Below are 144,179 nucleotides of genomic sequence, written 5' to 3' on the forward strand. Positions count from 1 at the left end.
CTTGCCACCAAAGCGCGATAACGTGCGGGACCTTCTCAGACATATTTGTACACAGCGGAAGCGCTGAAACGATTAATTTTTATGAAACGTCTCTTGAGAGGTAATATCATCTCTCAGGTCAAAATGTCTGTCGTCACGAGAGAATCAAGAAATTCAGTTTATACGATTATGACAATAGTTCACTGAAGGATTGAAATATAAAATTTTTTGAAACTTCCTGGCAGATTAAAACTATGTGCTGGACCGAGACTCGAACTCGAGATCTTTGCACTTCGCGGGCAAGTGCTCTACTACCTGAGCTACCCAAGCACGACCCACGCCCAGTCCTCACAGCTTTAATTCCGCCAGTACCTCGTCTCCTACCTTGCCAGGAAGTTTCATATCAGCGCACACTCCGCTGTAGAGTGAAAATTTCATTCTAGAAACAACCCTGCGGGCTATGGCTAAGTCATGTCTCCGCAATATCCTTTCTTCCAGGAGTGCTAATTCTCCAAGGTTCGCAGGAGAGCTTCTGTGAAGTTTGGAAGGTAGGAGACTAGGTACTGCAGGAATTAAAGCTGTGAGGACGAGGCGTGTGTCGTGCTTGGGTAGCTCAGTTGGTAGAGCACTTGCACGCGAAAAGCAAAGGTCCCGAGTTCGAGTCTCCGTCCAAAACAGAGTTTTAATCTGCCAGGAAGTTTCATATCAGCGTACACTCCGGTGTAGAGTGAAAATTTCATTATAAAATTTTTTTTGTTTTCCCTGTGAACTGATCACATAGATTAGAAAAAAGTACTTTAGAAAGGCGAATATAGGTCTCGTTAGTGACAGAAAGAGAAGTTGTACCATTCTCTAGACAAGAAGTGTATATATCTCTTTCCATATACTTACCTGAAAATAAGTCAAAGATCTGACAAAATGGCTGTATTCAATTCATTTATTTATAAAAAAGTTTCGTGTTGTATCAATAATTCAGTCTTATTTTGTAAGTATTGTATTATTGCTGTAACAAAACCTTAACTGTGTGAAGATCTGAAATTTCTTCTAATGCAAATTTTTAACTGTTGTGTATTTATAAAACGTTTACAGTTTGGTAACAAAGTAATCGTGAATTGTATCAGAGATCTTGTTAGCAATTTCCTTTGTTCTTGAAACTGAATGAGTATTGAAGCAAGTTAAATTAAAGCAAAGAAAAATAAATAAATAATAGTAAGTTAAGAATATTACAATATTGTACAAGTTTGAGATCTACTGAAAACAATGAAGACCAGGCTGTATTTTCAGTCGCGACTGGTGTCTGATTTTCGCACCACCGCTGTCTAAATTTAATGCTACATAAATTTCATAGTCCTTTATCAGTGGCCTATGCCTATCAGAGAAAGCAAAGGACCTGGAATAGCAGCTGAACGGAATGGACAGGGTCTTGAAAGGAGGATATAACATGAACATCAACAAAAGCAAAACGAAGATAATGGAATGTAGTCGAATTAAAATCGGGTGATGCTGCGGGAATTAGATCAGGAAACGAGACGCTTAAAGTAGTAAATGAGTTTTGCTATTTGGGGAGCAAAATAACTGATGATGGTCGCAGTAGAGAGGATATAAAATGTAGGCTAGCAATGGCAAGGAAAGAGTTTCTGAAGAGGAGAAACTTGTTAACATCGAGTACAGATTTAAATGTCAGGAAGTCGTTTCTGAAAGTATTTGTATGGAGTGTAGCCATGTATGGAAGTGAAACGTGGATGATAAATAGTTTAGACAAGAAGAGAATAGAAGCTTTCGAAATGTGGTGCTACAGAAGAATGCTGAAGATTAGATGGGTAGATCACATAACTGATGAGGAGGTATTGAATAGAATTGGGGAGAAGAGGAGTTTGTAGCACAACTTGACTAGAAGAAGGGATGGGTTGGTAGGGCATGTTCTGAGGCATCAAGGGAGCACCAATTTAGTATTGGAGGGCAGCGTGGAGGGTAAAAACCGTAGAGGGAGACCAAGAGATGAATACGCTGAGCAGATTCAGAAGGATGTAGGTTGCAGTAGGTACTGGGAGATGAAGAAGCATGCACAGGATAGAGTAGCATGGAGAGCTGCATCAAACCAGTCTCCGGACTGAGGACCACAATAACAACATGCCTATCATATGACGCATGTAACGATTTCACTCCCCAAACGTCTTGAAATGGTCAGAAATGTAGTAAGGTTGGCTAGGCTTCAGTGACTACTTAAACGTTGTCTTGAGAACATCAATGTTTCTTCTGTTTCTGGTTCGGTTTGCTGCCTTTGAAGAAGGAAAGTATCCGCCGCGTGACGAAGTAGACGACGTAGAGTGTGAGAGCGGAGGCCGCCAGAACGAAAGCGACGACGTCGAGCAGCAGCAGCTGCCACCAGTGCAGGTCGAGGGCGGCGCTCCGCAGGTGAGGGGCTCCCTTATGGCGGATCACGTACTCGATCCACCACACGGCACGCTCCAGCGAGTCCGCCCTGTGCTCGCGGAACACGGCCGACAGCGTCTTCATATTATTTTTGTATCTGTGGAGATAATACACAACGGCTGATTTAAAGAAAATACCTGCACAAAAACAACATGATTGTAAATTGCTAACTACGCCAAAATCGAAAACAGTAGATGGAAAATAGAAGAACATACGATCATTGACCAGTGCAGTAGTTTTCGACCGAGAACTTTCAGACTGGTTCGACGATGCGGTCCGCCATGACTTACTCTTCTGCGCCAGTCTGCTCACCGACGAGTAGCACTTACAAATGGTTCAAATGGCTCTGCGGACTATGGGACTGAACATCTGAGGTCATCAGTCCCTTATACTTAGAGCTAGTTAAAGCCGTCGGCACGCGGACCGTGCATCCGAACGTTGAGCGTGCCGATTTTCTGACGTCATAGCGTGGAATAGCACGTTCGGGAGTCTTTCCGAACGTGCAGAGCAATATCTGGCATGTCAGATATTCTGAGCGTGCGTCTCAGCGTTGACCAATGAGATGGCACAACGCCACCTACGTCACACGCACGCCGTCTCCCTCCAGTGCAGAGTTGTGAGGCGCCATATTGGCATTCATTTCAAGCCTATATGTGTATATGCGGTTTCTGAGCACCAGCAAATTCAGAATCACTGGCAAACCCGTTGTTAACTGTGTGATTCGTTCCAATAAAATAACAAGAAACATCATATTCGTGGCAAAAGAATTATTGTAACTTGCGTATTATGAGAGTAGGCTATTTGAAGGCAGTGACACGCGGAAGAGCCACCGAAAACGCATTTTTCTTGGTACAATTCGTCATAACTAAATTTCAATTAGTAACATATCTACGATAAGGTTTACTGCAACGGGTAACACACTTTAATTACTCGTAATGTGTGTGTTTTTGTTTTAGCGTAATGATTAGCGTCATTGTCTTGTATTGATTTGAAAGTTGGGGCGGAGGTTCGCGTCTTGACACTCTTAAATTTTATTTCCTAACATTCGCGTTTTTATTAGGTTCTGACACTTTATTATTAGTTTAATATAAGTTTATACTATAATATTTGATGTTATGTTAATATAAGTTCACCTTTTTTTGAGGGGTGACTTTGTTAGATTGGCTTAATCTACAGGAGAGCTTGCGCTACTTGTATAAAAGACATTTTGCTCCTTTTTCTTTTACGCATTGTAATTCACATGTTGCAAAGATTCTGCTACTGGGTAGGAACAGTGATTAAGTAACACTGGCCTTGGGGTTTTACTAAAATGTGGGAATGATGAATAATGTTTATCTCATGCGGAGAAGTATTCCAAATTTGTACCGCACTGTTTCTAATGGAACTTTTATATGTCTCTGTCCTTGCTGATTGGACATGGTACTTTCCTTTTCGTGGACGATGAAGGAAATGTGCGTTTTAATAGAGCTAACGTGGGAATTTTACGCGCGCCCGTTGAGTAAACAGTGTGATTTACGAACTAGAAACATCCCTCAACTGCCGCTGGAGTGTGTGCAATCGCGTATACCACGTTGGGGCCCACGTGCCGTATGCACAAGTCGCATCATTCCTGAGCGTTCAGCAGCACGTTGAACTTGCCACGCTCAACGTTGACGTTCGACAGCACGGTCCGTGTGCCGACGGCTTAAACCTAAGTACATCACACACATCCATGCCCGAGGCAGGATTCGAACCTGCGACGGTAGCAGCGGCGCGGTTCCGGACTGAAGCGCCTAGAACCGCTCGGCCACCGCGGCCGGCTAGCACTTACACCCAACGCCCTAAGTTATTTGTTGGATATGTTTCGATTTCTTTCTGTCTCTACAGCTTTTACTCCTTCCAGTACCGGGAAAGATAACCTGTCCTAGAGACCTGACCCATCTTCTTGTCAGCGTTTTCCACATACCCCTTTTTTCGTGGAACTTGCGGAGGGTGTCCTCGTTTATATTATCACTTAATTTTCAGATTTCTTCTAGAGTATCAAAAAATGTTTCAAATGGCTCTGTGCACTATGGGACTTAACATTTGTGGTAATCAATCCCCTAGAACTTAGAACTACTTAAACCTATCTAACCTAAGGACAACACACACATCCATGCCCGAGGCAGGATTCGAACCTGCGACCGTAGCGGTCACGTGGTTCCAGACTGTAGCGCCTAGAACCGCACGGCCATCTAGAGTATCACATCTCCTGAGTTTCACTACTCTTCCTCTTGTTTTATGGTTTTATCACAGTCCATGATTCACTTACCTACAGTGCTGTGCTCCATGGGCACATTCTCGGAAATTTCTTCCTCAGATTAGGGTACTTTTTAAACACTATCCTGAAAAAAAGAACTGCAGCACCCTCAAGGACAAGACCAATATATTGTAAAGTACTGTGACAGGTAGGTCATTATTGTAGGAGTATACCATAACTAATTCAGCACAAATGAAACACACGTCACAGAAACGGGTGCCTCAATAGTCACATCAATACACAATGTATCGCCTGCTGGCAGCAGCGCACACGTGTATTCTGACAGGCAAATAATCAGAAAGATGTTGAATGCGATTCAGTAATACACTGTATCATACACCTTCAACAGTTTGCTGCACTTCGGCGATGGTTCTTTCGGACTCTGCAGAGCAGGTAGGTTCCCGCTACGGAGCGTCCAGTTGATGAGATCTCGTGTTCTTGTTGACGAGGGTGGTTGAACAAGTTGAGAGCCGCGTTGCGTTGCAGCAACTGTTGGTAGAGGCGATTATTGTATTGTCTAACCGCAAATGGCACCTGTCCAATGTACCGGGCTCTGGTTAATTTATTCTGCACAAATATACTACTGGCCATTAAAATTGCTACACCACGAAGATGACGTGCTACAGACGCGAAATTTAACCGCCAGGAAGAAGACGCTGTGATATGCAAAGGATTAGCTTTTCAGAGCATTCACACAAGGTTGGCGCTGGTGGCGACTCCTACAACGTGCTGACATGAGGAAAATTTCCAACCGATTTCTCATACGCAAACAGCAGTTGACGGTCGTTGCCTGGTGAAACGTTGTTGCGATGCCTCGTGTAAGAAGGAGAAATGCGTACCATCGCGTTTTCGGCTTTGATAAAGGTCGGATTGTACCCTATCGCGATTGTGGTTTATCGTGTCGCGACATTGCTGCTCGCGTTGGTCTAGATCCAATGACTATTGGAATCGGTGGGTTCAGGGGGGTAATACGGAACGCCGAGCTGGATCCCAAGGCCTCGTCTCACCAGCAGTCGAGATGACAGGCATCTTATCCGCATGACTGTAACGGATCGTGCAGCCACGTCCCGATCCCTGAGTCAAGAGATGGAGACGTTTGCAAGACAACAACCATGTGCACCAACAGTTCGACGACGTTTGCAGCAGCATCGACTGTCAGCTCGGAGACCATGGCTGCGGTTACCCTTGACGCTGCGTCACAGACAGGAGCACCTGCCATGGTGTACTCAACGACGAACCAGGGTGCACGAATGGCAAAACGTCAGTTTTTCGGATGAATCCAGGTTCTGTTTACAGCATCGTGATGATCACATTCGTGTTTGGCGACATCACGGTGAATGTACATTGGAAGCGTGTATTCGTCATCACCATACTGGCGTATCACCTGGCGTGATGGTTTGGGGTGCCATTGTTTACACGTCTCGGTCACCTCTTGTTCAAATTGACGGCACTTTGAACAGTGGACGTTACATTTCGGATGTGTTACGACCAGTGGCTCTACCATTCATTCGATCCCTGCGAAACCCTACATTTCAGCAGGATAATGCACGACCGCATGTTGCAGGTCCTGTACGGGCCTGTCTGGATACAGAAAATGTTCGACTGCTGCCCTGGCCAGCACATTCTCCAGATCTATCACCAATTGAAAACGTCTGGTCAATGGTGGCCGAGCAATTGGCTCGTCACAATACGCCAGTCACTCCTCTTGCTGAACTGTGGTATCGTGTTGAATCTGCATGTGCAGCTGTACCTGTACACGCCATCCAAGCTCTGTTTGACTCAATGCCCAGGCGTATAAAGGCCGTTATTACGGCCATAGGTGGTTGTACTAGGTACTGATTCCTCAGGATCTATGCACCCAAATTGCGCGAAAATCTAATCGCATGTCAGTTCTAGTATAATATATTTGTCCAATGAATACCTGTTTATCATCTGCATTGAAACTGATGCCCCCTTCCCCCAAATAACACACCATAAAGCCTTGGGTGGGATCTGTGTGTCGTGAGCGAATGACCTCCGGAATAGCCTGGTCATGTCCATCACTCCATACAAAAACTACCGTATCTACTCGTATCACTGAAGACAACAAGACTGCCATTCTACTCTGCAGACGACGCTTTCAACTGTTTGGTGGTATCGCGGTGTCAGTATAGCCTGACCATACGTACACGAGATCTTGGTACTGCTGAAAGCAGATTCCCCCGTTGTTCTTGGCGAAACATCAGGTGCCATAAGTTCCCAGATTTAATCCCTGGTAGATGTTCGGTCGGCTGCTGATGCCCCCACAACGCGTCGATCTTGATGTGCATCCGTACAATGCTAACAGCCTAGTTTACAAGTGTGAGAGCGTTCCATACACCACTGTTGAAGGCAGCAACACAACACCAGTATATTGTGGTCGTACGCACAAAATGGTTACTTTTACGAGGAAAAACGGCAGGTAACTAATTATTATGCATGAATTTTAGAATGACAATCTGTATGTCTTACCTACGTTCGCTACTTCTCTAGGTGTTGAGAATTAGTTTAGATTTGCACAAATTTTGTTCGTTACTATGAAATAAAACATTTTCTAGAGGACCTCGTGTGTGGAGCTCAGCTTATAACGAAGATCTGCTAATTTCTATTTGGATTTCTGTAAGGTGATACTGAAATAACTGTTTTCTCTGACCTCTACAGCACTGCATGAAGTATTAACTGATGAACAGTTAGAAGCTCTTATTAGTGACATCAGTGCGGAATTCACTGGTAAGATGACGAATTCTCATTTTGACTGAAGATTGTCCTGCCGGGATGGATGAAACAGATCGATAAACAATAAGAACGTTAAAATGTGGTTCCAGTAGCTAGGAGAACAGGACTTCCTTGTTCAGTGAATTCCTCCATTAGTGAAGTAGTAGCTGATCCAGAAAATGTGAAGAAAAAGGCAACAAGAACTGTGCTGCAACCAGTTTCAAATATTAGGTCTTACAAAGTTGGACAAATGCCAAAATTTGTTGAGTGAAGGAATTCCTCAAAATGCAGGAAACGTGGCTGCAATTACAAGATATGAGAGACATTGGATGGATGTGGAATGTATTTATGTACTGCAAAAAAATATTATTTTTAGGGTTACCACATACCGTAAAGGTTTATTTACTGGCGGTAACAAGTTATTACTTACCAGAAATTATTGTGTGATTATTACTGTCTTGCGTTTATGTAGATATTTGAGAGCCTTAACGAAGATCTGCATTTGAATTCCTACACTTCAAAAATATCAAATTATGAATCCTATTTTCTGTGTGTATTAGCATGCACAGATTACTATTTCAAATGAAAAACACGTATTGCTGGATAAAATATTTTCATCGAAGAAGCAGAAAAGCAAATACAAAACGAAGACTAGTACGTTTTCATGATGACAAACTTGAGGACCACTAAGTGGACCTCCATTTATACCTTACCATATCATAAAAAAATTTCATTTGCATCTATGGCATGTTCGTTCATTAGTGTGCTCCAAAATATGAAAAGAAAAATTGCTGCGATCTTTTTTTTTTACCTCGGGGTCGGTGAGGTTAAGCATTATTATTCACAAGTTTAGATGTGATGAACCGTGTGTCACATCGTTGAAATAACAAATGTGGCAGTATATTGCCTCGGAGCCTTGAGTAACTTACTTTGATTCCTCCAAAACGGTTCGTACGGCGGCCAGCAGGTTGTCCTTACTAAGGTCAGGGTAGTCCAGCCTGACTCCAATCTCCGCCTGCGAAATCTTGGCGGCGTTGAACGGCTGGTCGGCGAAGAAAGGTATGACCACAAGAGGAACAGCGTGGTACGTCGCCTCGTTCATGCTCTGGAGACCTCCTTGCATTATGAAGAGGCGGACGTTTGGATGAGCTGTGGGCAAAGAACGCCATGCTGCACTGTGACATGGTGTGGAACTCCACATGCTTACAAAGAACTTCAACTACTATACGAGGATAAATGATACATTTTAAACTGTTTTAGAACCGACTAAATTTCCAACACAATCATACATTTAGATATAGACCTGCGTTTTCGTTGAATTACCTTCAGTTAGATGTGAAAAGGATGTAAGCACATTATTGTAGGAGAAGGTTTTGAAGCGCCCTCGTAGTGCAGTATCTTTCCCATTGTATAACAACGGCTTGCCATCATAGTCCTTCCAAAATCTATTCCATCGTAATCCATATCTCGCGTAACTCTGATTCTGTAGGCACATATTAGTTTTCTGCACTACAGTGTTAGGCTCGGTGGAACATTTTCCCTCCTTCTAAAAGGAGGGAAATCACCTTTGTGCTATCGGAAGATATTATCTTTGTGCTCTCCTGACGTATTGAAAACATTGGGAAATAAATGTTATAAGTTTTATCTAGATCTTAATACAGTAGAGCAAGTACGATTTCCACTGACATTTAAAAATGAGTTCTTCTGTATTTTTATAAAATAGAGGTACGTATCATAAAAGATATTTCCGTTCAAGAAGAGTTTAATCTGTCTTTTATTATCTATGAGATAAACTCGTACAGCTTTAACAATCGTTTATCTGCGGCTGTGATACAAATGAAAGTTAACAATTCAGTATAGATGAGTCAGCAAAATCAAGACTATCCTAGAACCGAATAGGAGGGCTGTGTAATGAAAGCGTTACCTAAATTTTTCAAGACTAGTTTCGGGATGGTTTCTTCGACAAGATTTCAGCTAGACAGATCGACAGCTGATTCTTTAACAATACTTCTCGCTAGAAAAGGAAGAAGGCCGTGTGAACTAGAGCGGTCCTCAACCAGTGGATTGGCATTCAAGAGACGTGGCTTTCAAATCCCGTTCGGACATCCAGGTACAGGTGTTCGCTGATTTTCCAAACACAGTTCACGTGAAAACCGGATTGACTCCCTACAGAAGGACACAATCCATTAACTTCCCATCCTTATTCCGTCCAATCTTGTATTCCATCTGTAATGGCCTTTTCGCCAAAGGAATGTAAAGCTCTAACCCTCTTCCATATTTAAATTTTGATGTAGCTAGAAGGATGAAATCTCACCCAGCACGGATTGTTGTGGCATCCACTTGCTGACCATCACGTTCTCCGGCTGCGAAGGCAGTGTGTCGTTCTCCCACTTCCAGAGGACGCGTTGCGGCAGCTGTCTGAACGCCTCCAGAAAAGCCTGGAACTTCTCCTGGGGCAGTGCGTTGCTCCGGACGTTGGATCCGAGACTGACGTAGATGACGCCGTGTTCGGCTCCGTCTATGAATTTCTGTAGGTTCTACAATATGGAAGATTAATTTGGTATAAAACGGGCAACTGTTTGCAACAACTGCTTGCAACAAAATTTTATTTTTTTATTTTTTTATTCTACTTCACATTTGACATTTGTGCTATGAATCATGCAGCTATCAACATTCACTCACGAGCATTTCAGTGGGAGATAGTTGTGTGTTATGGCAGGTGTAAGAGCGAAAAATGTCTTCTGGCAGCAGTTGAAAACTCGGCAAAGGCAGGAACGTTTTGGTTTATCCTTCCACAATATTGGTGCTCAGTATGGTCTGGATTCCATTACCGTCAATGGAAGAGGGAAACTATGATTTCAAGGGAGCCATACTCTACGCCATGCTGGGCCTCAGCAACTCTGGCTTCTACCGCCCAACAGGACAGACACGCTGAGGTGACGAAAGTCATGGGGTACTCCTCCTTCAGGCCACGAGTGGCCTACCGGGACCATCCGACCGCCGTGTCATCCTCAGTTGGGGATGAGGATAGAATGGGCGTGGGGTCAGCACACCGCTCTCCCGGTCGTTATGATGGTATTCTTGCCCGAAGCCGCTACTAATCGGTCGAGTAGCTGAGTGCACCCCGAAAAATGGCAACAGCGGCCTGGATGGTGGCCCATCCAAGTGCCGACAACACCCGACAGCGCTTAACTTCGGTGATCTCACGGGAACCGGTGTATCCACTGCGGCATGGCCGTTGCGCAAAAGTCATGGGGTACCTCTTAATATTGTGTCAGACCGCCTTTTGCCCTGCGCAGGGCAGAAACCCGATGTGACATCGACTCAACAAGTCCTTGCAAGTCCCCTGCAGAAATATGGAGCCACGCTGCCCTTAGAGCCGTGGTGTACAACTGCGAAAGTGCAGGATTTTGCTTACGAACTGACCTCACGCTTATGTTACATAAATTTTCAATTAGATTCCTGTCTGGCGATCTGGGCGGTCAAATCATTCACTCAAATTTCCCAGAGTATTCTTAGAACTAATGGTGAACTATAGTGGCCCGTTGACATTACATAGGTGTTAGGAAATATGAACTCCACGTATGGGTGAAATTGGTCTCCAAGTAGCCGAACACAAACATTTCCAGTCAATGATGGGTTCCTTTGGGCCCGAGGACCCATTCCGTACCATGTAAATACAGCCACATCGAGATGGAGCCACCAACAGCTTGCACAGTGCCTAGTTAATATCCTAATTTCCGTCGTGTGGCCATAATCACTCAGTAGTAGCCGACCGAGACAGACGCAGCAACAGTGAAGTAACCACTTTTGTGTCATTTTCGAGTTACTAACCAGGAGCGAATTTTATTATATCATGCTGTAATAGTTTAGTTTCTTGAGTTTCGGAGTGTAAATTTAACATCCAATAGCCACAGTTCTCGCGTTTTAATTTGAGTCGGAAAGTAAACCGATTTTGTGACATATTACAAGTTCCTAATCAGAGAAAAATTATTTAGTTTCACCGGAGTGCTTCGGTAGTTAGGTTTTTGAATATCTGCGTATTACAGTTCGTGCGTTTTCGTCAGGGTCTACAGTAGAGTTGCCCACCACCTGCTGATAGTCCGTTTATCCGCATAGTTTAGTTTTCCACGGTCATTAGTATGGAAAGGGACTGCGATTGTTGTGTACGGATGCAATCCGAGTTGGTGACACTTCGCTCTCAGCTTCAGGCTGTGATGGCTTCTGTTACACAGCTTGAGGCTGCAGTGGATGGGCACCACTGTTGTGGGCCAGCCGTAGGGATCCAACGGACGTCTAGCCCGTCAGAGTCCTCCGATCGGTCCTCACCGGTGGCCAACCCAGTTACTGCTCGCACTGAGGCTGCCCCCTCACCTGTGGTCAAGCGGGAGGTCGCCCCCGAGGTGAAGCAGGTGGCGAAAGACTTCCCAGGCGGGCCTCCGCAGTTGTCTGACAAACAAGTTCCAGGTGCTGTAGCTGACACTGTCGCTGGGCCAGATGCTGTCACCGGTCCTGTTTCAGAGGAAACCAATCAGCCTGCAAGATACGGGCAATCGCAGTGGGTGGGATTATTGGTAGTTGGGAGCTCCAACGTTAAGCGCGTTATGGGGGCTCTTAGGGACTTGGCTGACAAGAAGGGTAAGAAAACCAATGAGCACTCTGTGTCCACACCGGGTGGAGTCGTTCCAGATGTGTAAAGGATCCTCCCGGATGACATGAAGAGCATAGGGTGCAGCCAACTGCAGGTGGTTGCACACGTCGGTACCAATGATGTGTGTCACTTTGGATCAGAAGAGATTCTCTCTGGTTTCGAGCGGCTAACAGAAGTGGTAAAGGCTGCCAGTCTTGCTTGCAAGATGAAAACAGATCTGACCATCTTGCAGCATAGTCGACAGGACCGATTGCGGACCTCCGGTACAGAGCCGAGTGGAGGGTCTGAATCAGAGGCTCAAACAAGCTAAGGTCAACTCAGTGCCAGAAGGGTTGAAGCCTTTGCTGCTGCTAGAAGTAGCAGTTGTGTGTACTTATTTTCACACTCTGAGTTCTCCAAAACATATACAATTTACTATTGTTTGTTTCCTAGTATACTGTATACACACATCAGATAAAATTTCATGTCAACTGATCCTTTCGTCTTATCTTGGTAGAACAGAATAACAATAAATGAAAAACACAATACTGTGAATGTTCTGCTGGATTAAGACCAGATCATCACGAGCACTTACAAAAGGAAAAAGCTGAAAAGTAAATAAATGTAAAAGGGAGCAATCCAGGAAAAGCATTCACACTAACACAGGAAACGAAGTGCTTATATAACATTTTGCATTAAATTAACAATCCCAGTACTATAAATTAGTAATTAACAAGACTACTAAAGACAAATTTGAAGAGGTGCTATACATGGAAATTGCTACAAAACAGAGTAAAATCTGAAACTGACAATTCTGACAACAGAATATATGGAGTACAAGGTGTGCCGTGTCCAGCACTATTGACTAGGCTTCCAACATCTGAACCGTTATTCTACGTTGACCGTGCTCCTTATCGATGGTGCTTCTCTCTGACTGAAAGAGGAGTTCATCTGCACGAGTGCAGGGAGGAAATGGAGTGACAGTGATGGCGAGTTAGAATGCATACTGCGAGCAAGCAGGACGTTGTCGCTGACCGTGAAGCGAAACCCGACAGGGATCGACGCCGTGTTTACTTGACTGTGCTAAGCAGAAGTGACTGGTCTGTCGCACGGAGAACTGCCAATGTTTATGCTTGGCATGAATGTACTGTGCACTTACCGAGTGTAAACAAGCCGGATGCGTAGAGATTGTGTGTCACCACTGTTTCAGACATTTAGTTCCTTGAGGTACTGTGTGCTGATAGCTGTGTCATTAGTTAATCATTTATTTGATCACAAAACCGTTTGTATATATTTAATGTGCTACGGAAGCTACAGAGATACAAAAATTTCGTAAACAAACTTTATTACAGAAGTATTTGTTTGCCTCATTTAAACTGTTCAGTGGTATATCTGCCTTCTGTGTGTGATATTGGATATAGATATTTCATTAAAAGGTGCACAGTTTATGCTTTCTCATTTCTTAATTCATAACACCCTTGTGCAGGGTGCATACAACAGAGAAACCTTTTAGTGCTTGTTTCTAACAAGGTTTGTTTCAGGTACACTATGACATATTGTACTCTACCTTTAATATGAAGGATCTCGAAGGTTGATGATATAAATAGTGGATATAATGACACAACGCTTCAAATCCAAACAAGCTACTCAAAAAGGGAAGGACTCACTCAAAATATTACTTTTATGTTCACTAGTGGATGCTGTACCAAGCCATTTACATAGTTTATTTGCGAGTTAAGTGAAGTCTGAAGAGCTGTGTACAACTTACGGTAATCCTTGTAGGTTTTGTAAGAGTACGTCTTGCATTGTTATGGCCTTCAGGCAATTTAAGTAACTTTTTTAATTCCTGTAAATCTGTTAGGTTCCAGAGTAAGTGTCAGGTTTAGTTATTTGACGAATCTTGAGAGTTTTCTTACTTATGGATTCCTGTACAGAGTAATTGTCATGGCTCAGCTCCATTAATTTGCCAATTTTTTGGATTCTATATAAAGTTTAGAAGAAATTATTGAATAGAGCACAGGTTGTAAATTTGTTAAAACTGTGGGGATGTTAATACATGTGCGAATGTAAATGTAGCCGTGACACAATCAATTGTTTCCATACTTTCTTTTCCAATGGCTCCGGAAAATTCTGGACTAGTAGCAGAGTGTGGTTTCAATCAATAGACCTCTGGGTTATGTGACCAGGAGGTTTCCACCACTGTGTACTCTCAGGAAAATCACAACAATGATAACAGTAAGTTGTACAGAGCTGTTTATGCCTTACTTACAAATACATTCGAAATGACTCGGTATATCATCCACTAGTGAACATAAAAGTAATATTTGGAATGATTCCTTCCCTTTTTGAGTAGCTTGTTTGGATTTGAAGCGTTGTGTCATTATATGCAGTATTTATATCATCAACCTTCGAGTTCCTTCATATTACAGATAGAGTTCAAAATCTCGTAGTGTACTTGAAATAGGCCAGTGTTAGAAGTAAATACTACAAGGTTTAACTGTTGCATGCACTCCTCACAAGACTGTCATCAACTAAGAAATGAGAACTTGCTCCTCGTATTGAAATATCTATATACAATATATATATACCAATGAGTAGTTTAAATCAGGCAAATACTTCTGTTTTAAAGTGTGTTTACAAATTGTCGTATCTCTATAGCTTCCGTAGCATGTGAAATATAGAGAAAAGGATTTGTGAGTGAAATGACATAAGAATGGTAAATCGTGAAACAGAGACACAACTATGTGTAGAAAGTACCTCAAGGAACTGAATGTCTGAAGAACTGATGTCTGATACAGTGCGAGACACAATTTCCATGCATCCGGCTTGCTTACATTCCGTAAGTGCATACTGCATTCATGCCAAACGTACACAATGACAGTCCTCTGTGCGACGGACCACAGTAACTTCTGCTTAGGCACAGTCAAGCATTCCTTCACGGTCAGCGACAACTTTCTGCTTACTCTCAGTATTCATTCCAACCCACCATCGCTGTCCTACCCCCTCCCCTGCCCCCTTCCCCCTCTTTCTGCACTGCGTGCATGCAGATAAATCCTTCCTTTTGTCAGAGAGGTCACAAGCAGCGTCGAGTGGGAGCATGGCCAACATAGAAAAACAGTTCAGGTGCTTCCAACCTATGACATAGTGTCAAATATGACACGATAGGCAATAATAGTATAATAAATAAATTCTGGAAAATGGAAGAATAGTATCAGACAGGGTGAGAAATAGCGAAGTTTAGAAGCGTAAGTATTGCACTGATTTTGGTCGTTAAATAATAAATCGGGAATGTGAGCCAGATGTTTTTTGATTTCCAGGACTTCCAGCAGATTGTGTTTTTGGCCTTGTTTCCTAAGTGAAGGAAAATGGACTGTAGCTGGCTGTCGCTCAGTACGCTCTCAGTAAGTGTGGAATCTAGCTGTATTTATGTTCAGGCAGTGTAGATGTTATGTCTCTGTCTCATTGACCAATACAAAACTTATCAGTATCAGGACAAGTAATTTTGTATTCCCCACTGTTGGCTGGTAACTGGGCCTTATCTTTGCTATTGAAAAGACGCTGGGCTTTGATGTTCCTCACGTAGTACGAAATGCTATAGTTGCTAGATTTCTATGCTTTTTATATACGATCTGATACTTATTCTAGGTGTAATATTGTACACCACTTCCTGTAGACAGTGAAAGGAGCTGCAGAAGCAGCATAGAGGAAGGGTATAATTTTCAATGTTTGTTTCCTATGCACGATGTGGTAAATCAGGAGAGGACTGTAACCACAGGTTGAGGTAAAAAAAATTACAGCGTTCAGCTCTGCTTTGAAATCTTCTACGAACATGCGGAGAGATGTGAGACCGCGCACCACTGATTGGTAAGCTACATTTTGAGTAACTGGGTGTTGGTATCTGTGTCTGTAAATGTCGTTTTCTATAAAATGCGAAACAATGGGTTTCTGTACTGATGTCAATGGTTGGATCTAGAATGTTTATGTATTTATTACCAAATTTCATTTTGCACTAAGTATTTTTGTATTGACTGTTTAAGTTACGAAAAAATGTGTTGAGATGTTTTGTGGTGGCTGTCCACGCCTACATTACATCATCTACGTTTCTGAAACAATAAGTAATATTTACACTCGAAACTGTTTCACTTAATTTTTTTTCCATAATGGTCCATCAAAATTTCAGCCAAAAGTGGACTAAAGGAGACTCTGTAGCTAAGCCATCGAACTATTTATACAGAGATCCTTGGAACGGGAAATAGTTCTTTTTTAAGCATGTCTGAGTGGCCAGTCTCAAGTCATTCAACCCTACAGAGCTTACATTATGCCTGTACATCAGCTCTGCCAGAATATTAACACATTTCCCTACTGATATTGAAAAACAAACTGCAGACGTCAAAGGAAACTAAGTTAGCTCTTCAGAGAGAGAGAAATTTTAGTATTATTTATGCTCATCACTGAGTTTGAAGTACCATGTTTTGATTTGAGCTTAGCCTTGCTTTTAACTAAGGTATCCAATTTACTAGCCAGTTTGTAAGATGGAGCAGTGAATGGCGATACAAGTGGACGAATGAGTACACCTCGCTTACCTGGTTTAGGAAGCCCACACAAACGCGGTTCTGTGTAGATCTGAGGAGCGATCACTATGGAACGATTTGTTTTAGTCCTATCCATTATAGTGGAATCTGGCAGTTTTTAATCTATGATGTACCGCCTTTTAGCGGTGTTTTGTTTCGGCGGACAACGAATGTTGGATACAAAGATTCTGAGCTTTTCCGCTCTAATGTTTCAGTCATGTGTTCACCTGAAGATGTGACTATTAGTGCCACGGAACCGGTAGTGATCCGTAATAAAGGACTAAATATAGCTGAAGCGGTCATTAATACCGAAGATGAATACTTATAGCTGCGGTTGCCCCACATACAAGGTTGTCTGCTCAAACACGCACACTGCAGGCCTGCATTTGTGTTGATGCATGCATTCTCGCATTTTTTCCAAATTTTCACTCAGCCCCTGTACAACCCAAATGTCGAATATGACAGTCCCTATACAATGGTTTTCATTAAAATCCTTTCTTAATAAATGTCATTGGAGGCGACGGCCTTACCGCGGTGGATACGCCGGTCCCCGTGAGGTCACCGAAGTTAAGCGCTGTCGGGCGTGGCTGGCACTTGGATGGGTGACCATCCACCTGCCAAGCGCTGTTGCCATTTTTCGGGGTGCATTCAGTGTCGTGATGCCAATTGAGGAGCTACTCGACCGAACAGTAGCGGCTCCGGTCAAAGAAAACCATCATAACGACGCGGAGAGCGGTGTGCTGACCACACGCCTCTCCTACCCACATCCTCATATGAGGATGACACGGCGGTCGGATGGTCCCGATGGGCCACTTGTGGCCTGAAGATGGGGTGTTTTAACAAATGTCGTTGTGTGAAATTGTAAATGACGCGTTAATTCCAAGGACGTCAAAAAAGTACCTAATGTAGAAATAATATAGATTCACAGGCATCTTAGTATTGACGTATGGTCTACTAACTGTAATGATTCATATACGAAAAGTGGAGGAAATTTAGTGAAGCAATTTCACTACAAATATTAATGCCTGCGTATGTCCTTGTTAACACTTTATTCAGGAAGAACGAACGCGTTCTTCAGATAAATCTACATCATTGCTGTGCAAGGACGGCAATGGGTACTTTGTATTTCACTGTTATTTCACGCCTTTGGATGGCAGTGGGTACTTTGTATTTCACTGTTATTTCACGCCTTCGCTACTTCAGTGGCGAATGGTGCGAGAAACGAACTATTGTCCGTAAGCCTCTGCATGAGTTAGAATCTAATTTTACCTTCACGGGCTTTTTAACAAATATACGTAGGAGGAAGGAAAATTTTCTAAGGATTTGCGTACTTGGAATTTCAATAAGCCAGTCGGTGATGGATTATGCCTTTAGTGTAGCATCTGCCATTGGAGCTGTAAAGGCTTCTCCGAGAGACTTTCGCACCTACCAAACATACTATGACTGTTCTTTCGATGTTCTCTTCGTTTAGCAATACAACCTGGATTTTAGACTTCTAGTCATACTTTGTAAAACGCATCTTTTGGTGAGGACTGCGATATGTGACAGGAATGGTGTACTTGGCTATATTGTAAAATGACGTCTCCAGAAGCTCCAGTGGCAGATGATTTTGCTGGCGCTGGTATGGGGAACCAGTGTTGATGTAAATGATAGCTCTAGTTATACGGGCAAAAGTACATACCTGAAACAGCACGTCAATGCGACAGTACTTTTTGACGTGAATAAGTAGCCTTGATGATTTCGATACTCACCTCTGGTAATCGATCAACCTTGGTCGATACGTGGAGTCCCGTGACTTCTATGACGCTCGGTAGATGTGGCCGCGGATACTCCGTGGTAAAGTGGTTGTTGACTATGAGTAGGCTGTAGTTGCGCTCCGTTTCGTAAACAGAAGGTGGTTCCGCTCCGAAGTGTTCCCTCATAATCGTTTCTTGTAGCGGAAGTATTTCGTTGAACCACATATAGTGGAAACGTAGTGCAAAGTACGTGTTGCACATGCGCTGCCAAAAGTTCATGTGATCAGAGAAGCCCTCCCAGATTTCAGGGATGTAGGCTGGATTCATGGGGTTCCCCAAGGCGTAATACACAGGCGAGAACGCAGACAACGTCACGAACCCGACCAGCGGTGGTGAACCAACCTTGTGGTGCAGTCCATAGTAACCTTGGTAAGACAGACGCTCGATGATCATCAAGTCAAAGGTTTGGTTTCTCCTGCGTAAACATAACATATGTCTCAATGGAAGTGATAGAGCTTAAATATTATACAAAGTCATAATTACTATTGATCAAAAGTAGCCACTCATCGCTCGGAACTAACTGTCCGATACGGCAAACCACACCGGAGAAAAATTTAACTAACAGGAGACATCGCACTAATTCTGTGTAACTCCGCCTCTATCACAGATTATGGAAGTTCGACGAGGAGAAGAGACGATAAATTTCTTCAGGTATCCCAGGTCCATCCTAAGCCCTAGTTGATTGTTTTGTGAAGTAGATCCATGAGATTTTGAGGATGTTGACTGCTACGTTTCACACTCTGTTTCGAATGGTCCTAGTCATTTTCGATAGAATTCTGTCGGATGATTCAGAGCGCCAGTTCAGGAGTGGTTTCTCATGCCTGAACGTAACAAACATCTCAATCGAAATGGCAGAGCTTAATCATTATACAGGATGACTCAGCTACCCCTACCAATGGGTGTTATGCAACCCGCAACGTCTTCAAATACGCGCTTGATTTTCATATTCTCTCACTAGCTACATGATAACTATTAGAGCCACAGTAAAAATGACAGGACATTTATGTTTGAAATTTAATGTAATTAAATTGTGTATTGCCATACGTTTTCACTGGAAATTAGCTTTGCAATTATTGAAGAAAAACGTACAAAAGTAACCTTCTAACAAGATTTTCTTGGTTAAGTCCAAAGCTGTGGCCTCCACCGAAAATGTTTCCCTGTACAAAATTTAACTACATTAAATTTCCTACAAAATGATCCCACAAATTTTTTTTGCTGGACTAATAGTTTACACACAGTGAACGACAGAACATGAATATGTCGCGAGTGGTTTTTGATGGCGATGCTGGTTGCAAAAAACGTATAGCTAAAGGCAGCTGAAGCACACTGTATAAAGTTGTAATTACAAAATTAGTAACGTTTTCGTCTAAGAACCCTGTAAACATGGATATTATGATACTGGAAGGTATGTGTATCCATAGCACACTCATCATGAAAATGAAGAAGAAAGGGCAACATTTGGTCACTGAGAATGTTGAAATAAACATCCTGCCTGAACTACACGAAGGAAAAACTGCGTGTTAACGCCTCATTGTTCCGTCGGTGCAATCGACGCCTTGAATCGTTTGAAGAGAGGCAAAATCGTGACTTATCGGACCGTGCTACAGGCCTCCATTCATTTACTGTTTCTTTTGTATGTTGTTTGGCCAATCAGGTATGCGCAGGCGTGGTTTCAGTTCTTACAACGACCATAGTCCCACGCCGTATTACATGTTTGTGAGTGGTACACAGAAACCAGGTAACTTCATTCACAGTGCGGTCTTGGGCACGTCCGAACACGATATCCTGTTCCTGGCACTCTGTTACATCTCTCATCATAGCGCGGTGATTCCATAATACCGACTGGCACGTATCGATCACTTCACTGTCATCTCACACGTAAGCTGAGGGCCACATGACAACCTAGTAATAATAGACAGCAGCTAAAGCGGTCGAGAGCGACCAGTGTTCTAGTTTTCTTTTTTTTTTTTCTTTTTTTTGTTACATAGGTCTCAAGTAACCGCAGCTGACCTCCCGCTCTGCTACGTCGTTGCCTACATTAGTGTCTGCCAAAAAGAAAGCCATGATTTATTACTGATTGCAAATTTCTTTGTGTGTGACTACGTGGTGTTCTGTGTGTGAATTTTCGCGCGGTCAGCCACGAATTTCTTCTCCTTCGCTAATCTCTTCACCTTGGAGCTCCGTTTGCACCTTAAAACATCTGTTATTTGTTGGAATTACTCCAATCTCTCATGCTTCTACAGATTTTACCCTCAACAGCTCCCTCTAGTACCTCAGTGGTTATTACCCAATGTCATAACACGTGTCCTATAATCGTGTCCCTTCCTCTTGTAGACGTTTTCCACATGTTACTTTCTACGCCGATTCTGCAGAAGACCTACTCATTCGTTGTCTTATCAAGCCACTTAATTTCCAACATTCCTCTGCAGCACTACATCTGAAGCGCTTCGATTCTCTTCTGTTCCGGTTTCCCTATTGTCCATGATTCACTACCTTACAATGCTGTTCTCCAAACGTACATTCTCAGAATTTCTGCAACAAATTAGGGCCTATTTTTGATACCAGTAGCTTCTGTTGTCCAGGAATGCTTTCTCTGCGTTTGCTAATACACTTTTTATACTCGCAGAATTACTTTGCTTCGTCTACTGTTTCCAACTATTCTCATTTCTGCTATTTCTCGTTTAATTTGTCTTTTTCCGGTTTACTCTCAAGCCATATTCTGTACTCATTAGACGGCTCGTTCCAGTGAGTTATCGGTTTTGCTATTTAGATTACCCCAAGACACTATAATTGGATCTCTGGAGACGTACAGAGAAGGGAAGTACCACATATGAATATGGAAATTAATTTAAAGGGAATGATAATGCTACACCAAACGAAGTGTATTACTTAAATGATAATTATCACCGGAACATTGAAGGAGGGAAATGCTACATTTCTTCTAAACCATCTTAAAGCTCACTATTCCACAATTTATTCGAAGTAAGCCATAATTTGTAGATAGTACACTAGTTAATTATCGATATTAGGTCTCCAGTGGTATGTTACAAAAAAATGTATATGAGTTCTTAAGGGACCAAACTGCAGAGGTTATCGGTCCCTAGAATTACACTTTACTTAAACTAACTTAAACTAACCTATGCTAATAACAACACACACACACACACACACACACACACACACACACACACACATGCCCGAGGTAGGACTCGAACCTCCGGCGGGAGGTATGTCACATACTGAATTAAGTACAATACGTCCTATTTAATACCCTACTGGAATCGAACATTTTACGACGGCTTAATAATCTACGATTGATGGAGGTGACTCAATGGCGCATGAAAATATGGGTGCCACACCTTGTACATAGACACAATAATGATATGAGGCATATAAGTGCTCGCTATAACAATCAGGTTTATTATCATAAACATCAACACATGAGTTACACACCGATATAACTAATTAAACATTAATAGCGGGACAAGAGTTCGGAACTTAAAATATAACTTTGGTATAAGTGGGTGGGCGTGATGAAAGCACAGTTATGAGTATATATCGTAGATATGACCAGTAACAGCAAGAATGGTTAGCAGATAAGTGAAAGAATACGGAAAAATAGGTATTAACAGCAGAATGTTCATCAAAGTGCATAATGAAACTAATTGGCTGTGAAACGATAACACTGTACAGTTGTCTCCTGAAGGGAATGAACTAAAGTCGCGTACCTACCGAATCTGTCCTCGCAATGCTGGCCCATCTTACCAAACTGTCGTATCGTGAATGCAGGAGGCATCGGCGGTAGCGGTTGTGGGGTGTGAGTTGGTTCTCTCTCTGTATTCAGCGCTGAGGAGGAGACAACGTTCTATACGACAGCGAGGCTCCTCTCACCAGTAGCCTAGTATTTACTCCTCTGTATCGTTGAGGTAAGTGTTCTCTTCCATTACCCAGCAGCAAGTGTTCTCTCTCTAAATGTTCTGCTGCTGGGCTGTTTTCGTCGAAGCAGGAGTCTCGCCAGGCAGTAGAAGCAGACGCTGCGAGCTCAGCCGGGGAAAATTTTAGTAATGATGTTCAACGAACTCCTACTCCTACAGATTTAATTATTATTTAACAATACTGTTGCGGCGTGGGTAAGAAGCCAGGAGACTTCTTCCACTGTTCAATACCATTCTGAAGCTGACTAAAAAGACAGCTCCTACGTAGACGCGCATGAGGAAGAGAAAACTCCGAAGAAAATAACGCTATGAACCAACAGAAACGCTCGTTACAGAAAAATTTTATTCTACTGCTTGGTCACCGAGACAACAGCGGTTCTCACGGTGGCCTCAGGAAAGTGATGCCTCGCTAGATTTCTTTCTTTTAAAAGGGATTCATGGAACAATTCTGTGTTTTCCTCTGGCAGATAACTGTCCTCGTGAACAGCCCGGATTGAGAGGAATATGGATATGGTTGTTGGCGTGGTGTGTGTGTGTGTGTGTGGGGGGGGGGGGGGACGCTGTTGTTGTCCGGCCTGAATGAGGCTGATACTCAGCCCTTTGGAGAAAAGAGAGCCACTTGTATAAATATCAAGAGCTCAGATGGAAACCCAGTTCTAAGCAAAGAAGGGAAAGCAGAAAGGGGGAAGGAGTATATAGAGGGCCTATGCAAGGGCGATGTTCTTGAGGACAGTATTATGGAAATGGAAGAGGATGTAGATGAAGACGAAATGGGAGATATGATACTGCGTGAAGAATTTGACAGAGCACTGAAAGACCTGAGTGGAAACAAGAACTACTGACGGCCGTGGGAGAGCCAGTCCTGACAAAACCCCACCATCTGATGAGCAAGATGTATGAGACAGGCGAAATACCCTCAGACTTCAAGAAGAATATATTAACTCCAAACCCAAAGAAAGCAGGTGTTGACAGATGTGAAAATTACCGAACTATCAGTTTAAGTCACAGCTGTAAAATACTAACGCGAATTCTTTACAGACGAATGGAGAAACTGGTAGAAGTCGACCTCGGCGAAGATCAGTCTGCATTCCGCAGAAATGTTGGAACACGTGAGGCAATACTGACCCTATGACTTATCTTAGAAAATAGATTAAGGAAAGGCAAACCTACATTTCTAGCATTTGTGGACTTAGAGAAAGCTTTTGACAATGTTGACTGGAATACTCTCTTTCAAATTCTAAAGGTGGCAGGGGTAAAATACAGGGAGCGAAAGGCTATTTACAATTTGTACAGAAACCAGATGGCAGTTATTAGTGTCGAGGGGCATGAAAGGGAAGCAGTGGTTGGGAAGGGAGTGAGACAGGGTTGTAGCCTCTCCCCGATGTTGTTCAATCTGTATATTGAGCAAACAGTGAAGGAAACAAAAGAAAAATTTGGAGTAGGTATTAAAATCCATGGAGAAGCAATAAAAACGTAGAGGTTCGCCGATGACATTGTAATTCTGTCAGAGACAGCAAAGGACTTGGAAGAGCAGTTGAACGGAATAGATAGTGTCTTGAAAGGAGGATATAAGATGAACATCAACAAAAGCAAAACGAGGATAATGGAATGTAGTCGAATTAAGTCGGGTGATGCTCAGGGGATTAGATTAGGAAATAAGACACTTAAAGTAGTAAAGGAGTTTTGCTATTTGGGGAGCAAAATAACTGATGATGGTCGAAGTAGAGAGGATATAAAATGAAGACTGGCAATGGCAGGGAAAGTGTTTCTGAAGAAGATAAATTTGTTAACATCGAGTATAGATTTAAGTGTCAGGAAGTCGTTTCTGAAAGTATTTGTATGGAGTGTAGCCATGTATGGAAGTGAAACATGGACGATAAAGAGTTTGGACAAGAAGAGAATAGAAGCTTTCGAAATGTGGTGCTACAGAAGAATGCTGGAGATTAGATGGGTAGATCACATAACTAATGATGAGATATTGAATAGAATTGGGGAGAATAGGAATTTGTGGCACTTGACAAGAAGAAGGGATCGGTTGGTAGGACATGTTCTGGGGCATCAAGGGATCACATATTTAGCATTGGAGGGCAGCATGGAGGGTAAAACTCGTAGAGGGAGACCAAGAGATGAATACACTATGCAGATTCAGAAGGATGTAGGTTGCAGTAGGTACTGGGAGATGAAGAAGCTTGCACAGGATAGAGTAGCGTGGAGAGCTGCATCAAACCAGTCTCAGGACTGAAGACAACAACAACAACTCAGCCCTGGACAACCAAGCTTACGTCTCTGTTCGTTCCTTTTAGGGAACCTCGTCATTAGCCAGCCAGCTCGTAAACTCAGTTCTGCTGTCCCTTACCGTAATATAAGAGAAGTGCAAAGTGCAAAGACACAGTTTAGTCTGCAGTTAGGAAGCAGCATAAGAGAATGACTACATTGATCAAATTATGAAATATGTTGCGTAAAAAGTTTGAGTGAAAAACTTGAAACGTCCCCTTTGAACAATTATACACGACTGTCCTTAAACTGACACACAATATTTTGTTAGCGCAACGCAATCTGACTTTCAAAATTCCCTACAAAAGAATGGCCCTGACTAACATTAAACTATACTTTTCACAAATCACTTACCTCACAAAAATCTTCGCTGCTCAAGCTACTGCAATACAGCGAGCGCCACTACTGCCAGCTAAATGAAAGATTCAAACTATGGAAGGCACTAACTACTGATAGGGATAGTTAGCAAATGAAAGATATTAATAGAGAACAAACAATGTATTTACCTTGATATCATCATATATAAATACAGCAGTTCATGACAAATTTCAAAACTCCGCCATCTCTCTCCCCACATCCACCACTGCTGGCGGCTCACCTCCAACTGCGCAACGCTACGCGCTGTTCACAGCCAGCTGCCTAACACTACAATGGCGAGTATTACAACAATGCAAAGCAGCCACAGACTGCACACAGCACAGCCAGTGATTTTCATACAGAGGTGGCGTTACCAATAAAAAACCTAAACAGCCTACTTACATAGAGAAAACATAAACAGCCTACTTACAAACTGCCACGCTGCAAAAGATCGTATCCCCGTCGTCTTTTTCTATTTTTTGAGCCATCAGTCTTCTGGCTGGTTTGATGAGGCCCGCTTCGAATCCCTCTCCAGTTCCAACCTCTTTATGCCAGAGTAGCAAAAATGGCTCTGAGCACTATGGGACTTAAAATCTGAGGTCATAAATCGCCAAGAACTAACTAACCTAAGGACATCACACACATCCATGCCCGAGGCTGTATTCGAACCTGCGACCGTAGCGGTCTCGCAGTTCCAGACTGAAGAGCCTAGAACCGCTCGGTCACACCGGCCGGCCTCAGAGTAGCACTTACAGCCTAAATCCTCTATTATTTGCTGGATGTATTGCAATCCCTGTCTTCTTCCACAGTTTTGTTCAAGATAGGTAGTAGGAGTAATCCACTAGATTACAGGCCCATTCGTTAACGTCGATGTGAACCAGGATTTTGGAACATATATTGTGTTGCAACATAATGAATTACCTCGAAGGTATCCGTCTATTGGCACACAGTCAACATGGGTTTAGAAAAAAACGTCCCTGTGAAACGCAACTAGCTCTTTAATCACACGAAGTGTTGAGTCCTATTGACAAGGGATTTCAGATCGATTCCGTATTTGTGGATTTCCGGGAGGCTTTTGACACTGTACCACACAAGCGGCTTGTAGTGAAATTGCATGCTTATAGAATATAGCCTCAGTTACGTGAATGGATTTGGGATTTCCTGTCAGAGAGGTCACAGTTAGTAGCAATTGACGGAAAGTCATCGAGTAAAACAGAAGTGTTTTCTGGCGTTCCCCAAGGTAGTGTCATAGGCCCTTTGCTGTTCCTCATCTATATCAAATATTTGCGAGACAATCTGAGCAACAGTTTTAGGCTGTTTGCAGATGACGCTGTCGTTTATCGACTAATAAAGTCATCATAAGATCAAAACAAATTGTAAAACGATTTATGAAAGATATCTGAATGGTGCGAAAATTGTCAGTTGGCTCTAAATAAGGAAAAGGGTGAGGCCATCCACATGAGAGCTAAAAGAATTTCGTCAAACTTCGGTTACACGATAAATCAGTCAAATATAAAGGCCGTAAATTCAATACCTAGGAATTACAATTATGAACAAATACACTATAATGAACACACAGAAAATGTTGTGGGGTAGGCTATACAAAGAATGCGTTTTATTGGCAAGACACTCAGAAAATGTAACAGATCTACTAAGGAGACTCCCTACACTACGCTTGTCCGTCCTCTTTTAGAATACTGCTGCGCGGTGTGGGATCCTTACCAGACAGGACTGACGGAGTACATCGAAAAAGTTCAAACAAACGTAGCACATTTTGTATTATCGCGAAATGTAGGAGAGAGTGTCACAGATATGATACAGGATTGGGGATGGACATCATTAAAAGAAAGGCGTTTTCGTTGCGACGGAATCTTCTCACGAAATTCCAATCACCAACTTTCTCCTCCGAATGCGAAAATATTTTGTCGACAACGATCCACATAGGGAGAAACCATCACCACGATAAAATAAGGGAAATCAGACCTCGTACAGAAATATATAGGTGTTCATTCTTTCCGCGCGCTATACGAGATTGGAATAATAGAGAATAGTGAAGGTGGTTCGATGAACCCTCTGCCATGCATTTAAATGTGATTTGTGGAGTATCCATGTAGATGTAGATTTACAGTTCCTTCTGGTACCTTGGAAGTCATTCCCTCATGTCGTAGCACATGTTCTATCACGCTGTCCTTCCTTGTCAGTGTTTTCCACATAGTCCTTTCCGCTACAATTCTGTGAAGAATTTCTTCATTCCTTACCTGACCAGCCCACCTAATTTTCTACATTCTACTGTAGCACCACATCACAAATGCTTTGATTCTCTTCCGTTTCGGTTTTCCCACTGTCCATATTTCACTATCATGCAATGCTTTCCTCCAGACGTACGTTCTCAGAAATTTTTTCCTCTAATAAAGACCTGTGTTTGATACTAGTACATTCTCATGGCCAGGAATGACCTTTTTACCAGTGCTAGTCTGCTTTTGATGTCCTGCTTGGTCCGCCTGTCATTGGTGATTTTGCTGCCTACGTATCAGATTTCCTGACTTCATCTACTTCGTGACCATCAGTCTTAAGTTTCTCACTGTTCTCATCTCTGCTACTTGTGATTACTTTCGTCTTTCTTCGACTTACTCTCAGTTCGTATTCTGTATTCATTAGACTGTTCATTCCATTCAGCAGATAATGTAATTCTTCTACACTTTCACTCAGGATAGCAATGTCATCAGAAAATCGTGACATTGCTATCTTTTGAGCTTCATTTTCAATCCCCCTTGATCCTTTCTATTATTTCCATCCATGAACAGATTGAACAGTATGGGTGAAAGACTACACCCTTCTCTTACACCCTTTCTAATCCGAATGCTTTGTTCTTGGTCGTCCACTCTTATTACACCCTCTTAGCTCTTGTACATATATATTATCCGTCTCTCCCTATAGCTTTCCCCTATTTTTCTCAGAATTTCAAACTTCTTGCAACATTTTACATTGTCGAACGTTTTCTCCAGGTATACAAATCCTATGAAAGTGTATTGATTTTTCTTTCGTCTTGCTTCCATTAGCAACCGAAACGTCAGAATTGCCTCTCTGGTGTCTTTACCTTTCCTAGAACTAATCGTCGTACAACACATCTTCAATTTTCTTTTCCGTTCTACTGTATTTTATTCTCGTCAGCAACTTGAGTGCATGAGCTGTTAAGCTGATTATGCGATAACTCTCACTCTTGCCAGCTCTTGCCGTCTGCGGAACGGTGTGGATGATATTTTTCCGAAAGTCAGATGCTATGTCGCCAGACTCATAGATTCCACACACCTACGTGAATGGTCGTTTTCTTGCCACTTCATACACACCAACGTGAATAGTCGTTTTGTTGCCACCTCTCCCCAATGATGGATCCTCTAGCTCTTCTAAATCGACTCCTGTTACTTTTTCTATCACATCAGATGAATCGTCCCTCTCAAAGAGGTCTTCATTGTACTCTTTTCACCTCTCCACTCTCTCCTCGGCATTCAACAATGCAATTCCTGTTGCACTCTTACCCTTTCTTTTAATTTAACCGGAAGTTGTTTTGAACTTCCAATCAGCTGAGTCAGCCCTTCCGAAAACCTTTTATTTTTCTTTTTTTTAAATTCCTTCACATTTTTCATGCAGCCCTTTCGTCTTAGCTTCCCTGCACTTCCTGTTTATTTCATTCCTCAGTCACTTGCACCTCTGTATTCCTGAATTTCACTGAACGTTTTTGTACTTCCTTCTTTCATCGATCAGCTGAAGTATTTCTCCTGTTACCCATGATTTCTTCGCAGTTACCTTATTTGCACCTATGTTTTTCTTTCCAGCTTCTGCTGTTGTCCTTTTTAAATATGTCCATTTCTCTTCAACTGTACTGTTGATTCAGCTATTCTATATTGCTGTATCTACAGGGTTAGAGGACGTCAAGCGTGTCTCGTCATCCCTTAGTAGTTCTGTTTCCCACTTCTTTACATATTGAGTCTTCCTTATTATTTTCTTAAACTTCAGCCTACTCTTTATGACTGCTATATTGTAATCTGAGTCTATATCTGCCCCTTTAAAACTCTTTCTTACACCCTTTCTAATAGGAATACTTCACTCTTGGTCTTCCCAGCTTATTGTTCCCTTTTGATTCTTATGCATATTGTGTATCACCCGTCTTTTGCTACAGATGACTCCAGTGTCTCTCAGAATTTCGAACATCGTGCAGCAATTCATATTATCGAGCTCATTTCCATGGTTGACTATTCCAATAAGTGTGTCTTGATTTTCCTTCATTCTTGCTTCCATTTTCAAGCACAACATCAGAACTGATTGTCTGATGCCTCTGCATTTCCTATGGCCAAACTGTTCGTCATCTGATGCTCAGTTTTGTTTTCCATTCTTGTCAGCAACCTGGCTGCATGAGTTGTTGACTGTGCGATAGTTCTCGCGATTATCTGACCTTGCTACTTGGAATTTTATGGCTGATTTTTTTTCGAAAGTCTAATGTTACGTCGCCAGTCTCATAGATTTTACCCACGAATGAGATGTAGAGATTCCACCACAGGCATTTTTGTAGAAAGTGAGACAACATCACTGCTGACCAGTAAGTTGTTGCATTTCAGCTTAAGTGACTCAGGTCTGTAAATAAAATCTCTAGAATTTCTGATATGATATGGATACTTCCTACAATGTGAATGACTAAAGGCACCAAGAACTTACATTATATTTAGCTGTCTCAACATTACTCACAATAGTCACGGATGCACACCTTCTTTATGGATCTTAGGCAGCCTATGCAGATTATGTGGCTTTGAACAATGTTGTCTAAGTCTCTCAATGGCCTCGTTTGGTAGAGAACTGGAAGTTGACTGTTCCGCTGGTTAGTGGGTCCTTATCAATCTTGTTATATGTTAAGTATGTTAGTGTGAACGTTTTTACTTATTTTCTGTACACCGTATTCTACTGTATCTGAGAATTTCGAGCTGGCTGGTTTGAAAAAATATAGGATCTGTGTTAAGTTTTGTTTTAACCTCCAAGAAACTGCAGCTTACACTCACTGCATACTAAGCCTGGCTTTAAATGAGCAGGATTTGAGCGAAGCCAAAACACTTGAGTGGTCTAGGCGGTTTAACATTGACTGGATGGAGTGTGTGGATGATGACCAATACTCAGGTTGACCTTTATCATGCACAGCTCAGGAACGCTCATGAAAGTGCATCAAGTGATTCCCACTGACAGAAACTAAAACTAAACTCCACCGGAACAGCCCATGAAGGCCCAACGGTACCGACCGGCCGCCGTGTCATCCTCAGCCAAAAGGCGTCTCTGGATGTGGATATGGAGGGGCATGTAGTCAGCACAGCGCTCTCCCAGCCGTATGTCAGTTTCCGAGACCGGAGCTGCTACTTCCCAGTCAAGTAGCTCCTCAGTTTGCCTCACAAGGGTTGAGTGCACCCCGCTTTCCAACAGCGCTCTCCAGACTGGATGGTCATTCATCCGAGTGATAGCCCAGCCTGGCAACAGTTAACTTCAGTCACCTGACGGGAACCGGTGTTACCACTGCGACAAGGCTGACAATACATGTTACCTGTGACATCGATATAATATCATAAAGGACATGCTAGCGTATTCTAGTTGATAAAATCAACATGAGCCGGATTACAACGATGTTCGTCAACCAAAAAGATCACTGAGTTGAGATATGCTTTGGACTGCAAACAACAATTCGAGATGATACCAGTTTCCCGTTCATTGTCTTAAGTGCCGAAGAATCGGTGGTGCACGGTTATGATTTCGACAAGAAAAAAAAAGAGCATTCATCGCAGCAGGAGACAACATCGTCCATGTGGTCCTAAACAGTGCCAATTCTCCAAGTTCGCAGCAGTGTAAAGCCAATGCTAATGATTTCATTTCTGACATACTTGGAATTATCCATAAAAAATTTCTTCCATATGGTCAGTCACAGGGAAGATTTACTACCATGTAATTAAAGGAACGTAATAAAATGTTAGTTCTAATGATATTGAATTTAACAGGTACGCGTTTTCACTCTATAGAAGAGACTAAAGTCCCAACTAATTTTGAACATGACTCATTGATTGCAAGAATGAGAAATTCGCTGATTGTATACAAACGCGAGGGGACTACACTACTGGCCATTGAAATTGCTACACCACGAGGAAATGCAGATGATAAACGGGTACTCGTTGGACAAATATATTACACTAGAACTGACATGTGATTACATTTTCACGCAGTTTGGGTGCATAGATCCTGAGAAATCAGTACCCAGAACAAACACCTCTGGCCGTAATAACGGTCTTGATACGCCTGGGTTTTAAGTCAAACAGAACTTGGATGGCATGCACAGGTACGGCTGCCCATGCAGCTTCAACACGATACCACAGTTCATCAAGAGTAGTGACTGGCGTATTGTGACTAGCCAGATGCTCGGCCACCATTGACCAGACGTTTCCAAGTGGTCACGGATCTGGAGAATGTGCTGGCCAGGGCAGCAGTCAAACATTTTCCGTATCCAGAAAGGCCCGTACAGGACCTGCAACATGCGGTCGTGCATTATCCTGCTGAAATGTAGGGTTTCACAGGGATCGAACGAAAGCTAGAGCCACCGGTCGTAGCACATCTGAAATGTAATGTCCACTGTTCAAAGTGCCGTCAGTGCGAACAAGAGGTGACCGAGACGTGTAACCAATGGCACCCCATACCATCACGCTGGATGATACGCCAGTAGGGCGATGACGAATACACGCTTCCAACGTGCGTTCACCGCGATGTCGCCAAATACGGATGCGGCCATCATGATGCTGTAAACAGAACCTGGATTCTTCCGAAAAAATGACTTTTTGCCATTCGTGCACCCAGGTTTGTCGCTGAGTACACCATCGCAGGCGCCCCTGTCTGTGATGCAGCGTCAAGGGTAACCGTAGCCATGGTCTCCGAGCTGCTGCAAACGTCGTCAAACTGTTCGTGCAGATGTTGTTGTCTTGGAAACGTCCCCATCTGTTGACTCAGGGATTGAGACGTGGCTGCACGATCCGTTACAACCATGCGGATAAGATGCCTGTCATCTCGACTGCTAGTGATACGAGGCCGTTGGGATCCAGCACGGCGTTCCGTATTACGCTCCAGACCCCACCGATTCCTTATACTGCTAACAGGCATTGGATCTCGACCAACGCGAGCAGCAATGTCGTGATTCGATAAACCGCAATCGCGATAGGCTACAATCCGACATTTATCAAAGTCGGAAACGTGATGGTACGCATGTCTCCTCCTCACACGAGGCATCACAACAACGTTTCAACAGGCAATGACGGTCAACTGTTGTTTGTGTATGAGAAATCGGTTGGAGACTTTCCTCGCGTCAGCACGTTGTAGGTGTCGCCACCGGCGCCAACCTTGTCTGAATGCTCTGAAAAGCTAATCATTTGCATATTACAGCATCTTCTTCCTGTCGGTTAAATTTCGCGTCTGTAGCACATCATCTTCGTGGTGTAGCAATTGTAATGGCCAGTAGTGCAGCTGATAAATTGAACATGAGGCGAATTACAACGATGTTCGTCAAACAATAATATCGTTTAGTTGAGATGTGCTTTGGACTACAAACAACAATTGGAGATGATACCAGATTCCCGTTCATTGTCTTAAGTGCCGAAGAATTCGTGGTGCACGGTTATGATATTGAAAGAAAAAGGAAAGAACATTCATAGCAGTAGAAGACACCATCGTCCATGTGGTTGTAAACAACGCCAATACTACAAGTTGGCAGCAGTGTAAAGTCAGTGCTAATGATTTCATTTCTGACACCCGTGGTATTAACCATAAAAAAGATATACTACCATGTAATTAAAGGAACGTAATAAAAAGTTAGTCCTAATGAAATTGAATTTAACAGGTAAGCGTTTTCACTCTATAGAAGAGATTAAAACAGTGTCCCAACTAATTTTGAACTTGACTCTGATTGCCACAATGAAAAAATCGCTGGTTGCATACAAACGAGAGGGGACTATTTTGAAAGTGGCATTGAAAAATAAAGTTTGAGGTATGATTTCTGGTTTTTGCGGAAATATTCTGGCAAATTTTGGGCAGATCCTCGCGGGCTCAACTCAAGTCGCCACCAGCAATGGAGAGTTTGTCTTTGAGAAGTCCAGCCACACATACTGGGGAAACGTCAGAAATAATGACTAAACAAACGTCGGTAGAAGACCCTGAAACGAAAGCTAAGACACAGAATGCCACGCATCTGGATGGGGCTTAGAAACGACTTTGCACAGAAACAATGCAGAGAGAGTTGTAACCCTGAGGCAACCTCTACTGCGTCCGGAGCATCAATGGCGTTGATTCTGCGCTCGTTCTCCCCGCCCTTCACGAGACAGTAGGAAATTCTTTGACGTAATAGTATATCTGCCATCTCCATCGAATCGATATCGCGAGCGTAAGATATTACAAAAATGATTCAAGTGGCTTTGAGCACAATGGGACTAAACATCTGGGGTCATCAGTCCCCTAGAACTTAGAACTACTTAAACCTAACTAACCTAAGGACGTCACACACATCCATGCCCTAGGCAGGATTCGAACCTGCGACCGTAGCAGTCACGTAAGATATTACATTTAATGCAAACTAACGGTCAGTAATTAAAAACTGTTTACCGAAATACATAACTTAACCGCAGAAATAGACTCACCTGATGAAATCCTGTACTGATGGCTCTTTCAGTTGGGCCTTAACCGGCGATGGCATGGTTACCATGATAGAGAGAGAGTCCAGGGGTGTCTTGCTAGCCAGGCCTATAATGTCTATCTCCCTTATCAGTTTATATGAAGAAGACAGGTCGATCTCAGTTAGATTCTGGTGATTTATCTGTGAAGAGAATACATGAATACTTCAAAAATCAAATTTATTTACAACAGAAACTTGTAATTAAAATATTGACTTTTCCGTGCTCCAGACAAATTTATATTACTGGCCATTAAAATTGCTACATCAAGAAGAAATGCAGACGATGAACAGGTATCTCATTGGACAAATATATTATACTAGAACTGACATGTGATTACATTTTCATGCATTTTGGATGCATAGATCCTGAGAAATCAGTACCAACAACAACCACCTCTGGCCGTAATAACGGCCTTGATACGCCTGAGCATTGAGTCGAACAGAGCTTGGGTGGCGTGTAGAGGTACAGCTCTCCATGCAGCTTCAACACGATACCACAGTTCATCAAGAGTAGTGACTGGAGTATTGTGACGAGCCAGTTTCTCGGCCATCATTGACCAGACGTTTTCAATTGGTGAGAGATCTGGAACATGGGCTGATCAGGGCAGCAGTCGAACATTTTCTGTATCCAGAAAGGCCCGTACAGGACCTGCAATATGCGGTCGTGCATTATTCTGCTGAAATGTAGGGTTTCACAGGGATCGAATGAAGGGTAGAGCCACGGGTCGTAACATATCTCAAATGTATCGTCCACTGTTCAAAGTGCCGTCAATGCGAACAAGAGGTGACCGAGACGTGAACCAATGGCACCCCATACCATGACGCCGGCTGATACGCTAGTATGGCGATGACGAATACACGCTTCCAATGTGCGTTCACTGCGATGTCGCCAAACACGGATGCGACCATCAGGACGCTGTAAATAGAACCTGGATTCATCCGAAAAATGACGTTTTGCCATTCGTGCACCCAGGTTCGTCGTTGAGTACACCATCGCAGGCGCTCCTGTCTGTGATGCAGCGGCAAGGGTAATCGCAGCCATGGTCTCCGAGCTAATAGTCCATGCTGCTGCAAACGTCGTCGAACTGTTCGTGCAGATGGTTGTTGTCTTGCAAACGTCCCCATCTGTTGACTCAGGGATCGAGACGTGGCTGCACGATCCGTTACAGCTATGCGGATAAGATGCCTATCATCTCGACTGCTAGTGATCCGAGGCCGTTGAGATCCAGCACGGTGTTCCGTATTACCCTCCTGAACCCACCGATTCCACATTCTCCTAACAGTCATTGGATCTCTACCAACGCGAACAGAAATACCGCGATACGATAAACCGCAATCGCGATAGGCTACAATCCGACCTTTATCAAAGTCGGAAACATGATGGTAAGCGTTTCTCTTCCTAACACGAGGCATCACAACAACGTTTCACCAGGCAACGCCGGTCGACTGCTGTTTGTGTATGAGAAATCATTTGGAAACTTGCCTCATGTCAACACGTTGTAGGTATCGGCACCAGCGCCAGCCTTGTGTGAATTCTTTGAAAAGCTAATCATTTGCATATCACAGCATCTTCTTTCTGTCGGTTAAATTTTGCGTCTGTAGCACGTCATCTTCGTGGTGTAGCAATTTTAATTGCCAGTAATGTGCCTTATTCTTCACTAAGAAGTTATCGTCTCTCTTCTGGTGGTTGCATATGACGCTAGTAGTGCATTAGGAACGTTCTAAATGCCCTGATAGGTGTTTGCTTTAAAACAACTGAGGCTATCTATCATTTTGTTGCTGAAGCTCTTTTCATGTCGGCGTTTTCTTCCTGACATCTAATATGGAAATGTGGTTCTACCCTGAGAAAACACAATTTTTCTCACTCATGTATGTTACAGAGAAATTTCTCCATCTTCAGTATGTTCATTTATTCTCTGTTGCATAATATATAAAGAATTTATGTGTTGTGATACACCTCAGTTATTAAGTTTTCAGTCGCCTGATTAATAAAAATACTGGCAGAAATATTAACGGGAAGCATATATATCTTAGTATTACAGAACGGTGTTCGTGTGACTGTTTGATATTTACAGCATGGCTGTAGTGATTGCCCTCCAGTACATCATCTGCAATTAATAAGCCTTTATAAATCTTCAGTTACGTAATGTGCCAAATTTTAGATCCAATATCTACTGATGTTTTCTTCTCTTTTGTTTCTCTGTTTCCTTTTTTATAACATTACTATTATTATATTATGATGTGTTGTCAACGCAGATTCGCTCTTTCACCGTTCGTCGAGCGTTTTTAGGTTACAGAACTATTGCTCGAAAACTGTGTATAAGCAGGCCTATTTGCGGATTGTGACCAGGCGTTGTGAAATGGTGAGTGGGGAGAGGGGCGACTAAGTATTTTTCAGCCATTCCGTTCTAGGTGTTCTGGGTGGCAATTTTGGATACACAGCACTATTCGTTGAAAACTTGTTCTCAGCTCTAAAACACGTGTAACACAAACACACACACTCAGACAAAGCAACAAATAAACCTATTAACAAGCAAATAAACATACACCCAAAGCCCAATGTTACTACAGAATTCAAAACCTCCGCCCAGAACAGCCAGAACCAGTTGTCGGAGCGAGTGAACATCACGCAAACAGTGGAAGAGCGTTTGTTATGAGGAAAGAAGGAAGACTGGGTGTGACGTCTCGTCGAGGTCATTGGGGATGAAGCACAAACTCGGATGGTGTTAAGGTAGGGAAGGAAATCGGCCGCGCCATTTCAAAGGAACCATTTCGACATTTGCCTGAATAGATTCCGGGAAATCACGGGAAACCTCAATCTGAATGGCTGCACGCGAATTTGTACGGTCGTCCTCCAGGAGGTGAGTCCACGAAGAGGCCACATCTACAAAAGTAATGACACACACACACACACACACAGACATACTTAGCCTGCCCCATCCCCACTCACCATTTCACAAGGCCTAATCACAATCAGCACATTATTCTAAACATTTTCCGAAAAATAGCATTGCAACTTAGAAACGCTAATCAGATAGTAAAATAGCAAATCTGTGTTGACAACACAACGTCATTTAAGATCAGTAATATTATAAAAAAGGAAATAGAGAAGGGAAAAATCATTAGAAAAGAAAATTATATCGGTATTTCAAATTGGGCCTAAAATTTGCTAAGTTACGTAGCAAAATATCCATAAACACTTATTAATAGCAGATGATATACTGGAAGGCAATAATTACAGCTGTGTTGCAAGTATCAAGTAGGCTTATGGAGACCGTAATGTAACACGAAGGTATACATTTACTTTTCCTGCTAATATTTGCGTCAGAACTTTTATTAATGTAAATACTGTAATTTCAAAAACTGGTATGTACTGCAATGGGTAAATTCTTTATATGTTATTTAACAGAGAATAAATGAATTCATTGAAGTTGGAGAAAATTGTCCGAAACATGTGTGGGTACTAAAACAAGAAAACTTGTGTTTTCTCAAGGCAGAACCGTATTTCATTGAGGGTATCTATCTTTGAAATGTTTGCTGTGAGCAGGCATTCGAAGTGTATGCATGTGACGGCTGACACAAAACAGCTTTATTTGAGAAACCAATACCTTCTCGAACACTTCTCTATTTTCGTCATTTGCCTCAAACTTGGAAGAGCAAGCTGTACATTTTATTTGTGCCGCTTTTTGGAATATTTTGCAGTTAAAACTCATTTTCAGCACCTTGAAGTTTCAATGCAGAATGTACAAACTCTCTACAAGGACTGCTGTATGGCCACGTGACACGACATAAGAACAGTGCCCCTAAAGGTATTCTAACAGACAGTTGTCGGAGACGATTGCCAAGTATTACTGTTGTCAGTGAATACAGTTCTATGTCATCCATTTTCCGAGCGAACGTTGCGAAAGGATCCGCTTGCAATGGATATTAGGTACCCAGAAAAAGGCCATTGCTCACAGCAGACAACAAAATTTCATGTCTTCAGTGGACTAAACAATACAGAAAACGGACAAGAGCTCACTGGGGGCATACAACGTGGTCCGAGGATTCACTATTTTCAGATGATGCAATGTGTCAATTGTAGCGACGGACTCATATGCATTTAAACCGCATGTGTGGCGTATACAGGTTATTCTGTTATGCTCTGAGAGTATTTTTCGTACCATTTCTTGGAACTACTCATTGTGGTTACCGGGAGACTGAACCAGAGGTTTATTTCAAAATATTGGGTGAACAAGTGCTGCACTTTCTACAATATAGTGAAGTGATAAAAGAATGGGTTAGCGATAGACACGTATAAAGATGGTGGCAGTATTGTGTGCAGAAGTTACAATACGGTATGCATTGCTGGACCTGTCATTCGTACACAGATGATATAAGTGAAAAGATTTTCGACGTGATTATGGTCGCACGAAGGGAGTTAACAAACTTTAAACACGAAATGGCGGTTGGAGCTAGAGGCTTGCGATATATCATTTTGGAAATCGTTAGGGAATTCAGTATACCGAGATCCACAGTCTCAAGAGTATGCACAGAATACAGAATTTAAGGTGTTACCTTTCGCCACGACAACGCAGTGGCCGACGGCCTTCACTTAACGGCCGAGTGCAGCGGCGTTATGTAGAGATGTCAGTGCTAACAGACAAGCAACAATGCGTGAAATAACCATATAAATAAATGTGGGACGTACGATGAACGAATCAGTTAGGACAGCGCGACGAAATTTGGCGCTAATTGGCTGTGGCAGCAGACGATAGAATCGAATGCCTGTGATAACAGCACTGCATCGCCTACATTGCCTCTCCTAGGCTCCATATCGGTTGGACCCTAGACGACTGGAAACCTGTGGCCTGCTCAGATGAGTCCAGATTTCAGCTGCCAGGAACCGATGGTAGGGTTCGACTGAGAGCAGAACCTACGAAGTCATGAACTCAAGCTGTCATCAAGCTGGTGGTGGCTACAGAATGTCGTGGTCTATGTTTACATGGAATGGACTGGGTCCTGTGAATCGATCATTGACTGGGAACTGTAATGTTCGCCTACCTGGATATCATATGCAGCCATTCATCGACCTCATGTGAATGCACATATCACCGGGCCAAAATTTGTCGCGAATGATTTAAAGAATATTCTGGGCAGATCGAGCGAATGTTAGCCGCCCATATCGTCCGACGTGAATCCCACCAAACGTTTGTGGGATATAATTGAGAGTTTCCTTTAATTTACATATGTCACAAAATTTTTTGTTAACAGATTACTGGTTTCGGTCTACAATGACCATTATCCTACTCTGTAGGAATCAACGTGGATTCCGGAAACAGCGATCGTGTGAGACCCAACTCGCTTTATTTGTTCATGAAACCCAGAAAATATTAGATACAGGCTCCCAGGTAGATGCTATTTTCCTTGACTTCCGGAAGGCGTTCGATACAGTTCCGCACTGTCGCCTGATAAACAAAGTAAGAGCCTACGGAATATCAGACCAGCTGTGTGGCTGGATTGAAGATTTTTTAGCAAACAGGACACAGCATGTTGTTATCAATGGAGAGACGTCTACAGACGTTAAAGCAACCTCTGGCGTGTCACAGGGGAGTGTTATGGGACCATTGCTATTCACAATATATATAAATGACCTAGTAGATAGTGTCGGAAGTTCCATGCGGCTTTTCGCGGATGATGCTGTAGTATACAGAGAAGTTGCAGCATTAGAAAATTGTAGCGAAATGCAGGAAGATCTGCAGCGGATAGGCACTTGATGCAGGGAGTGGCAACTGACCCTTAACATAGACAAATGTAATGTATTGCGAATACATAGAAAGAAGGATCCTTTATTGTATGATTATATGATAGCGGAACAAACACTGGTAGCATTTACTTCTGTAAAATATCTGGGAGTATGCGTGCGGAACGATTTGAAGTGGAATGATCATATAAAATAAATTGTTGGTAAGGGGGGTACCAGGTTGAGATTCATTGGGAGAGTCCGTAGAAAATGTAGTCCATCAACAAAGGAGGTGGCTTACAAAACACTCGTTCGACCTATACTTGAGTATTGCTCATCAGTGTGGGATCGGTACCAGATCGGGTTGACGGAGGAGATAGAGAAGATCCAAAGAAGAGCGGCGCGTTTCGTCACAGGGTTATTTGGTAACTGTGATAGCGCTACGGAGATGTTTAGCAAACTCAAGTGGCAGACTCTGCAAGAGAGGCGCTCTGCATCGCGGTGTATCTTGCTCGCCAGGTTCCGAGAGGGTGCGTTTCTGGAAGAGGTATCGAATATATTGCTTCCCCCTACTTATACCTCCCGAGGAGATCACGAATATAAAATTAGATTCGAGCACGCACGGAGGCTTTCAGACAGTCGTTCTTCCCGCGAACCATACGCGACTGGAAAAGAAAAGGGAGGTAATGACAGTGTCACGTAAAGTGCCCTCCGCCACACACCGTTGGGTGGCTTGCGGAGTATAGATGTAGATGTAGATATGTTTCATAAAAACAAACAGCTCTGATGATGGTCATTGAAGGCCGAAACCGGTAATCTGTTAACAAAACATTTTGTGACCATAGACGTAAATTAAAGGAAACGTATTACATGTACGGATCACTGTTTTTTTGCGACGATGTCTCAGCTTGTGAAACATAAATGAGAGGTTAGTGCGTGCACAAAACCCTGAACCGGCATCACTTTCGAAATTACGGAGTTTGGCTCAGTACTTCTGCAGGGGATTTCAGACATCTTGTTGAGACTACGACAGGTCAGGTTGCTGCAGTACCTGGGGAAAAAGGACATCCGGCACGATGGTAGGAGGTATCCCTTGATTTTAACCACCTCAGTCTCTACTCATGAGTTGGACCGTGTCTAGAATGGCTGGGCGCGCACCTCCTAGGTTTGACGAAAAGTCAGGCTTTCTGCTGTACATCTACTGCCCCACTAAATCAGCGCATCTTAATGCCATAGAAAAGGTCTGTCTCCATCTGGAAAAGCGGGTAGAAAGCAGCAATTAGTACCCTCGCAATCAGGGTAGCTGTACGGATATAATAGCCAGTGAATGGCTTTATCTGGATATGGCATACTTGAAGCAATTTTTTTTTACTCTCTTCATAGCGAAGATGAAACCATTCTCATAGCTAGAGGCTGTGTTACTGACTATTATCAGAATGTTTCTCTTTTTGTCAGGAGTGCTTATAAAAGGTAATATGATACCTAGTGGCCTAGTCGTGATGTAGTACATCGAAACAGCTGACACAAGACATAGATTTACTCAGTAGGTATCAATACGTGTTCCACCGTGACTTCCACACAACACGTTATAGAGTTTAAACACTCCCTTTCGCAGACTTAACCATGTCACAATGCAATAGTTGTTCCGCGAGCGTCTATTTTCAGTTTATTTATTGACCAGTTTGGACCACTACACGTCAAATGTAACTAAAAGACAGCTATGTCTCTGTGGCGTCAGGATTGATTCCATTGGGAAGTAGATGTGCCCAGCGACTGTATTTACACTACTGGCCATTAAAATTGCTACACCAAGAAGAAATGCAGATGATGAGCGGGTATTCATTGGACAAATATATAATACTAGAACTGACATGTGATTACATTTTCACGCAATTTGGGTGTATAGATCCTGAGAAATCAGTACCCAGAACAACCACCTCTGGCCGTAATAACGGCCTTGATACGCCAGGGCATTGAGTCAAACAGAGCGTGGATGGCGTATACAGGTAGAGCTGCCCATACAGCTTCCAACACGATACCACAGTTCATCAAGAGTAGTGACTGGTGTATTAAGGCGAGCCAGAAGCTAGGCCACCATTGACCAGACTTTTTCAGCTGGTGAGAGATATGGAGAATGTGCTGGCCAGGGCAGCAGTCGAACATTTTCTGTATCCAGAAAGGCCCGTACAGGAACTGCAACACGCGGTCGTGCATTATCCTGCTGAAATGTAGGGTTTCGCAGGGATAGAATGAAGAGTAGACTCACGGGTCGTAACACATCTGAAATGTAGCGTCCACTGTTCAAAGTGCCATCAGTGCGAACAAGAGGTGACCGAGACGTGTAACCAATGGCATCCAATTCCATCACGCCGGGTGATACGCCAATATGGCGAAGACGAATACACGCTTCCAATGTGTGTTCACCGCGATGTCGCCAAACACGGATGCGACGATCATGATGTTGTAAACAGAACCTGGATTCATCCGAAAAAAAATGACGTTTTGCCATTCGTGTACCCAGGTTCGTCGTTGAGTACACCATCGCAGGCGCTCCTGTCTGTGATGCATCGTCAAGGGTAACCGCAGCCATGGTCTCCGAGCTGATAGTCCATGCCGCTGCAAACGTCGTCGAAGTGTTCGTGCAGATGGTTGTTGTCTTGCAAACTTCCCCATCTGTTGACTCAGGGATTGAGACGTGGCTGCACGATCCGTTACAACCATGCAGATAAGACGACTGTCGTCTCGACTGCTAGTGATACGAGGCCTTTGGGATCCAGCACGGCGTTCCGTACTAGCCTCCTGAACCCACCGATTCCGTATTCTGCTAACAGTCACTGGATCTCGACCAACGCGAGCAGCAATGTCGCGATACGATAAACCGCAATCGCGATAGGCTACAGTCCGACCTTTATCAAAGTCGGAAACGTGATGGTACGCATTTCTCCTCCTTACACGAGGCATAACAACAACGTTTCACCAGACAACGCCGGTCAACTGCTGTTTGTGTATGTGAAATCGGTTGGAAACTTTCCTGCTGTCAGCATGTTGTAGGTGTCGCCACCGGCGCCAGCCCTGTGTGGATGCTCTGAAAAGCTAATCATTTGCATATCACAGCATCTTCTTCCTGTCGGTTAAATTTCGCGTCTGTAGCACGTCATCTTTGTGGTGTAGCAATTTTAATGGCCAGTAGTGTACGTCAATCAGTAACCTGCAGAGTAGTCAGTGGCAAATAATGTTTACTGCATACCCAGATTTCGGTCTCTCTACGGCCTCCTTCATTGCTAAAAGACGTGTAGAACTATTTACAGTAAGGTAACGTGGATACTTATTAAATGTGCAGTTGTACCAGATGAAAATGTCATTTAATCATAAAATTCATAACACTAAATGTACGTTAAGACGTTACAGTCAAATACATGGGAATTGTCCAAACCAGATTACTCATGTCGGACGATGAGTTCCCACTGAGGCCGTTGTCTACAGATACAATACACTGGCCTCGGTGTACGTCATACGACTCTGCAGCGCACTCATGAAAAGTGTGATGCGTTGACGACGCGGATTAACTTTATTTTACAATTCATGTATTTCCCTAGTTTATAATTTTTAGAACTTAAGTACATAAAACAAACGCGGTGGCTGTAACGAATAACAGTGACCAGTATTTTACAATTATACATTTTGGTAGTTGTGTGAACTAACCAAAGGCATCCGTTTACTGCAGCACGTTTTACAACTAAGCACAGTGCATAAAACACAAGAAATCTGTTCAGAATACCTAAGTCAACAATATTGTTAGTAAAACCGTTTGAGGACAAAATTGGTACACTATACTCCATTTCAATAAAGTGTGCAATGAAGTTAGAAAGATCCAGAATGAGATTTTCACTCTGCAGCGGAGTGTGCGCTGATATGAAACTTCCTGGCAGATTAAAACTGTGTGCCCGACCGAGACTCGAACTTGGGACCTTTGCCTTTCGCGGGCAAGTGCTCTACTCGCTTTCGCAGACTTAACCATGTCACAATGCAATAGTTGTTTCCCGAGCGTCTATTTTCAGTTAATTTATTGACCAGTTTGGACCACTACACGTCAAATGTAACTGAAAGACAGCTATGTCTCTGTGGCGTCAGGTAGAGCACTTGCCCTCGAAAGGCAAAGGTCCCGAGTTCGAGTCTCGGTCGGGCACACAGTTTTAATCTGCCAGGAAGTTTCATATCAGCGCACACTCCGCTGCAGAGTGAAAATCTCATTCTGGAAACATCCCCCAGGCTGTGGCTAAGCCATGTCTCCGCAATATCCTTTCTTTCAGGAGTGCTAGTTCTGCAAGTTTCGCAGGAGAGCTTCTGTAAAGTTTGGAAGGTAGGAGACGAGGTACTGGCAGAAGTAAAGCTGTGAGTACCGAGCATGAGTCGTGCTTCGGTAGCTCAGTTGGTAGAGCACTTACCCGCGAAAGGCAAAGGTCCCGAGTTCGAGTCTCGGTCGGGCACACAGTTTTAATGTGCTAGGAAGTTTCAAGTTAGAAAGAGATCTATTTTCGCTGCCCACCATCTTGAAAGTGGGCGTAGTGAACCAGTTTTGTTCTCATACATGGGGATGTCCATTGATGTGATAAGGGAAGGCGTATGGACCTCTTGTAGGAATTGGAAGTCTTTTGCCAAGAGCCAAATGGTTGAAATGGCTCTGAGCACTATGGGACTTAACTTCTGAGGGCATCAGTCCCCTAGAACGTAGAACTACTTAAGCCTAACTAACCTAAGGACATCACACACATCCATGCCTGAGGCAGGATTCGAACCTGCGACCGTAGCCGTCGCGGGGTTCCAGACTGTAGCGCCTAGAACCGCTCGGCCACAAAGAACCGGCGTCAACAGCCATCGTCACGCAGAACGCTGCTTAATGAACAAGCCACGAGAAACTCCCAGTTACGGGATTCGCCCACATCGGTCGGGTCCTAACCGACGCACTGAAATGATAATAACAATCTAGATATGATTATACTCCTTCAGGTCACTTATGAATACACAGCTTCTGGAGACAAACACGATGTATTGTCTACATTATTGCATGATGTAGTTGAAAGTTTACTAGTTGTAACACGAAGATGTGTGAATTACAATGTATTTTTATATGTAATTTACGAGGTAATATTTAAGCAAAAAGATTTCTGGTCGTTTTGACTTATCGCAGCTGGTACGATAACTTACAACACCCATCTTGACTGTTCCAGTTCCTTCAGCTGTGCTTAGTATGTCACACAATTTTAATAAATATTGTAACGTAAGTATTTTGAAGATGTTTCGTATTTTTTAAAGCTATGTTCAGTTGTAAAGTGTGCAGTAATAACGGATGCCACTAATTCACACAACTATCACCATGGATAACAGTGAAACATTAGTCACTCTTGTTACGCGTAGTTATAACCACCAATTTTTGTTTTGCGTATTTAAATTTTAAAAATAAAAACTAATGAAATATAGTAATTGTAAAATAAAGTTAATCCATGTCGTCAACGCATCGCACGTTTAATTAGGGCACTGTAGATTGGCATGACGTAAACTGAAAACAGTTGTGTTCTAATCGTAAACAGTGGCCTCTTTGGAAACTCAACCTACGACGTCAATAGTCCAGTTGAGTCCATGTGCATGTATGGGGTTCAAATCGTTACATTTATTGGTACGTATTTGATGACTGACTAAAATGTTAAACTGTACATTAAATAGGCATACGTATTACCTTACTGTAACTGGTTCTTTATGTCTTTTAGCACTGAAGAAGGCCACCTAGTGACTCAAATCTGGATACACAATAAACACTATTTGCGACTTGTTGCTGAACCCTTTACTTTTTGCCATCTATGTGTGTTTACGTCAAGCTGTGTGTACAAATATTTTTATGGCCCAGAGTGGGAAGAGAGAAGCGTCCAGGGGCCGGGAGCGCTGTTAGAATTCATTGAAGGGCTTCACTGCTAGGCGTCCCTTCTGAGTCAGCTCATCAGGTGTCATCAACGAGGAAGTTTCAGTCAAGTATACTTGTGAGTGATTGTTTTCATAAACATTGTTCATTGTTCATTTTACCGTTGCAGACAAACCGGAACAATCACCTAAAAGTAAACTTTTGTAAAAGAAAACCTTGATGCGAGGCGGTTTTGTGACTGTAACCCACAAAACAAGTAACAACTGAACGGAGCGAGGCGGTGCAGCGTATAAGGGCCAGAACGTACATTACAGATGAAGTCTGTCAAATCCCCGTTGTAAAGTTACAGATATAGTTTACTCTTTGAGTGTCGATATCTGTATATTATATGCAGCGACCTAGCGCAGTAGCATTGTCACCAGGGGAATCCCCAGAGATCGAAAAGCTCGGTTTTCTCCAGGATTTGCAGATGGTGCGGAAGTGAGTGTATTGGGGAGTCGTGGGTGGAAGCCAGACATATATGCAGGATACATGCCCACGCGCCGTAAGAAGTTCAGTAAAACGATGAATGTTGCAGTTTTCGTGCACGGGATCGAGAACTTATCGATATTAGAAACGAGTCGTTAGTAAAGATCGGTTGAAGCTGTTATTACCTCAGAAAATTAATGTCAAGGTACAATAAGAGTGAAAGTTAGTACGTGCGGGCAGAAACGTTATAAACGTGTACCGTGTCTTGTACTAGACACAAAAAAAATATCCAGTTCTATAAAATCAGTGTCTCTTTTCAAATCCTTTTCATATCTATTAGAACTGACAAGTTTGGTGATTATGATGGGGCATTTACCAGTAGGCACACGGTCCCATTTTTAGACTTGTGGTGCATGTTCCTTGGGAGTAAGGAGACCACTCTAAGCTGTGTTGCATAAACATTAGTCCGATCACAGCACTTACATCAATACAGCTGGTTTTAGAGAGGACCGTGATATATACTAATAAGCGAGAAGACATTTTACACCGTTTGAACACCCGAATTTTTGGTTCTATGTCATTTTTTCCAAACCGCTTAAGATAAATGCTGCGATGGTTCGTTTGCTAAGGACATGGACGATGTCTTCTCCCATTCTTTCCCATCAGAGCTCCTGCTCCATCTCGAATGGCCACACCGTAGAAGGGCCGTTAACTTATAACCTTGCTTCACTTTTTAAGAACCAGTTGGGCCGGTGTACTGCTTCGTCTCCAAAGCTGAAGGAATTAAAATGATAACTATGGTGAAAAACTTTATGCTTCATTTCTTACCGCCATTAATGGATAGTTAACGAAGCTGTTTTTCACCGAGGTTCTGCAATTAACCAGGGTTTCTGCCTACAAATATTAAAACGTTTGAGTGAGACGTTGCTGAAAAAAAAAAATGCTATGTGACTATCAAATGGTTGGCTCCTTCATCACGATAACATTACTTGATTGTTGTGACTTCTACCAGCTACAACCTGTTTGTAATTGTTGTAATTCCTTGACTGATCATTACTCTTCTTGAAAACCAAACTTCGTCTTCAACTGTTTCGAGTAGCACGACTGTGACCATTGTTGCGCCTACGATTATAGCTGATTTGATTGTCTTAATTAGGATCTTGCTTGTAAAAAGCGTTTCAATCGTGCTTTTTTATGTTCATATCGTCGTTTTCGCTAAATAGGATATGATTGAAATGGCTCTGAGCACTATGGGACTTAACATCTATGGTCATCAGTCCCCTAGAACTTAGAACTACTTAAACCTAACTAACCTAAGGACATCACACAACAGCCAGTCATCACGAGGCGCTAAATAGGATACATCAGACAATATTTAAGGCAGTGGGGATGTGGGCATCGAGGCAATACTGGATACTGGCAGGCACCTGTTGATCAGGCGTCTTTCTCGACTCATCATTGATTGATACCACTCCATACTCACGCTATGCACACGTCTTGCTGCCTGTACTGTAGTCTGATGACAGTCTACTGACCTAATGCGCTGAAAACAGTTACATGAAATAAGCGCGACTGGAAGTGTTGTTACATTCAAGGGGAAGTAATCGCTGTAGTTCTATAGACATTTTGTCTAAAATTATTAATTATGATAATCCTCCTTCTAGCAGCTTCAATTGTCCATTATTGTCAATATGTATATTATGATTACCACTTGTATGTGATCTTCTATCATTGTCTAAAATAGCAGAGTTGCTTGTTCTGCTAGCTCTACCATTATGCTAGTAGAAGGATTGCGACAACCAGATAATTATCATCTCATTCCGCATGTTAATATTTTGGATTCTGTAATGTAAAGCGAGGTTGAGTGCCTGCCAGTTTTCGCCGAGAACAAAGCGACAACAGTTTTCAATAGAAAGACTGTTGTTTTACAGCTTTAGTAGATATGTACAGGGAGATGTAATTGTCGAATACGAGGATTACGAAGATCTGAGCCTCACTGGACAAAGATATTTATCCGAAACTCCCACGCTACCCAACATCGAGCATAATAAGAAAGACGTCTGAACTTCCCAAACGGTCTTCTTTGGAAGACACAGTGGTCAAGAATTTCTCCCACAGGCACGTAGTCAACTTGTTGCTTATGCTTTACCGTAGATCCACAATGTTGAGACGCCATTTCACCTAATCGTATCCACCACTGGTTCACCAACATACAAATTGGTGAAATAAATGACCAACCTCCTCGATCCACGTATGGGACACTGCGAAAATCATACCAGAAATTCAGCAGATTATATTAACCGAATTAACTATCTTTGACAGTGAGGAAGACATTATGGTCAGTTTTGATGTTGTGGTGCTGTTTACGAATGTGCCTGTCCAAGACTGTTTCGGCCTAGTATCCAAGTTCTTTGTAAGTGAAGTGCTCGCTCTATTTAGGCACAGTCTTACGTCATCTCGGCAACGGCCTTGCCGTAGTGGGTGCACCGGTTCCCGTCAGATCACCGAAGTTAAGCGCTGTAGTTGTTGTTGTAGAGGGGTTTTGTGGGCGCACGACAGCAAGGTCTTCAGCGCCCGTTCAGTATCATAGTGAGACGGGTGTCAAGGAAACAAAAAAAGCTCAGAATATTTACATAAAACGGAACATAAAACACGGGAAACAATCATCGGAAAAGATGTGCTCACCCACACCGAAGCGTGGGATGAAGCAGGGCGTCAGCAGTAAAACATGGACAACACAGGAAGAAAACGAGAGAGGGGGCTAAAACAATGTAGCAGATGGAAGTGGCCGGCTGACCGCAAGGAAAAAAAGGGAGGAGTCAGCCACTCTGCAATACACTAAAACCTCCAGCCTAAAAGTTTAGGCCAGAGTCCAGACACGTCACAAAACTTAAAAACCCTAGACACACACGTCTCATCATTAGCTAAAACAGAAGGCAGATCCTCATTAACTTGTGCTTCTGCCCTTGCATCACGGTATAAAATGCAGTCTGTTAAAATGTGGCGGACAGAGATGTGCACGCCACAAGCATCACAAAACGGAGGATCCTCCCGCCATAATAAATAGCTATGCGTCAGAGGACAGTGCCCGATCCGAAGACGTGTGAGGGCCACCTCTTCCCGCCTGAGCAACCGACAGGAGGAACGCCACGGCCGAGTGGTTGACTTTACCGACCGCAGTTTATTGGCCGTCACCGCCAGCCATTCGTCCTCCCACAACTCCATGCACTTCCTGTGGAGTGCAGCGATGACTGACTGCAAGGGGATAGGACACTGGACCACATCCTGCTCTCTGCAGGCCTCCTTGGCAGCCCGATCAGCCTGTTCATTGCCCCAGATGCCGACAAGACCAGGCACCCAGCAGAAGGATACCTCTTTACCCCGCTGTTGGAGCAAGTACAGTTGGCTATGTATCAGCTGGACCATCTCTTCAGCCGGGTACAGGTTCTGCAGCGATTGTAAGGCACTAAGAGAATCGGAGCTGAGAAGAAATCGATCGCCCCGAACACGATGCATCTGCTCCAGTGCCGTCAGGATCGCGTGGAGCTCCGCTGCGAAAACGGTATATTCAGCAGGGTAACATGGTCAGGGAACACCACAGAACAGCCAAGGAAATTCTCCTGTTTGGAGCCATCAGTGTAAACGACAGTGAAACCGTGATGCACATCTAAAATGTTAAAAAAAAGTGACTGGAATGTAAAATCTGGCGTGCCATCCTTCTTAAAACGAGTCAAATCTAAAATAAGTTTGGGTCTCCGGAGGAGCCAAGGTGGAGATCTGCTCCAACCGCGACGTAAAACACGAAGACCAGCCATAGACATTGCAGCGAGGCAATCCTGTGCGCGAATCCCATAGGGCTGCGTCGCACGTTGCCGGTTATGAAATAACCGTGCCAGAGGAGGCTGAGCAACGGTATGGTATGCAGGTGTGTACGGTGTGGACAAAGTTTTATACGCCTGGCGTACCGTAAGTAGCCGTCGCCGCATATGAAGTGGCGGTTCACCAGCCTCTACACAAAGGCTTGGTATGGGGCTAGTTCGGAATGCCCCAGTGGCCAACCGCAGCCCTTCATGGTGGACAACGTCCAAAATCCTTAAGTACGAAGGCCTCGCAGACCCACACACCGTGCACCCATAATCGAGCCGAGATCGCACAAACGCCCTGTAAAAATGGAGCAGACAAGTCCTGTCAGCTCCCCATGTACTGTGGCTAAGACATTTTAAAATGCTTAAAGCCTGAAGCGACCGCCGTTTCAGGTCTTTAAGATGAGGTAACCACGTGAGCCTCGAGTCGAAAATGAGCCCCAGAAATCTCACCGTGTCTTTAAAAGAAAGAATAGTGTCCCTCAAGCGCAACTCAGGAAAGGTGAAAATCGAACGAGAACGGTTAAAAAGAACACATACAGACTTCTCGGTGGAAAACTTAAATCCACTCTTCAGCGCCCAGTCATCCAAACGCCTAATCGTAAGTTGCAACTGACGAATTGTCGCTGCAAGGCTTGAAGAAGAGCAGAACAAAGAGAAATCATCCACAAACAAAGAACACTGGACAGGACTTTTCACCATGGACGTAATGCGATTAATAGCGATGGCAAACAGAGTCACACTTAAAACGCTACCCTGAGGGACACCGTTCTCCTGCTCAAAGCGATCAGACAGGACGTCACCAATTCGGTATCTAAAATATCGTGGCGAGAGGAAAGACTGAATAAAAAGAGGAAGACAACCACGAAAACCCCATTCGTGAAGCTGCTCCAGGATGAGACGCCACCAAGTGGTATCGTAGGCCTTCTCGATGTCGAAAAATACACCTATAAGGTGATGACGGCGTAGGAAAGCTTGTTGGATAGCCGCCTCCAGGAGGGCAAGGTTATCGAAGGTGGAACGAAACCTCCTGAAACCACACTGATAGCGACTAAGTAGTTGCCGGGATTCTAACATCCAGACAAGGCGGCGGTTGACCATCCGCTCCAAGGTCTTCCCTATGCAACTAGTGAGGGCAATACTACGGTAGCTACTTGGGCTCTAGCGGTCTTTCCCAGGTTTTAAAAAAGGGATTAAAACTGCCTCACGCCACGCGTCAGGAAAGTGACCCGACGCCCAAATGGCATTAAAAAGTGCGAGGAGGATTTCTTTGTTGCGCATTGTGAGGTGCCATAGCATACTGTAATGGATCCTGTCGTGACCAGGGGAAGTGTCACGAGCTCCAGACAATGCAGACTCCAGCTCCCACATAGAAAAAGGGCAGTTGTAAACTTCATGAGAGGTGGGCTGGAAGTTCAGTCTACACCTCTCAGCAACCGCTCTATGGCGCTGGAAACCTGGATCCTGACTGGTTGTGGCAGTAACTGTCGCAAAATATGCTGCCATAGTCTGGGCAATGTCTCGCGGATCTGTGTGGAGAGTGCCGTTATTCATTACAGCAGCTATGGGGCACCTCCCTCCTCTGCCAGAAATTCTCCTAATGGTCTCCCACACAATGGAACTTTTGATGGAACGATTAATGGTGTTCAGGAACTTTTGCCACGACCTCTTCTTGCTCTCACGAATAATGCGGCGACATCTCGCCCTCGCCACCCGAAAGGCTGCAAGATTCTCAGCAGTCGGCCGACACTTGAACCGCCGCAGAGCCGCACGCCTGGTCCTGATTGCAGAGCGGCATTCGTCACTCCACCAAGGCACAGGTGGCCTTTTCCGGTGGCCTGTGGACTGTGGAATGGATGCCGCAGCGGCATGGTGGACCGTTTTGGTAATATGATCCACCCACACCTCAACATTCGCACAGTGTTCGAATTGGGCCAACTGGCTATAAAGTGTCCAGTCAGCTCCACTGAGTGCCCATCGTGGTGGTCTCCTTTCGGGGCCCACGCCATCTGGCAGGTGAATCCAGATTGGGAAATGATCACTGCCGTGCAAGTCAGCGACCACTTCCCAGTGAGCACTAGCGGCAAGAGCTGGAGAGCAAAGCGAGAGATCAATGGCAGAGAACGACCCAGTCGCCGTGCAGAAATGAGTACTCTGTCCTCCATTGAGCAAGTAGGCACAGGATGACAGGAGAAGCCTCTCAATTGCTCTACCCCTGGGGCAGGCAATTGCAGAGCCCCAAAGCACATTGTGGGCATTAAAATCACCACAAATAATGAATGGCTCAGGGAGCTGTGTAAGAAGGTCGGTGAGGGCAAGTAAAGTGAACATACAGTCAATGGATGACGGACGTGCACGGACACAGCGACGGCCTGTAGAGTCGTCGTAAGTGAGAGAGGCGAGGAATGGTAGTCCGTCCTGACGAAAATACCTACGCCTCCTCTAGCTCTCTCGCCACGCAGGTCGTCCTTTTTGTGGAGTGTATAGCCTCGTATCTCAGGGGAGTATGATGGATGGAAATACGTCTCCTGGAGACAGAGACACAGTGGTCTACCCTGAGAAAGTAGACGAAGTTCCTCCACATGCGTCCTGAACCCTTGCAAGTTCCACTGGAGTATGGGAGCCATCTATGTTGGGGGTAGCACCTTCATCCTGTCTCTCCGACGGGGTGGGGAGACCGCAGCAAGTGGAGGGGCAGGCGTGGGACGAGATGATTGCCCCACACATATATCGTACTCCATCAACTCTGGGGAAGAGTCAGATGAAGCCTCGCGTAAAACAACATCCGCATGGTCAGATGGTTTACCACGGGATTTGACCCGCTGTTGCTGCTGCACAGTAGCTTTCTGTGGCTTGATGGACTTTGGGGGAGCGGATGTGGGAGTGGTAAGTGGCGCACTGGGCTTGGGGACAACCTCAGCTGTTGAAGGTGCGAGGGGCTGGACCAAGTCCGCCACTGTACTTTTGTCTGCCGTTCGAGTAGGGGCTACTGGCTCTGGAACACTGGCTGCGTTGCAAGTGCACTGACAGCTACAGGTGTTAGTGCCAACACTCACCACCTCAGTCTGCGTTGAGGCATCGACTTTTGGAGTAGGCTTCTGTACCAGGGATGCAAAAGATGTAGCAAATGTGGGAGGTTGCATCGACTTATAAATCTTCTTGGCCTCACCATAGGGGATACGCTTGGTTGTTTTTATTTCCTGGACCTTGCGTTCCTCTAAAAATATGCGGCAGTCCGTACTCCAAACAGGGTGGTTCCCAGAGCAATTAAGACATTTAGCCGGAGACGAGCAACCAACTCCTTCATGAGCAGCCTGACCACAGTTTCCACAAGTCGCATCGCCTTTACAGCCTAAGGTGGTATGCCCAAAACGCTGGCATTTGAAACAGCGCATTGGGGCCGGGAAATAAGGCCTCACACTAAGGCGAAGGAAGCCAGCTTTAACATGTTCAGGAAGTGTTGTGCTACTGAAGGTCAGAATAAAGGAGTCGGATTTGACAAGAGTGCCATCAACCCTCTTCATGATGTGTTGGACATCAACGATACCTTCCGGAGCCCACTCACGTTGCAGTTCTTCCTTGGGAATATCAGCTAGATCCCGGCATGTCACAACACCTTTGCTATAGTTCAAGGTGCTGTGCAGTTCGGTGTCTATGGCATACTCTCCAAGGCATTTAGCAGATTGGAGGTTAGTTGCTTGCTGGGAAGTGGAAGTTTCCACTAGCAAGGTCCCATTACGTAAGCGCTTCACCGATTTTAAGGAGCCACAGATTCCCTCCAATCCCTTTTGTATATAGAAGGGCGAAACCTTCTCGAAACTACCCTCCTTCCGTTTCACAATGAGAAACACATTCGGATTACCAGAATGCATTCTGTTACCTAAGACAGGACTTTTCAAAGAAGCGCCGGAGTCAGGGGGACTGACTGCACGGGCCCTCTTAAGAGACTGGGTGTTAGAACCTTCCAGCGGCCCACCCTTTCCGCTGGGAGGAAGAATAGAAAATTTCGAAGGATCCATCTCGGTCCCATGACCAGCTAGGGAACTAGAAGTCCACCTAGACAGAGCCCCGCGTGCCTAGGTAAGCCTTATACAACTGAGGTGCGGCAGGTTCCCCAGAGGTTGCCCGCTATCGACTGTTCCACCTCAACAGCCATGCATCTCATCAGCTCGCAGCACACCTTGAGATTGAGGGTTTTTTTATAGAGGTTTATTCCATCCTCGCGATCCGGGCGGTCAAGCCAAGATCCCCATTCCCTGAGACACACAACATTCCACCGCCGCGCCGCACGGTGGTCGTTGAAGTATGCTTAGAGGTTACGGTGACAGGTGACTGGCGGCGCTTACCAGTCCCCAGCTCAGGAACCCCGGGGTCGCCAAGCCCGTACCCAGCAAACGAATGCTGAGCCCCTGGGGGCTTAAGCGCTGTCGGGCGTGGCCGGACCTTGGATGGGTGACCATCCGGGCCGCCATGCGGTGTTGCCATTTTTAGGGTTGCACTCAGCCTCGTGAATCCAATAGTAGCGGCTCCGGTCAAAGAAAACAATCATAACGACTGGGAGAGCGGTGTGCTGACCACACGCCCCTCCTATCCACATCCTCAGCTGTGGATGACACGGCGGTCGGATGGTCCCAATGGGCCACTTGTGGCCTGACGACGGAGTGCATTACGTCTTCTTACTTTCTGTACAATGATGAGTATTACGATCAGAGGGACGGCATTGATATTGGTAGCCCTTTAGCTCCAGCTGTAGCAAACCTGTTCATGAAGAATTTTGAGGATATTGCTTTAGACATTTCTTTCGACATATTGACGACACGTTCGTCATTTGGCTCCAAGGACGTGAGACCTCAAGGACATTAACAGTAACATCCAGTCTACCACGGAGGTAGGAAAAGACAATGGATTTTCCTTCCTCGACGTAAACTAAATGGACGCCTTGGCCACAGCACCTATACAAAACCCACCGACCTGTACTTGGACACCATTAGTCATCATCTCCCACCACTGTTCCACTAACATTGGTGCATCATGCAATAATGATATCAGACGGTGATAACCTGACTCTTGAGCTGAGCCACCTACGCGAAATCTTCAGGATCAACGGCTGTAACGTCCATCAAATAAATGAAGTGATTTAAAGAAAGACTCAGAACAAGATCACCGATTAGCAGCAGGAAAAAAAAAACTTGCTTTCTTGCCATTTTGTGGCTCCGTGTCGGTCAAGATAAGCCGCCTGCTGAAACGACACAAGGTGAAATCGATCTTCAGCCCTCCGACGAAAATCCGTCCATTACTGAGACCAGTTGAAGACGCAGCAGACGTCAGAACACCTACCGTCTAAAAGATACCCTGCGAGTGTGGTCAGTCTTACGTCGATCGAACAGTACGAACTGTGGAACAACACAGGAAGAACCATGAGAGGTTTTATCGCCCACGCTACCCCGAGAAATCTGCTTCAGTTGAGCATGCTTTAGAACGCGGACATCGGATAAAATTTGACGAAGCATCCGTCGTGGCTCGTACAAACGGCTTCTGGGATTGACTGACTAAAGGAGTCATTGAAATAAAAATCACCAATAACAACCTAAATAGAGACGGTGGCCTTCAGCACGGTACGCCGTGCGATACAGAGATCTGCGCCGATGAAGCGGGTGCATCGAACGCCGAGTCGGTATACGCCAATATACGATGATTCCGCGGGCACCAATGACGTCACTTACGGCAGCTAGTATATATAAGGGGCGTACCAGCAGCCCACAGGCAGTCATACCAATTGGCAATTGCCAAGGAGTGCTTGGACGAAAGCTTGCGTAATTTTAATTACTTGACGTCGTTGGAAACACGAGAATATTTATTCGATAATACTTCCATTTCAGAGCATACCTTCCAATTTCGTGTCTGAGTAAAGGCAATACACATGTACTCTCTGTGACCAAATGCCTAAACTTGGGAGCGAGCTTCGTTAGTAAACACTGTCTCTTTTACATAGACTTATTTTGAGGTAAGGAATGTTAAAAACGTGTGAGGTGCAAATATGGTTGGCAACTGCAAGGTATCTTACGTGCTGCGGTTGAGAAACTGTCATTCAGAAAATGAACAGTGGTTTTGGAGAAAATGATTGTTTTAAACTGTCTGTAGCATTATTGCTCTCTTCAAGCAACCAGTATCTGCAGAGCGTACTGAAGATTCCTTAATGTTATAAACAATATGATGTTATTATGCCATCAAAATCAGTCGCTATAACAATTCATACACAGTATGCTCCGATACGAAAATCTTGCCTTACAAGCATAAATATGATGACATCCGATCTGTACTTCAGATTATAGTTTGGAACTACTTTCGGAATGTGAAGAAAAAAATTCAATATTTGCCATCCTTTGAGAAAAAAGTTGCTTTGCGTGGCTTAATCGAAATAAATAATTCCGTTTTGAATTTATGCATTCGGAAATCATGCCGGATGTTCATTTTGGGTCTCTTTATATGTAATGTAAGGTTACTGAAGAAACTTTCGGGAAAGCTCACCTTGAGTGGATCCGATGTGAATAAGGTGACTTCATGACCCCTTTCTAGTAGTGCCTTTGTCACAACGTGGAACGCCTTTTGGTGGCTAATGGACGCTGTTGGAGCCATCACCAGTATCTTCGAGGCTGATGCGATGTTTGTCGACACCAGTAGTAGGAGAAGTACACGAAACAACCCCGCTGGAATAACAGTTCATTTATTTTCATATTTTTTATTGTAGTTTTTGGTACATACTATGCAACCCACGCTTATTACATATTTTGCACATCTAATGATTAAATATTATGTACTTACCTCACAAAAGCTCATAACGCATCATAATAACACATGAAGGATACAGGCAGCAAGTACAGTTATTTTCCATTATTGAGAAAAGCTATAAATGATGTTACAAATACACTATATTGGTCCGAAACGAAATTGTCGCTAATCATAACGCTTATACTATCCTACCGGAAGGTAAAAGTTAAACAATTTTTAGATATGGCAGTATCACCTGAGAGTCAGTCCAAAGTAAGGTACAGAAGGTCTTACACTCAATTACGACGAAGTAGCCACGTCCATCTTTTGGTGATTAAGCCACTTTGCGATTGAGACTAGTCTCATAGAGTATGTATTCAGTCGTTATTGGTCCCTGTCTTTCTTTTTTTTCATTTATTTTTTATTGATTCTTAATCGTTGAATTTGCTCTTACAGAAAATTTCATTTCTCATCACATAGTTTACTAAGTGTAAACGAACTTGGTTATACAAAAAACTATTTTCTAAATACCTGTAGCATCTCACCTGAAGAATATCGCTGGTTTCGTTCCACTATCAGATGAATGGAACTTGTCTGTCTGAAATCGATGGTAATGTAACGGATGGAACAATGAAGACTGCTTTCAGGAAAATATTTTACCTCACACATTCAAGTGTATACACCTGCGGATCCCCACTATATTACCATGATGACGGAGTCTCTACGAATACACTATTTATCAAGATAAGCACATCTAAATGCTGAGCCTGGTAGGAGTCACGCCATTTGTACGAGTAATTTATACCTGATGAGGAAAACTCGCCTGCGATTAATTTTTTTTTTCTCTATTTCATGTCTTTCAGTAGATTTACTACTGACCTCCTTGCTTTCGTAACCCTCCACACCTTATTGATCTGTAGGTAACTACAACACACAACACTGTCCACAATCTGTATTACATATTCTAGCTTTCGTCTAGCCCTATTATTTTTCCTTCTATTAAGCTTTGCAGCACCAAATTTACAATATCAAAGTGCCTCGGCAGATGCCCACTTCTTCTAATAAGGATCTTCCATAGACTTATTTCCTCCTCATCATCATCATCATTTAAGACTGATTATGCCTTTCAGCATTCAGTCTGGAGCATAGTCCCCCTTATAAAATTCCTCCATGAACCCCTATTCAATGCATACATTGGTTCCTCTTCTGATGTTAAGCCTATTACTTCAAAATCATTCTTAACCGAATCCAGGTACCTTCTCCTTGGTCTGCCCCGACTCCTCCTACCCTCTACTGCTGAACCCATGAGTCTCTTGGGTAAGCTTGCTTCTCCCATGCGTGTAACATGACCCCACCATCTAAGCCAGTTCGACCTGACTGCTACATCTATAGAGTTCATTCCCAGTTTTTCTTTGATTTCCTCATTGTGCACACCCTCCTGCCATTGTTCCCATCTACTAGTACCTGCAATCATCCTAGCTACTTTCATATCCGTAACCTCAACGTTATTGATAAGGTAACCTGAATCCACCCAGCTTTCGCTCCCAACAACAAAGTTGGTCGAAAGATTGAACGGTGCACAGATAACTTAGTCTTGGTACTGACTTCCTTCTTGCAGAAGAGAGTAGATCGTAGCTGAGCGCTCACTGCATTAGCTTTGCTACACCTCGCTTCCAGTTCTTTCACTATGTTGCCATCCTGTGAGAGTACGCATCCTAAGTACTTGAAACCGTCCACCTGTTCTAACTTTGTTCCTCCTATTTGGCACTCAATCCGTTTATATCTCTTTCCCACTGACATTACTTTTGTTTTGGAGATGCTAATCTTCATACCATAGTCCTTACATTTCTGATCTAGCACTGACATATTACGTTGCAAGCTTTCAATAGAATCTGCCATCACAACTAAGTCATCCGCATATGCGAGACTGCTTATTTTATGTTCACCTATCTTAATCTCACCCAGCCAGTCTATTGTTTTCAACATATGATCCATAAATAATATGAACAACAGTGGAGACAGGTTGCAGCCTTGTCTTACCCCTGAAACTACTCTGAACCATGGACTCAATTTACCGTCAGCTCTAACTGCTGCCTGACTATCTATGTAAACTGCTTGCAAAAGTTCGCCTCCTATTCCATAATCACGTAGACTTTCTCCTAGGAACCCTGTCATATGTCTTTTCTAGATCTATAAAACACAGATACAATTCCCTGTTCCACTCGTAACACTTCTCCATTATTTGCCGTATGCTAAAGATCTGGTCCTGACAACCTCTAAGAGGTCTAAACCCACACTGAATTTCATCCAATTCGTCCTCAACTAATACTCGCACTTTCCTTTCAACAATACCTGAGAAGATTTTACCCACAGCGCTGATCAAAGAGATACCTCTGTAGTTGTTACAATCTTTTCTGTTTCCATGTTTAAAGATTGGTGTGATTACTGCTTTCGTCCAGTCTGTTGGAACCTGTCCCGACTCCCAGACCATTTCAATTATCCTTTGTAGCCATTTAAGACCTGACATTCCACTGTATTTGATGAGTTCCGACTTAATTTCATCCACCCCAGCCACTTTATTGCACTGCAATCTATTGACCATTTTCTCCACTTCCTCAAATGTGATCCTATTTCCATCATTATTCCTGTCCCATTGTACATCGAAATCTGAAACATTACTGATCGTATTGTCACCTACATTGAGCAACTCTTCAAAATATTCCCTCCATCTGCCTAAGGCATCAATAGGATTCATCAGCAGTTTTCCTGACCTGTCCAAAATACTTGTCATTTCCTTCTTACCCCTCTTTCGAAGACTGCTAATTACACTCCAGAATGGTTTTCCTGCAGCTTGACCCAAGGTCTCCAACCTGTTTCCAAAGTCTTCCCATGATTTCTTCTTGGATGCTGTAATTATCTGTTTGGCTTTGTTTCTTCCTTCAAGATAACTTTCTCTGTCTACCTGAGTTCTAGTATGTAGCCATTTTTGATATGCCTTCTTTTTCCTTTGACAGGCTGCCTTTACTGTATCATTCCACCAAGCTGTTTGCTTCATCCTACCTTTACACACTACTGTTCCAAGACATTCTTTGGCCACTTCTAGTACTGTGTCCCTGTACCTTGTCCATTCCTTTTCCAGTGACTGCAATTGACTACATTCAACTAACTGGTACCTTTCTGAGATCACTGTTATGTATTTGTATCTGATTTCCTCATCCTGAAGTTTCTCCACTCTTATCCTCCTACACATGGACTTGACCTCCTGCACTTTCGGCCTCACAATACCAATTTCACCGCAGATTAAATAGTGATCAGTGTCATCAAAGAATCCCCTGAATACACGTGTGTCCCTCACAGCCTTCCTGAATTCCTGATATCTTATGATATAGTCAATGACAGATCTGGTTCCCCTGCCTTCCCAAGTATACCGGTGAATGTTCTTATTTCCTCACCTTCTTTATTTCGTACCTTATCAGTTCACTTAATTTTTAACACGCTGTCCTAGTAGCTAATTTCAAAAACTTCGAGTTTCTCCTTCTGATTTAAGAAACGCCACATTTCACGTTTCCACCTCGACATTTGGTACTCGTAGGACTCTCTTTCAAGAAATAGTTCTTCACTGTTGCAACTGAATGTCTTCTTCGCTTAGGCCATCCTGTCTAACTTTGTTTCCTTGACAGGAGAAAGCATTCACTCATACCACTAATGTGGCTGCTTTATTTCCGGCGAGTAGGTCCGCATCACCAGCGAAACACGTCGTTGGTATGCGCTCGCCTTGCACTATTATTCCTCTTTCGGAATTTTTTTAAAATTCCTTCATTGCTTCTTTGACGCCGAAGCTGAACAACGTTAATGATAAGCTGCAACTATGTTTACACCTTCTTTAATCTTATTTGCCTTTTTTGACTTCTGTTTTTGTTACTCCTCTTGGGTTAGAAAAACAAAATGAACACTGCCGTCGTGTCATCTTCAGTCCACAGGCGTCGCTGGTTTAGGATATAGAGTTGCATGTAGTTAGCAAACCACTCTTCCGCTCGTATGTCAGTTTACGAGACTGGAGTCGCTACTTCTCAATCAAGTAGCTCCTCGGTTTGCCTCACAAGGGCTGAGTGCGCCCCGCTTGCCAGCAGCGCTCGGCAGACCGAATGGTCACCCATCCAAGTACTAGCCCTGCCCGTCAGTGCTTAACTTCGGTGATCTTACTGGAATGTTGGGTAGATTATGCTGCAAATTACTAGTCTGTCTCTGTAATTCAGCAAAAATCTTCCAAAGACTGTGAATTCCATTTCACATTACCGGAGGCGGATTACATGTCGACAAATGCTGGTATGGTGTCGAATTTTCTTCACTCTGCCTACCACTACTAAGAGCTTTGTCTGAAATGGATCTATTGTTCTTTCGCCCTTCGTGAAACTTAACTACTTGTTGTCTAATATGTCTTGAAATTTTCTTTCTATTCTTCTTTATATTGTTCTGGAAAAGACCGGAAATTAGAATTTAAAAGAGCTTCGGAAAACTTGGGATCAAATAATTCAGAAGGGATAGAAAACATTCCATCGTTTCTAATAAAATTTGGGTAAGTGCAAGCCAAACGACTATTTCAGCTGATGTGTAGAATCTATAAGACTGGCAACATAGTAGTAGACTTTCGGAAAAATATAATCCACACATTTTCGAAGATTGCAGGAGCAAATAAGTGTGAGAACAACCGCGACAATCATATGAACAGGTCTTGCACCCAATCTCCTGACATAGATAATACACACAACAATGGAAAAGGAAACTGAGAATCTACTAGATGACGATTAGTTTGGCTTTAGGAAAGGTAAAGGCAGTAGAAGCAAGACCGAAGGAAAATCAAGACAAGAACATAGGATTCGTCGACCTGGAAAAATCGTTCACAATGTAAAATGATGCAAGGTGCTCGAAATTGTGAGAAAGATAGGAGTAAGTTATAGATAAAGACGGGTAACACACAATACGTACAAGAACCAAGAAACAGCCATAAAACAATAGGACCAAGAGCGAAGTTCTCGGACTAAAATAGGATGCAGAACTTAGCTCCTATTGTTCGGTCCATACTTAGAAGAAGCAGAGACGGAAATGAAACAAATGTTCAAGAGTGGGATTAAAATTGTGGGTGAAAGGATATCTGTGATAAGATTCACAGATCGCATCGCTGTCCTCAGGGACGTGAAGAATAATCACAGGGTCTGTCGAATGTAATGAATAGTTTAATGAGTGCAGAATTTGGGCTGAGACTAAATGGAAGAGTGATGAAAGTAGCAGCGTAAATGAAATTAGTGATACACTTAGCGTCAATATTGGGCACCACGAAGTAAATGAAGTGAAGGATTTTTTCTTCCTTGAAAACAGAAGTACGCACGATGCAGTTACCAAAGACGACACAAAAAGCAATTAGCACAGGAAAAGAGGCAATTTCTGGCCGAAATAACTCTCCCGGTATTTAACATTGGCCTTAATTTGAAGAAGAAATTTCTGAGAATGTATGTTCGGAGCACAGTGAATCATGGATTGTGGGGAAATCAGGAATGAAAAGAATCGAAGCCTTTGAGATTTGGTACTATAATAGGTGTTGAAAATTATGCGGACATCGTTGTGCGGTCCCTGTCATCGTTTTGAAGCTAATATGTCAAAGTTACATTCTATGGTTGATTTCTACGTCTAATGCTAGGCAGTTAACTGCTGCCATCGTTGACATCCATTCCTAGGGGGAGCAGCAGGAACTTTTTATCGTGTTGCTATAAAAATGTTGATTCGCAAGCTGCAACAACCGTTGTCAGATCTTCCTTATAACTTACCGTATTTTACACTAACCTTACACGTACGTTGTTCCAATTCTCCTTTATTATGTGTCAATTTTCATTCCAGCCAGCTTCTGTTTCAGTCACATAAGTTTATACAAAGGACACAAGACACTCAAAGCATTTTAAAAAAAAGGAAATTCAGAATAATAATAATTTGTTTAACTGTGAGATTTCAAAATAGAGACAATAGAAAAATAAATATAATAATAAAGAACAGGATCTTTCTGTAATTTGATATCCAAAGATAAGATTTATGTAGCTCTTCAAGCTAATTTACCTTACATAACTAATCGTATAATTATCTCTGCATACACTGCAGTCTGCATAGAACCTCCGTTTTCTTCATTTTATTGCCCCATAATGGTAAACCAAATCCGGATGTTGTCCATTATGGCTTATCAGTGGGGCAGATCGCAAAATTCGCCTTGATTGACATGAGAAAAGATGAATATATTATAAATTATTATCTTAACCTGTGTAAAACACCGAATCACCTAAATACTGACAGGTTTTCTTCACTTTTCTAATAATATATCCGCCATAGCCGGTCCCAAGCCCGGTTGAAAAAGTGGAGGCGGAGGAGTAACACCTCATAAAAAAACCTTGGTTCACCTGGCCTGGGTGATAGTACCTCGTTGCCAGGGATACGGTGAAGACCTCAACGACATTGAGGGCGGAGATGAAGATCGTCGGCAAGGCGGAACTGGCGGAAGAGGCAACCTTGCTTTTTGGGATACTGTAAAAGCTATCGTCCAAGGTTATTTGGACAAAGGGCACGACGGTTCCACAGGTTAGTGGCGGTAACTCTACAGCGTCTGTTCCACATGTTAGTGGCGGCTGATCTATAAAACTCAGAAGTGGAACTCTGAGCTTAACCGGACTGAAATCTCATTTCAGTCACAAACCCAGTCCAATTAAATCAACATGGATACAGCACCTTCAGAGACAAATTACCCCAGGGGGCCAAATCCCACGGCTGAAAAACCGCAAGTGGTCTATTCGGATTCTGGGGAGACCACAGAAGTGTGCACGGAGGTAAATCGGAGTACCTCAAAACCCCGTAATAACAAAATCAAACCAAAATCTAGAATTTGTCTAATGACATTTAATGTAAATTCTCTCTTAAAAATGGGAAAACTAAAAATCATCCTGGACAAATCCAGAGAACCCAAAATCAAAATTATTGCATTTCAGGAATCACGATTTACAGATGAAAATCCTTTTGATTCGGAAGGATACAGGATATGCAAAGGAAAACCTGGAAAACGAGCCATGGCAAATTGTCCACAATTTGGAACTGGATTTATAGTAGATACATCAATACTTGATTCAGTCGCAACATTCAAATCTTACTCGGGTCGGCTCTCCACGATGACAATAACATCAGCTAATAATATATACACCCTAATCAACGGACATGCACCAACTAACATCACTAACAAAAACAAAATAGAACAAGTAGAAGAATTCTGGAACCAATTAGATAATATTCTCCAAAAAATCCCAAATAACCATGTCAAAATCCTTATGGGCGATTTCAATGCACAAATCGGTAAAGAAAAGAAATATCGATATTGGGTAGGTAAATGGTCAGGGCATACACAGACCAACCGGAATGGCATGCGACTCATTGAAATCTGCAAAAACCATGACCTATTTTTCAAATCAACATTTTTCAAGAAAAGAGCCTCGAAAACGAAAACTTGGATCTCACCTAATCCATTACTAGGTGAATATCAGTTGGATCATGTAATGATCTCCCGCGTAAATACAGTAGAAATCATGGAACTTAAAGTCCTTAATGGACTAGACCTAGATTCCGACCATTACCCAACCAAATTCTTCCTAGATGTCATTCCAGAAAAAAGAAAATTCACTAAGAAATCCCCACACCGTAAATATGATGTACAAAAGATAAATGGCAATGAACAATTTACAAAAGAAACGCAAAATGTAAAACCACAAAATTGGCAACAACTGCAAGCAGTACTTTTAAATCCAGCTGAAACTGTAGCACCGCAAACAAGAACACGTAAACACCCATGGTGGACAGATGAGTGTGACCAACTGATAAATTTTAGACAACAGGCGTGGCAAAATTGGTTGTGCAACAAAAATCAAAAGACCCTGGAAGATATCAAAGATACCAGGAAAACAGTCACAAAAGAAATACGAACAGTCCGTAAACAACAAGAAAACAAAATATCATAAGACATAGAAAATGACTTCAAGAAAAACAATTCCCGAAATTTCTACAGAGTATTCAATCAAAAATTAACAAAGTACTCTCCTCCAGGAAGACTGCAATCATACATGCTTTGTACAAAAAAGGAAGTAAAACAGACCCCAACAACTATCGTGGAATCTCTTTATTGTCAATAACATACAAAACTCTGTCTAAAGCCCTACTAAACCGCGCAGAACCTCAGCTGGATTCAAAACTAGGCGAATACCAAGGTGGGTTCAGAAAAGGTCGATCATGCGTAGAACAAATCCTTAACTTGAAAAACTCAATGAAATATTTACATAGTACTTCAAACAAAAGTTATGTCATCACGCTTGTCGACTTTAAAAAACCATATGGCAGTATAGACCGAGAATCCCTTTTTGAAGTGTTAGCAGAATTTGGATTAGATCAAAAGACAACAAACATCATAAAAGAAACTCTCACGGAGACCAAATCCAAAGTAAAATTTATGGGAGACTTGAGCAAAGAATTTGAAATAGACACAGGAGTACGACAAGGGGATGTACTGTCCCCAGTGCTCTTCAATTGTGCTGTTGAAAAAGTTGTTAGAGAATGGAGAAAAGCAGGTGCACCAGCACACAGACTGGGACCAAAACGTAAGGGCGTAGAATTAGACTGTTTAGCATTTGCTGACGACATGGCACTGATCGCACAAGACATTACCGATGCACAGAAACAGCTAGAATTATTACAAGAACAGGCAGCTGAAATAGGATTACAAATTTCATTTGAAAAAACAAAATTTATGACTGACATCAAAGATGCACCTTCTGATCTCAAAATTGGTAATAACTACATCTCTCGAGTAAAAGAATTTAAATATTTAGGTGAATGGATTGCAGAAAACTGTAATGAAAAGAAATCTGTCAGATCAAGAGTCCAGAAAATGGAGACGGCGTTTCAGTTAACAAAAAACATTTACAACAAAAAGAGTCTCTCGTGGAACCGCAAAATACGACACTATACAACAGTAATTAGAACCGAAGCTCTCTACGCATCTGAGACACTAAACCTTCAACACAGAACACTAAAAGAGGAATTAGAAGTGAAAGAACGTAAGATAATGAGAAAATCCTAGGACTAAGAACTAAAGATGGGGTACATTATCCAAAACCCAATGCAGAAATATATAAAAGTATCTTCAAAATAACAGACACAATGCGCATGAGAAGAATCCGATTCATGGGGCACTTAGAAAGAATGGACTCAAACAGGTTAACGCACAAAATCCATACATTTTTAAAGAACAAAACTACAAGACCGAACTGGTACAAACAGACGGAAAAAGACCTAAGAGAATTAGGGTCTCCAAATCTACATGACAGAAATGAAATCAGAAAAATCACAAACACACGGGGTTTTGAGGAAGAAGAGAGAAAAACTAACCGACATACATGGTCTACGCAACGAAAGCTAGCCCATTCGTTGTTTATGAAGGAATACTGGGCGAAAAGGAAGGCCAACAAATGTTGATTACGCGTGGTCCTAAGTGATCCATCCGCGAAGAAGAAGAATTAGTGAGTTATAGCTGCTATAACACAATGATGGCACCATAAATAGAGACAGAAGGAAAAAGTACCCGAAACGACCGTCTGGAGTAACATGGTATGGTATTGTAATGACGAAAATTTCAAATCTGGAGAACAAGAAGAAGTGTTTGAAACGTTGTGCTTCTGTAAAAAGAGAAAAAAAAAAAAAACGAGTGACCAAATAGGGTGTAAAATGAAAAGGTACTAAACAAATTAAGGAAGGAGTAAAGTCTGAGATAAAGTATTACTAAAGGAAGGGGCAAGTTACTGTGATTTCTGCTACGATATCCGCTAAAAGTAGTTGTAAACGGCGAATATAGTAGAGGAAACAGACTAGAATATAATAAACATATTAAATTAGCTGTTGCGTGTAGTAGTTACGCAGAAATGATTAGGAACATATATGAAAGACATCAAACCAGACCCAAGCTGGAGAGCAATTGTGACTTACCGTTCATTGTAGTCAGGCTTCGGCGGTAAAGTGAACGCATGTCGTATTGTATGACAGCCTCAAGTCACAATAGTACATCCACAACCTACGGCAGCGGAATTGTCTGTGTGATACAGAGGAGCGGAGTATTTTATTGGAACATGTTATCTACGATTACTTAACGGCTTCCCTCTTCATCTTAATCCGCGACAGCTAACACTTAACTGATAGGACTGCGCGAGTCATCCTGGCTCTGCAGATTCCTTCGAACGTGACATGACATTTGTTTTCCTCCTCAGATACCTACAACGGATAATTTGGGGTAATTTACAGTGCCAATTAGAGTTCTGGGAAGCTTGTATGGTTACAAAAAAAATAATAGTTCAGATAAAACGACTTCTTTTTCAAAAACAGACAGACATTTGAAGTACTTACGTACTCAGCAAGCCTGAAAATGATCGTGTCTACTTGCAGTACATAGTCCAACACTACATTGCCCGTTAAATTGTTTCTACGTAATCACAGGCATGTGCTTTCTTGAGTACTTAAAATTAAGATGAAAATCCAAAGTCGGCCAGAGAGTACAGCAGTGTTAGTAAACATTGCAACATTATGTGACGGTAGTATCTGTTCCCGAAAGAACAGTTACCGTGAATGACCATGCAGCTTTGCTAGAAATGAAATGATAATTAAATGGACACTCTAGCTGCAAACAGGCGTTGATGTACTTCATTGGGGACATGTTGAAAATGTGTGCCCCGACCGGGACTCGAACCCGGGATCTCCCGCTTAAATGGCAGACGCTCTATCCATCTGAGCCACCGCAGGCAGAGAGAATAGTGCATCTGTAGGGACTCTTCCCTTGCACGCTCCCCGTGAGATCCACATTCCCAACATGTCCACATCACTATATTCGTAGTGCGCCTAATAGATGTTTGCCCATCATACTCATTACTCGTGGCAGATTAATCTACCAAGTCCCGTACGAGTTCGGGCATAGCGTGTGCGTTCGCACAAGAAGGTCAATGGCCGGGAAGCGATATTTTAACTATATATGACGGTAGTATCTGTTCCCGAATGAACAGTTATCATGGATGACCATGCATCAACGCCTGTCACCTCTGTGATTACACCTCCGAACTGCGTAATACGTAACTTGCTGGTTGTTTCTAGATGGTAACATCTCTTCATTGTATAATTTCATCCACACCCGTACTCTGCAAACTAATGTGAAATGAAAGGCAGCGAGTGCTTCCATTACACAGGGTGGTCAATTGATAGCGACCGAGCCAAATATCTCACGAAATAAGCATCAAACGAAAAAACTACAAAGAACGAATCTCGTCTAGCTTGAAGGGGGAAACCAGATGGGACTATGGTTGGCCCGCTAGATGGTGCTGCCATAGGTCAAACGGACATGAACTGCGTTTTTTAAATAGGAACCCCCATTTTTATTACATATTCGTATAGTACGAAAAGAAATATGAATGTTTTAGTTGAACCACTTTTTCGCTTTGTGATACATGGCGCTGTAATAGTCACAAACGGTTAAGTACGTGGTATCACGTAACATTCCGCCAGTGGGGACGGTATTTGCTTCGTAATACATTGCCCGTGTTAAAAAGGTCCGTTTACCAATTGCGGAAAAAGGTCGACATCGTGTTGATGTGTGGCTATTGGACGACATGATCCAAGTGTCCCGACCGTTCGCCGGATAGTTACGTGTTCAGCCACATGTGAAAGTCCACCACGACCTGCAAAAAATGATGATCCCCAAGTAGGTATTTTAGCTGCTGTCGCGGCTGATCCGCACCCCAGAAGCAGACAAATTGCGCGAGGACCTGGAATCTCAAAAACGCCGGTGTTGTGAATAATACATCAACATCGATTGCACCCGTACCATATTTCTATGCACCAGGAATTGCATGGCGACGACTTTGAACCTCGTGTACAGCTCTGCCACTGGGCACAAGAGAAATTACGGGACGATGACAGATTTTTGCACACGTTCGATTTACCGACGAAGTGTCATTCACCAACAGCGGTAACGTAAACCGGCATACGCACTATCGGGCAACGGAAAATCCACGACGGCTGCGACAAGTGGAACATCAGCGTCCTTGGCGGGTTAGTGTATGGTGCGGCATTATGGGAGGAAGGATACATTATGGGAGGAAGGATAATTGGCCCCCATTTTATCGATGGCAATCTAAATGGTGCAATGTATGCTGATTTCCTACGTAATGTTCTACCAATGTTACTAGAAGATGTTTCACTGCATGACAGAATGGCGATGTACTTCCAACATGATGGATGTCCTGCACATAGCTCACGTGCGGTTGAAGCGGTATTGAATAGCATATTTCATGACAAGTGGATTGGTCGTCGAAGCACCAATACCATGGCCCGCACGTTCACCGGATCTGACGTCCCCGGAGTTCTTTCTCTGGGGAAAGTTGAAGGATATTTTGCCATCGTGATCCACCGCTAACAACATGCGTCAGCACATTGTCAGTGCATGTGCGAACATTAAGGAAGGCGAACTACTCGCTGTTGAGAGGAATGTCGTTACACGTATTGCCAAATGCATTGAGGTTGACGGACATCATTTTATGCATTTATTGCATTAATGTGGTATTTACAGGTAATCACACTGTAACAGCATGCGTTCTCAGAAATGATAAGTTCACAACGGTACATTTATCACATTTGAACAACCGAAATAAAATGTTCAAACGTACCTACGTTCTATATTTTAATTTAAAAAACCTACCTGTTACCAACTGTTCGTCTAAAATTGTGAGCCATATGTCTGAGTATTACAGCGCCATCTACCACAAAGCGAAAAAAGTTGTCCAACTAAAACATTCATATTTCTTTACGTACTACACGAATATGTAATAGAAATGGGGGTTCCTATTTTTAAAAAAGGCAGTTGATATCCGTTTGATCTATGGCAGCGCCATCTAGCAGGCCAACCATAGCGCCATCTGGTTTCCCCCTTCAAGCTAGACAAGTTACATTCTTTGTACTTTTTTCGTTTGACGCTTTTTTCATGAGAAATTTGGCCCGGTCACGATCACTGGACCACCATGTATACGCATTACGGTTCAGTTGTATCCTATTCGCGTAAGATGCGCAAGAAGAAAGATTTTGAAAATGACTTCAGACTGTACTTCGTGGTTCCTATTGGAGCAATACGTTATACGGTCTATACTGGTTTTTGAAATTGTTTGAGTACGTTTTTGCTAGATAGTTGCCGTCGGTATTCCAGCGACATCCAGTTCGGGTTTCAGCATCTCAGAGACAGGTCGAATATATCTGTGACCCTTCGTGCTACTCTGTATACGCTCTGCATGCCCTGACATCATTATCTGGTATAGATTCCGCACACTTGAGTTATATTCTACAACAGATCACACGAATATTTGTAAGTAGTCCTCACTGCAAACTAACTGCATTTTCCTAGTATCATAGTAAACAACCGAAGCCGGCATATGCATTATCTACGACTGAGGCTTCGTCATCTTTCAATTTCACATCAACACAAATTATCACATTCCGGTATGAGTTATCTAATTCCAGGTGTCACTTGTCAATATTGAAGTAATAGGTTACGAAGGTTTTTTTCATTTTGTGGAAGGAGTAGCTTTACATTTATGGACATTTAAAGAAAGTGATCAATCTTTGCACAACACTGAAATGCTACCAAGATCTGACTGAATAATTGGACAGCCTTTTTCCGGAATAACTTCATTAGAAACATCTATGTAATGCGTAGAAAGTCGGTGGTTACTATTAATATTGTTTTCCATGTCTTTAACAGGCGACATGAACAGTAATGTTACAAAAACACTTACTCATTGAAGTTATTTTCACATCTTGTAAGGACTCCCCATGCAATATACCATGCTGCGTGCTCCTTATCGACATATCCTCAGCACAGACACAAATTTCATTGGAAACCAGATGTAGTCTTAGTATCGTTAATAGGCGTCTGCGAGGGACCGAGCGAAGCGCTTTTTGAAAGTGTACAAATACTACAGCGTCCTGCTTTCCTTGCCGTCATCGGAGAAATACGCGAGTTCTGAATCGGTGTAGGTTGGCGCATGGAGATAATTCTGTTCAGCTGTCTCACTATGTTTCAGTTCATAAAATGCTATGACGTTCAGCAACGGGCCGACATCAATATTTTGTAGATCACTTCTCATAGCCTTCTTGTGGACTGTTTCTATCGGTCTATTCTTCAACCCACCTTTTGACAGATGACCTCAATTCCTAGCCTTGGTTAGGTTAGGTTAGGTTATTCCCACAAGAATTCGGGCTTGGTGTGTATCCGCACTGAGAGAATTGACCTTTGGTGACCGTCAACTTTTTGACATAGACATGCATTGTCGTGCCTGTTCTTTTGGACACGTCAGAAGGAACAGGCACTACATACCTGCATCAGACTGGCATTAATATCAGTATTACTTATCTTTCCTGGGGTAAAGGAATAAAACTGATAATGTACGCCTGGATATTTCATGGTCTAGGGGTAGCGATTTCCTATTACAATCAAAACGCCCTTGGGCCCGAGTTCGAAACGCTCCACCCTTAAATTCTGATTAATAATCAGCGTTCCCGGCCGAAGACTTCCGACGTAAGAAGTCATGGCCTTGTCAAAGAGGGCGAGTAGGAGCGGACAGAGGTTGAGAGAGCTCCTTTGTCCTGGGGTGGGAAACTGCCCCTAAAAGCGGAAGACTTGACAATGAGCAGTGGCATGAGGATGCAGAAGGAAACGGAAACTACTGCATTAGAGGGACATAACGTGTATCGACAGGACAGGTGGCCTGTATTTGAAAAAGTGTGATGATGATCTCTCCATTGGCAAAAGAGCCCGGAATAGTCCCACATTCGCATTTCCGGAAGGTGACTGCCAAAGGGGAGGTGACCCTGAGAAGAAGATTGAATAGCCAACGAAAGGATAACGTTCTACGAGTCGGGACGTTGAATGTCAGGAGCTTGAATGTCGTAGGGAAAATCTGGAAAAGGAAATGCAAAGGGTCAATCTGGATGTAGGAGGGGTCAGTGAAGTGAAACAGAAAGAAGGCAAGGATTTCTGATCAGGGTAATACCAACAGCAGCAGATACTGATATAACGGGAATAGGATTCGTTAAGAATAGGAAGGTAGGGCATAGAGAATGTTACAGTTGAGTGATAGGGTTGTTCTTGTCAGAATCGGCGACAAAACAAATAGGACAACGATGGTTCAGATATACATGCGACGTCGCAAGCTGACGATAAGAGACAAAGTATGTGAGGATATCTAATAGTTATGGGGGCCTGGAATGCAGTTGTAGGAGAAGGAGTAGAATAACAGATTACAGAAAAATATGGTCTTGGCACAAGGAATGCTAGAGGAGAAAGACTAATTGCCTTCTGTAATAAATTTCAGCTAGTGATAGCGAATACTGAGAGTCAGAAGAGAAGGAGATATACTTGGGAAAGACCAAGCGATACGGCAAAATTTCAATTAGATTACTTCATGGTGAGACAGTGATTCCGAAATCAGAAACTGGACAGTAAGGCGTAAACAGGAGTAGGTACAGACTTAGGTCAAAACGTAACAGACCAAGCGATACGGTAAAATATCAGTTAGATTACATCATGGTCAGACAGAGATTCCGAAATCAGATACTGGACAGTAAGGCGTAAACAGGAGTAGGTACAGACTCAGGCCAAAACGTAATAGACCAAGCGATACGGTAAAATATCAGTTAGATTACATCATGGTCAGACAGAGATTCCGAAATCAGATACTGGACAGTAAGGCGTAAACAGGAGTAGGTACAGACTCAGGTCAAAACGTAATAGACCAAGGGATACGGTAAAATATCAGTTAGATTACATCATGGTCGGACAGAAATTCCGAAATCAGATACTGGACAGTAAGGCGTAAACAGGAGTAGGTACAGGCTCAGGTCAAAACGTAATAATGATGTAGAGAAGGCTGAAGTTCAAGAGATTACTCAGGAATTACCAATACGCAAAGAAGTTGGATACAGAGGTACTAAGGGATGACGAGACAAACTTGATGTTCTCTAAGGCTATAGATACAGCAATAAGGTATAGCTCAGTTGGCAGTACAGTTGGAGAGGAATACACATCTCTAAAAAGGGTAATCACAGAAGCTGGAAAGAAAAACATGGGTACAAAGAAGGTAAATAAGAAGAAACCACTGGTTACAGAAGAAATACTTCAAGTGAAATAAATAGGAAGTCCTCGGCAGCTGAGACGAAATGCCTACATGAAAAATGTGAAAAAATCTAATAAGACATGATTGTCGGAAAGACTGACATGGCATATGGGAAAGTCAAAGCAAGGGCGGTAACATTAACAGTGCAACGGGATTCCTCTGTTAAATGCAGAGGAAAGAGCCGACAGGTGGAAAGAGTACATTTAAGGTCTCTATGAGGAGGAAGATTTGTATGATGTTATAGAGGAAGAAACAGGGGTCGATTTAGAAGAGACAGTGGATCCAGGGTATTAGAATCAGAATTTAAGGGTGCTTTGGGGGACTATGTAACCTCCCCCCTCACTTATCGACCTTAAAGACAGTGAAAAATTAAACCGCGTGTACCTAATGGAAATTTGGGAAAAGCAATCGTCACCGAAGTTAATCTATCGGTAAAGAGGGAGGAAAGGGTTACATCTAAATGAAAGGAAAAATGCAAATGAAACTGGTGGAAATTAATTTTGAAAAGGGGTAAAGTTAATAAAGAAAGTAAATGTGCGGCCGTTACGTTAACAATTAACTAGCGGTAATTAGATATTTGAGATTTGGGGGAAATCACGGTCGCCAGTCCTAAGGACAATTACTATAGTAACTGAAAAAGAAAGGTTATTACACATATAATTAACACTAGAAGCGTGGCAACTGAAGGTTGACACGTGTAGTGTGAAATCTGAAAGTTTGTCAGAAGTAATAAATTTCGCTACACTCTGACTTAATTTAGCAAAAGAATTAATAAAACCGGAAAATCGAAAGTTAATTTAGTGACTGAAGTTAATAGTGAGCTTTCTTTCTGAAGCACATCGAAATCCAGTAAAATTCGGTTAGTCTTGGACTACCTCAACAATCATTTCAAAAGCAACTTGACTCTACGCAATTTAGAAACAAGAGATTTAACTTTGAACTTGAATTAAATGATTCTGAACTATTAACAATAGTAAAATTTAGTACGTACCAAGCTGAGCTGCAGTCACAGGTAAGCTAAAATATGCTAACAAAACTCGCACTCTAAATTTGTGCTCGTGTAACCTAAATATTGTAGCCAGCTACTGAACTTTGAAATTAAAGCAGTGAAATCTAATTATATTATTTTAATGCTGGCGTTTGAATTTCAACGACACTCGGGTTCATTTCGGAAAAGGAAGGGACCCTGCTTGGCAATGCAATTGGGACAATGAGCAACAAAGGTTCATGCTAAGTTGCTATAATTTTGCGAGGCAAATGGAACAATTTGAAAAGCTGAGGTCTGCCATACAGTTCTGAAACTTTACGTGCTTTTAGTCTTCCTTGTTGGTTGATTGAAGGTTTGAAGCCGTCGATCGAGGAGGTGGCGACAGTCACTCATTGTCGGCCGTCGCTGTTGCAGAAGCTGGATGTTGGCGCGCCTTCTTCTCGACACGGTCACCAGGCGAAACGGGCTCTTGATGTGCGCCAGCTAATGCTTCCCGTCCGCGACACCATGTCAGAAACTATCATCGCGAGTCGAGCGCAATTACATGCTGCCAAACCCCGAAAGCGCGGCAACTCGCGGGAGCGTCACACAACACACCTGCTCCACTCACTACTCCAGCCAGACTCTCACTGCCCGCGCTCCACGCGGCAGAGTTAACACTACCAAAGATCCTACACACTTTGATTCTTCACACGACCTATCGACGTAATCGTTCGATAGCAGTTTTCCCTAGGCAAGACCCAGCGTAAAAATACAAATAATATTTACAAAACAAACCAATTATACATCGACATAAATGCATAAATATATATATACAAATAGTAAAACAATTACAATATATAAAGAGACAGAAATGTCATATCTTGAGGTAACAAAACAAGGAAAAAAATAATAGTACAATAGATGGAAATAGGAGGATATGCATTTCCGGCGTTACACGTGCCCCACATTGTCCGAGAATGTTCGTGTAACGTAAACAGACTCAGAAAATGTACCAAAAAAGAAACAGCGGAAATGCATATGCTCAAAACATCAACAAATTTAGCGTTCGTCTAATTAATCATAAATCAATTTTTAGACCATAATAACTGAGTGGAGACACTCCTAATCTTATTCCACTCTGTCATCTTGCACAAAATAAAACAGGTTGACAACATATTAAAATTCATAGAAGATATAGAAAATGGTTTAGCTATTACAAAATCGTCAAAATTCCTAACAGTATCAAGAAATGGAATACTATTTACAAAATTAATCAGAGTACATGGTCATAAAAACAGGTAGATCAAAATACGCAAATTAATAATTAATTACATAGAATACACATTTTTACATAACCTTTTCATAATTAATATTCTCGTCATGGGAGTCCATTAAACGCTAAACAAGAAAATAACACACATCAGATCGAAAAAAACATAAATATTGACAGTAGAATTCTTTCAGCTGTCCAGGAAGAAAAACAATTCCGCCTTCCGTACTCGCAAGTACAAAGAATGCCGACAGCGGCCCAAGAGCCGACAGCGGCACCGCCTCGCCAGTATTGTTGCGCCCGCCTGTGCGGCACGCTTGATCTCACTCGCCTGTGTAACGGCATTTCCAGAACGTCCGTTTCACTGAATTCTTTCGGAAAAACTCACTCCCGAGTAATCTCAAGGAGTCCATAAACACTATCACAGTGGATAACTCAACACTGTCCATCATCACACATGTACAAGCCTGAAACTTAAAACAGCGTCTAAGTACATCGGCAATGACTAGTAAAACACATATTCATGGGATCTCACAGCTAGTTACAAAATCATATTTACATTGCTTAATCTACTGTGACTCAGCTGAAAACTTAAACTAGCAGCTTGGATTTTTAAATTGATTAATATTCAGTAACTCTTAAATCATTTAATCAACATAAATTACTTATTAATTACAACTTCTTTAATGACCTCTAGGTCAGGCAAAAGCATCGCCACATGGCACATCCTTAAATCTTACACTCTATATCTACATACTGCACAAATTACCCTATCTGTGGTACTAATCAATCCTTGGTTGGTACATTTTCAGGTCTACAATGTTTCGTATACCTAATAGCTTTCCAGAGCTTGGATACTCTAAGCAATAAGCATTTGTGTGAGGTATACCAATGACTTTATATGGTCCATTATAAGCAAACTGAAATTTAGAGATTTCATTGTCGATCTCGCTCGATTTCTCATGAGCTTTTACAAATACTAAGTCTCCGATCGCAAACTTAGCAAAACGCGCTTTAGCGTCATGACGACGTATGCGAGCATCGGCTTTAAGCTTCATTACTTCTCGCAAACGATCTTTTTTCACACCAATACTAATGTCAATCCGTGGAGGGAATTTGATTATCTCTTCCACTAAACTTTCTACACTTTTGTCAATGCCGAAATTCCTCATGTTACGGCAGTTCAAACTCATTCCTACGTCAATGTCATCCAGCCAGTTAACAATGTGTATAGGCTGGTATCGCCTATGCACACCGTCTCCTGCCTCGTCAAAACCAACTACCATTGTTTTATCTTGTGACGTACATGTCAAAGTTTTGCTTTCGCAATTAATTACTGCACGGTACTTTAATAGCCAATCTAACCCAATAATTACTTCCGTAGTTAAGTCTGGCACGATGACAAACTCTTGTTCAAATCGTGCCCCACATATCTCGAAGTTGACAAAAATCTGTTTTGTGACCGGTTTACTGGCCTTCCCAGTAGCACCGACAATTTTCACTCCTGTTACTGGCATATCTACGACGCCGGGTCTGTCTTTCAGTAACTCAAATATTTTCCCAGATACAGCACTCAATTCTGCACCGGTGCCAATCAACACGTTTAGTTGTAGGTCGTGCATATTAACAGACACTACTATCTGTCTACAATTGTCCTCGACTGTTTCTTTATTTTCCTACAGTAAATCCTCGTCTATATCCAGGTCATTCCAGAAAACCATCCGGCTTTGATCCTAAATCCGGTTTATCTGGCGGCTTTTTCAGCCTCTGTTCACATACAGTTTTAATTTCAACACGTCTGTCCTGAGGCTTAGTCTGTAGCTTCGCCTCCAATACCGAAACCTTTTCCTGTAACTTGTCAACTAGTGAGTGTTGCATTGCTATCAATTCACTAATTGTCACCTTCGTTGATTCCTCTTTAGTCAGATTGATCTCATCTGCCAATCTACCTGGAGGAATGTGCCCAGTAGTATCTGCAATTACTTCCTCTAGATCTGCGCAACCCACACTGCTACCGTCTGACCGTATAACGTCAGCTCTAACCTCATACACTCTGTAATCTGCGTGCTTTTGTACCAATCGTGTCCGGCTATCACTAAAATTTTCATAATCTTTCTCCTTAATACTCTCGCAACGTTTAAACTGGGGGTTTGCGTCGGATGGGTCGGCTACTTCTATAACTTTCGGTAAAGTCTGCCGGTTAGGGCCAGAACTTTCCGTTACTACTTCAACATCTAACTCCTGCAGGACGAAACACGACGAATCTTGCTCGTGCTCCCCATTAACATCAGCTATTTCTGGTAAAGTCTGCCGGTTAGGGCCAGAACTTTCCATCACTTCACAAATACTATCTTCCTGTGGGACGAGACGCGGCAAATTCTGCCCGCGCTCTCCATAAATGCTTCTCCCGTACAGGCCCCTATAATCTCTTAGTTCGTCGTATAAGCGACCGAACTGCCTTAACCAGACCTCATCCCTCTCTGCATCCCCTCGCTCAATGACGGACGTGTTATCCGACATCTGACCTTCTCTCAACAATTGCGAATCATTCTTAAACTCAATCTCCAGTTCCGCTGTGGGTATTACAGCTGGCACCTTATAATCGATTTCCGGAACACTACTTAAATTGTTCTCACCGACAGTGAATGTACCTTCTACTGCCGTGTATACAGCTGATCTACTACTTGTGGACGCACTCCTTTCTCTTAACACTGGCACACTCTCCCGCCGTTGATTATTCCATACGGAATTTTCATAACGACGACACCTGGGTTTTCTCCTGTTATTGGGCCGCCAAAATTTCTCCACGCCCGGTCGGCCCCTCACCGGCGCGGCTAATGGTTTCCCTGTCTCGTCCCAGCAGATACGCTCCCCGGATACTGCTGAGGCGGCTGGTCACACCCTCTGGCGTTATTACTATTCTGCGCAGCCCGTATCACGCTACTATGATACTGGTTTCCGTCATTCCGGTTATTATTTGCATTGTACCGATTGTCATTACGGCCCGAACCATTATTGTTATTGCTGCCAAGATTGCGGTATGCATTATTCCCATGGTTATCGTTGTTGTGGTTCCCGTTGTTGTTACCACGGCCTCTACCACTGTTGCGATTATTGCGCCAATTGTCCTCGTCCTCAACTCTTTCTAGGAAATCATTGATTGTCTTGTAACTGCTTCCTATGTAGCGTTTTGTATCATCTGGAAGCTTCTTGTAGAGTTCCCAGACTATTTCGGATTCCGAGCGGCGATCACGCAAATATTCCAACTTGCGGATCCAGTCCTCACAAAACTCCTTCATCGAAACGCGCGAATTCGCATCGAAAGGCCTCGATACGACAAATTCGCGCCAGACACCTTGCTGTTTCTGCTCTGACCAGTATTCAGCCAGAAACAAATTTTTAAACTCGTCAAAAGTCAGGTTCGTAATGTTGAGGTTTAAGCCCCAACGCTTGGCATCACCAGCCAACACATCAATAACCGCATTAATTTTTCTCTCATTAGTCCATGATCTGGGTAAAACTCTTTCACAATTTTTAATGAAATCCGTCGGGTGTATACCGCCTTTTTTCAAGGGGTCGAACCGCTCCTCTTTCGTCAACAACTCCGAACTATGTGCACAGATTGGCACATAGCTCTGTTTTTCGTCAAGTTTCCTTTCTAATTCCGACACCCTCGTAATCACTTGGCAAGTGGTTGTCGCAAGCGTTTCCACTTCCCTCTTTTTCTCTTCGCAGGTATTAGCCTGCTTCGTCACTTTGGTATCTACTTCGGATACTAAAGCCTTTAAAGTTTCCACCTTCTGATGATCCTCTTTTCTCACTAATTGAATTTGTTCCGTCACCTTATTCTCGATGATCGGAGCAACTGCGTCTCCTACACTTTTCTCGATTCTGCTAATTTCGGAATCAAAACGAGTATTCATGCTCGCAATTTCCGCCTGAACGCCTATCATTTCCTGTTTAAGATTACCGATTTCGGTATTAATTACAACAATATCTTCTTTGATTTTATCAACTTTTGTGTTAACAACTCCAACATTGTTGATAACAACGTTAATAGCTTTGTTCTGATTGTCTAGCATCCGTTCAAATTTTTCAGACTGAGCTTCTTGCTTGGCAGCCTGAGCTTCTTGTTTGGCAGCCTGATCTTCTTGCTTGGCCGATTGACTCTTGATTCCGTTAATCAAAACATTCAATAAATCAGTTAAATTCCCGGAAACTACCGGTTTTACTTCCGTAGCGGCTTCCTCTTTAATTGTCCCCCCGTATTCGCCATCAAGGGATTCAGATTTGATTTTCACTTCTGATTCCGAAACATTTTCTAAACTTTGGAATTCCATTTCTGCTCTTTGTTGCGTTTCGGCGGTCGCGTCTTTCAAGCTAGCCGCCTGCCCCTGAACAATGGGTACCGCGGCGCGCGTTTCCCACTGTTCGACCGATTGTTCCGTAACCAAGTCTACCAAATTTTGGCAATTGTTGCCTTCACTCATTTTAATAATTTTCAATATAACTGCCAAATCTCAAATATAATTAGGATTACTTCCACTACATATTCTCGCTGACGTAACGGCCTGTACGTAACCAGTACTTTGTTACGAGATTTGCAACATACAAAATTCGTGTCCAGAACATCCTCAAATCCGAAGATTGTCCTGTCACGGTCGCCACGTGTAACCTCCCCCCTCACTTATCGACCTTAAAGACAGTGAAAAATTAAACCACGTGTACCTAATGGAAATTTGGGAAAAGCAATCGTCACCGAAGTTAATCTATCGGTAAAGAGGTAGGAAAGGGTTACATCTAAATGAAAGGAAAAATGCAAATGAAACTGGTGGAAATTAATTTTGAAAAGGGGTAAAGTTAATAAAGAAAGTAAATGTGCGGCCGTTACGTTAACAATTAACTAGCGGTAATTAGATATTTGAGATTTGGGGGAAATCACGGTCGCCAGTCCTAAGGACAATTACTATAGTAACTGAAAAAGAAAGGTTATTACACATATAATTAACACTAGAAGCGTGGCAACTGAAGGTTGACACGTGTAGTGTGAAATCTGAAAGTTTGTCAGAAGTAATAAATTTCGCTACACTCTGACTTAATTTAGCAAAAGAATTAATAAAACCGGAAAATCGAAAGTTAATTTAGTGACTGAAGTTAATAGTGAGCTTTCTTTCTGAAGCACATCGAAATCCAGTAAAATTCGGTTAGTCTTGGACTACCTCAACAATCATTTCAAAAGCAACTTGACTCTACGCAATTTAGAAACAAGAGATTTAACTTTGAACTTGAATTAAATGATTCTGAACTATTAACAATAGTAAAATTTAGTACGTACCAAGCTGAGCTGCAGTCACAGGTAAGCTAAAATATGCTAACAAAACTCGCACTCTAAATTTGTGCTCGTGTAACCTAAATATTGTAGCCAGCTACTGAACTTTGAAATTAAAGCAGTGAAATCTAATTATATTATTTTAATGCTGGCGTTTGAATTTCAACGACACTCGGGTTCATTTCGGAAAAGGAAGGGACCCTGCTTGGCAATGCAATTGGGACAATGAGCAACAAAGGTTCATGCTAAGTTGCTGTAATTTTGCGAGGCAAATGGAACAATTTGAAAAGCTGAGGTCTGCCATACAGTTCTGAAACTTTACGTGCTTTTAGTCTTCCTTGTTGGTTGATTGAAGGTTTGAAGCCGTCGATCGAGGAGGTGGCGACAGTCACTCATTGTCGGCCGTCGCTGTTGCAGAAGCTGGATGTTGGCGCGCCTTCTTCTCGACACGGTCACCAGGCGAAACGGGCTCTTGATGTGCGCCAGCTAATGCTTCCCGTCCGCGACACCATGTCAGAAACTATCATCGCGAGTCGAGCGCAATTACATGCTGCCAAACCCCGAAAGCGCGGCAACTCGCGGGAGCGTCACACAACACACCTGCTCCACTCACTACTCCAGCCAGACTCTCACTGCCCGCGCTCCACGCGGCAGAGTTAACACTACCAAAGATCCTACACACTTTGATTCTTCACACGACCTATCGACGTAATCGTTCGATAGCAGTTTTCCCTAGGCAAGACCCAGCGTAAAAATACAAATAATATTTACGAAACAAACCAATTATACATCGACATAAATGCATAAATATATATATACAAATAGTAAAACAATTACAATATATAAAGAGACAGAAATGTCATATCTTGAGGTAACAAAACAAGGAAAAAAATAATAGTACAATAGATGGAAATAGGAGGATATGCATTTCCGGCGTTACAACTAAATATCGAATTAGGCACAATTAATAGATAACATTCCTTCAGAATTTTTAAAATCATTGGGGAAAGTGGCAACGAAACGACTATTCACGTTTATTTGTAGAATGTATGAGTCTGGCGACATACCATCTCACTTTCGGAAAAATATCATCTGCACAATTCCCAAGACTACACGAGCTGACAAGTGCGAGAATTATCGCGCAATCAGCTCAAGAGCTCATTCATCCAACTTGCTGACTAGAATAACACACAGAAAAAGCGAAAAGAAAAAGAAAATTGAGAATGTGCTAATAACGATCAGTGTGGCTTTATAATCGGAAAAGGCACTAGAGAGGTAATTCTGAAGTTGTGGCTGATAATGAAAGCAAGACGGAAGAAATATATAGACACGTCAAAAGGATTTGTTGACCTGTAAAAGCGCTGACAATGTAAAATGGTACAAGATGTTGAAAATTCTGAGAAAAATAGGGTAAACTGTAGGGAGAGACGGGTAATATAATGGCTCTGAGCACTATGGGACTTAACATCTGTGGTCATCAGTCCCCTAGAACATAGAACTACTTAAACCTAACTAACCTAAGGACATCACACACATCCATGCCCGAGGCAGGATTCGAACCTGCGACCTTAGCGGTCACGCGGTTGCAGACTGAAGCGCCTAGAACCGCCTGGCCACACCGGCCGGCCACGGGTAATATACAACTTGCTTAAGAGCCAAGGGGGAATACTAAGAATGGACGACCAAGAACGAAGCGTTCGGATAAAAAAGGAAGTAAGACAGGGATGTAGTACTTCCCCCCTACTGTTCAATCTGTGCATCGAAGAAGCACTGATGGAAATAAAAGAAAGGTTCAGGAGTGAAATTAAAATTGAAGATGATAGATATCAACGATGCGATTCGCTGATGACATTGCTATCCTGAGAGAAAGTGAAGGAGAATTACATGATCTGCTGAATAGAATGAACAATCTAATGGCTAATGAATACGGACTGAGTAAATCGCAGAAGACGAAACTAAGTTGCAAAAACGTGAACAGAGAGAAACGTAACACTTTCTTTATTAACTTTACCCCTTTTCAAAATTAATTTCCACCAGTTTCATTTGCATTTTTCCTTTCATTTAGATGTAACCCTTTCCTCCCTCTTTACCGATAGATTAACTTCGGTGACGATTGCTTTTCCCAAATTTCCATTAGGTACACGCGGTTTAATTTTTCACTGTCTTTAAGGTCGATAAGTGAGGGGGGAGGTTACACGTGAAGTTAAAGAATACCGCTACCTAGGCAGCAAAATAACCAATGACGGACGGAGCAAGAAGACATCAAAGAAGATTGGCACTGGAAAAAAAAAATGAATTCCTGTCCAAGAGAGATCTTCTAGCAACGAACATATGTCTTAATTTGAGGAAGAAATTTCTGAGAATATACCTCTGGAGTAGAGCATTGTATGGTAGTGCAACGTAGGCTATAGGAAAACCGGAATAGAAGAGAATCGAAGCATTTGAGATGTGATGCTACAGCCGAATGTTGAAAATTAGCTCGGCCGATAAGGTAAGGATATATATACTAAGATGGTATCTGTTCTTTCGGACATGTTACTCATGTTGGCAACTGTTCTCGATTCGAACTCTGGAACATTTAGTTCGACTTCTTTTGTAAAGGCATTTCGTAAGGCTGCGTTTAGCAACTCTGCTTTGGCGGCACTGTCTTCGGTAACATCTCAATTGCTATCGCGCAGAAAAGGCTTTTTACATCTACATTTATACTCCGCAAGCGAGCCAACGGTGTGTGGCGGAGGGCACTTTACGTGCCACTGTCATTACCTCCCTTTCCTGTTCCAGTCGAGTATGGTTCGCGGGAAGAACGACTGCCGGAAAGACTCCGTGCGCGCTCGAATCTCTCTAATTTTACATTCGTGATCTCCTCGGGAGGTATAAGTAGGGGGGAGCAATATACTGTATACCTCATCCAGAAACGTACCCTCTCGAAACATGGACAGCAAGCTACAGCGCGATGCAGAGCTCCTCTTTTGCAGAGTCTGCCACTAGAGTTTGCTAAACATCTCCGTAACGCTATCACGGTTACCAAATAACCCAGTGACGAAACGCGCCTCTCTTCTTTGGACCTTCTCTGTCTTCTCTGTCAATCCGACCTGGTACGGATCCCACACTGATGAGCAATACTCAAATATAGGTCGAACGAGTGTTTTGTAAGCCACATCCTTTCTTGATGGACTACATTTTCTAAGGACTCTCCCAATGAATCTCAACCTGGCACCCGCCTTACCAGCAATTAATTTTATATGATCATTCCACTTCAAATCGTTCCGTACGCATACTACTAGATATTTTACAGAAGTAACTGCTACCAGTGTTTGTTCCGCTATCATATAATCATACAAAAAAGGATCCTTCTTTCTATGTATTCGCAATACATTCCATCTGTCTATGATAAGGGTCAGTTGCCACTCCCTGCACCAAGTGCCTATCCGCTGCAGATCTTCCTGCATTTCGCTGCAATTTTCTAATGCTGCAACTTCACTGCATACTACAGCGTCATTCGCGAAAAGCCGCATGGAACTTCCGACACTATCTACTAGGTCATTTATATATATTGTGAAACGCAATGGAACCATAACACTCCCCTGTGGCACGCCAGAGGTTGCTTTAACGTCTGTAGACGTCTCTCCATTGATAACAACATGCTGTGTTCTGTTGGCTAAAAACTCTTCAATCCAGCCACACAGCTGGTCTGATATTCCGTAGGCTCTTACTTTGTTTATCAGGCGACAGTGTGGAACTGTATCGAATTCCTTCCGGAAGTCAAGGAAAATAGCATCTACCTGGGAGCCTGTATCTAATATTTTCTGTCTCATGATCAAATAAAGCGAGTTGGGTCTCACACGATCGCTGTTTCCGGAATCCATGTTGATCCCTACAGAGTAGATTCTGGGTTTCCACAAATGACATGACACACGAGCAAAAAACATGTTCTAAAATTCTACATCAGATCGATGTCAGAATATAGGCCTATAGTTTTGCGCATCTGCTAGACGACACTTCTTGAAGACTGGGACTACTTGTGCTCTTTTCCAATCATTTGGAACCTTCCGCTCCTCTAGAGACTTGCGGTACACGGCTGTTAGAAGGGGGGCAAGTTCTTTGGCGTACTCTGTGTAGAATCGAATTGGTATCCCGTCAGTTGAGTGATTTCAGTTGCTTTTCTATTCCTTGGACACTTATTTCGATGTCAGCCATTTTTTCGTTTCTGCGAGGATTTATAGAAGGAACTGCAGTGCGGTCTTCCTCTGTGAAGCAGCTTTGGAAAAAGGTGTTTAGTATTTGTGCTTTATGCGTGTCATCCTCTGTTTCAATGCCATCATCATCCCGGAGTGTCTGGATATGCTGTTTCGATCCACTTACTGATTAACGTAAGACCAGAACTTCCTTCGATTTTCTGGCGAGTCGGTACATAGAATTTTACTTTTGAATTCACTGAACGCTTCACGCATAACCCTCCTTACGCTAACTTTGACATCGTTTAGCTTCTGTTTCTCTGAGAGGTTTTGGCTGCGTTTAGATTTGCAGTGAAGCTCTGTTTGCTTTCGCAGTAGTTTCCTAACTTTGTTGTTGAAACGCGGTGAGTTTTCCCCGTCTCTCACAGTTTTACTCGGCACGTACCTGTCTAAAACGCATTTTACGATTGCCTTGAACTTTTTCCATAAACACTCAACATTGTCAGTGTCGGAACAGAAATTTTCATTTTGATCTGTTAGATAGTCTGAAATCTGTCTTCTATTACTCTTGCTAAACAGATAAACCTTCCTCCCTTTTGTTATATTCCTATTTACTTCCATATTCAGGGATGCTGCAACGGCCTTATGATCACTGATTCCCAGTTCTGCGCTTAGTGAGTCGAAAAGTTCGGGTCTGTTTGTTATCAGTAGATCCAAGATGTTATCTCCACGAGTCGGTTGTCTGTTTAATTACTCGAGGTCATTTTCGGATAGTGCACTCAGCATAATGTCACTCGATGCTTTGTTCCTACCACCGTCCTAAACATCTGAGTATCCCAGTCTATATCTGGTAACTTGAAATCTCCATCTAAGACTGTAACTTGCTGAGGAAATTTATGTGAAATGTATTCCAGATTTTCTCTCAGTTGTTCTGCCACTAATGCTACTGAGTCGGGAGGTCGGTAAAGGGAGCCAATTATTAACCTAGCTCGGTTGTTGAGTATAACCTCCACCCATAATAATTCACAGGAACTATCCACTTCTACTTCACTACAGGATAAACTACTACTAACAGCGACAAACACGCCACCACCAGTTCCATGCAATCTATCTAAACACCGTCTGTGCCTTTGTAAGAATTTCGGCGGAATTTATCTCTGGCTTCAGCCAGCTTTCCGTACCTATAACGATTTCAGCTTCGGTGCTTTCTATCAGCGCTTGAAGTTCTGGTACTTTACCAACGCAGCTTCGACAGTTGACAATTACAATACCGATTGCTGCTTGGTCCCCGCATGTCCTGACTTTGCCCCGCACCCGTTGAGGCTGTTGCCCTTTCTGTACTTGCCCAAGGCCATCTAACCTAAAAAACCGCCCAGCCCACGCCACACAACCCCTGCTACCCGTGTAGCCGCTTGTTGCGTGTAGTGGACTCCTGACCTATCCAGCGGAACCCGAAACCCCACCACCCTATGGCGCAAGTCGAGGAATCTGCAGCCCACACGGTCGCAGAACTGTTTCAGCCTCTGATTCAGACCCTCCACTCGGCTCTGTACCAAAGGTCCGCAGTCAGTCCTGTCGACGATGCTGCAGACGGTGAGCTCTGCTTTCATCCCGCTACCGAGACTGGCAGTCTTCACCAAATCAGATAGCCGCCGGAAGCCAGAGAGGATTTCCTCCGATCCATAGCGACACACATCATTGGTGCCGACATGAGCGACCACCTGCAGATGGGTGCACCCTGTACCCTTCATGGTATCCGGAAGGACCCTTTCCACATCTGGAATGACTCCCCCCGGAGTGCACATTGGTTTTGTTCCCATCCCTTGCAGCCATATCCCTAAGGGTCTCCATTACGCGTCTGACGTTGGAGCTCACCCTCTGCGACCGCCCGGATCTTGCTGACTGAGGGGCAACCTCTGTAACAGGACAAGCTTCGAATAACTACGTCAACCTACACCCTACTGAATCTGCTTAGTGTATTCGTCTCCCTCTGCGATTTATACCCTCCACGCTGCCCGCCAATACTAAATTGGTGATACATCGATGCTTCAGATCGCGTCCTACCAACGGGTCCCTTCTTCTAGTCAAGTTGAGCCACAAATTCCTCTTCTCCCTATTTCTATTCAGCACCTCCTCATTAGTTGCGTGATCTACCCATCTAATCTTCAGCATGCTTCTGTAACACAATATTTAGAAAGCTTCTATTCTCTTCTTGCTTAAACCATTTATCGCCCATGTTTCACTTCCATACAAATACTTTCAGAAAGGACTTCCTGACACTTAAATCTATACTCGATGTTAAGAAATGTCTCTTCTTCAGAAAAGCTTTCCTCGACATTGCCAGTCATCATCATCATCTTGGACAGTTTCCAGCCACTGGCTGGGTCTGTCGGGAACACAAGCCTCTCCACCGTGTTCTGTCTTTCCACCATTCCCCCTCTTCCACCTTCGTCCAGTTCTCTCCTCTTCTCATCACACATTCCTTCACTCCCTTCACCCATCTATCTCTTGGTCTTCCTCTGGGCCTCTTCCCCTCCAGTTGCAGATCAAACATCCTCTTTGGAATTCTTCCCTCATCCATTCTCTTCATGTGTCCATACCACTGCAGTCTTGATTTTTCTATCCTGTCCTGTACTGGTTCCTCCTTTAGTCTTTCCCTCACATACAAATTTCGCAATCTGTCTCGTCTTGTTACACCCAACCTGCTCCTCTGGAACTTCATTTCACTAGCCTGTATTCTACTTTTGTCGCTTTTGTGCATTACCCATGTCTCACTTCCGTATGTCAATATGGGGACAAAGTAGGTTCGGTATATAATTCCCTTGGATTTCTGTGGCACCTCCTTGCTCCAAATAAGCCCCCTAATGCATTTGTAGAACTGCCCTGCTTTTCTGCATCTTTCATTTATTTCCATTGCGTTTCCCCCCTTACTTTCAATCACGCTTCCCAGGTACTTGAAGTTCTCTACCACTTGTAGTTTTTCCCCTCCACAAGTTATATCCACATTTGGCCTATTCTTCTTCCTTGTTGTGACGATTATTTCACTTTTCTTTGCAGAGAAATGCATTCCATATTGTGCTGCCGTTGCCTCCCATGCATCTAACTGCTCTTGCACCTCCTTCACGCAATTTCCCCATAACATCAGGTCATCGGCAAAAAGCACTGCTTTCATTTTATGATCTCCAATTGCATCTGATACTTGCTGTAGGATTTCATCCATAACAATAATAAACAATAAAGGCGAAAGTGCACTTCCCTGTCGCAGCCCATTTTCCAGCTTGAACCATGCAGTACGTTCCCTCCCCACTTTCACACAACTCTCACTTCCCTCATACATTTTTCTGACTTTTCGTGTAATCTCTTCATCTATCCCTTTTGCGTTCAGCACATCCCAGAGCTTGTCCCTACAGATACTGTCATACGCCTTCTCAATATCCAAAAAGGCCATGATTAAGTCCTTCCCGTACTCATAGTGCCTTTCCTGCAGTTGCCTTACCGCAAATATGAGGTCCGTTGTTGATCTTCCCGGTCTGAAACCGTACTGCTCCTCTTGCAGTCTACTTTCAATACTGCTTCTTATTCTCTTCTCCAGCATCTTTTCATAGATTTTTCCACAGTGGCATAGCAGGGTGATTCCTCTGTAGTTCTCACATCTCCTTTTATCCCCTTTCTTGAAGATCGGGACTATAATTCCTTTCTTCCAATCCTCAGGAATTCTGTTCTCCTTCCACACCACCCTCAGCACTCTGTATAGCCACTGGGTTCCTACTTCTCCTGCTGCTCGTATCATATCCACTGTTACTTCGTCCCAACCTGGTGCCTTGCCCCCTTTCATCCTCTTTATGGCTTCTTCCACTTCATTCCAAGTTAGATCATCAATTTCCCCACTATTATAATCGTCTGCTGCCTTAGGCTCTCCATCGCTGTTACTTACCTGCTTGGCAGCATTCAACAGATCTTCAAAGTACTCCTTCCAAATCTTTTTGAGCTCATGCATTTCCTCCACAACTCTTCCATTATTATCCATGATCCTCAGGCACTCGCTTCTGTCATTCCTCTTATTTCTTACCATGGTGTAAAGTACTTTTTTGTTCCCTTCACTGTCCTCTTCTAACATTCTTGTCCATTTTTCCATCCACTTCTTCTTCTCCGCCCTTACTATGGTCTGTGCCGCTTTCTTGCTTTCCTTATATTTTACCCTAGCTTCCTCTGTTCGGGTCTGGAACCATTCTCTGAAGGCTTTGTTCTTTCGAAGTACTGCCTCTTTACATATGTTGTTCCACCATGGGGTTTCCCTACTTCTCCTCTTTGTGCTAGTTCTTCCGCACACAGTCTCAGCTGCCTCAACTAGAGCCCTCTTAAAATCGCCCCATTCTTCTTCCACTGTTCTCTGATCTTCCTTTGGCAGCTTCTTCCTGATCAGTGTCTGGTACTGGGTCCTCCGTTCATCCTCTTTCAGCATCCATGTCTTCAACCTTTTCTCCTGTATATCTGTTGCCCTCCTATCTTTTTTCTCTCTTAGGGTGGCTACCAACAGCCGATGGTCGCTGTCTAAGGCCTCAGATGGTATGACCTTAACATCTGTGAGGCTGCTCATCATCTGCCTATCCACTAGTACATAGTCTACTACTGAAGTTTGGGACCAGTCCCCACTGTACCAAGTTATTTTGTGACTACTCCTCTTCTTGTACCACGAATTTGCGATCGCCAGCCCATTCCTCTTGCAGAATTCCAGCAACAATTTTCCTTCTCTATTTCGGTTCCCCCAGCCCTCTGGTCCCATTATCTCCTCGAATCCTTTCCTGTCTGTGCCAACATGTGCATTGAGGTCCCCTATTATAATCTGATTTCCTCCATTTAGCTGCTTTTGCATGTCATCTTCAAATTCCTCCTTCTCCTTTTTTGTACACCCCACCTGTGGGGCATATGCTTGGATGATTTCAATGCTTTTTCCTTTCACCCGTACTCTGGCTTTTATCATTCGATCATTGATACCTTCCACCTCCTCCTGCAGACCCTCTCTGACCACTATTGCCACTCCATTTCTTCCCCTCTCATTCCCTATCCAGTACAGTTTACATCCTTTACTTAGTGGTTTTTCACCAACTCCTCTCCACCTAGTCTCAGCAAGTCCCAAGATGTCCAATTTCCTCCTTTCCATCATTTCTACAATTTCTTCTAACTTCCCAGTTAGAGTCCTTACGTTTAAGGTGCCCAGCCGTAAACCATCTCGTAATCCTTTTCCATTGCTTGGTCCGTTTCCTTTAAATCCGTTCCGTGATCCGAGGCATGTTCCCTTTTTGAAAGCAGTTGATTTATCCACTACTGGCTTGCTAGGCCTATCGCAGCTTCACCAGAGCCCCGTTAGCCGTCACGTTTCAGGGTTCCCATAGGGCCTTCTCAGCTACCGTAGCGGTCCTGGGGCACACGAAGTCCCCGCTGTACATCGCCCCTAAAGGCAATCCCCTACTTTGTGCCGTTGCCCATCTCCCACGACTTGGACGAGGGGTTGGACTACATTTTAAATCCTCTCTACTTCAACCATCATCAGTTATTTTGCTCCCTAAATAGCAAAACATTTTACTATTTTAAGTGTCTCATTTCCTAATCCAATTCCCTCATCATCACCTGATTTAATTCGACTACATTCCATTACCCTCGGTTTACCCTTGTTGATGTTCATCTTATAACGTCGTTTTAAGACTTTGTCCATTCCCTTCAACTTGTCTTCCAAGTCGTTTGCTATCCCTATCAGAATTACAATGTCATCGGCAAACTACAAAGTTTTCTTTTCTTCTCCATAAATTTTAATTCCTACCACAAATTTTTCTTTTGTTTCCTTTACTGCTTGCTCAATATACAGATTGAATAACATCGGAGGTAGTCTACAACCCTGTCTCACTCCCTTCCCTACCACTGCTTCCCTTTCATGCACCTTTTCAATAACTGTAAAGTAAGGAAGATATGTTGAACTTTATAGCGAGTTAGAGTAACGAGACAATGTTCCTTCAATAGAAAGCCAGATCCAGAGTAATAAGAACATAATATATTCTGTTTTGTTGAAAATTAATGATCCAAAGAAGGTCTCAGTACAGCATCCCTAAACATTAATTCAGGGCTCTTTTCGTAGCAACATATTTTATCTCATATATTAGTTGTTACGGAGCAATAACAAAGCAGAGAGCCGGCGAAAAACCGAACCGTATGACTTCAAAGTACAGAAGCGGCGCACTTCATAAACCTTCCACAAAAATGAGTTTTTTTGCACGCATTTGCACATAAAATCCGAACAGTGAACATACAAATGGAGCCATTAGCTGAGCATTGATTTCAGCCCAGTTGAGGTCTTTTGTAAAAGAAATTAATCTATTAGCACAGTTTGTTTGGGCGCCAGCTCCAGTTCGCCTCTCGAATCTTGCTTAATATACTGTAACACTGCTATAGTAAAGGTGTTCGATTCGATGTGTAAACGCCCTCTGGTTCAGGCTAAACCAAAAACCTTACCCCATTTTTCTAGCTCATGTAAGAATCGAGCATCAGGTGCCTGCCCCCTTGCCGCCAAAGCGCGATAACGTGCGGGACATTGTCAGACATATTTGTACAGGGTGGAAGCGCTGTAACGATTAATTTTTATGAAAGGTCTATTGAGAGGTAATATCATCCCTCAAATCAAAATGTCTGTCTTCACGAGAGAATAAAGAAATTCAGTTTACACGAGTATGACAATAGTTCACTGAGGGACTGAAATATAACTTTTTTTGAAACTTCCTGGCAGATTAAAACTGTGTGCCGGACCGAGACTCGAACTCGAGATCTTTGCCTTTCACGGGCAAGTGCTCTACCAAATGAGCTACCCTAGGACGACTCACACCCCGTCCTCACAGCTGTAATTCCGCTAGTACCTCGTCTCCTACCTTGCCAGGAAGTTTCATATCAGCGCACACTCCGGTGTAGAGTGAAAACTTCATTTTATAAAATATTTTGTTTTCCCTATGAACTGATCACATAGATTAGAAAAAAACTACTTCATAAAGGTGAATATAGGTCTCGTTAGAGACAAAAAGAGAAATTGTACCATTCTATAGACAAGAAGTGTATATATCTCTTTCCATATAGGTACCTGAAAGTAAGGCAAAGATCTGACAAAATGGCTGTATTCAATTTATTTATTTTATAAAAAAAGCTTCCTGTTGTATAAGTAATTCAATCATTTTTCAGAAGTATTGTATTATTGCTGTAACAGAACCTTAACTGTGTGAAGATCTGAAATTTCTTCTAATGCAGAGTCTTACAGGTTGTGTGTTTATAAAACGTGTACAGTTTGGTAACAAAGTAACTGTTAATTGTACCAGAGATCTTTTTAGCAACTTCCTTTGTTATCTGAACTGGATGACTAGTGAAGCAACTTACACTCTACCAGAGAAAAATAAATAAATAGAAGTAAGTGAAGAATATTACAACATTGTACAGATTTGAGAGCTACTAAAAACACTGAAGACTAGACTGTTTTACCAGTTGCGACTGGCGTCTGATTTTTGCACCACCGCTGTCTTAATTTAATGCTACATAAATTTCATAGTCCTTTATCAGTAGGCCTATGCCTGTCAGCGACAGCAAAGGACCTGAAATAGCTGAACGGAATGAACAGTGTGTTGAAAGGAGGATATAAGATGAACATCAACAAAAGCAAAACGAGGATAAAGGAATGTAGTCGAATTAAATCGGGTGATGCTGCGGGAATTAGATAAGGAAATAAGACGCTTAAAGTAGTAAATGAGTTTTGCTATTTGGGGAGCAAAATAACTGATGATGGTCGAAGAAAAGAGGATATAAAACGTAGATTGGCAATGGCAAGGAAAGCGTTTCTGAAGAAGAGAAATTTGTTAACATCGAGTATAGATTTAAATGTCAGGAAGTCGCTTCTGAAAGTATTTGTATGGAGTGTAGCGATGTATGGAAGTGAAACGTGGACGATAAATAGTTTAGACAAGAAGAGAATAGAAGCTTTCGAAATGTGGTGCTACAGAGGAATGCTGAAGATTAGATGGGTAGATCACATAACTAAAGAGGAGGTATTGAATAGAATTGGAGAGAAAAGAAGTTTGTGGCACAAATTGACTAGAATAAGGGATGGGTTGGTAGGGCATTTTCTGAGGCATCAAGGGATCACCAATTTAGTACTGGAGGGCAGCGTGGAGGGTAAAAACCGTAGAGGGAGACCAAGAGATGAATACGCTAAGCAGATTTAGAAGGATGTAGGTTGCAGTAGGTAGTGGGAGATGAAGCTTGCACAGGAGAGCTGCATCAACCCAGTCTCAGGACTGAAGACCACAACAACAACATGCCTATCATATGACGCATGTAACGATTCCACTCTCCAAACGTCTTGAAATGGTCAGAAATGTGGTAAGGTTGGCTAATCTTCAGTGACTCTTTAAACGTTGTCTTGAGAACATCAGTGTTTCTTCTGTTTCTGGTTCGGTTTGCTGCCTTTGAAGAAGGAAACTACCCGCCGCGTGACGAAGTAGACGACGTAGAGTGTGAGAGTGGCGACCGCCAGAACGAAAGCGACCACGTCCAGCAGCAGCAGCTGCCACCAGTGCAGGTCGAGGGCTGCGCTCCGCAGGTGAGGGGCTCCCTTATGGCGGATCACGTACTCGATCCACCACACGGCACGCTCCAGAGAGTCCGCCTTGTGCTCGCGGAACACAGCCGACAGCGTCTTCATATTATCTTTGTATCTGTGGAGATAATACACAATGGCTGATTTAAAGAAAATACCCGCACAAAAACAACATGATCCTAAATTGCTAACTACGCCAAACAGTAGTTGGAAAATAGAAGAACATACGATCATTGACCAGTGCAGTAGTTTTCCACCGAGAACTTCCAGACTGGTTCGATGCGGTCCGCAATGACTTACTCTTCTGCGCCAGTCTGCTCATCGACGAGTAGCACTTACAAATGGTTCAAAAGGCTCTGCGCACTATGGGACTGAACATCTGAGGCCATCAGTCCCTTATACTTAGAGCTAGTTAAAGCCGTCGGCACACGGACCGTGCATCCGAACGTTGAGCGAGCCGAGTTTCTGATTTCATAGCGTGGAATAGCACGTTCAAGAGTCTTACCGAACGTGCAGAGCAATATCTGGCATGCCAGATATTCTGAGCGTGCGTCTGAGCGTTATCCAATGAGATGGCACAACGCCACCTACGTCACACGCACGCCGTCTCCCTTCAGTACAGAGTTGTGAGGCGCCATATTGGCATTCATTTCAAGCTTATATGTATATGTGCCGTTTCTGAGCACCAGCAAATTCAGAATCACTGGCAAACTCGTTGTTAACTGTGTCATTCGTTCCAATAAAGTAACGAGAAACATCATATTCGTGGCAAAAGAATTATTGTAACTTACGTATTATAAGAGTAGGCTATTTGAAGGCAGCGACACACGGAAGATCCACCGAAAACGCATTGTTCTTGGTACAATTTGTTATAATTAAATTTCAATTAGTAACATATCTACGATAAGGTTTACTGCAACGGGTAACACACATTGATTACTCGTAACGTGTGTGTTGTTGTTTTAGCGTAATGATTAGCGTCATTGTCTTGTATTGATTTGAAAGTTGAGGCAGAGGTTCGCGTCTTGACACTCAAATTTTATTTCCTAACATTCGCGTTTTTATTAGGTTCTGACTCTTTATTATTAGTTTAATATAAGTTTATACCATAATATTTGATGTTATGTTAATATAAGTTCACCTTTTTTTGAGGGGTGACTTTGTTAGATTGGCTTAATCTACAGGAGAGCTTGCGCTACTTGTATAAAGATATTTTGCTCCTTTTTCTTTTACGCTTTGTAATTCACATGTTGCAAAGATTCTGCTACTGGGTAGGAACAGTGATTAAGTAACACTGACCTTGGGGTTTTACTGAAATGTGGGAATGATGAATAATGTTTATCTCATGCGGAGAAGTATTCCAAATCTGTACCGCACTGTTTGTAATGAAACTTTTATATGTCTCTGTCCTTACTGATTGGACATGGTACTTTCCTTTTCGTGGACGATGAAGGAAATGTGCGTTTTAATAGAGCTAACGTGAGAATTTTACGCGCGCCCGTTGAATAAATAGTGTGATTTACGAACTGGAAACATCCCTCAAGTGCCGCTGGAGTGCGTTGCGATCGCGTATACCACGTTCGGGCCCACGTACCGTATGCACAAGCTGCATCGTTCCTGAGCGTTCAGCAGCACGTTGAACTTGGCACGCTCAACGTTAACGTTCGACAGCACGGTCCGTGTGCCGACGGCTTAAACCTAAGGACATCACACACATCCATGCCCGAGGGAGTGTTAGAACCTGTGTCTGTAGCGTTCGCTCGGCTCCAGACTGTAGCGCCTAGAACCTTAAGCATTATTATTCACGAGTTTAGATGTGATGAAACGTGTGTCACATCGTTGAAATAACGTATGTGACAGTATATTGCCTTGGAGCCGTGAGTAACTTACTTTGATTCCTCCAAAACGGTTCGTACGGCGGCCAGCAGGTTGTCCTTAGTGAGGTCAGGGTAGTCCAGCCTGACTCCAATCTCCGCCTGCGAAATCTTGGCGGCGTTGAACGGCTGGTCGGCGAAGAAAGGTATGACCACAAGGGGAACAGCGTGGTACGTCGCCTCGTTCATGCTCTGAAGACCTCCTTGCGTAATGAAGAGGCGGACGTTTGGATGAGCTGTGGGCAAAGAACGCCATGCTGGACTGTGACATGGTGTGGAACTCCACGTGCATACAAAGAACTTCAACTACTATACGAGGATAAATGATACATTTTAAACTGTTTTAGAGCCGACTAAATTTCGAACCCAATCATACATTTAGATATAGACCTGCGTTTTCGTTGAATTAGCTTCACTTCGATGTGAAAAGGATGTAAGCACATAATCGTACGGGAAGATTTTGCTGCGCCCTCGTAATGCAGTATCTTTCGCATTGCATAACAACGGCTTGCCATCATAGTCCTTCCCGAAAATATTCCATCGTAATCCATACCTCGCTTAACTCTGATTGTGTAGGCACATATGTGTTTACTGCACTACAGTGTTACGCTGGGTGGAACATTTTCCCTCCTGTGGAAAGGAGGGAAATCACCTTTGTTCTATCGGAAGGGACTATCTTTGAGCTCCCCAGACGTATTGAAAACATTGAGAAATAAATGTTACAAGTTTTATCAGGATCTTAATACAGTAGACCAAGTGCGATTTCCACTGACATTTACAAATGAGGTCTTCATTTTTATAAAATGAAGTTACTTATCCTAAAATATATTTTCGTTTAAGAAGTGTTTAATCTGTGTCTTCTATTATCTATGTGATAAACTCGTACAGCTTTAACAATCGTTTATCTGCAGCTGTCATACAAACGACAGTTAACGATTCAGTATAGATGAGTCAGCAAAATCAAGACTATCCTAGAACCGAATAGGAGGGCTGTGTCATGAAAGTGTTACCTAAATTTTTCAAGACTAGTTTCGGGATGGTTTCTTCGAAAAGATTTCCGCTAGACAGATCGACAGCTGTTTCTTTATCAATACTTCTAGCTAGAAAAGGAAGAAGGCCGTGTGAACTAGAGCGGTCTTCAACCAGTGAATTGGCATTTGAGAGACGTGAGTTTCAGATCCCGTTCGGACATCGAGATAAAGGAGTTCGCTGATTTTGCAAACACAGTTCACTTGAAAACGGGAATGACTCCCTACAGAAGGACACAATCCATTAACTTCCCATCCTTATTCTGTCCAATGTTGTATTCCATGTGTAATGACCTTTTCGCCAAAGGAATGTAAAACACTAACCCTCTTCGACTGGTAACTATCTTTAAATTTTGATGTATCTAGCAGGATGAAATCTCACCCAGCACGGATTGTTGCGGCATCCACTTGCTGACCATCACGTTCTGCGGCTGTGAAGTCAGTGTGTCGTTCTCCCACTTCCAGAGGACGCGTTGCGGCAGCTGTCTGAACGCCTCCAGAAAAGCCTGGAACTTCTCCTGGGGCAGTGCGTTGCTCCGGACGTTGGATCCAAGACTGACGTAGATGACGCCGTGTTCGGCTCCGTCTATGAATTTCTGTATGTTCTACAATATAGAAGATTAATTTGGTATAAAACGGGCAACTGCTTGCAACAACTGCTTGCAACAAAATTTTTTTTTTTTTTGATTCTACTTCATATCTGACATTTGTGCTATAACTCATGTAGCTATCAACATTCACCCTCTAGCATTTCAGTGGGAGATAATTGTGTGTTATGGCAAGCGTAAGAGCGATAAATGTCTTCTGGCAGCAGCTCGAAACTCGGCAACGGCAGGAATGTTTTGGTTTATCGTTCCACAATATTCGTGTTTAGTGTGGTCTGGATTCCATTACCGTCAAGGGAAGAGGGAAACTATGATTTCAAGGGAGCTGTACTCAACACCATGATGAGCCTCAGCAAACCTGGCGACTACCGCCCAATAGGACAGACACGCTGAGGTGACGAAAGTCATGAGGTACTCCGCCTTCAGGCCACGAGTGGCCTACCGGGACCATCCGACCGCCGTGTCATCCTCAGGGGTGGATGCGGATAGGAGGGGCGTGGGGTCAGCACACCGCTCTCCCAATGGTCATGATGGTATTCTTGACCGAAGCCGCTACTAATCGGTCGAGTAGCTCCTCAATTGGCATCACGAGGCTGAGTGCACCCCGAAAAATGGCAACAGGGCATGGCGGCCTGGATGGTGACCCATCCAACTGCCGACAACGCCCGACAGCGCTTAACTTCGGTGATCTCACGGGAACCGGTGTATCCACTGCGGCATGGCCGTTGCGCAAAAATCATGGGGTACCTCCTAATATTGTGTCAGACCGCCTTTTTGCCCAGCGCAGGGCAGAAACCCGATGTGACATCGACTCAACAAGTACTTGCAAGTCCCCTGCAGAAATATCGAGCCACGCTGCCTCTAGAGCCGTGGTGTACAACTGAGAAAGTGCAGGATTTTTCTTACGAACTGACCTCACGCTTATGTTCCATAAATTTTCAATTAGATTCTTGTCTGGCGATCTGGGCGGTCAAATCATTCACTCAAATTACCCAGAGTATTCTTAGAACTAATGGTGAACTATAGTGGCCCGTTGACATTACATAGGTGTTAGGAAATATGAACACGTATGGGTGAAATTGGTCTCCAAGTAGTCGAACACAAACATTTACAGTCAATGATCGGTTCCTTTGGGCCAGAGGACCCATTCCGAACCATGTAAACACAGCCACATCGTGCTGGAGCTACCACCGGCTTGCACAGTGCGTAGTTAATATGCTGATTTCCGTCGTGTGGCCATTATCACTCAGTAGCAGCCGACCGAGACAGACGCTTTCTTGAGTGTAAATTTAACATCTAATAGCCACAGTTCTCGCGTTTTAATTTGAGTCGGAAAGTAAACCGATTTTGTGACATATTACACGTTTCTAATCAGAGAAAAATTATTTAGTCTCACCTGAGTGCTTCGGTAGTTCGTGCGTTTTTGTCAGGGACTGCAGTAGAGTTGCCCAGCACCTGCCGATAGTCCTTTTATCCGCATAGTTTAGTTTTCCACGGTCTTTAGTATGGAAAGGGACTGCGATTGTTGTTTACGGATGCAATCCGAGTTGGCGACACTTCGCTCTCAGCTTCAGGCTGTGATGGCTTCTGTTACACAGCTTGAGGCTGCAGTGGATGGGCACCACTGTTGTGGGCCAGCCGTAGGGATCCAACGGACGTCTAGCCCGTCAGAGTCCTCCGATCGGTCCTCACCGGTGGCCAACCCAGTTACTGCTCGCACTGGGGCTGCCCCCTCACCTGTGGTCAAGCGGGAGGTCGCCCCCGAGGTGAAACAGGTGGCGAAAGACTTCCCAGGCGGGCCTCCGCAGTTGTCTGACAAACAAGTTCCAGGTGCTGTGGCTGACACTGTCGCTGAGCCAGATGCTGACGCCTGTCCTGTTTCAGAGGAAACCAATCAGCCTGCAAGATCCGGGCAATCGCAGTGGATGGGATTGTTGGTAGTTGGGAGCTCCAACTTTAAGCGCGTTATGGGGCCTCTTAGGGACTTGGCTGACAAGAAGGGTAAGAAAACCAATGAGCACTCCGTGTCCATACCGGGTGGAGTCGTTCCAGATGTGTAAAGGATCCTCCAGGATGACATGGAGAGCATAGGGTGCAGCCAACTGCAGGTGGTTGCACACGTCGGTACCAATGATGTGTGTCACTTTGGATCAGAAGAAATTCTCCCTGGTTTCGAGCGGCTAACAGAAGTGGTATGGGCTGCCAGTCTTTCTTGCAAGATGAAAGCAGAGCTGACCATTTGTAGCATAGTCCACAGCATTTGTAGCATAGTCCGACTGCGGACCCCTGGTACAGAGCCGAGTGGAGGGTCTGAATCAGAGGCTCAAACAAGCTAAGGTCAACTCAGTGCCAGAAGGGTTGAAGCCTTTGCTGCTGCCAAGAAGTAGCAGCTGTGTGTACTTCTTTTCGCACTCTGAGTTCTCCAAAACACATACAATTTACGTTTGTTTCCTAGTATACTGTATACACACATCAAATAAAATTTCATCTCAACTGATCCTTTCGTCTCCTCTTGGTAGAACAGAAGAACAATAAATGAAAAACACAATACTGTGTATGTTCTACTGGATTAAGACCAGATCACCATGAGCAGTTACAAACGAAAAAAGCTGTAAAGTAAATAAATATAAAAGGGAGCAAACCAGGAAAAGCATTCACACTAACACACGAAACGAAGTGCCTATATAACATTTTACGTTAAGTTACCAATACCAGTACAATAAATTAGTAATCAACAACACTACTAAAGAAAAGTCTGAAGAGGTGCTACACATGGAAAGTGCTACGAAACACACTAAAAGCTGAAACTGACAATTCTGACAACAGAATATATGGAGTACACGGTGTGCCGTGTCCAGAACTATTGACTACGCTGCCAACATCTGAACTATTATTCTACGTTGGCCATGCTCCCTATCGATTGTGCTTCTGTCTGACTGAGAGAAGGGTTCATCTGCACGAGTGCAGGGTGGAAATGGGGTGACAATGATGGCGAGTTAGAATGAATACTGCGAGTAAGCTGACTGTGAAGGAAAACGCGACATGGATCGACGGTGTGTTTACTTGACTGTGCTAAGCAGAAGTGGCTGGTCTGCCGCACGGAGGATGGTTTAAATGGCTCTGAGCAGTATGGGACTTAACATCTGAGGTCATCAGTCCTCTAGAACTTAGAACTACTTAAACCCAACTAACCTAAGGACATCACACACATCCATGCCCGAGGGAGGATTCGAACCTGCGACCGTAGCGGTCGCACGGTTCCAGACTGAAGCGCCTAGAACCGCTCGGCCACTCTGGCTGGCCGCACCGTGGACTGTCAATGTTTATGCTTGGCATGAATGTACTGTGCACTTATCGAATGTAAACAAGCCGAATGCGTAGAAATTGTGTGTCGCCACTGATTGAAACATTCAGTTCCTTGAGGTACTGTGTGCTGATAGCTGTGTCATTAGTTAATCATTTACTTGATCACAAAACCGTTTGTATATATTTAGTACGCTACAGAAGTTCCAGAGATACAAAAATTTCGTAAACACACTTTAAAACAGAAGTATTTGCCTGATTTAAACTACTCAGTGGTATATCTGCCTTCTGTGTGTGAGATTGGATATAGACATTTCATTAAAAGGTGCACAGTGTATGCTTTCTCATTTCATAGTTCATTACACCCTTGTGCAGGGTGCATGCAACAGAAAAACCTTTTAGTGCTTGTTTCTAACAAGGTTTGTTTCAGGTACACTATGAAATATTGTACTCTATCTTTAATATGAAGGAACTCGAAAGTTGATGATATAAATAGTGGATATAATGACACAACGCTTCAAATCCAAACAAGCTGCTCAAAACGGGAAGGACTCACTCAAAATATTACTTTTATGTACACTAGAGGATGCTGTACCAAGCCATTTACATTGTTTATTTGCGAGTTAAGTAAGGTCTGAAGAGCTGTGTACAACTTACTTGACCAATCTTGAGAGTTTTCATACTTCTGAATTCCTGTACAGAATAATTGTCATGGCTCAGCTCCATTAATTTGCCAATTGTTTGGATCCTATATAAAGTTTAGGAGAACTTATTGAATAGAGTACAGGTCGTAAATTTGTTAAAACTGTGGGGATGTTAATACATGTGGGAATGTAAATGTAGCACAATCAATTGTTTGCATACTTTCTTTGCCAGTGGCTCTGGAAAATTCTGGACTAGTGGTAGCAGAGTGTGGTTTCAATCAATAGACCTCTAGGTTATGTGACCAGCAGGTTTCCACCACTGTGTACTCTCAGGAAAATCACAACAATAATAACAATACGTTGTACCGAGCACTTTATGCTTTACTTACAAATAAACATTCGAAAAGGCTTGGTATATCATCCACTAGTCAACACAAAAGTAATATTTGAAATGATTCCTTCCCTTTTTGAGTAGCTTGTTTGGATTTGAAGCGTTGTGTCATTATATCCAGTATTTATATCATCCATCTTCGAGTTCCTTCATATTACAGATAGAGTACAAAATCTCGTAGTGTACTTGAAATAGGCCAGTGTTAGAAATAAATACTACAAGGTTTAGCTGTTGCATGCACTCCTCACAAGATTGTCATGAACCAAGAAATGAGAACTCATATACCTTGCACCTCGTACTGAAATATCTGTACCCAATATCATACACGGAAGGCACATATACCAATGAGTAGTTTAAATCAGGCAAATACTTCTGTTTTAAAGTGTGTTTACAAACTGTTTTATCTCTATAGCTCCCGTCGCATGTGAAATATAGAGAAACGGTTTTGTAAATGAAATGACATAAGAATGGCAAATCATGAAATAGAGGCACAGCTATCAGTAGAAAGTACCTCAAGGAACTGAATGTCTGAGGAACTGATGTCTGATACAGTGGCGACACACAATTTCTATGCATCACGCTTGCTTACATTCCGTAAGTGCATACTGCATTCATGCCAAACGCACACAATGACAGACCACAGTAACTTTTGCTTAGGCACAGTCAAGCATTCCTCCACAGTCAGCGACAACTTTCGGTTTACTCTCAGTATTCATTCCAACCCGCCATCGGTGTCCTACCCCCTCCCCCACCCCCTTCCCGCTCTTTCTGCACTGCGCTCATGTAGATAAATCCTTCCTTTTGTCAGAGAGGTCACAAGCAGGGTGGAGCGGGAGCATGGCCAACATAGAAAAACAGTTCAGGTGCTTCCAACCTATGACACAGTGCCAAATACGGCACAATAGGCAATAATAGTATAATAAATAAATTCTGGAAAATGGAAGAAAAGTATCAAAGAGAGTGAGAAATAATGGAAACCTGAGAGAATTGAGCGAAGTTCAGAAGAGTAAGTATTGCACTGCTTTTGGTCATTTAATAATAAATCGGGATTGTGAGCCAGATGTTTTTCGATTTCCAGGACTTCCAGCGGGTTTTGTTTTTGGCCTTTGTTTCCTAAGTGAAGGAAATGGGCTGTAGCTGTGGCTGACGATCAGTAAGCGCTCAGACAGTGTGGAATCTAGCTACATTTATGTTCACGCAGTGTAGATATTATGTCTCTGTCTCACTGACCAGTATAAAACTTATCACTATCAGGACAAGTAATTTTGTATTCCCCACTGTTGGATAGTAACTGGGCCTTATCTTTACTATTGAAAAGACGCTGGGCTTTGATGTTCCTCACGTAGTAGGAATTGCTATAGTTGCTGGATTTCTGCGCTTTTGCTATACGCTCTGATACTTATTCTAGGTATGATATTGTACACCACTTCCTGTAGACAGTGAAGGGAGCAGAAGAAGCAGCATAGACGAAGGGCATATTTTTCAATGTTTGTTTCCTATGCAAGATGTGGAAAATCAGGAAAGGACTGTAACCACTGGTTGAGGCAAAAAAAAAAAAAAAATGTATAGCGTCAAACTCTGCTTTGAAATCTTCTACGAACATGTGGAGAGATGTGAGACCGCGCACCACTGATTGGTAAGCTACATTTTGAGTAACTGGGTGTTGGTATCTGTGTCTGTAAATGTCGTTTTCTATAAATTGTGAAACAATGGGTTTCTGTACTGATGTCAATGGTTGGATCTAGGACGTTTATGTTTTTATTACCAATTTTCGTTTTGCACTAAGTATTTTTGTATTGACTGTTTCAGTTACGAAAAAATTAGTTGAGCTGTTTTGTGGTGACTGTCCACGCGTACATTTCATCGTCTACGTATCTGAATAAGTATGTAATATTTGCACTCGAAACTGTTTCACTTAAATTTGTCCGAAGTGGTCCATCAATGTTGTTGTTGTTGTGGTCTTCAGTCCTGTGACTGGTTTGATGCAGCTCTCCATGCTACTCTATCCTGTGCAAGCTTCTTCATCTCCCAGTAACTACTGCAGCCTACATCCCTCTGAATCTGCTTAGTGTATTCATCTCTTGGTCTCCCTCTACGATTTTTACCCTCCACGCTGCCCTCCAATACTAAATTGGTGATCCCTCGATGTCTCAGAACATGTCCTACAAACCGATCCCTTCTTCTAGTCAAGTTGTGCCACAAGCTCCTCTTCTCCCCAATTCTATTCAATACCTCATTATTAGTTATGTGATCTATCCACCTAATCTTCAGCATTCTTCTGTAGCATCACATTTCGAAAGCTACTATTCTCTTCTTGTCTAAACTATTTATCGTCCACGTTTCACTTCCACGCATGGCTACACTCCATACAAATACTTTCAGAAACGACTTCCTGACACTTAAATCTATACTCTATGTTAACAAATTTCTCTTCTTCAGAAACGCTTTCCTTGCCACTGCCAGTCAATGTTTTATATCCTCTCTACTTCGACCATCATCAGTTATTTTGCTCCCCAAATAGCAAAACTCCTTTACTACTTTAAGTGTCTCATTCCCTAATCTAATTCCCTCAGCATCAGCCGACTTAATTAGACTACATTCCATTATCCTCGTTTTGCTGTTGTTGATGTTCATCTTATATCCTCCTTGCAAGACACTGTCCATTCCGTTCAACTGCTCTTCCAAATCCTTCGCTGTCTCTGACAGAATTACAATGTCATCGGCGAACCTCAAAGTTTTTATTTCTTCTCCATGGATTTTAATTCCGACTCCATACTTTTCTTTTGTTTCCTTTATTGCTTGCTCAATATACAGATTGAATAACATCGGGGAGAGGCTACAACCCTGTCTCACTCCCTTCCCAACCACTGCTTCCCTTTCATACCCCTCGTCTCTTATAACTGCCATCTGCTTTCTGTACAAATTGTAAATAGCCTTTCGCTCCCTGTATTTTACCCATGCCACCTTCAGAATTTGAAACAGTGTATTCCAGTCAACATTGACAAAAGCTTTCACTAAGTCCACAAATGCTAGAAACGTAGGTTTGCCTTTCCTTAATCTTCCTTCTAAGATAAGTCGTAGACTCAGTATTGCCTCACGTGTCCCAACATTTCTACGGAATCCAAACTGATCTTCCCCGAGGTCGGCTTCTATCAGTTTTTCCATTCGTCTGTAAAGATTTCGCCTTAGTATTTTGCAGCTGTGACTTATTAAACTGATAGTTCGGTAATTTTCACATCTGTCAACACCTGCTTTCTTTGGGATTGGAATTATTATATTCTTCTTGAAGTGTGAGGGTATTTCGCCTGTCTCATACATCTTGCTCACCAGATGGTAGAGTTTTGTCATGACTGGCTCTCCCAAGGCTGTCAGTAGTTCTAATGGAATGTTGTCTACTCCGGGGGCCTTGTTTCGACTCAGGTCTTTCAGTGCTCTGTCAAACTCTTCGCGCAGTATCGTGTCTCCCATTTCATCTTCATCTACATCCTCTTCCACTTCCATAATATTGTCCTCAAGTACCTCGCCCTTGTATAGACCCTCTATATACTCCTTCCACCTTTCTGCTTTCCCTTCTTTGCTTAGAACTGGGTTTCCATCTGAGCTCTTGATATTCATACAAGTCGTTCTCTTTTCTCCAAAGGTCTCTTTAATTTTCCTATACGCATTATCTATCTTACCCCTAGTGAGATAAGCCTCTACATCCTTACATTTGTCCTCTAGCCATAACTGCTTAGCCAATTTGCACTTCCTGTGAATCAAATTTTTGAGACGTTTGTATTCCTTTTTGCTTGCTTCATTTACTGCATTTTTGTATTTCCTCCTTTCATCAATTTAATTCAATATATCTTCTGTTACCCAGGGATTTCTACTAGCCCTCGTCTTTTTACCTACTTGTTCCTCTGCTGCCTTCACTACTTCATCCCTCAGAGCTACCCATTCTTCTTCTACTGTATTTCTTTCCTCCATTCTTGTCAACTGTTCCCTTATGCTGTCCCTGAAACTCTGTACAACCTCTGGTTTAGTCAGTTTATCCAGGTCCCATCTCCTTAAATTCCCACCTTTTTGCAGTTTCTTCAGTTTTAATCTACAGTTCATGACCAATAGATTGTGGTCAGAGTCCACATCTGCCCCTGGAAATGTCTTACAATTTAAAACCTGGTTCCTAAATCTCTGTCTTATCATTATATAATCTATCTGATACCTTTTAGTATCTCCAGGGTTCTTCCATGTGTACAACCTTCTTTCATGATTCTTAAACCAAATGTTAGCTATGATTAAGTTATGCTCTGCGCAAAATTCTACCAGGCGGCTTCCTCTTTCATTTCTTAGCCCCAATCCATATTCACCTACTATGTTTCCTTCTCTCCCTTTTCCTACGCTTGAATTCCAGTCACCCATGACTATTAAATTTTTGTCACCCTTCGTCTCCATCAATATTTCAGCCAAAAGTGGACTAAAGGAGACTCAGTAGCTAAGCCATCGAACTATTTATACATAGCTCCTTGGAACGGGAAATAGTTCTGTGTTAAGCATGTCTGAGTGGCCAGTCTTAAGTCATTCAACCATACAGAGCTTACATTATACCTGTACATCAGCTCTGTCAGAATATTAAGACATTTCGCTACTGATATTGAAAAACAAACTGCAGACGTCAGAGGATACTAAGTTAGCTCTTCCGAGGGAGAGAAATTTTTGTATTATTTATGCGCATCACTGAGTTTTAAACACCATATTTTGATTTGAGTTTAGCCTTGCTTTTAACTAGCGAATGGCGATACAAGTGGATGAATGAGTACGCATTGCTTATGTTATTTAGGAAGCCCACACAAATACAGTTCCGTATGGATCGGAAAAGTGATCACTACGGAACGATTTGTTTTAATCCCATCCACTATACTGGAATCTGGCAGTTTTTAATCTATGACGTACCGTCTTTTAACGGTGTTTTGTTTCGGCGGACAACGTTTGTTGGATACAAAGATTCTGAGCTTTCGCGGTCTAATGTTTCAGTCATACGTTCACCTGAAGATGTGGCTTTTAGTGCCACGAAACCGGTAGTGACTCAGTGATAAAGGGCTAAATACAGCTGAAGCGGTTATTAATACCCAAGATGAATACTTATAGCTGCGATTGCCCCACCTACAAGGTTGTCTGCTCAAAGACGCACACTGCAGGCCTGCATTTGTGTTGATGCATGCAAATTTTCACTCAGCCCCTGTACAACCCAAATGTAGAATATGACACAGTCCCTATAGATTGGTTTTCGTTAAGAACCTTTCTTAATAAATGTCATTGGAGGCAACGGCCTTGCCGCAGTGGATACACCGGTTCCCGTGAGGTCACCGAAGTTAAGCGCTGTCGGGCGTGGGCGGCACTTGGATGGGTGACCATCGAGCCTCCATGGGCTGTTGCCATTTTTCGAGGTGCATTCAGCCTCGTGATGCCAATTGAGGAGCTACTCTACCGAATAGCAGCGGATCAGGTCAAAGAAAACCATTATAACGACAGGGAGAACGCTGTGCTGATGACACGCCCCTCCTATCCACATCCTCAACTGAGGGTGACATGGCGGTCGGATGGTCTCGATGGGCCACTTGTGGCCTGAAGATGGAGTGATTTAATAAATGTCATTGTGTGCAATTGTAAATGACGCTTTAATTGCAAGTATGTCAAAAAAATACCTAATGTAGAAACAACATAGATTCATGGGCTTATTAGTATGATCTATTAACTGCAAAGATTCATATGCGAAAAGTGGAGGAAATTTAGTGAAGGAATTTCACTACAAATATTAATGTCTGCGTATGTCATTGTTAACACTTTATTGAGGAAGAACGAACGCGTTCTTGAGATAAATCTACATCATTGCTGTGCGAGGACGGCAGTGGGTACTTTGTATTTCACTGTTATTTCACGATTTTGGACGGCAGTGGGTACTTTGTTGTCACTGTTATTTCACGCCTTTGCTACTTCAGTGGCGAACGGTGCGAGAAACCAACTATTGTCCGTAAGCCTCTGCATGAGTTGAGTTAAAATCTAATTTTACCTTCACGGCCTTTTCAACAAATATACGTAGCAAGAAGGAAGATTTTCTAGGGAGTTACGTACTTGGAATTTCAGTAAGCCGGTCGGTGATGGATTACGCCTTTAGTGTAGCATCTGCCATTGGAGCTGTAAAGGCTTCTCCATGAAACTTTCGCACCTACCAAACATACTGTGACTTCTTCTTTCTATGTTCTCTTCGTTTCTCAATACAACCTGGATTTTAGACTTCTAGTCATACTTTGAAAAACGCATCTTTTGATGAGGACTGCGATATGTGACAGGAATGGTGTACTTGGCTATATTGTAAAATGACGTCTCCAGAAGCTCCAGTGGCAGATAATTTTGCTGACGCTGGTATGGGGAACCAGTGTTGATCTAAATGATAGCTCTAGTTATACGGGCAAAAGTACATACCTGAAACAGCACGTCAGTGCGACAGTATTTTTTGTGGTGAATAAGCAGCCTTGATGATTTCGATACTCACCTCTGGTAATCGTTCAACCTTGGTCGATACGTGGAGTCCAGTGACTTCTATGACGCTCGGTAGATGTGGCCGTGGATACTCCGTGGTAAAGTGGTTGTTGACTATGAGTAGGCTGTAGTTGCGCTCCGTTTCGTAAACAGAAGGTGGTTCCGCTCCGAAATGTTCCCTCATAATCGTTTCTTGTAGCGGAAGTAGTTCGTAGAACCACATATAGTGGAAACGTAGTGCAAAGAACGTGTTGTACATGCGCTGCCAAAAGTTCATGTGATCAGAAAAGCCCACCAAGATTTCTGGGATGTAGGCTGGATTCATGGGATTCCCCAAGGCGTAATACACAGGCGAGTATGCAGACAACGTCACGAAGCCGACGAGCGGTGGGGAACCAACCTTGTGGTGCAGTCCATAGTAACCTTGGTAAGACAGACGCTCGATGATCATCAAGTCAAAGGTTTGGTTTCTCCTGCGTAAACATAACACATGTCTCAATTGAAATGATAGAGCTTAAACATTATACAAAGTCATAATTACTATTGATCGAAAGTAGCCACTCATCGCTCGGAAGTAACTGTCAGATACGGCAAACCACACCGGAGAAAAATTTAACTAACAGGAGCCATCGCACTAATACTGTGTAACTCCGCCCCTATCACAGATTATGGAAGTTCGACGAGGAAAAGAGACGATAAATGTCTTCAGGTATGCCAGGTCCATCCTAAGCCCTAGTTGATTGTTTTGCGTTGTAGATCCATGAGAGTTTGGGGAATGTTCACTGCTACGTTTCACACTCTGTTTCAAATGGTCCTAGTCATTTTCCATGGAATTCTGTCGGATGATTCAGAGCGCCAGTTGAGGTGTGGTTTCTCCTGCGTGAACGTAACAAACATCTCTATCGAAACGACAGAGCTCAATAATTACACAGGATGACTCAGCTACCCCTAGCAATAGGTTTTATACAACCCGCAACGTCTTCAAATACGCGCTTGATTTTCATATTCCCTCACTAGCTACATGATAACTATTAGAGCCACAGTAAAAATGAACAGGACCTTTATGTTTGAAATTTAATGTAACTAAATTGTGTATTGCGATACGTTTACACTGGAAATTAGCTTTGGAATTATTGAAGAAAAACGTACAAAAGTAACCTTCTAACAAGATTTTCTTGGATAAGTCCAAAGCTGTGGCCTCCACCGAAAATGTTTCCCAGTACAAAATTTAACTACATTAATTTTCCTACAAAATGATCCCATAACATTTTTCTGCTGGGCTAATAGTTAACACACAGTGAACGACAGAATATGAATATGTCGCGAGTGGTTTTTGATGGCGATGCTGGTTGCAAAAAACCCATAGCTACAGATATGATATGACATGGACACTTCCTACGGTGTGAATGACTAAAGGAACCAAGTACTTAGCTACATTATAGGTAGCTGTCTCATCATTACTCCCAATAGTCACGGATACACACCTTCTTTACGGATCTTAGGCAGCCTACGCAGATTATGAAGCTTTGATCTATGTTGTTTAAGTCTCTCAATGGCCTCGTTCGATAGAGAACTGGAAGTTGGCTGTTCCGCTGGTTAGTCGATATTGCTATCTTGTTATATGTTATATGTTAAGCATGTTAGTGTGAACGTTTTTGCTTATTTTCTGTGCACCGTGTTCTACTGTGTCTCAGAATTTCGAACTGGCTGCTTTGAAGAAATATACGATCTGCATTAAGTTTTGTTTTAACCTCCAAGAAACTTCAGCTGAAACTCACTGCATAGTAAGCCTGGCTTTAACTGAGCAGGATTTGAGCCAAGCCAAAACACTTGAGTGGTCTAGGCGGTTTAACATTGACTGGATGGAGTGTGTGGATGATGACCAATACTCAGGTTGACCTTCATCATGCACAGCTCTGGAACGCTCACGAAAGTGCATGAAGTGATTCCCACTGACAGAAACTGAAACTAAACTCCACCCGAACAGAACATGAAGTCCCAACGGTACCGACCGGCCGCCGTGTCATCCTCAGTCAAAAGGCGTCGCTGGATGTGGATATGGAGGGGCATGTGGTCAGCACAGCGCTCTCCCAGCCGTATGTCAGTTTCCGAGACCAGAGCTGCTACTTCCCAGTCAAGTAGCTCCTCAGTTTGCCTCACAAGGGTTGAGTGCACCCCGCTTTCCAACAGCGCTCTCCAGACTGTATGGTCATCCATCCGAGTGATAGCCCAGCCTGGCAACAGTTAACTTCGGTCACCTGACGGGAACCAGTGTTACCACTGCGGCAAGGCTGACAATACATGTTATCTGTGACATCGATATACACTCCTGGAAATTGAAATAAGAACACCTTGAATTCACTGTCCCAGGAAGGGGAAACTTTATTGACACATTCCTGGGGTCAGATACATCACATGATCACACTGACAGAACCACAGGCACATAGACACAGGCAACAGAGCATGCACAATGTCGGCACTAGTACAGTGTATATCCACCTTTCGCAGCAATGCAGGCTGCTATTCTCCCATGGAGACGATCGTAGAGATGCTGGATGTAGTCCTGTGGAACGGCTTGCCATGCCATTTCCACCTGGCGCCTCAGTTGGACCAGCAGTCGTGCTGGACGTGCAGACCGCGTGAGACGACGCTTCATCCTGTCCCAAACATGCTCAATGGGGGACAGATCCGGAGATCTTGCTGGCCAGGGTAGTTGACTTACACCTTCTAGAGCACGTTGGGTGGCACGGGATACATGCGGACGTGCATTGTCCTGTTGGAACAGCAAGTTCCCTTGCCGGTCTAGGAATGGTAGAACGATGGGTTCGATGACGGTTTGGATGTACCGTGCACTATTCAGTGTCCCCTCGACGATCACCAGTGGTGTACGGCCAGTGTAGGAGATCGCTCCCCACACCATGATGCCGGGTGTTGGCCCTGTGTGCCTCGGTCGTATGCAGTCCTGATTGTGGCGCTCACCTGCACGGCGCCAAACACGCATACGACCATCATTGGCACCAAGGCAGAAGCGACTCTCATCGCTGAAGACGAAACGTCTCCATTCGTCCCTCCATTCACGCCTGTCGCGACACCACTGGAGGCGGGCTGCACGATGTTGGGGCGTGAGCGGAAGACGGCCTAACGGTGTGCGGGACCGTAGCCCAGCTTCATGGAGACGGTTGCGAATGGTCCTCGCCGGTACCCCAGGAGCAACAGTGTCCCTAATTTGCTGGGAAGTGGCGGTGCGGTCCCTTACGGCACTGCGTAGGATCCTACGGTCTTGGCGTGCATCCGTGCGTCGCTGCGGTCCGGTCCCAGGTCGACGGGCACGTGCACCTTCCGCCGACCACTGGCGACAACATCGATGTACTGTGGAGACCTCACGCCCCACGTGTTGAGCAATTCGGCGGTACGTCCACCCGGCCTCCAGCATGCCCACTATACGCCCTCGCTCAAAGTCCGTCAACTGCACATACGGTTCACGTCCACGCTGTCGCGGCATGCTACCAGTGTTAAAGACTGCGATGGAGCTCCGTATGCCACGGCAAACTGGCTGACACTGACGGTGGCGGTGCACAAATGCTGCGCAGCTAGCGCCATTCGACGGCCAACACCGCGGTTCCTGGTGTGTCCGCTGTGCCGTGCGTGTGATCATTGCTTGTACAGCCCTCTCGCAGTGTCCGGAGCAAGTATGGTGGGTCTGACACACCGGTGTCAATCTGTTCTTTTTTCCAATTCCAGGAGTGTAATATCATAAAGGACGTGCTGGCGTATTCTAGTAGATAAATTGAACATGAGCCGAATTACAATGATGTTCGTCAACCAATTAGATCATTGACGTGCTTTGGACTGCAAACAACAATTCGAGATGATACCAGTTTCCCGTTCATTGTCTTAGGTGCCGAAGAATCGGTGGTGCACGGTTATGATTTCGACAAGAAAAAAAAGAGCAATCATCGCAGCAGGAGACAACATCGTCCATGTGGCCCTAAACAGCGCCAATTCTCCAAATTCGCAGCAGTGTAAAGCCAATGCTAATGATTTCATTTCTGACATACTTGGAATTATCCATAAAAAATTTCTTCCATATGGCCAGTCACAGGGAAGATTTACTACCATGTAATTAAAGGAACGTAATAAAATGTTAGTTCTAATGAAATTGAATTTAACAGGTACGCGTTTTCACACTATAGAAGAGACTAAAGTCCCAATTAATTTTGAACATGACTCATTGATTGCAACAATGGGAAATTCGCTGGTTGTATACAAACGCGAGGGGACTACACTACTGGCCATTGAAATTGCTACACCAAGAGGAAATACAGATGATAAACGGGTACTCGTTGGACAAATATATTACACTAGAACTGACATGTGATTACATTTTCACGCAGTTTGGGTGGATAGATCCTGAGAAATCAGTACCCAGAACAAACACCTCTGGCCGTAATAACGGTCTTGGTACGCCTGGGTATCAAATCAAACAGAACTTGGATGGCATGTACAGGTACAGCTGCCCATGCAGCTTCAACACGATACCACAGTTCATCAAGAGTAGTGACTGGCGTATTGTGACGAGCCAGTTGCTCGGCCACCATTGACCAGACGTTTCCAAGTGGTTAGGGATCTGGAGAATGTGCTGCAACATGCGGTCGTGCATTATCCTGCTGTAATGTAGGGTTTCACAGGGATCGAACGAAGGCTACAGCCACCGGTCGTAGCACATCAGAAATGTAACGTCCACTGTTCAAAGTGCCGTCAGTGCGAACAAGAGGTGACCTAGACGTGTAACCAATGCCACCCCATACCATCACGCCGGGTGATAAGCGAGTATGGCGATGACGAATACACCCTTCCAATGTGGGTTCACCGCGATGTCGCCAAACACGGATGCGACCATCAGGATGCTGTAAATACAACCTGGATTCATCCGAGAAATGACGTTTTGCCATTCGTGCACCCAGGTTCGTCGTTGAGTACACCATCGCAGGCGCTCCTGTCTGTGATGCAGCGTTAGGGGTAACCGCAGCCACGGTCTCCGAGCTGATAGTCCATGCTGCTGCAAACGTCGTCGAACTGTTCGTGCAGATGGTTGTTGTCTTGCAAACGTCGCCATCTGTTGACTCAGGGATCGAGACGTGGCTGCACGATCCGTTACAACCATGCGGATAAGATGTCTGTCATCTCGACTGCTAGTGATCCGAGGCCGTTGGGATCCAGCACGGCGATCCGTATTACCCTCCTGAACCCACCGATTCCATATTCTCCTAACAGTCATTGGATCTCTACCAACGCGAGCAGAAATGTCGCGATACGATAAACCGCAATCGCGATAGGCTACAATCCGACCTTTATCAAAGTCGGAAACGTGACGGTACGCATTTCTCCTCCTTACACGAGGCATCACAACAACGTTTCACCAGGCAACGCCGGACAACTGCTATTCGTGTATGAGAAATCGGTTGGAGACTTTCCTCGCGTCAGCACGTTGTAGGTGTCGCCACCGGCGCCAACCTTGTGTGAATGCTCTGAAAAGCTAATCATTTGCATATCACAGCATCTTCTTCCTGTCGGTTAAATTTCGCGTCTGTTGCACATCATCTTCGTGGTGTAGCAATTTTAATGGCCAGTAATGCAGCTGATAAATTGAACATGAGCCGAATTACAACGATGTTCGTCAAACAATAATATCGTTGAGTTGAGATGTGCTTTGGACTACAAACAACAATTGGAGATGATACTAGATCGCCGGCCGCGGTGGTCTAGCGGTTCTGGCGCTGCAGTCCGGAACCGCGGGACTGCTACGGTCGCAGGTTCGAATCCTGCCTCGGGCATGGGTGTGTGTGATGTCCTTAGGTTAGTTAGGTTTAAGTAGTTCTAAGTTCTAGGTGACTTATGACCTAAGATGTTGAGTCCCATAGTGCTCAGAGCCATTTGAACCATTTGATACTAGATTCCCGTTCATTGTCTTAAGTGCCAAAGAATTCGTGGTGCACGGTTATGATATTGAAAGAAAAGGGAAAGAACATTCATAGCAGTAGAAGACACCATCGTCCATGTGGCTGTAAACAGCGCCAATACTACAAGTTGGCACCAGTGTAAAGTCAGTGCTAATGATTTCATTTCTGACATCCATGGAATTATCCATAAAAAAGATATACTACCATATAATTAAAGGAACGTAATAAAATGTTAGTCCTAATGAAACTGAATTCAACAGGTACGCGTTTTCACTCTATAGAAGAGATTAAAACAGAGTCCCAACTAATTTTGAACATGACTCATTGATTGCCACAATGAAAAAATCGCTGGTTGTGTACAAACGAGAGGGGACTATTTTGAAAGTGGCTTTGAAAAATAGAGTGTGAGGTATGATTTCTGATATTTGCGGCAATATTCTGGCAAATTTTGGGCAGGTCCTCGCGGGCTCAACTCAAGTTGCCACCAGCAATGGAGAGTTTGTCTTTGAGAAGTCCAGCCACGCATGCTGGCGAAACGTCAGAAATAATGACTAAACAAACGTCGGTAGAAGACCCTGAAACGAAAGCTAAGACACAGTATGCCACGCATCTGGATGGGGCTTAGCAACGACTTTGCACAGAAACAATGCAGAGACAGTTGCAACCCTGAGGCAACCGCTACTGCGTCCGGAGCATCAACGGCGTTGATTTTGCGCTCGTTCTGCCCGCCCTTCACGAGACAGTCGGAAATTCTTTGACGTAATAGTATCTCTGCCATCTCCACCGAATCGATATCGCGAGCGCAAGATATTACAAAAATGATTCAAGTGGCTTTTAGCACAATGGGACTAAACATCTGGGGTCATCAGTCCCCTAGAACTTAGAACTACTTAAACCTAACTAACCTAAGGACGTCACACACTTCCATGCCCTAGGCAGGATTCGAACCTGCGACCGTAGCAGTCACGTAAGATATTACATTTAATGCAAACTAACGGTCAGTAATTAAAAGCTGTTTACCGAAATACATAACTTAACCGCAGAAATAGACTCACCTGATGAAATCCTGTACTGCTGGCTCTTTCAGTTGGGCCTTAACCGGCGATGGCATGGTTACCATGATAGAGAGAGAGTCCAGGGGTGTCTTGCTAGCCAGGCCTATAATGTCTATCTCCCTTATCAGTTTATATGAAGAAGACAGGTCGATCTCAGTTAGATTCTGGTGATTTATCTGTGAAGAGAATACATGAATACTTCAAAAATCAAATTTATTTACAACAGAAACTTGTAATTAAAATATTGACTTTTCCGTGCTCCAGACAAATTTATATTACTGGCCATTAAAATTGCTACATCAAGAAGAAATGCAGACGATGAACAGGTATCTCATTGGACAAATATATTATACTAGAACTGACATGTGATTACATTTTCATGCAATTTGGATGCATAGATCCTGAGAAATCAGTACCAACAACAACCACCTCTGGCCGTAATAACGGCCTTGATACGCCTGAGCATTGAGTCGAACAGAGCTTGGGTGGCGTGTAGAGGTACAGCTCTCCATGCAGCTTCAACACGATACCACAGTTCATCAAGAGTAGTGACTGGAGTATTGTGACGAGCCAGTTTCTCGGCCATCATTGACCAGACGTTTTCAATTGGTGAGAGATCTGGAACATGGGCTGATCAGGGCAGCAGTCGAACATTTTCTGTATCCAGAAAGGCCCGTACAGGACCTGCAATATGCGGTCGTGCATTATTCTGCTGAAATGTAGGGTTTCACAGGGATCGAATGAAGGGTAGAGCCACGGGTCGTATGGATCTCTTGGAGGAACTGGAAATCTTTTGTCAAGAGCCATCTTCACGCAGAACACTGCTTAATGAACAGGCCACGAGAAACTCCCAGTTACGGGATTCGCCCACATCGGTCGGGTCCTAACCGACGCACTGAAATGATAATAACAATCTAGAAATGATTATACTCCTTCAGGTAACTTAGGAGTACACTGCTTCTGGAGACAAACACGATGTATTGTCCACATTATTGCATGATGTAGTTGAAAGTTTACTAGTTGTAACACGAAGATGTGTAAATTACAATGTATTTTATATGTAATTTACGAGGTAATATTTAAGCAAAAAGATTTCTGGTCGTTTTGACTTATCGCAGTTGGTACGATAACTTACAACACCCATCTTGACTGTTCCAGTTCCTTCAGCTGTGCTTAGTATGTCACACAATTTTAATAAATATTGTAACTTAGGTATTTTGAAGAAGATGTTTTGTATTTTTTAAAGCTATGTTCAGTTGTAAAGTGTGCAGCAATAACGGATGCCACTAATTCACACAACTACCACCATGGATAACCGTGAAACATAAGCCACTCTTGTTACGCGTAGTTACAACCAGCAGTTTTGTTTTGCGTATTTAAATTTTAAAAAGAAAAACTAATCAAAAATATGTTGTTGTTGTTGTGGTCTTCAGTCCTGAGACTGGTTTGATGCAGCTCTCCATGCTACTCTATCCTGTGCAAGCTTCTTCATCTCCCAGTACCTACTGCAACCTACATCCTTCTGAATCTGCTTAGTGTATTCATCTCTTGGTCTCCCTCTACGATTTTTACCCTCCATGCTGCCCTCCAATGCTAAATTTGTGATCCCTTGATGCCTCAGAATATGTCCTACCATCGCTCCTTTTATCTAGTCAAGTTTTGCCACAAATTTCTCTTCACCCCAATTCAATTCAATACCTCCTCTTTAGTTATGTGATCTACCAATCTAATGTTCAGCATTCTTCTACAGCATCACATTTCGAAAACTTCTATTCTCTTCTTGTCTAAACTATTTATCGTCCAAGTTTCACTTCCATTCATGGCTATACCGCATACAAATACTTCCAGAAAAGACTTTCTGACGCTTAAATCTATACTCGATGTTAACAAATTTCTCTTCTTGAAATACACTTTCCTTACCATTGCCAGTCTACATTTTATATCTTCTCTACTTCGACCATCATCAGTTATTTTGCTCCCCAAATAGCAAAACTCCTTTACTACTTTAAGTGTCTCATTTCCTAATCTAATTCCCTGAACATCACCCGACTTAATTCGACTACATTCCATTATCCTCGTTTTGCTGTTGTTGATGTTCGTCTTATATCCTCCTTTCAAGACACTGTCCATTCCGTTCAACTGCTCTTCCAAGTCCTATGCTGTCTCTGAGAGAATTACAATGTCATCGGCGAACCTCAAATTTTATATTTCTTCTCCGTGGATTTTAATACCTACTCCATACTTTTCTTTTGTTTCCTTTATTGCTTGCTCAATATACAGATTGAATAACATCGGGGAGAGGCTACAACCCTGTCTCACCCCCTTCCCAACCACTGCTTCCCTTTCATACCCCTCGTCTCTTATAACTGCTATCTGCTTTCTGTACAAATTGTAAATAGCCTTTCGCTCCCTGTATTTTACCCATGCCACCTTCAGAATTTGAAACAGAGTATTCCAGTCAACATTGTCAAAAGCTTTCACTAAGTCTACAAATGCTAGAAACGTAGGTTTGCCTTTTCTTAATCTTTCTTCTAAGATAAGTCGTAAGGTCAGTATTGCCTCACGTGTTCCAACATTTCTACGGAATCCAAACTGATCTTCCCCGAGGTCGGCTTCTACCAGTTTTTCCATTCGTCTGTAACGAATTCGCTTTAGTATTTTGCAGCTGTGACTTATTAAACTGATAGTTCGGTAATTTTCACATCTGTCAACACCTGCTTTCTTTGGGATTGGAATTATTATATTCTTCTTGAAGTCTGAGGGTATTTCGCCTGTCTCATACATCGTGCTCACCAGATGGTAGAATTTTGTCATGACTGGCTCTCCCGAGGCCATCAATAGTTCTAATGGAATGTTGTCTACTCCCGGGGCCTTGTTTCGACTCAGGTCTTTCAGTGCTCTGTCAAACTCTTCACGCAGTATCTTATCTCCCATTTAGTCTTTATCTACATCCTCTTCCATTTCCATAATATAGTCCTCAAGTACATCACCCTTGTATAAACCCTCTATATACTCCTTCCACCTTTCTGCCTTCGCTTCTTTGCTTAGAACTGGGTTTCTATCTGAGCTCTTGATATTCATACAAGTGGTCAAAAATACACTGCTGGAAATTTAAATAAGAACACCGTGAATTCATTGTCCCAGGAAGGGGAAACTTTATTGACACATTCCTGGGGTCAGATACATCACATAATCACACTGACAGAACCACAGGCACATAGACACAGGCAACAGAGCATGCACAATGGCGGCACTAGTACAGTGTATACCCACCTTTCGCAGCAATGCAGGCTGCTATTCTCCCATGGAGACGATCGTAGAGATGCTGGATATAGTCCTGTGGAACGGCTTGCCATGCCATTTCCACCTGGCGCCTCAGTTGGACCAGCGTTCGTGCTGGGCGTGCAGACCGCGTGAGACGACGCTTCATCCAGTCCCAAACATGCTCAATGGGGGACAGATCCGGAGATCTTGCTGGCCAGGGTAGTTGACTTACACCTTCTAGAGCACGTTGTGTCGCATGGGATACATGCGGACGTGCATTGTCCTGTTGGAACAGCAAGTTCCCTTGCCGGTCTAGGAATGGTAGAACGATGGGTTCGATGACGGTTTGGATGTACCATGCACTATTCAGTGTCCCCTCGACGATCACCAGTGGTGTACGGCCAGTGTAGGAGATCGCTCCCCACACCATGATGCCGGGTGTTGGCCCTGTGTGCCTCGGTCGTATGCAGTCCTGATTGTGGCGCTCACCTGCACGGCGCCAAACACGCATACGACCATCATTGGCACCAAGGCAGAAGCGACTCTCATCGCTGAAGACGACACGTCTCCATTCGTCCCTCCATTCACTCCTGTCGCAACACCACTGGAGGCGGGCTGCACGATGATGGGGCGTGAGCGGAAGACGGCCTAACGGTGTGCGGGACCGTAGCCCAGCTTTATGGAGACGGTTGCGAATGGTCCTCGCCGATACCCCAGAAGCAACAGTGTCCCTAATTTGCTGGGAAGTGGCGGTGCGGTCCCCTACGGCACTGCGTAGGATCCTACGGTCTTGGCGTGCATCCGTGCGTCGCTGCGGTCCGGTCCCAGGTCGACGGGCACGTGCACCTTCCGCCGACCACTGGCGACAACATCGATGTACTGTGGAGACCTCACGCCCCACGTGTTGAGCAATTCGGCGGTACGTCCACCCGGCCTCCCGCATGCCCACTATACGCCGTCGCTCAAAGTCCGTCAACTGCACATACGGTTCACGTCCACGCTGTCGCGGCATGCTACCAGTGTTAAAGACTGCGATGGAGCTCCGTATGCCACGGCAAACTGGCTGACACTGACGGCGGCGGTGCACAAATGCTGCGCAGCTAGCGCCATTCGACGGCCAACACCGCGGTTTTTGGTGTGTCCGCTGTGCCGTGCGTGTGATCATTGCTTGTACAGCCCTCTCGCAGTGTCCGGAGCAAGTATGGTGGGTCTGACACACCGGTGTCAATGTGTTCTTTTTTCCATTTCCAGGAGTGTATATACTAATTGTAAAATAAAGTTAATCCAGGTTGTCAACGCATCGCACGTTTAGTTAGGGCACCGTAGATTGGCACAGCGTACACTGAAAACAGTTGTTTTCAAATCGTAAACAGTGGCCTCTTTGGAAACTCAACCTACGACGTGAATAGTCCAGTTGAGCCTATGTGCATGTATGGGGTTTTAATGGTTACATGTATTGGTATGTATTTGATGATTGACTAACATGTAAAACTGTAAATTTAATAAGGCATACGTATTACCTTATTGTAACTGGTTCTGAATGCCTTTTAGCACTGAAGAAGGCCACAAAGTGACTCAAATCTGGATACACAATAAACACTATTTGCGACTGGTTGCTGAACCCTTTCCTTCTTGACATCTCTGTGTATTTATGTCAAACTGTGTGTACAAAGCCGGCCGCGGTGGCCGTGCAGTTCTAGGCGCTCCAGTCCGGAGCCGCGTTACTGCTACGGTCGCAGGTTCGAATCCTGCCTCGGGCATGGGTGTGTGTGATGTCCTTAGGTTAGTTAGGTTTAAGTAGTTCTAAGTTCTAGGGGACTGATGACCACAGCAGTTGAGTCCCATAGTGCTCAGAGCCATTTGAACCATTTTTTGTGTGTGTACAAACTGTTTATGGCCCAGAGTGGGAAGGGAGAAGGGTGCAGGGGCCGAGAACGTGTTAGAATTCCTCGAAGGGCTCCACTGCTAGGCGTCCCTCCTGAGTCAGCTCATCAGTTGTCATCAACGAGGAAGTTTCAGTCAAGTATACATGTGAGTGATTGTTTTCATAAACATTGTTCATGTGGTCAGAAATTTTACCGTTGCAGACAAACCGGCACAATTACCTAAAAATAAACTTTTGGAGAAGAAAACACTGATGCGAGGCGATTTTGTGGCTGTGACACACAAAACAAGAAGCAACTGAACGGAGCGAGGCGGTGCAGTGTATAAGGCCCAGAACTTACATTACAGATGAAGTCTGCCAAATCCCCGTTGTAAAGTTCCAGATATATGAGTAGTTTACTCTTTGAGTATCGATATCTGTATCTTACATGCAGCGGCCTATGGCAGTAGCATTGTCGCCAGGGGAATCGCCAGAGATCGAAAAGCTCGGTTTTTAGCTAGGATTTTCGGATGGTGCGGAAGTGAGTGTATTGGGGAGTCGTGGGTGGAAGCCAGACATATATGCAGGATACATACCCACGTGCCGTAAGAAGTTCAGTAAAGCAATGAATGGCCGGCCGCGGTGGCCGTGCGGTTCTAGGCACTTCAGTCCGGGACCGCGTGACTGCTACGGTCGCGGGTTCGAATCCTGCCTCGGGCATGGATGTTTGTGATGTCCTTAGGTTAGTTAGGTTTAAGTAGTTCTAAGTTCTAGGGGACTGATGACCTCAGGTGTTAAGTCCCATAGTGCTCAGAGCCATTTGAACCATTTGAACCAGAACGATGAATGTTACAGTTTTCGTGCACGGGAATGAAAACTCATCAATATTAGAAACGAGTCGTTAGCAAAGATCGGTAGAAGCTATTATTACCTCACAAAATTAACATCAAGGTAAAATAAGAGTGAACGTTAGTACATATGGGTAGAAACGTTAGGATCGTGTTCAAACTTTCATTTCTATGAAATCAGTGCCTCCTTTCAAATACTTTTCGTACCTATTAGCCGGCCGGGGTGGCCGAGCGGTTGCAGGCGCTACAGTCTGGAACCGCGTGACCGCTACGGTCGCAGGTTCGAATCCTGCCTCGGGCATGGATGTGTGTGATGTCCTTAGGTTAGTTAGGTTTAAGTAGTTCTAAGTTGTAGGGGACTGATGACCTCAAAAGTTAAGTCCCATAGTGCTCAGAGCCATTTGAACCATTTTTGAACCACATCTATTAGAACGGAATGTAAAGATTTTTAATGGCAAGTTTGGTGATTATGATGGGGCATTTACCAGTAGGCACATGGTCCCATTTTTAGTCTTCAGGTGCATGTTCCTTGGGAGCAAGGTGCCCACTCTATGCTGTGCTTCATAAACATTAGTCCGATCACAGCAGTTACATCAGTACAGCTGGTTTTAGAGAGGACCGTGATATATACTAATAAGCGAGAAGACATTTTACACCGTTTGAACACCCGAATTTTGGTTCTATGTCATTTTTCCAAACCGCTTAAGATAAATGCTGCGATGGTTCGTTTGCAAAAGACATGGACGATGTCTTCTCCCATTCTTTCCCATCAGAGCTCCTGCTCCATCTCGAATGGCCACACCGTAGGAGGGCAGTTAACTTATAACCTTGCTTCACTTTTTAAAAACCATTTGGTCCGGTGCACTGCTTCATATTCAAGGCCGAAGAAATTACAATGATAACTATGGCGAAAAACTTTAGGCTTGATTTTTTACCGCCATTAATGGATAGTTCACGAAGCTGTTTTTCACCGAGGTTCTGCAATTAACCAGGGTTTCTGCCTTCAAATATTAAAACGTTTGAGTGAGACGTTGCTGAAAAAAAAATGCTATGTGACTATCAAATGGTTGGCTCCTTCATCACGATAACGTTCCTTGATTGTTGTGACTTCTACCAGCTACAACCTGTCTGCAATTGTTGTAATTACTTGACTGATCTTTATTCTTCTTACCAACCAAACTTTGTCCATAACTGTTTCGAGTTGCATTACTGTGATCATTGTTACGCCTACGATCTTGCTTCCCCTATAGCTGATTTGAATGTTTTAATTAGGATCTTGCTTGTATAAAAAGTTTCAATCGTGCTTTTTTATGTTCATGTCGTCAGTGTTTTCGCTAAATAGGATACACCAGACAATATGTAAGGCAGTGGGGATGTGGGCATCGAGGCAATACTGGATACTGGCAGGCACCTGTTGATCAGGCGTCTTTCTCGACTCATCATTGATTGATACCACTCCATACTCACGCGATGCACACGTCTTGCTGCCTGTACTGTAGTCTGATGGTAGTCTACTGACCTAATGCGCTGAAAACAGTTACATGAAATAAGCGCGACTGGAAGTGTTGTTACAATCAAGGCGTAGTAATCGCTGTAGTTCTATAGACATTTTGTCTAAAATTATTAATTATGATAATCCTCCTTCTAGCAGCTTCAATTTGTCCATTATTGTTAATATGTATATTATGATCACCACTTTTATGTTCTATCATTGCCTAAAACAGCAGAGTTACTTGTTCTGGTAGCTCGACCATTGGTCTAGTAAAAGCATTGCGACAAGCAGACAGTTGCATCTCATTCGGCATGTTACTGTTTTGGATTCTGTCATGTAAAGCGAGGTTGAGTGCCTGCCAGTTTTAGCCGAGAACAAAGCGACAACAGTTTTCAATGGAAAGACTGTTGTTTTACAGCTTTAGTAGATATGTACAGGGAGATGTAACTATCGAATACGAGGATTTGGAAGAGCTGAGCCCCACTGTACGAAGATATTTATCCGAAATTCCCACGCTACCCAACATCGAGCATAATAAGAAAGACATGTGAACTTCTGAAATGCTCCTAGCTGGAAGACACTGTGGTCAAGAATTTCTCCCACAGGCACCTACTCAACTTGGTGCTTATGCTTTACCGTAGACCCACAAGGATGAGACCCCATTTCATCTCGTCGGATCCACCATTGGTTTACCAACATACAAGTTGGTGAAATACGCGGCCAATCTCTTCGCTCCACATGTTAGACAGTGCGAACATCATACCAGAAAATCAGCATATTATGTCAACGGTTAACGTCTTAGACAATGAAGAAGACATTATGGTCAGTTTTGATGTTGTGATACCGTTTACGAATGTGCCTGTCAAAGGTTGTTTCGACGTAGTATCCAAGTGCTTTGTAAATGAAGTGGTCGATTTACTTCGCATCCAACGGTGAGTTTTACGATCAGAGGGATGGAATTGCAATAAGTAGCCCTTTATCTCCAGCTGTTTCAAACCTGCACATGGAGAATTTTGAGGGCATTGCTTTAGACACGGGGCATGAAAGCCTAGTTGTTTCTTTCAACATATTGACGACACGTTCGTCATTTGGCTCCAAGGACGTGAGACCTCAAGGACATTAACACTAACATCCAGTTTACCATGGAGGTTGGAAAAGACAATGGACTGCCCTTCCTCGACGTTCTCGTCTGCCGTAAACGAAATGGACGCCTTGGCCACAGCGCCTATACAAAACCCACCGATCTGTACTTGGAAACCATCAGTAATCATCTCCCGGCACTGTTTCATAAACATTGGTGGATCGTGCAAGAATGATATCAGACGCTGATAACCTGAATCATGAGCTGAGCCACCTGCGCGAAATCTTCACGATCAACGGCCGCAACGTCCATCAAATAATTGAAGTGATTTAAAGAAAGACTCACAACAAGATCACCGATGAGCAGCAGCAAAAGAAGCTTGCTTTCTTGCCATTCTGTGGCTGCGTGTCGGGCAAGATAAGCCGCCTGCTAGAACGACAAAAGATGAAATCGATCTTCAGGCCTCCGACGAAAATCCGTACCTTGCTGGGACCAGTTAAACACGCGGCAGACGTCAGAACAGCTACGGTCTACGAGATACCCTGCGAATCTGGTCAGTCTTATGTCGATCAAGCAGTACGAACTGTGAAACAACACAGCAAGCAGCATGAGAGGTTTTATCACCTACGCTACCCCGAGAAATCTGCTTCAGCTGAGTATGCTTTAGAACGCGGACATCGGATAAAATTTGGCGAAGCATCCGTCGTGGCTCGTACAAACGGCTTCTGGGATTGACTAACTAAAGGAGTCATTGAAACAAAAGTCACCAATAACACCCTAAATAGAGACCGTGTCCTGCAGCATGGTACGGCGTGCGATCCAGAGATCGCGTCGATGAAGCGGGTGCATCGAACGCTGACTCAGTATACCCCAATATACAATGATGCCGCAGGCATCAGTGACGTCACTTACGGCAGTTAGTGTATATAAGGGGCGTACCAGCAGCCCACAGGCAGTCATACCAATTGGCAATTGCCACGGAGTGCTTGGACGAAAGCTTGCGTAATTTTAATTACTTGACATCGTTCGAAACGCGAGAATTTTTATTGGATATTACTTTCATTTCAGAGCATAGCTTCCAATTGCGTGTCTGAGTAGAGGCAATACACATGTAATCTCTGTGAGCAAATGTCTAAACTTGGGACGGAGCTTCGTAAGTAAACACTGTCTTCTTTATATAGACCCATTTTGAGGTACGGAATCCTAAAAAGTGTCAAGTGCAAATATGGTTGGCAACGGCACGGTATCTTACGTGCTGCAGTTAAGAAATTGTCATTCAGAAAATGAACAGTGGTTTTGGAGAAAATGATTGTTTTAAACTGTTTGCAGCATTATTGCTCTGTTCAAGCAACCAGTATCTGCAGAGCGAACTGAAGGGTCATCAATGTTATAAACAATTCCTTGTAAGCAAATGATATTATTGTAGCATCAAAATCAGTCGCTATAACAATTCATACACAGTAAGCTCCGATACGAAAATCTCGCCATAGAAACATAAATATGGTTATGATTACATCCGGTCTGTACTTCAGATTATAGTTTGGAACTACTTTCGGAATCTGAAGAAAAAAAATTCAATATTTGCCATCGTTTGAGAATAAAGTTGCTTTGTGTGGTATAATCGATAGAGATAATTCAGTTTTGAATCTATGCATTCAGAAATCATGCCGGATATTTATTTTGGGTCTTTTATATGTGATGTAAAGTTACTGAAGAAATTTTGGGAAAGCTCACCTTGAGTGGATCCGATGTGAACAACGTAACTTCGTGACCTCTTTCTAGTAGCGCCTTTGTCACAACGTGGAACGCCTTTTGGTGGCTAATGGACGCAGTTGGAGCCATCACCAGTATCTTCGAGGCTGATGCGATGTTTGTCGACACCAGTAATAGGAGAAGTACACGAAACAACCCCGCTGAAATAACAGTTCATTTATTTTCATATTTTTATTGTAGTTTTTGGTACATACTATTTAACCCATACTTATTACATATTTTGCACATCCAATAATTAAGGGGCTCCGGAATGCCCTATACTTGCAATGTTAAAATAACACTTATAAATTACATCTTTCCTCACAAAGTATTTGAGGTAGGAAGTTGAACTTTTTACAGATTATTTATTGGAATATGGGCTACAACTTAACACAGGGATTTTACAAAATTTTAGTTCAGTTATTAAAGATGATTTTTTTTCAATTGTAATGAAAATTCACAACATTTTTTTGCAATTTTTTATTAATATATTCAAAAATATACAGTTTTTTGGAAAAAGGCTGTGTTAAATTATGCAGAAGGTACTGTGTAACATTTACTGAAAGTTTGAAACAAATATGTTTGGAAGATAGAAAACATTTAATTAGTATGAGAAAATAAAAGTTTTGGGAATCGAGCGACAAAGATTGGATTAACTTTTTAGTGCATTCCAGGTCCATAGGATGGATTATCTTCATCCTCTGCAAACTCCTCCTCCAGCTTCCTCTTGTTCCTCCTCCTGTTTACTCTTGCTTGTATTTCTAGACTCTTTACAGCCCTGTCTGCAGCCCGAAGGCGTTCCTTGTCTAAAGCAAGCATCGCTCGTACCATGTTAGAACCTATCTTCATTCCCATATTTCTAAATACCTTGCACCTTACAATGTTGCCATCATTGAAAGTCGCAACAGCATCATACACACCAAAGTGAAGTGTTTCTATTCCACCAAATACAGTCTTGGGGATTCTCGACCATATAACACTATTTACACTTTCATTGGGGTTTTGAGTTTTTCCATGAATACACTTTTTCAACAGTTCAGGTGCTGCTAAGTCTCTGAAAATAGATTTTATCACCTCCATTATTGGATGAGGCAGACTATGCTTATGAGTGTACACTTCACCAGTTAATAATAACACCATTTGACAGCAGTTTAACAGCACCACAGTGGGTCACGCCCATATAGAACACATTTCAAAAAATATTTAAAAATAGTTGTAGTCTTCGGTATTGAATAAATTATATATCTATTAAAAGGTAATAGTCTGCAGATTCAGAAAACGCAAAAAAGTAAAAATTGAACTTTTCATGATTTTAAGCCTTTCCGGAGCCCCTTAAATATTACGTAAGTACCTCAGAAAGCTCATATCATAATAAGACATGAAGGATACAGGCAGCAAGTACAGTTATTTTCCATTATTGAGAAAAGCTATAAACAATGTTACAAATACATTACATTGGTCCGAAACGAAATTGTCGGTAATCTTACGGTTATAGTATCCTACCCTAAGGTAAAAGTTAAACAATATTTAGATATGGCAGTATCACCTGAGAGTCAGTCCAAAGTAAGGTGCAGAAGGTCTCACACTCAATTACGACGAAGTAGCCACGTCCATCTTTTCGTGGTTAATCCACTTTGCGATTGAGACTAGTCTCATAGAGTATGTATTCAGTCCTTATTGGTCCCTGTTTTTCTTTTTTTTTTCATTTACTTTTATTGATTCTTCATCGTTCAATTTGCTCTTAGAGAAATTTTCATTTCCCATCTCATAGTTTACTAAGCGTAAACGAACTTGTTTACACAAAAACTATTTTCTAAATACCTGTAGCATCTCACCTGAAGAATATCGCTGGTTTCGGAATATGTAATTCCACTATCAGATGAATGGAATTTGTCTGCCTGAAATCGATTGTAATGTGACGGATGAAACAATGAAGAGTGCTTTCAGGAAAATATTTTACCTCACGCATTCAAGTGTATACACCTGTGGACCCCACTACATTACCATGATGGCGGAATCTCTACGAATACACTGTTTATCAAGATAATACAGGTACATGTAAATGCTCAGCCTGGTAGGAGTAGCCCCATTTGTACGAGTAATTTGTACCTGATGAGGAAAACTCGCCTGCGATTATTTTTTTCTTTCTCTAATCCATCAGTCTTTTGGCAGATTCCTGCTGACCTCCTTGCTTTCGTAACACACGCCACCTTCTTGATCTGTACGTAACTGCAACACACAACACCGTCCACAGTCTGTATTACATATTCTAGCTTTCGTCTACCCCTTTTATTTTCACTTCTATTAAGCTTTGCAGCACCAAATTTACAATATCAAAGTGCCTCGGCATATGCCCACTTCTTCTAATAAGGATATTCCATATACTTATTTCCTCACCTATTGTTTGTAGTACTTCTTTACTTCGTACTTTTGTAAGTAGGCTGTTTGTGTTTTCTTATTGGCAACGTTACGTAGCGCTCTGTGTGAGAATCACTGTCTGTGCTGTGCAGTCTGTGGCTAGTTTGCATTGTTGTCTGCCATTGTAGTGTTGGGCAGCGGCAGCTGGATGTTAACAGCGCGTAGCGTTGCGCAGTTGGAGGTGAGCCGCCAGCAGTGGTGGATGTGGGGAGAGAGATGGCGGAGTTTTGAAATTTGTCATGAACTGCTATATATATTATGACTATTAAGGTAATACATTGTTTGTTCTCTATTAAAATCTTTCATTTGCTAACTATGCCTATTAGTAGTTAGTGCCTTTCGTAGTTTGAATCTTTTATTTAGCTGGCAGTAGTGGCGCTCGCTGTACTGCAGTAGTTCGAGTAACGAAGATTTTTGTGAGGTAAGTGATTTGTGAAATGTATACGTTAATGTTAGTCAGGGCCATTCTTTTGTAGGGATTTTTGAAAGTCAGACTGCGTTGCGCTAAAAATATTGTGTGTCAGTTTAAGGACAGTCATGTATAATTGTTCAAAGGGGACGTTTCACTTTATCAGTTCACTTAGTTTTTAAAACGCTGTCATAGTAGTTAATTTCAAAAACTTCGAGTTTCTCCTTCTGATTTAAGAAACGCCACATTTCACATTTATACAATTCGTCGGGTCTTACTTGCACATTTCCACCTCGACATTTGATACCGGTAGGGCTCCCTTTGAAAAAATCTTTCTTCACTGTTGCAACTGAACGTCTTCTTTGCTTAGGCCATCCTGTCTAACTTTGTTTCCTAGACAGGAGAAAGCATTCACTCGTACCACTAATGTGGCTGCTTTATTTCAGGCGAGTAGGTCCGCGTCACCAGCGAAACACGTCGTTGGTATCCTCTCCCCTTGCACCATTATTCCTCTTTCGGAATTTTTTAAAATTCCTTCATTGCTCCTTTGACGCCGAAGCTGAACAACGTTGATGATAAGCTGCAACTATGTTTACACCTTCTTTAATCTTATTTGCCTTTCTTGACTTCTGTTTCTGTTACTCCTCTTGGATTAGAAAAACAAAATGAACACTGCCCGAACAGGACATGAAGGCCAACGGTACCGACCGGCCGCCGTGTCATCCTCAGCCCACAGGCATCGCTGGTTTTGGATATGGAGGGGCATGTAGTTAGCGTACCACTCTTCCGCTCGTATGCTAGTTTACGAGACTGGAGCCGCTACTTCTCAATCTAGTAGCACCTCAATTTGCCTCACAAGGGCTGAGAGCGCCCCGCTTGCCTGCAGCGCTCGGCAGACCGGATGGTCACCCATCCAAGTACTAGCCCTGCCCGACAGTGCTTAACTTCGGTGATCTTACTGGAATGTTGGGTTAGATTGTGCTGCAAATTATTACTCCGTCTCTGTACTTCAGCAAAACTCTTCCAAGGACTGTGATTTCCATTTCACATTACTGGAGGCGGTTTCCAGGTCCACAAATGCTGGTATGGTGTCGAATTTTCTTCAATCTGCCTACCACTACTAACAGCTTTGTCTGAAATTGTTCTCTTGTTTTTTTGCCCTTAGTGAAACTTAACTGCTTCTCGTCTAACATGTCTTGAAATTTTCTTTCTATTCTTCTATATATTGTTCTGGAAAAGACCGGAAATTAGAATTTAAAAGAGCTTCGGAAAACTTGGGCTCAAATAATTCGGAAGGGATAGAAAACATTCCATCATTTCTAATATCAAACTTCCTGGCAGATTAAAACTGTGTGCCCGACCGAGACTCGAACTCGGGACCTTTGCCTTCTGCGGGCAAGTGCTCTACCATCTGAGCTACCGAAGCACGACTCACGCCCGGTCCTCACAGCTTTACTTCTGCCAGTATCCCGTCTCCTACCTTCCAAACTTTACAGAAGCTCTCCTGCAAAAATGCAGAACTAGCACTCCTGAAAGAAAGGATACTGCGGAGACATGGCTTAGCCACAGCCTGGGGCACACAGTTTTAGTCTGTCAGGAAGTTTCATATCAGCGCACACTCCGCTGCAGAGTGAAAATCTCATTCTGGATTTCTAATATCATTTGGGGAAGTGCGAGCCAAACGACTATTTCAGTTGACGTGTAGAAACTATGAAACTGGCAACATATTAGGAGACTTTCGGAAAAATATAATCCACACATTTTTGGAACATTGCAGGAGCAAATAAGTGTGAGAACAACCGCGACAATCATATCAACAGGTCTGGCACTCACTCTCCTGACATAATACACACAACAATAGAAAAGGAAACTGAGGATCTATTAGATGAAGATTGGTTTGGCTTTAGGAAAGGTAAAGGCAGTAGAAGCAAGGCTGAAGGAAAATCAAGGCATGTTCATAGGATTCATCGACCTGGAGAAATCGTTCACAATGTAAAACGGTGCAAGGTGCTCGAAATTGTGAGAAAGATAGGAGTAAGTTATAGATAAAGATGGCTAACACACAATAAGTACAAGAACCAAGAGACAACCATAAAACAAAAGGACCAAGGACGATGTTCTCGAATTAAAATGGGTGCGAGACTGGGATGCAGTCGGTCGCTCCTACTGTTTGGTCCATACGTAGAAGAAGCAGAGACGGAAATGAAACAAAGGTTCAAGAGTGGGATTAAAATTCAGGGTGGAAGGATATCTGTGGTAAGATTCATACATGGCTTCGCTCTCCTCAGGGACGTGAAGAATAATCGCAGGGTCTGTTGAATGTAATGAATAGTTTAATGAGTGCAGAATTTGGGCTGAGAGTAAATGCAAGAGTGATGAAAGTAGTAGCGTAAAATAAATCAGTGATAAAGTTAGCGTCAATATTGGGCACCACGATGTAGATGAAGTGAAGGATTTCTTCTTCTTTGAAAACAGAAGTAAGTACGATGCAGTTACCAAAGACGACACAAAACGCAATCAGCACAGGAAAAAGAGGGAATTTATGGCCAAAATAACTCTCCTGGTATTTAACATTGGCCTTAATTAGGAAAAGAAATTTCTGAGAATATACACTCCTGGAAATGGAAAAAAGAACACATTGACACCGGTGTGTCAGACCCACCATACTTGCTCCGGACACTGCGAGAGGGCTGTACAAGCAATGATCACACGCACGGCACAGCGGACACACCAGGAACCGCGGTGTTGGCCGTCGAATGGCGCTAGCTGCGCAGCATTTGTGCACCGCCGCCGTCAGTGTCAGCCAGTTTGCCGTGGCATACGGAGCTCCATCGCAGTCTTTAACACTGGTAGCATGCCGCGACAGCGTGGACGTGAACCGTATGTGCAGTTGACGGACTTTGAGCGAGGGCGTATAGTGGGCATGCGGGAGGCCGGGTGGACGTACCGCCGAATTGCTCAACACGTGGGGCGTGAGGTCTCCACAGTACATCGATGTTGTCGCCAGTGGTCGGCGGAAGGTGCACGTGCCCGTCGACCTGGGACCGCACTGCAGCGACGCACGGATGCACGCCAAGACCGTAGGATCTTACGCAGTGCCGTAGGGGACCGCACCGCCACTTCCCAGTAAATTAGGGACACTGTTGCTCCTGGGGTATCGGCGAGGACCATTCGCAACCGTCTCCATGAAGCTGGGCTACGGTCCCGCACACCGTTAGGCCGTCTTCCGCTCACGCCCCAACATCGTGCAGCCCGTCTCCAGTGGTGTCGCGACAGGCGTGAATGGAGGGACGAATGGAGACGTGTCGTCTTCAGCGATGAGAGTCGCTTCTGCCTTGGTGCCAATGATGGTCGTATGCGTGTTTGGCGCCGTGCAGGTGAGTGCCACAATCAGGACTGCATACGACCGAGGCACACAGGGCGAACACCCGGCATCATGGTGTGGGGAGCGATCTCCTACACTGGCCGTACACCACTGGTGATCGTCGAGGGGACACTGAATAGTGCACGGTACATCCAAACCGTCATCGAACCCATCGTTCTACCATTCCTAGACCGGCAATGGAACTTGCTGTTCCAACAGGACAATGCACGTCCGCATGTATCCCGTGCCACCCAACGTGCTCTAGAAGGTGTAAGTCAACTACCCTGGCCCGTAAGATCTCCGGATCTGTCCCCCATTGAGCATGTTTGGGACTGGATGAAGCGTCGTCTCACGCGGTCTGCACGTCCAGCACGAACACTGGTCCAACTGAGGCGCAGGGTGGAAATGGCATGGCAAGCTGTTCCACAAGACTACATCCAGCATCTCTACGATCGTCTCCATGGGAGAATAGCAGCCTGCATTGCTGCGAAAGGTGGATATACACTGTACTAGTGCCGACATTGTGCATGCTCTGTTGCCTGTGTCTATGTGCCTGTGGTTCTGTCAATGTGATCATGTGATGTATCTGACCCCAGGAATGTGTCAATAAAGTTTCCCCTTCCTGGGACAATGAATTCACGGTGTTCCTATTTCAATTTCCAGGAGTGTATGTTCGGAGCACAGTGAATCAAGGATTGTGGGGAAACCAGGAATGAAAAGAATCGAAGCCTTTGAGATTTGGTACTACAGTAGGTGTTGAAAATTATGCAGACATCGTTGTGCGCTCCCTGTCACCCTTTTGAAGCTAATATCACAAAGTTACATTTTACGGCTGATTTGTATGTGTAATGTTAGGCAGTTAACTGCTGCATCATTGACATCCATTCCTAGGGGCAGCAGGAACTTTTTATCGTGTTGGTTTAAAAACGTTGATTCGCAGGCTGCGTCAACCGTTTGCAGATCTTCATTGTAGCTTACCGTATTTTACACTAACCTCACACGTACGTTGTTCTAATTATCCGTTATTTTTATGTGTCAATTTTCATTCCAGTCAACTTCTGTTTCAGTCAGATGAGTTTATACAAAGGGCACAAGACACCCAAAGCATTTTAAAAGAAAGGAAATTCAGAATAATAATGATTTGTTTAACTGTGAGATTTCAAAATCGAGACAATAATAAAACAAATATAATAATGAAGAACCGGATCTTTCTGTAATTTGATGTCCAAAGATAAGATTTATGTAGTGCTTCACGCTAATTTACCTTACATAACTACTCGTATAATTATCTGTGCATACACTGCAGTCTATATAGAACCTCCGTTTTCTTCATTTTACTGCCTCGTAACGGTAAACCAAATGCGGATGTTGTCCATCATGGCTTATCAGTGGGACAGATAGCAAAGTTTGTCTGGATTGCCATGAGGAAAGATGAATATATTGTAAATTATTATCTTAACCCGTGTAAAACACCAAATCGCCTAAATATCCAAGGTTCTCTTCACTTTTCTAATAATTTTAGTGAGTTATAGCTACTATAACACAATGAAGGCAGCATAAATAGAGACCTAAGGAATAGTATCCGAAATGACCGTCTGGAGTAACATGGTATGAAATTTAAATGACACCAATTTCAAATCCGGAGAACAAGAAGAAATGTTTGAAAAGTTGTGCTTCTGTAGGAAAATAACAAAACAAAGCAAAAGCGAGTGACCAAATAAGGTGTAAAATGAAAGGGTACTAAACAGATTAAGGAAGGAGTAAAGTCTGCGATAAAGTCTTACTAAAGGAAGGGGCAAATTACTGTGATTTCTGCTACGATATCCGCTAAAAGTAGTAGTAAACGGCGAATATGGTAGAGGAGACACAGACTAGAATATAGTAATTATATTAAAGAAGCTGTTGCGTGTAGTAATTACGCAGAAATGGTTAGGAACATATATGAAAGACATCAAATCAGACCCAAGCTGGAGAGCAACTGTGACTTACCGTTCATTGTAGTCAGGCTTCGGCGGTAAAATGAACGCATGTTGTATTGTACGACAGCCTCAAGTCACAATAGTAGATCCACAACGTACGGCAGCGGAATTCTCTGTGTGATACAGAGGAGCAGAGTATTTTATTGGAACATGTTATCTACGATTACTTAACGGCTTCCCTCTTCATCTTAATCCGCGACAGCTAACACTTAGCTGATAGGGATGCGTGAGTCATCCTTACACTGCAGACGTCTTCGAACGCGACATGACATTCGTTTTTTGCCTCAGATACCCACAACGGATAATTTGGGGTAATTTAAAGCGCCAATTAAAGTCCTGTGAAGCTTGTATAGTTACAAAAAATAATTGTTCAGATAAAACGACTTCTTTTTCAAAAACAGACAGCCATTTGAAATATTTACTCACTCAGCAAAGCCTGATAAATGTTTTCGTCTGCTTGCAGTACATAGGCCAACACTAACTTGCCCGTTAGAACGTTTCTACATAATCGCAGACATGAGCTTTCTTGAGTACTTAAAATTAAGATGAAAATTCAAGGTGGTCTGAGAGTACAGCAGTGTTCGTAAACATTGTAACATATTTAAAGGATTGCCACAAAGAACCTGATCTTGGAAGATGCGCAGGGCACTGATAAAGCAATAAATAATTAATGAAACAGAGAGGCGGTGTGTAAGCAGTGCCATTAGGACTCTCGCTTGTGTTACCAGAAACATCGGGATTGCGATAAGATAAATTATGGAAAGTTTAGCATTAGTTTCTTACATCTGTCTTAGATAATTTTGATCCTTTCCGTCGAAATTTTGGGGAACGAATCACTTAGCAGTTTATACATACCTGATTGGTTCGTGTGTAAGTGTGTGGGCTGACCGTTTACAGATTGGTAAGTAAAGTAGTAGCTTAAATTTTATAAAAAAGATAAAACATTAATCTCTGTCTGTACTCAAACTATTTTAACAATGAAGTAAACATGTTTGTGAAGTACACTACCTACACTATCAGCGACTGTTTAAATATTAGTCTACAGAACATGTCATCCAGAGTCATGATTTCAGATTAGAAACAAGATTTCTTTTTCTGTCTGTCATCCGTTTTCTGTTATGATTCCAGTAATCAGAGATTTCGGAGGTAGCATACTGAACTTTCCCTTAAAGTTGTAGAAAGTTAGTTAATAAATAGCTTACATATGATTTTTAGGTTTTGCGATTGTGAAAGCAAGGTAACTGTATGTCTTTCGCCAGTCTGACATTTGGTTCAAAAAAATGGCTCTGAGCACTATGGGACTTAAACTGAGGTCATCAGTCCCCTAGAACTTAGAATTACTTAAACCTAACTAACCTAAGGACATCACACACACATGCATGCCCGAGGCAGTATTCGAACCTGCGACCGTAGCAGTCACGCGGTTCCGGACTGAAGCGCCTAGAACCGCTCGGTCACAGCGGCAGGCCTGACATTTGGTGGCAATCAATTTGTTCGTTATGGTCTACAGACAGTTCATGCCTTGTTCACCCAGTCCAGATCACAATGAGGGAGGTCCTACATGTGTTACTACAGCCCCCTTGATTCAATGCTACGATGACTATGAGTGGCTACAGCCAGGTTGACTGACAACACTTCAGGGCTTTACGTCACATTGAATTCTTAACTTGTACAACACGCTGCTTTATAAAATCACCAGTGAATCTTTACTGACGTAAAATTTACATGCTTCAGAATGCAGGAGTAATCATTTTAAAAATGTCTTAACAACTGAAATGCGTTTCATTTTGTTTCAGTCTATCATTATGCTAAATTTAGCTGTCTACGTTATATGCAGGATGTTCCAGGAGGAATGGTCGATCATTCGAAGCCGAAAAGTCATGCAAACACTGGGCTCTAAAACTCATTCCTTGTGAGCTGTGAGCCGTTGTTCATCTACGCTACTGTGAAACACATCTCTTCCACTGAACAAGTACTCATGGCTCTTAAGGTATGCTTGCATTTTAGAGCACTTACATGTTACACATTTTTTGATTCTAACGATCGTTGCTGTCATATCCCTGAATATTGGCTAGTCCTTTTTGTGATATCCTGTATAGAATTAGCGACCGTGATTCAAGAGTTTGGCCTCAGATATATGACAGTTCAGGTCTGATGTTATCATCAGTTTTTCTAATTCTACTAGATTTGAGCACTACAATTAATTATGCTTCCATATTTACTTTTTCGTTTAAGTTACCAGAACCGTAAACGATCAGGCTAAACCACGCGGCCTTTTATGAAGGCATATTGTCAGTTGTCCAGTAAAGATGTACTAGGAACGTAGTATGAAGAACCAATGCTAAAAAAAGCAAAACATTTCCTCTATGATTACACCTCCACACTGCGTAAGACGTAACTTGCTGGTTGTTTCTAGGTGGTAACATCTCTTCATTGTATAATTTTATTCATACCTGTACTCTGCAAACTAATGTGAAATGAATGGCAGCGAGTGCTCCTCATTATATAGGGTGGTCCATTGATAGTGACCGGGCCAAATATCTCACGAAATAAGCATCAAACGAAAAAACTACAAAGAACGAAACTCGTCTAGCTTGAAGGGGGAAACCAGATGGCACAATGGTTGGCCCGCTAGATGGTGCTACCATAGGTCAAACGGACATGAACTGCATTTTTTTAAACAGGAACGCCCATTTTTTATTACATATTCGTGTAGCACGTAAAGAAATATGAATGTTTCGGTTGGACCACTTTTTTCGCTTTGTGATAGATGGCGCTGTAATAGTCACAAACGTATAAGTACGTGGTATCACGTAACATTCCGCCAGTGCGAACGATATTTCCTTCGTGATACATTACCCGTGTTAAAATCGACCGTTTACCAATTGCGGAAAAGGTCGATATCGTGTTGATGTATGGCTATTGTGATCAAAATGCCCAACGGGCGTGTGCTGTGTATGCTGCTCGGTATCCTGGACGACATCATCCAAGTGTCCGGACCGTTCGCCGGATAGTTAGGTGTTCAGCTACATGTGAAGCGTCAACCATGACTTGCAGCAAATGATGATGCCCAAGTAGGTGTTTTAGCTGCTGTCGCGGTTAATCCGCACATCAGTAGCAGACAAATTGCGGGAGAATCGGGAATCTCAAAAACGTCGGTGTTGAGAATGCTAGATCAACATCGATTGCACCCGTACCATATTTCTACGCACCAGGAATTGCATGACGACTACGAAGCGTCATTCACCAACAGCGGTAACGTAAACCGGCAAAATATGCACTATTAGGCAACGGAAAATCCACGATGGCTGCAACAAGTGGAACATCAGCGACCTTGGCGGGTTAATGTATGGTCGGCATTATGGGAGGAAGGATAATTGGCCCCCATTTTATCGATGGCAATCTAAATGGTGCAGTGTATGCTGATTTCCTATGTAATGTTATACCAATGTTACTACAAGATGTTTCACTGCATGACAGAATGGCGATGTACTTCCAACAAGATCGATGTCCGGCACATAGCTCGCGTGCGGTTGAAGCGGTACTGAATAGCATATTTCATGACAGGTGGATTGGTCGTCGAAGTACCATACCATGACCCGAACGTTCACCGGATCTGCCGTCCCCGGATTTCTTTCTGTGGGGAGAGTTGAAGGATATTTGCCGTCGTGATCCACCGACAACGCCTGGCAATATGAGTCAGCGCATTGTCAATGCATGTGCGAACATTACGGAAGGCGAACTACTCGCTGCCGAGAGGAATGTCGTTACACGTACTGCCAAATGCATTGAGGTTGACGGACATCCTTTTCAGCATTTATTGCATTAATGTGGTATTTACAAGTAATCACGCTGTAACAGCATGCGTTCTCGGAAATGACAAGTTCACAAAGGTACATGTATCACATTGGAACAACCGAAACAGAATGTTCAAACGTACCTACGTTCTGTATTTTAATTTAATAAACCCTACCTGTTACCAACTGTTCGTCTAAAATTGTAAGCCATATGTTTGTGACTATTACAGCGCCATCTGTCACAAAGCGAAAAAAGTGGTCCAACTAAAACATTCATATTTCTTTACGTACCACACGAAAATGTAATAAAAAATTGGGGTTCCTATTTTTAGAAATGGCAGTTGATATCCGTTTGATCTATGTCAGCGCCATCTAGCCAGCCAACCATAGCGCCATCTGGTTTCCCCCTTCAAACTAGAGAAGTTTCGGTCTTTGTACTTCTATCGTTTGACGCTTACTTCGTGAGATATTTGGCGCGGTCACGATCAATGAACCACCCTGTATACGTATAACGGTTCAGTTGTATCCTATTCGTGTAAGATGCGCAAGATGAAAGATTTTGAAAATGTATTCAGATTATGCTTCGTGGTTGTTATTGGAGCAATGCATTATACGGTCTAAACTGGATTTTGAACTTGTTTGTGTACGTCTTTGCGTCTTTGCGAGATAGTTGCCTAACGTATTCCAGCGACATCCAGTTCAGGTTTCAGCATCTCAGAGACAGCTCGAATATCGAATATATGACCATTAAAAAAAAAAAAGTAAATAAATAAATAAATAAAATAAAAAAAACTCAGAACAACTTAAACCTAACTAACCTAAGGACATCACACACATCCATGCCCAAGGGAGGATTCGAACCTGCGACCGTAGCGGTCGCGCGGTTCCAGACTGTAGCGCCTAGAACCGCTCGGCCACAGCGGTCGGCCTGTCTGTGACCCTTCGTGCTACTCTGTATACGCTCTGCATGCCCTGACATCATTATCTGGTATAGATTCCGCACACTTACGTTATATTATACAACAGATCACACGAATATTTCTAAGTAGTCCTCACTGCAAACTAACTGCATTTTCCTAGTATAATACCAAACAACCGAAGCCTGCATATGCATTATCTACGACTGAGGCTTCGTCATCTTTCAATTTCACACCACACAGTATCACATTCCGGTATGAGTTATCTAATTCCAGGTGTCACTTGTCAATATTGAAGTAATAAGATATAAAAGTTTTTCGATTTGTGGAAGGCATAGCTTTACATTTATGGACATTTAAAGAAAGTGATCTATTTTGCACAACACTGAAAGGGTACCAAGATCTGCCTGAATAATTGGACAGCCTTTTTCCGGCATAACTTCATTATAAACAGCTACATAATACGCAGAAAGTCGGCGGTTGCTTTTAATAATGCTTTCCATGTCTTTAATAGGCGACATGAAAAGTAATGCTACAAAAACACTTACTCAGTGTAGTTATTTCTGCATCTCTCCATGCAAGATATCATACTGCGTGCTCCTTATCGAGATATCCTCAGCATAGACACAAAATTCATTGGAAACCAGATGTGATTTTAGTATCGTTAATAAGCGTCTGTGAGGGACCGAGTGAAGTGCTTTTTGAAAGTCTACAAATACACTAATGGGCATTAAAATTGCTACGCCAAGAAGAAATGCAGATGATAAACGGATATTCATAGCACAAATATATTATACTAGAACTGACATGTGATTACATTTTCACGCAATTTGGGTGCATTGATCCCGAGAAATCAGTACCCAGAACAACCACCTCTGGCCGTAATAACGGCCTTGATACGCCTGGGCATTGAGTCAAACACAGCTTGGATGGCACGTACAGATACAGCTGCCCATGCAGCTTCAAGACGATACTACAGTTCATCAAGAGGAGTGACTGGCGTATTGTGACGAGCCAGTTGCTCGGCCACCATTGACCAGACGTTTTCAATTGGTGAGAGATCTGGAGAATGTGCTGGCCAGGGAAGCAGTCGAACATTTTCTGTATCCAGAAAGGCCCGTACAGGACCTGCAACATGCCGTCGTGCATTAACCTACTGAAATGTAGGGTTTCACAGGGATCGAATGGAGGGTAGAGCCACATCTGAAATGTAACGTCCACTGTTCAAAGTGCCGTCAATGCGAACAAGAGGTGACCGAGACGTGTATCCAATCGCACCCCATACCGTCACGCCGAGTGATACGCCAGTATGGCGATGACGAGTACACGCTTCCAATGTGCGTTTACCGCGATGTCACCAAACACCGATGTGACCATCATGATGCTGTAAACAGAACCTGGATTCAACCGAAAAGCTGGCGTTTTGCACCCAGATTCGTCGTTGAGTACACCATCGCAGGCGCTCCAGTCTGTGATGCAGCGTCAAGGGTAACAGCACTCATGGTCTCCGAGCTGATAGTCCATGCTGCTGCAAATGTCGTCGAACTGTTCGTGCAGATGGTTGTTGTCTTGCAAAGTCCCCATCTGTTGACTCAGGGATCGAGACGTGGCTGCACGATCCGTTACAGCCGTGTGAATAAGATGCCTGTCATCTCGACAGCTAGTGATACGAGGGGATCCAGCACGGCGTTCCGTATTGCCCTCCTGAACCCACCGATTCCATATTCTGCTAACAGTCATTGCATCTCGACCAACGCGAGCAGCAATGTCGCGATACGATAAACCGCAATCGCGATAGGCTACAATCCAACCTTTATCAAAGTCGGAAACGTGATGGTACGCATTTCTCCTCCTCACACGAGGCATCACAACAACGTTTCAGCAGGCAATGACGGTCAACTGATGTTTGTGTATGAGAAATCGGTTGGAAACTTTCCTCATGTCAGCATGTTGTAGGTGTCGCCACCAGCGCCAACCTTGTGTGTATGCTCTGAAAAGGTAATCATTTGCATATCACAGCATCTTCTTCCTGTCGGTTAAATTTCGCGTCTGTAGCACGTCTTCTTCGTGGTGTAGCAATTTTAATGGCCAGTAGTGTACTACAGCGTCCTGCTTTCCTTGCCGTCATCGGAGAAATATGCGAGTTCTGAATCGGTGTAGGTTGGCGCATGGAGATAATTCTGTTCAGCTGTCTCATTACGTTTCAGTTCATAAAATATTATAAGATTCAGCAACAGGTCGACGTCAATATTTTGTAGATCTCTTCTCATAACCTTCTTGTGAACTGTTTCTTTCGGCCTATTCTTCAACCCACCTTTTGACAGATGACCTCAATTCCTAGCCTTGGTTAGGTTAGGTTAGGTTATTCCCTCAAGAATTCGGGCTTGGTGTGTATCCGCACCGAGAGAATTGACCTTTGGTCAACGTCACCTTTTTGACATAGACATGCATTGTCGTGCCTTGAGTGCCCATAACGCCATATCCACCACATCACATGTCGTGCCTGTTCTTTTGGACACGTCCGAAGTAATAGGCACTACACACCTGCATCAGAATGACATTAATAGCAGTTTTACTTATCTTTCCTGAGGTAAAGGAATAAAAGTGATAATGTACGCCTGTATATTTCATGGTCTAGGGGTATCGTTTTCCTGTTACAATAAAAACGCCCTTGGGCCCGATTTCGAAACGCTCCACCGCTTAAATTTTGATTAATAATCTGCGTTCTCGGTCGAAGACTTCCGGCGTAAGAAGTCATCCTCACTCTGCCAACGGCCTTGTCAAAGAGGGCGGAGAAGCGGACAGAGGTTCAGGGCACTCTTTTGTCCTGAGGTGCGAAACTGTCCCTAAAGGTGGAAGGCTTAGCAATGATCAATGGCATGAGGACGCAGAAGGAAACTGAAACTACCGCTTTAAAGGGACATCGACAGGACATGTGGCCTGTAATTGAAAAAGCGTCATGGTGATCTCTCCATTGGCAAAACAGTCAGGAATAGTCCCACACTCGCATTTCCGGAAGGCGACTGCCAAAGGGGAGGTGACCCTGAGAAGAAGACTGAATAACCAACGAAAGGATAACGTTGTACGAGTCGGGGCGTCGAATGTCAGGAACTTGAATGTCGTAGGGAAAATCTGTAAAAGGAAATGCAAAGGGTCAATATGGATGTAGTAGGGGTCAGTGAAGTGAAACAGATATAAGACAAGGATTTCTGATCAGGTGAGTATAGGGTAATATCAACAGCAACAGAAAATGGTACAACGGGACTAGGATTCGTTAAGAATTGGAAGGTAGGGCAGAGAGAATGTTACAGTGAACAGTTGAGTGATAGGGTTGTTCTTGTCAGAATCGGTGACAAAACAACACCGACAACTATGGTTCAGATGTACATGTTGACGTCGCAAGCTGATGATAAGAGACAGAAAGTATATGAGGCTATCTAATACTATATTTTGACTAAAGTTCAGTCTTGAGCACACCATTTATGTTTCAATGATATAGGTAACCGGTTTCGGTTATTTTCACATCACCATCATCAGACCTGTGGATTAATTTTAGGAAATACTAGAAACCAATCTTTAAATAAAATGAAAATGTCTAATGACGTCAAAATTTAACAAGATAAAATAAAATTAATTATACCAATGGCTCCCTTAGGATGGTAGGCGGAGCTCTCCTCGGCTGCTACGAAGTCAACTGATGGTTATGAGTGCTGAACACGAGCCTCTGCATATTTCCATTTTGATGTAATTCCGCACTTAAAGATCTCTCATTATTTTTGTTACGATTAGTTTAGCTGTTATGTCAGAGAATGTGATACCCGCAGGTAAAAATGTTACCACGTTACTTTTGCGAATACAAGCATGCAGATCAAATGAAATGTGCTAAATTTTATTGTCAGTTCATTCTGCCTTTAACTCGCTGGAGAAAGTATGGCGCAGTGGAATGCCACAAGTAATTGAGATAACAGTACATCCTCTTGTTCCAGTGTAAATTATTGCGTTGTGAGAAGCTGTAAGTACGATGATAAAATTTCTGATAAAGTAATAAAAACTGCTCACATTCATTAGATGAAGTGTGTGTTAACATTTCACAGTGTGAAAATAATGATTTCTAGATACATTACATTTTCCTAGGCATCCATACTGCAGTGTCGTTTCGTATGTTAACATGGACCATACGAAAGGCATCACTTGCCAAACGCTTAGAGGAATAATCGATTATAAACAAAAATTTCTGGCACTCGATATCGCGAACGAATATGACGCGTCCGAACGTTGTGTATCTTTTAGCTACTTCCGTCAAAATTTAACCGTCCTATGTCGCATTTGAAACTTCACACTAATATCGTCACATGTACGTAATTGGTTGTAGGTTGGTGGTATGTAAATAATATCAGCGAGTAAGGTGCTATTATTAAGAAGCCCACCTCATTTTCAAGAATATCAACACTTAACTCTACTACTGATTAACAGAACACGTATAGGGCAACATATTAAAGCCGTTAATTTGCCATAAAAATCACAGGCAGTTCATACTCATACAGCTAATTGAGAATTCACTGAAATTGAAAAATTGAAGAAATATTTTTTTCAGCGTAAATAGCACTGATGAATTCTTTATACATCAACAGATGGCTGGCTTCAGTTTTTTAATGTGGCACTCACAACTTGGAGAACTGAAATAAGGCCTGTAAAATATCCATACATCACATTTCTCAAAGCGACAACGAACTAACCATCAGGCCGCTAATTAAACATTTTTGCCTCTGTGAAGTTGATTCCATGTATATCAGCGTGACTCGTGAGTCATACCTTCGTGCCAAAGAACTTAAAGAGTATTGCAATCGAAATTTTGCAACCCTTTGTAAATAAGGGGTTATTCCCATGACAGTAGAAGGCATGAAAATACACAGATGAGCCAAAACTTTATCACCATCTGTTTAGTAGCATGTTGATTTGCTTTTCAAACACAACACAACAGAGATTCTGCTTGGCATTGGTTCTACAAGTCGTTGACGGTATTCCCGAATATGTGGCACCAGATGCCTGAGCACACGTCTAGTAATTCCCGCAAATTACGGGATGGTGGTTTACGAACACGCAGCTGGCGCCCGATGTGTGTTCCAAAGGGTACAGATCGGGCTCATTTGCTGGCCAAGACATCAGTGTGAGTTCACTATAGCGCCTCTCAAAACACTGTAGCACGATGCTGCCCTTGCAACAAGCGCTGTTGTCCTGCCGTAGGGGGGCTTAAAGCATGAAACGATGCAGGTGGTCCGCAATAATGTTCACTTAGTTCACTCTTGTCATGATTCCTTCGATTACTACCACAGATCCCATGGAAGCCCAACTCAGTGTACTCCATAACATAATTCTGCCGTCACCGGCCTTCATCTGTGTAGCGGCCCATGTTTCACGCAGCCACTCGCCTGCATGATGGAGTGTAGGGACCCAGCCATCGACCTGGTGTAACAACGATTCATTCGACAGGCGACACGTTTCTACTGGTCCACGGCGAAAACTCAGTGACGCAGTGACCACTGCAGTCGTAACTGACGATGTTGTAGAGTCAAAATGGAAACACGAAGGGGTCTTGTGATGTGGAGCTCCGTGTTCAACAATGTCCTTTGAACGGTGTACTCCGAAACACTTGTGCTCACACCATCACTACAGTCTGTCGTCAAATCTGCCACTGATGGCTACCTGTCCTGGGTTACACAGTGAGGGATCCTTCGACTGAGTTTTGCGAGGAGAGGAGGTCGTCCAATACCATACATCCTACTCGGTATTCCAGCATCCTTCAACCACCTTCCGTAGATGCTCATGCCAGTTGTAGACAAAAAAGCGACCAGCTTCGCCGTTTCAGAGATTCTCGTTTATAGCCGCTGGGACACAGCAATGTGTCCTTTGCAGGAACCGCTTGTTGTTGTGGTCTTCAGTCCTGAGACTGGTTTGATGCAGCTCTCCATGCTACTCAATCCTGTGCAAGCTGCTTCATCTCCCAGTACCTACTGCAACCTACATCCTTCTGAATCTGATAGTGTATTCATCTCTTGGTCTCCCTCTTCGACTTTTACCCTCCATGCTGCCCTCCAATGCCAAATTTGTGATCCCTTGATGCCTCAGAACATGTCCTACCATCGATCCCTTTATCTAGTAAAGTTTTGCCACAAATTTCTCTTCTCCCCAATTCAATTCAATACCTTCTCTTTAGTTATGTGATTTACACATCTAATGTTCAGCATTCTTCTACAGTACCACATTTCGAAAACTTCTATTCTCTTCTTGTCTAAACTATTTATCGTCCAAGTTTCACTACCATACATGGCTATACCGCATACAAATACTTTCAGAAAAGACTTTCTGACGCTTAAATCTATCCTCGATGTTAACAAATTTCTCTTCTTCGAATACACTTTCCTTGCCATTGCCAGTCTACATTTTATATCTTCTCTACTTCGACCATCATAAGTTATTTTGCTCCCCAAATAGCAAAACTCCTTTACTACTTTAAGTCTCTCA

At 43.2% G+C, this 144,179-nt stretch overlaps 1 protein-coding gene, 1 non-coding gene and 1 pseudogene across 2 annotated transcripts; 1 reads left to right on the forward strand and 2 right to left on the reverse strand.

The window, feature by feature from the left end:
• Window positions 1–2,223: 2,223 nt before the first annotated feature.
• LOC124778008 lies at window positions 2,224–115,616 on the reverse strand. Its single transcript, XM_047253581.1, has 11 exons — window positions 115,608–115,616; window positions 114,473–114,648; window positions 107,471–107,930; window positions 96,381–96,603; window positions 94,987–95,206; window positions 92,983–93,214; window positions 33,686–33,861; window positions 18,376–18,835; window positions 9,738–9,960; window positions 8,353–8,572; window positions 2,224–2,509 (listed from the first exon to the last, which is right to left on the reverse strand). The coding sequence occupies exons 1-11, from the start codon at window positions 115,614–115,616 to the stop codon at window positions 2,224–2,226; spliced, it is 2,685 nt and encodes an 894-aa protein (XP_047109537.1).
• Trnak-uuu lies at window positions 67,245–67,319 on the reverse strand. Its single transcript has one exon. It is a non-coding gene; the product is annotated as a tRNA-Lys (tRNA).
• On the forward strand, window positions 106,239–106,355 carry LOC124778948 (annotated as a pseudogene).
• Window positions 115,617–144,179: the final 28,563 nt, after the last annotated feature.

This window comes from Schistocerca piceifrons, chromosome 2, assembly GCF_021461385.2.
Source record: "Schistocerca piceifrons isolate TAMUIC-IGC-003096 chromosome 2, iqSchPice1.1, whole genome shotgun sequence".
Classification (NCBI taxonomy): Eukaryota; Metazoa; Arthropoda; class Insecta; order Orthoptera; family Acrididae; genus Schistocerca; species Schistocerca piceifrons.

What these genes read in the sequence shown, in the direction of transcription:
- LOC124778008 (XM_047253581.1), bottom strand. An exon ending in GCAGTACAGGATTTCATCAG is followed by an intron (nt 107,931 to 114,472) that starts GTGAGTCTATTT and finishes ATGTTTACGCAG; the next exon opens with GAGAAACCAAACCTTTGACT. An exon ending in AGGTTGATCGATTACCAGAG is followed by an intron (nt 9,961 to 18,375) that starts GTGAGTATCGAA and finishes TCCATATTGTAG; the next exon opens with AACCTACAGAAATTCATAGA.